We start from the raw sequence: 144,179 nt of genomic DNA on the forward strand, positions 1-144,179 counted from the left end.
AACTTCTCAACACACACACACACACACACACACACACACACACACACGGTGTGATGGGACTGGGACATGAAATAAAGGCCTCTCAGTGAATCAGGTCATCTGATTCTAGTATAAGATTCTTCTATGCACCCTTTCTTATATACCATATGGTCAACACAGTCTCTACTTCCTTTTTCAAAGTTGTGTAGGACCTACATTCAGGGTCCTGGACTCAGTTCTTCTCTTACTGTACATTACTTCCTGTACATCCTAAATGATCTTTGATTTGTTCATCAAAACAATCTCTAATAGTAAATTCTAATTTTTAGTGAAATGTATATAATAAAATTTGCAACTTCACCCTGCTAATTTATTTTGGTTCTAATCCAATCTAGAAAAATTTAGGCATCTTTAATTTCCTGATATTTAGACATTTCAAGTAGCTACTAATTAATGTATGTGTTTTTATTTTTAGGAACAATATATTTCATTTTCTTTTGTTTTCATTTCATGACTTAAAAAAAATCTGCATTTAAGAATCACCATTTTGGGGGTATGGTGCCGCCAGCAGGTCAATCTGTACCTGTGAGGCTAGTGCATCAGCAGCCTGATGGTGTCTTCAGACTTCCAGATGCCCCAAAATTGCTGCTTTGCCTTTGGCCAGACCCCAAAAACTTGGGGCAAAGTTTACCAAGAAAGTAAATGGCCAAAAATTAGGTATGTGGGAGTCACGCCCACAAAACACCTCTGGCTCAGCTATATAATTGGAGGCATGGACTCTCTGATTCCTGATTGAACTGCTTAATGGCCATGATTCAAGAGACTCAGAAACAAATCTCGAAACCCAACGACTTTTGGCAGAAATGCATCCAGTCCCTGCAGTAGATTATCGGTGCTGGGCCACCCCATGTGGGAATAGGTTTTGTGCCTTGGCCTGTTCCTCCTGGAGGCCCAGTGGCCATCATCCTCCAGAGGCCACTGGACAGTCAGGTTTGGGCCCGCAGTGATGAAACATGCGGGGCCTCACAGGATGGGGGTGGAGCCGGCCCTTCTCTCCCCCGTCCCAACGAGACCCCGAGTCGCCGCCCTTGAATGGCCTCTCTGGCTCCTGATCAAGCTGCTTAATGGCCATGATCCCAGAGACTCAGAAACAAATCTCAAAACCCAGCGGCTTTTGGCAGAAATGCATTTGGATCATGCAGTAGGTTACTGTTGCCGAGCCACACCAGGGGGGAAAGGGTGTTGTCCCTCCGCCTGCTCCCCCTAGGTGGCTCGATGGCCACCATCTTTCAGAGGCCATTAGACAGTCAGGTTTGGGCCCACAGTGATGAGACACACGGGGCCTTATGGAATGGGGGTGAGCCGGCTCTTTCCTCCCCATCCCAACGAGACCCCAAGTTGCCACCCACAAACGGCCTCTCTGGCTCCTGATAAAGCTACTTAACAGCCACGATCCCAGAGATTCAGAAACAAATCTCAGAATCCAGCAGGTTTTGGCAAGAAATCCCTCCAGATTTAATTGTTAAAATTTCAAAATTTCAAAATCCCATGGCCACTACTGCAGCCACGCGACATCATATGTTATTCATAACCAGCAATAGAAAACAAATTGTCTACTGTTGCCTTTTCGGCAGATCTGAGTGTTGGGGTAAAATCCCAAATAATAATGGTGGGTGAGGTGTTGAAATGTTGAATGTAATCAAAGAATAGAGAGAATAATTTGGAAATCATGTGCTCCACAGGAAGAGGGAGGATGTGGGATGAGGGTGTACTGGGGTTTTTGGTGGTGGAGAATGGGCACTGGTGAAGGTACGGGTGTTTCAGTGTATGACCTAGACTTAAACCTGAAAGCTTTGTAACTGCTCTCACGGTGAGTCAATAAAAAATTATAAGAAATGGGGAGGGGGGAAAAGTAAGGAGGAGTTCGTGCACAATTCAATCAGCCTAATCAGTGGCTGAAAAAATAGCAGTACTCCTACATAAAAAAAAAGAATCTTGCCATTTTTCACAAAATTTGTGAACATTGAAAAATTATTGAGGAAGTTATATCAAATTAAATAAATCAGAGAAAAAAATATTTCACTAATTCACTTGCACACAGAATATGAAAACACAAAAATAAATTTAAAAAACCTTAACCTCAGAAAATATAGTTACCAAAAGGGAAGAGAAGAGGCATGTGATGGGTGAAATGGATTTAAAAAGGTCAACTCTGTGGTGAAAGAAAAATATCTGATATTTCTTGGTGATCTTAGCAGTGTATACAGATGTTAAATGTTTCACAACCTAAATGTACACAATAACATAAACTGATGTCAGCATTATACTGATTTATAAAAATCCAAAAAAAATAAAAACTGATAGTCTTTATTCACCTTCTATAACCCTTCCTTTCAGGAATTCTCATAAAAGAAAATAATCCTATGAAGTAACTTCTTTTTTTTTCATTTTTTTTGGAGGGGTCACACTCACCAATGCTCAGGAATTATTCCTGACTCTAAACCCAGGAATTACTCCTGGCAGTGATTGGGGGATCATATAGGATGCCGGGGATTGAACCCAGGTGGGCTGCGTGTAAGGTAAATGCCCTACCAGCTGTACTGTCACTCCGGCCACCTATGAAGGAATTCTAGTAAGAATATGTTTCTATCTCTTCTGCCCTGATCCAGTGACTGTCTGAAGACTGAAAAACCATACATAGAATTATATTGAGCTGATATTCTCAGATAATCTACATTCCTTTTTTCACATCAGTTCTTTCATAATCTGTGTTTCACTGAAATGAGTTGTTTGATTCCAGAAACCGGCTCTAGATGTGGATATGCATTGCACAAGAATTCTCAAAATACCACACATAGCAGAGGTGATACTTGATCAGTTATTATATCACTGTAGCACTGTAGCATTGTCCTCCCATTGTTCATAGATTTGCTCGAGCTGACACCAGTAATGTTTCCATTGTGAGACTTGTTACTGTTTTAGGCATATTGAATACATCACAGTTAGCTGGCCAGGCTTTGCCGGGCGGGTACGATATTCTCAGTAGCTTGCCGGTCACACTGAGAGGAGCAGAGGAATCCAACCAAGGTCGGCCCCGGTTTGCTGTGTGGAAGGCAAGTGCCCTACCCGCTGTGCTATCGCTCCAGCCCATCAATTATTGTAAACACATAAAATTACAATATCTTCTTTTTCTCTAAATTAAATAAAAATTGAATCTAAGTTCTCTGTTCTGTCTACATTGAGGATAACTTGATCGGTTCATTATTAGCGTTTGTGAGGATATCTGATCCTTATGTGCAGAAAAGGGAGTAGACCCTCAGTCTTTGGACATCATAAACACTACAGTGAAGCCAGCCATTGATGTCTCTTCACTGGGGTTATTTTACATACTGTGCCACACACATAAGAGACATTAAAAATAATTTTCGAAGTAACATTGGCTTATAATATTATATAGGTTTCATGTATATAGCTTTATAAATCAACACCTGTATATGCTATAATACCTCATTACTGAAATCTAGTTTTTATCCTTGTTATATTCATGTTAAACTATATTTAATTTATATTAAAACAGCTCATCAGAACATTTGGTCATTGAAGAATCTTGAGACCCATTGTAATTACTTCTATCAGTTTGAGACTCTTCGTGTTCCTAGAACGTACAAACGCCATTGGGCTACACTAGCACGTGACAGGGACAAATGGAGATGTTACTGGCGCCTGCTCGAGCAAATCGATGATTAACGGGAAGTCAAGTGATCAAGTGAAGAATCTTGGAAATTCTTCAGGAACTTTGTTAGGGTCAAGAGTGAAAGAGGCAATATTTTGGGGGAAGTTTCACTGTGCTTTTGTATACCTGTAATTTTTGTTAATGAAGTATATCTGTAGCTTGCTAGTGTCTTTGGCAAAGATGCTGGTGCTATGTACTATTCTCAGAACTCTGATTAATTGCCTAAATATTAGTATCTTCCTTGGGTTACATTTTTCAGTCTTAAGCGTACTAGTGTTTTTAGTTTAACTGGGAAAATTTCTGAGCTTAAAGGGAAAATTTACAGCTTAACACACAATTGCTAATGTTCTGCATTAAACTGGTAATGTTTCTAGTTAAATGGGTAAACTGACAGTTTAACAGGGAAACTTATAATTGTTTCTATTGTTAATACTATGTTTCTTAAAAAGTCTGCACCAAAATTTTATTCCTCCCGAATTTTACTGAGTTTTCAGTGGTGTTAATATGGGCACAAGTAACTCTACCAGCAAGCATTCTATGGTAACAGAACTGCACCTCATCCAACTGACTGCTTGGTAAGTACATTGGAATAGCATCTAGTCTAAGAGGGACATGCCATTTCCTACTAGATTGTTCAGTATCTTCTGGGAACCAAGCCCAGTACCCAAGTAAATATCCTTTGTGGACACAACTGGTAAGTGACTGATTTTTAGAAACTTTGGTAACAGACACCCAACACCTTCCTTTCTAAAACAACTAAGTGTACAATGGCTTAGCAAATTAGAGTATAATAGTTGATAACTTTTCATTTACTTCATGCAGGACTTCTTTCATGTAAATCATAGTAATTTACTTTTTATTGACAATCTGACTACTTTATGCTAAACAAATGCATGTGTACTCTTTCCTCCAATGTGTTTTATAAATTCAGGATTGAAAGTATTACACGAATAAACCAAAGTGATCAGCTTTCAAATGACTAATTTTCTAGAACTATGGATATAAAATTTGCCTTGGTTTTCTGAAGTTCATGAGGTCAGAGGCACAAGGAACTGAACATGAAAATCAAATTAATTGAATTTCTTTAATACCAGATGATTTCAGTATCTGTGGTTTATAGAGCAATAAAACAAAAGAATAGATAGTATATACTGATGAGACATCCTTAACTTTGAATACAAAAATTGAGATTAGCAACAGTGGTAGAAGAAAGTGGTAGTAAGGAAGAGATAGACTAGATGTAATACAAAGACAATGGAGGAAGGTCTTAGAAATTTTAGTGGTAGTGAAGATAGAGTAATTTTGTATATCAAAACCATAATTATTAATACTATTGTAACCGTATTGTAACTTAAACTATAATGCAAACAAAAATATTTTTAAAGAAATATTATGACAATCTAGAATAACTTGAAAATAATATTTTTTTCTAATTGAGCTCTTTATCACTATATATCATATGTTTACTTGGTAAAAACTGGTGAAATTTAATAAAGTTTTGTTACACAATACGGTTCATAACATGTTTCTAGTATATACTACTATTTTTATTCCCCTTAGCTGCTGCTTTTGCTAATATTCTGTGGAACAAACCTTCATAACATAAGAGTAACAATAAGGCAGTTTATAAATCTATATTTTCATGGAAGTAACTTTTCCCAAACTACCATTACAGAGATTTTTTATTTGCATCAGAAAATAAATATAGAATCTGTAAGACTGAAGATAATAATTTTCATCTATCATTGAGGATTATGTAACTGACCAAAGATTGTAAATCTTTAATTTCATTTTAAGATATGTCTTTAATGGTAGAAAATGGAATTAAAATTGTATTGGTAAAATAAAATGCAATATGGAGTTTCTAATTTGTCTCTATTTTATTAAAACATTTGTTTTGTTTGTTTGTTTTTTGGGGGGCCACAACTGACAATGTTCAGAGGTTACTCCAGTTCTCCACTCAAAACTCATTCCTGGCAGTGTTTGGGGACCATACGGGATTCCAGGGATCAAACCCTAGTCAGCCATGGGCAAGGCAAGTACCTTACCCTCAGTTCTATCTCTCAAGCTCCAAAATAGTTTTTGATAAAGAGTAAAATATGGTATATCATACTGTCAATGTTTACTTCCTTAGTGTTCTAGCTTACTATGACCTTACCCAGGCACCCACACTTCGTTAATCCCAATTTTACTGTCAGAATACAAAGTCTATTTTTCCTTTGAATATTATCTTTTTCTTTGACTTGTGCATACACCATTTAACAGTGAGATCACATAGCATTTGTCTTTCTCCCTCTGATTTAATTTTTCTTAAGATGATACCCTCTAGCCCCATACAACTTTCAGCAAAAGATAACATTTCAACTGTTTGTATAGCACAATAGTGTCCCATTGTCCGCATATGCAATTTCTTTATCCACTCCTCTGTTTTTAGGCTGTTGGGTTGTTTCCAGATCTTGGCTATTGTATGGTGATACAATAAATATAGCTGTGAGCCTATCTTTTTGAATTAATTTGTAGCTTAATTCTTGTTTAGATGAATTTTTGGGGGGAGGGTAACACCCAGCAGTGTTCAGGAATTATTCCTGACTGTACTCAGAAATTACTCTTGGCAGTGCTTGGGGAACTATATGGGATGTTGGGGATTGAACCCAGGTCAGAAACTTACAAGACAAATGCCCTACCTGTTGCACTATAGTTCTGATCCCCTAGGCAATATCTTTTAATGAGCAAATGCTTCATACAAAACATTGTACTAGATATTGGAAATATAAATAAAAACATAACTTTTTATCTCTTCGGCAGTTATAGACTAGTGAAAGAAATAGATTTGTAAATAACCAATTATAATATAGTGACATAAGGTAACACAGGTATACAAACAAGATGATATGGGAGCATAAAATATATAAAATTTCCATTCTGAGATAAAGAGGTCATGGATGATTTCTGAAAATAAGCGTTGCCTTTATTGACATAACAAATTAGTATAGTGATGTAAAAACAAACAGGGGTAGACTTTATAGAAATGAAAGGAGAAGAAAGATAATTGTAGAGTAGATAGAGACAGTATATTAGAATAAAAAAACATGAAGGAGCAAGTTCAAAAAAATGATTCAAGTGGGAGATAGTACAGTGGGTACAGCACTTTCCTTGCATGTAGCCAATCTGTTTATTTTCTTGGCACCCCAGATGATACCCATGAGCCTCCAGGAGTGATCCCTGAAGGTAGATCCTTAAGTGAGAGGTGAGCACTGCGGATGAAGAAAGAAAGAAAGAAAGAAAGAAAGAAAGAAAGAAAGAAAGAAAGAAAGAGAGAGAGAGAGAGAGAGAGAGGAAGGAAGGAAGGAAGGAAGGAAGGAAGGAAGGAAGGAAGGAAGGAAGGAAGGAAGGAAGGAAGGATAGAAGGGAGGGAGGGAGGGAGGGAGAGAGGGAGGGAAGGAGGGAGGGTGGGAGGGAGGGAATAAGGAAGGGAGGGAGGAAGGAAGGAAGGTAAGAAGGGGAAGGGGATCAGATAATGAAGGAAAGAAAGAAGAAAGAATGGAAGGAAGGAAAAGAGAAGGAAAGAAAGAAAAAGAGAAGGGAAGAAAGAACAGGAAGAGAAAAAATAGAGAAAGGAAGGAAATTATTCATGGTAGGAGAAAAGAGGACAAAGCAAAAGTTGTGGTTTAAGGGATAAATAGAATGTTAGAGTTAGCAGTTTATCTTGGGAAATAGAGGAAACCACTTAAAAGGTTTCGACATAGTGCCATCAAATTTGGACTTCAGCTCATTACTCTGCCTACAGTGAATGCAATTGGAGAGACAAGACTGAAACTGGAAAATGGCTGTTGTAACCAGTTATGAAAGAATGTAGATGGCTTAAACCAAAGAATTTTTAACTCTGAAGGATTAAAGAGGAAGGTCAAGATGATATCTAGATTTCAGGCTTATCTAGTTTTACTTTGCTCAAATGTGATATGGCTGATTAGCAGGAGTTTTTTAATAGAAAATTAAATATACCAATATTTAAAAGAGGGTATTTGGAAATCAGAAGGTTGTAAAAGAGGAAGGCAGTCAAGTTCATTAGAAATCTATTGAGCAACACTAAAGAAAAGGATCAAGAATTAGGGGCTGGAGCGATAGCACAGCAGATAGGGCTTTTGCCTTGCACTCAGCTGACCCAGGTTCGATTCCCAGCATCCGATATGGTCCCCTGAGCACTGTTGGGAGTAATTTCTGAGTGCATGAGCCAGGAGTAATTCCTGTGCATCGCCGGGTGTGAGCCAAAAAAGCAAAACGAAAAAAAACAATAAAAAGAACCAAAAGAAGCAAACCAACAACAACAACAACAACAACAAAAAGAATCAAGAATTAAATATAAGAGGATCAGGAATAAAAGAACAAAAGTTAAAACACACTGGCATGAGTAATATTAACATGTGCCATAACAGATAGGGATGGAACATAGAATGTCCTGCCAGAGAACAAGTCATTTCTCAAAATAATATATATTACATGGCTAAATAAAAATTCCATCAAGGAAGACAAATATTTGGTGTTCCACTAACGTGTCTTTAATTGACAGTCTTTCTCTCTGTTCTTTCTTCATGCCTGAAGAATGATTTACAATCTCATATTGCTTAAGTAGAACTTCAATTTTAATGATAGGAATGAAAAGGTATCAGCATACCTGGATACCTTTCAGAAAAACCTGGACATCTTTCAGGGAAAGAACAGGATGTTCTAGTACACCTTCACGTAAAGGAAAACAGATCACTCATCATTTGTAAAGGCTCTAGGCAGTGTTATTTAAGAACACAGTCACTTTATTTATCATAACCTAACTGTAATATATCTGTAATATATGATTGGTCTTGGCCAAATTCAAATGAGGAGGCAACAAAAACATATTAGATTGAGAAACAAGTGTGTGTTTGTCAGGTGTTTTTCTTAATTCAAATTATGTATTAAAATGTTTAGAAATATCAAGATTTATAATTTTCTAGGTCATTATCACCTAATGAGTAGTTTGGTTTTTAGGAGTATAGAAGAGAGCAAAAAGGAAGGCAAGGAGATGCTTATTCCTGAGACATAGCCCATGGATCAAAACCAGTCTGGCACTCTCTTTTGTGAATATAATTCTACTTGAGCACAGCCAGTAGAATCTACACAATGTAAATTCATTTATTCATGCTAAAGCAGCATTGTGTGGTTATATCAGAGACTAAATGTCTTTCTAAGTGTAAACTATTTTCTCTCTAACTCTTTAAAGAAAAATTCTGCTAGCCCATAATCTAGCAAGGTGATCAATCTGTTTCTGTAAACTTGAAAGAGATAGGAAGACTTCAGGTGGGCTCCTCGTATGAAAAAATGAGGGATAGATCTGTAGTAGATTTGCAGAAACCCATATTCTTTAAAAAATGGAATCTATAATATCAATTATACAATTATAAATTTGTACTAATTGGTGATCAGGATGACCAATAGTTAGAATAATTTTATTTCTTTTTTTCTCTATATCAGAATAAATACCAGAACAAGTTATCATTTCTTGGTTCAGAATTTTAGGGAAAGTTTGTGACGCCTCAGTTGTATGATTCTGGGTTTTATATTTGTCACTGACTCATTAGGATATAACTCAAGAAGCAAGTTAAAAGTTGTTAATTTGATATTTTATGTATCTATCCTAACCATTTTGACCTAAACATTTTTTAATTATTTTTATTTATTATTTTGGGGACACACCTAATAGTACTCAGGACTAACTCTTGACTCTATGCTCAGGGTTCATTATTGGTGGGGTTCAGGGGACTGTATGGAGTGACAGGGATCAAATCAAAGTCAGTCATATGTAAGTCAAGCTCCCTATCTGCTGTATCTATTGTTTATGTATACAAATAAATTAACATTGTTATTTTTAAAAAGTCAAGTAAAAAAAAGACTTTTTTAAAAAAAAGTCTCCAGACAAATTTATATTTATTAAAATTTACTAAATTTAAGTTTGTTTTGAGATTTTTGTGTTCAGCTTAATACTATTCCCTGAGCCTCCATTTTCTTTTTTACCTCTGTGTAACCCATTACTAATTTACCCTTGTCCTTCACTGAGTCACTGAGTCGGTAACTCTCTTTATCCCCATCTAAAGACATTCCACATTAGCCTATCTTCCATTCCATCTTATTCCTAAGTCACACTTCTAACCCGTTCAGAATTATTTTGGGGTATGTTATATAACAATCACCACCACCATCCATCATCATCATAATGATGAAAAAAGTATAAGAATTTTCTTTTAAATATTTTAAATAATTTTTTGGCATGGGTGCCACAACTAGCAGTGCTCAGGAGCTATCCTTGGCTCTATTGCTCAATAGTGATCCTAACAGTGCTTGGGATATCATACTGGGGATTCAACCCAGGGTTAGTGGGATTCAAGGCAAGCACCTTAACTCCATATTATCTAGTCCTGTTTTTCATATTTTAAAAAAATCCAGTAACAAGTTCCTTCTCAAATGATAAGGCTGTGGTCATAAAAATAATTTGGGGGAGAGATGTTACAGAGGTTATGATTCTTTCCTTGCACATGGTCTACCTCAGTTCAATTTCTGGCTTATGAAAACCTGAAAATTGTCAGGATTCTCTCCTGAGTATAGAACCAGGAATAGCCCCTTAGCACCACTGGATGTGACTCCAAAAATATAATTTCTTAGAAATAACCAAGAAGATACAATCTTATAGATCATACAATGTATAAACCTATCCTGCATATCCTAAAAATGCAGAAAATAAAAGCCACACTGTTTTCTGACTTCTTTTCTGAAATGCCTCTGTTTTCTTTTTTGAACAATAATTGACAATCCTTTATTTTTTCATCATAATATGGAAAGAAATACCATTCAAACTTATTTTGCTTAGTTATCAAGAATAAAAAATTTTATTAGCAACTTAGTTAAAAGATAGAGAAAAAATACAAAATTGATCTCCTCTATCTAATTTTAAGAAAATGTCTTGTATCTAAAAACATCTTTAGCCACGATGGATTTTCCATGCTTTGTCTGGAATTAAGGCAGGATCTGGAAGAGAACTGCCATACGATACCAATTTTGAAAGCAGTTTCAGCAAATTGTTCTTTCTCATTTTTATCACCACTATTCTTATATTCTTTGGAATATTTCCCATGTCAGCTAACTCACTGACCCATTTAGTAGTTTCTAGCCACATGTAGCTATTGAGCACTTGAAATAACTCTGCTGGATGGGTGACACACACAAATATCAAAGAGTGGGCAAAAAAATCATGTTGAATGTTTTAAAATGATAATAGTTTTTATACATAAGGTCAAATAAAAATGTTACTCAAATAGATTTCACCTCTCCCTTTTGTAGAGGTTAGAAATTGATTTTGTGACTTGTATTATGTTTCTCTTGCACAGTGATTCTCTTATTTGCCTATGTTGGTAAATTACATTTCTTTGCTTGGGTTCTCCCCAGACTCGGTATAAGGCATTGATAAAAGCACTTGTCATGACAGTATGAGAAATTACATTTATATCACTTGATGGAGCATAGAAAATTGAGAGTAAGTAATTTTATTTTATTCATGTAAATATGGAAGATAAGAAAGAAAGTAGGTTCTCTAGTAAGGGGACTAATAGAAAAGGTAAGGTTTAGTTCATACATCAGTTTTACACAATTGATGGGTCCTGAAAGCCCATGTGAATTTCTATATCTTCCAGAAATTCATTGATCATTGTGACAGCAACTTGAATCAGGAAAAAAAAAAGTGAACATTCATTGGCCATGAGTGTGCTTAGCCAGATAAAAGGATAGAGTTTATTCAGTTTCCGTAAAAAACAAACAAACAAACAAACAAACAAACAAAAATCAAATGCTTATTCTTCAGAGTGTCAAAGAAATCCCAGAAATGATATTCTGCTGGGTGTACTTTTATTGAATAAGCAGTTGAACAGACAGTATTGCGATCAGGAGGCTTTCAGAGCATAGACTGACTTTAGATGTCTCTGTATCCTTATATCACAGAATTTAGGAGGAAGAGATGGAAAGGACTGAAAGTCAGCGAGTCTGTCCCCCAATAGCTCTGTAATTATTTTATATAGTAAATAAGATGAGCGTCCAAGCATTCTATGTTCAGATGGTGAGGGGCAGATGATTCATTATTAGGGGAACACATTTTTTCTCATGACTTTTTACCAATTTTCACATCATTTTTCCTGCAAGAGAAGATGAGTAGTTTAGATATTAGAAAAGCCAAAAACACCTGTATTATAGTAAAAAAAATATATATATATATATATATATATATTTAAACATTCTGAGTACTCACAACTTGAAATCACCTTTATCTTTTAGTCAATTGATGCAATTGAAATATGCTTTTACATATGTTTTTACACATCTTTTACATAGGTTCATTGACTCTCTTACTCATTCTAGCCATGTGTAGCTATTGAGCACTTGAAATGCATGTGGTATATGAGTAAAAAAATACCCATATCACTGAATTGGCTAAAATCTCTAAATCCTGTTTATTGAGATAATATAAAAATGAAGTTTGATCATTTGAGTTACATGTCACCCTCCTGGTAATAAAAAAAAACAGAAGTGTCATCAATATTTCACAAAGAAGGAAAGCAAGTTACAGAAATGTTTAGTAACTAGCAAAGTCTCAGTTTCACTTAGGATTTAAAGCTGGTTTCACTAACATAAATTCTACACTATTACACTTTTCGACCATGATTGCAGTTTTAGACTATGTCTTCCTTGCTTTAGTCATCTGTGCATTAGTTTACTATTGAAATAAACATTCAAAACAGTAAATCAATGTGTCACAAAAAAATTGTAAAGGGGTAAAATCCTCAGAAAGTTTTCTTCTACAAAACTAGTCAACTCATACCCCCTCTACAAGAGTAGCTCTTCTGAGTTCCAAATTCAGTCTTTCACATTAGTTCTCACACATGGTTAGAAAGTCTCAAGCAATGATTTTCTCTTGAATGGTTGAAAATCTTTATCATGTCATTGAGAACAGATACTGCTTGTATTCCTCTCACTACATCTATTTAATTGCTATAGTGCATATCTATAGCCTCAGAATTTCAGAATCCCCAGACAATTGTGGAAGAGCATAAAAAGTAAAACCAGACTATGTACTTAATAATAACAACTGATAATTGACAGGTTTGTGTGTGTGTGTGTGTGTGTGTGTGTGTGTGTGTGTGTGTGTGTGTGTGAAGCTGATTTTCTGTGTGCTGGTAACATAATGATCACTGCTCTTAGTCGGGGCATTGTGTGGATGCCAAAGAAAAAGCATGTCAGCTCTAAAACGTTCCACACATAGTAGTAGTTGCTATTGTAGAAATATCTAAAAATGAAACAAAATTAAGTATGGACATTTATTTTAAAGAAGTTTTTTCTTACAGGAAGATAACTTTGTATATGTCCTAGAGAAATATAATAGTGTTCCCTGTATCCTTTTCAAGTAAAAAGGACACATCGTTCCACTACTGACATTTGAAAAGTTACATAATAAGCACTTCTTTGAGCGCAAGTGAAAGAGTGATTCAAGAATTCTTAACCTATTATTTTTTCCCATTTAATTTAAATGATTTGGTGAGTTCTTTGGTTCAGTTTAATGGCTGACAAAAGTTTCCTACATGAACAATAACCAATGCCAGACTTTGAATCATTATTTGTCTGTTAACAAAAAGTGCTTTGCTCATTAAAAAATTCCTAGGTTTTCTTTCAAGTTATATGTCATCTTGCTTGAAGAAGAAAATATCACATATGATCAGTAGGAAGAATGTCAAACTCAATAGTGCATGTCTAAACTTCCTGGTAAGGAATTAAGTGAAAAGGTCAACTTTCCATGTTGGGAGACAGTTTTGAGCAAAGGTAAAGTGCAAGGGTGCAAAGGTTATTCAGAATTTATTTAAATCTACTTTTGAGAATTAGTTCACACAACTGAGTTTACCAATGTGACAAGTGGAAGGTAGAAGGGATAAGAACTTGGGACCTTGGTAGAGAGAAGCTGCCACACTGGTGGAGGGTGTGGTTGTAAAATATTACACGCATGGAGCTATCATTAGCTGTATTATTGTTGGATAACATTGGGTTGTCCTTGACCTCCAGAAGGGAGTTTGAGGTTTATTGAGCCACTCCCACAACAGTGCAACTGAGGCACATCCAGTTCCATCAAGCACTAATAATCCTATATTGCCTTTCTCTTTCCTTTATGTCATTTGCATGGCTTATTCAGCAATATCCTTTTTGTATAGACACAGGAAGACAGTTCATACTATGCTTTGTAACATGGGAGTTAATTGATTCCAAAATAATATTCACTCCTGGACATCCATATTTACTTGACTTAAGCTTCAGTTGCCCTTAGTTCCTAGCACTCTAAGAGCAGGGTCCTGATGAGGGACTGCATGGACCCAGGGCAAGTTGTGAGCTACCCTGGCATCAAAATGGGCCAGGCCAAGTGCCATAATACTTAAGTATAAGTTAAGAGCATGGTAATGGACAAACTCTGTCATGACCTGTCACTGTCACTGTCACTGTCCTCCCGTTGTTCATTGATTTGCTCAAGTGGGCCCAGTAACACTGTGTTTGGCATATCAAATATACCACAGGGAGCTTGCCAGGCTTTGCCGTGTGGGGGAGATACTCTTGGTAGCTTGCCAGGCTCTCTGAGAGGGGCAGAGGAATTGAACACAGGAACTCGGGTCGTCTGGGTCAGCCGTATGCAAGGCAACCTCCCTACCTGCTGTGCTATTGCTCCAGCCATGACCTAAAAATAAGTAACAGAATAAGAACCCTGATGGAGTTAGGAAAGACTAACCTGGCCTGAGGACTGTGGTCTAGCCATATGAACCCAGGAAGAGCCAACCTTTAAGCTTAATATATATTTCTTATTATGTTCATATTGGGCTAGAGCGATAGCACAGCAGGTAGGGCATTTGCCTTGCGCGCGGCCAACATGGCCGACCGAAGTTCGATTCCTCCGCCCCTCTTGGAGAGCCCGGCAAGCTACCGAGAGTATCTTGCCCGTACGGCAGAGCCTGGCAAGCTAGCCGTATTCGATATGCCAAATACAGTAACAACAAAGTCTCCAATGGAGACATTACTGGGCTCGCTCGAGCAAATCAATGAACAACGGGAGGACAGTGACAGTGACAGTGATGTTCATACAAGGGCTGGAGCAATAGCACAGCAGGTAGGGCGTTTGCTTTGAATGTGGCCAACATGGCTGACCTGAGTTCAATTCCTCCGTCGACATGGCCGACCCAAGTTCAGAGCCTGACAAGCTACCAAGAGTATCTTGCCTGCAGAGCAAAACTTGGCAAGCTACCTATGACGTATTCGATGTGCCAAACACAGTAACAAGTCTCACAATGTTACTGGGCCTACTCAAGCAAATCGATGAACAATGGGAGGATAGTGACAATGACAATGATGTTCATACAAAATGACTAGAAATATTATAAGAAGTCAATTTACTATGATTGTTTAAATGGATTACTAGCTGAGGAAACGAGAAAGCAATATATCCTGAATGGAATCCCATCCTTGAGCAGATCTCCTAAAATTTGGAGTGCTGAACCCCAAAGAGGTTTTGTCCTTGAGTTAATCTCCTGAAGGAGTGGTTTTACATCTGTTTGTTGTTATGATAATGTTCAACCCCACCTTTGTGTATCTGCACCTTTCATGATTTCTATATAACTATGCTGTAAGGCGTAAGAGGGGACTAGAAAATCCGGACTAGACATTGAAGACTAGAGGAGGAGAACAGGAACTTTGTGACTTTGAAGATATTGAGGACTAGAGGGTCTGTGAGAACTAGAAAATTGATGACTAGAAGGAGGATGAGAACTGAGACTTTGGGACTTTGAAGATTTTGGGAGTGTGAAGACAAGAAGGAGGACTGGATGACCACAATGACTGAATGCAAAAGACTATGAGACTATGACTAGATGAGGAAGAGGTTTTTGAGTTTTATGAGGAGACTAGGATGATGGAACTATGATGACTGGAACTACAACAAAACTTATGTCTATGATCATGTCATAAGGGGAGAGATCAGACTATGTCATGGAAAAGAGAGACATAAACTGACTACCCTCACTACTGATCAGTCTCAGGTCCAGTTTCTCCATTCCCCCCTCGTTCGTCTGTCTGTCACCATGGACCGGCCTGGGGAAGCAGACCTCTGCCACCATACGCTTGCATCCCATATGCCCCACTGCACCTTTTCTCTGGAAACTCACATATTATAAATCACAGTGTCTCCATAAACACAGTAGTATAAAATTGAATGAGTAAACAAATCTCAATCTGTCACCCGGGTCTCTCTGTCTTACTTTTTAAATTACACATAAAAGAAAGTAAAACTCATGCTGAAAAATGCTAGATCAGGAGATATTGTTTTTTATGGACCCCTGTGTGGGTCAAGCATTAAAAGTATTACCATTGTCTAACTTTTAGATAGCACAGCGGGTAGGGCATTTGCCTGGCATGAGGCAGACCCGGTTCGATTCCTCCATCCCTCTCAGAGAGCCTGGCAAGCTACCAAGAGTATCCCGACTGCATGGCAGAGCCTGTCAAGTTCCCTGTGGTGTATTCAATATGCCCAAAACAGTAACAACAAGTCTCACTTGGTGTTCCTGGAGTGAGCAGATGCCACTGAGCTACACTAGCACATGACAGGGATGAATGGAGAAATTACTGGTGCCCGGTCGAGCAAATCAATGAACAATGAGACAGCAGTGCTACAGTGCTAACACTCTAATACTCCTCTGTATTGCTGTAAGCAATACATCTTCACAATTACTATGTGATGAAATATGGGGTCACTTGCCTTGGCATCACTTTTCTGGCCAGAGACAGTCTTCCACCCTCTACAAGAAAACAAAAGCAGAAGCTATGGCTTCTAAGATTTTAACTGAAGGTCAGGGTACTTACTGATGCTGATCTGCTGAGTGGTGTCATTCCTGGGATTCTGGTGTCCTTGCATGGCCCTTCACTGAGTATATGTGTATTTGTTTGGCGTATCCTAAAACAGAACAGGGAAGTTTCAAAGATGGGAAAATTTACAGGTATGATAAAAAATAGTGTATAAGCTAAAACAGTATCAATCTGGAGAGATAGTACAATGGGTAGGGTATGACCAACCAGAATTTGATCTCTCAGCACCCTTCATGGACTCCTGAGTCGTGAGCCAGAGCCAGATGTAAGCCCTGAGCACTGCTAGAGTGTGGCCTAAACCAAAAAGAAAGAAAATGCCAGGATAATGTGGGGGTACATTTTGGCATCAAATTGGAACTGAAATTAGGGGTAGGACTTGGGACTCACTTTCTGCTCCTTTCCACTAGGCATTACCCATGTTCAGGTCTCTGATCTAGTTCCAGGCTTGCTTCCCAACTCTGGATTTAGTCTGTCACATTTCATGCACCTATACACTTCATAAAATTGTTTAATGTTAATTGGAAACCCAAGTGATCAATGGCAGGTGATAGATAAAGAAAATGTGCTATATATTTAACATACATTTATATAATTATTGCGTATGTACTGGAATACTAGTCAGCTATAAGAAAAGTAAAATCTTGCCTTTTGTGACAACAGAGGTTGAGTTAGAGGGGGTTCATACTAAATGAAATAAATCATAAGGCAGAAGGCTGCACATTAGAAATAAATTGGGAAAACATTTAATTAAAAGTCACTATTTTGTAGATGGGAAAATTAAGATGTAGAAATTTGATATGATTAAGTAATAATGTTACTTGGGGTTACAAAATATAAAATATAGATATGTATAGAAATGTATTATATTTATAGAAAATTTATCTATATTTTACTTTGGGAGGCATCATACACAGCTCAGTTCAGAAATAACTCCTGGCCCTGTATTCTGTTACTCTATGGACTACATGTGGTTCCGGGATTCACACCAAACTCATCTGTGTGCAACACAAATGTCTTAACCCTCTACTATATCTCTGGACCATTTTCTGTATATATTAGAATAAATATCTAAACAAATCTATAGTACATATATAAATTTACATAAGTAACTTTTATATAAGACAAAGACTTACAGTCTGAATTTTATAGAAAGATTCCAAAAATAATCTTTAGCAATGTTAATTTTAATGTTTCTCTATTAATAAATATTTCACATAAAATGTCGGGCGGGAGACATAGCACAGTGGGGAGGGCATTTGACTTGCATGCAGCTGAACAGGGTTCAATCCCTGGCATCCCACAGTGTCCCCTGAGCAATGCCTGGAGTAATTCTTGAGTGCAGAGCCAGGAGTCATCCCTGAGCATCACCGAGTGTGACCCAAAGAGAAAAAAACAAAAAACAAAGGTTCAAATATTTAAGGTGGCTGGAGTGATAGCACAGTGGGTAGGGCGGTTGCCTTGTATGTGGCCAATCCTGGTTCGGTTCCCAGCATCCCATATGGTCCCCTGAAAACTGCCAAGAGTAATTCCTGAGTACAGAGCCAGGAGTAAGCCCTGAGCATCTTCAGGTGTGACCCAAAAGAAAAAAAAAGTCTATTATTTGTAGCTGCTACTGGAAAGTGTACTATTAAAGCAATTAATTATTTTCTTAACGTTTCTCAAGTTGAAACTCTTTTCCTATTGCTTCCTCTAAGAACACAGAAACTAATATTGCTCCTTCTTGTCCAGGATAACCTGAATCTTTCCTTTGTAATATTGATTTCCAGTTTCTCTAGCTTGAACAATTCATCTGAATAATGTTGTATTAATATTTTAATAATCTGAATTTCTGCCTGAAAAGGTTTCATTGAATAGAGGATCATTTGTTATAGGGTTATAGAGTTAATGGAAAGCTTGAAGGACATATGGCAAATAATTTCAATTTTCCACTTACAGTAAAGAGGAATTGAGAGACTTCTGGGATCAATAATAATTTACATATATTAGTAAATCAATGAATGATTGCACTCATATTTTAAAAGGGAATGTCTTAACTCAAGGATATGTAAAAACCATGGATAAGATACCAAGAGTTTTATATGTCCCTAAATATTATGCAGATGAATTTTTAATGCCCCAATATTTTATTTCCTTTTATGGGTATAGATTTATTTCTCTGTATACTGAAATAAATCTTTTTGTTTGTTTTTTGGGAGGCCATGCCCAGTGGTATTTTGGGCTTACTCCTGGCTGTGCACTCAAGGATCATTCCTGATAGCGCTGAGGAGATCATATAAGTACAAAGGATTGAACCCAGGTCAGCCATGTTCAAAGTAAGCACCCTTTTATCCATGCTAGCTCACCAGACTCTGAAAGAAACCTTTGATTCCCCACAGTGTAAGGGAGTACTGCATTGGATTGAATAATAAAGTGTCATGGTGAGAAAAGAAAAAAACAAGGTTTGGGAACTAAATCATAAGTTTAAATCGTGTTGACCTTCTTAATTTTCTGACTTTAAATATTTTCCCCAGACTTTCTGAATCTCAGATTGACCTTGTGTGTAGTGTTGATAATACTATTACATATGAAGGCTGGAGCAATAGCACAATGGGTAAGGCATTTGCCTTGCACACGGCTGACCCGGGTTCAATTCCTCCATCCCTCTCGGAGAGCCCAGCAAGCTACTGAGAGTATCTCACCTGCACGGCAAAGCCTGGCAAGCTCCCCGTGATGTATTCGATATGCCAAAAACATAACAACAAGTCTCACAATTTGTTGTGAGATGTTACTGGTGCCTGCTCGAGCAAATTGATGAACAAGAGGAGGACAGTGACAGTGACAGTGACGAAGTATTATAGATTTAGTGAGAGATTCGGAAAGTGACTTACAAAACAAAACACTCAGGTTTGAATTAGTTTTATTCTACACTTATAAAATGTGGAGGGATTTTTCTTTTGCAGATACTTGATTAAAAATAAAACAAACATAAATTTAATATTTTTTCTAGTACCTAAGAGCAGGATATAAGACACACGGTCATATTCTGGACTGTGAAGAGTGTTTTCCAAGAATTGTAGATTATTTGGTAACTGCAGTGTAAGTTATGGAAAGACTAGGGTTGTCATCATATTGTCATTGAATTCAGGACAAACAGTAGGAAGAGAGGTGAAGGGTATATATAGAATGACAGGACAGAATTAGAGCAGAAAAACAATAAAGATATAACCAATTAGCAAAAGTATTAAATAAAAGTCCCACATATGGGGCTGGAGTGATGGTATAGCCGGCAAGATATTTGCTAGCACAAAGCCAACCTGGGTTCTATTCTCAGAATTCCATGTGGTCCCCCGAGTACCACCGGGTGTTACCCCCCAAAAAAAGTCCCACATATTTTTAAAAATAAAAATGTTACTCTCAATAACCCTGTGAAGTCTGTTGCAAGAAAACTGACTCCACTTCTCCAATGAATACTTAAGTCTCAAGATGACAATATGCCTGTGATTATACAGACAGTCATGATCTTAGCAAAGATGACAGATATGCCACTTTTCCTGTGTATATTCTTAGCATGCCACTATTTTTAGCTCCAAGAAGACAGGTTAAAGAAAATGGGAAATTCGTGACTACCAGGTAGGGATAAGGTCCATTAGAGATCATAGGAGAGCTGACTCTGAATGGAAAGATTCTCATTCTTGATAAAGGATGAATGGCGTTTATTCATATTATGTAAGTACATCTGGGCTTGTAGAGATTTTCTCTAATTACTGCAGCCCCACACATTTTCCTTTTTCTGCAAATAAGTAAAGTGTATACCCAAATTTATCAACATAAGTAACTTAAATCTGCTCTATTTTACATGTACTCAAGATAATTCACAAAATTTGGATTTTTATTTGCAATGATTAGTAAATCAGTTGCAACATTCCTCAGACTTACATAAGCACATTACTGTGTACTGACACTGTAGCAAAATCTACTCTGAGAGATACAACAGCTTGACTTATATACTTACAGGTTTTCATGACAGAGCATGCAGGGATTGTTGTATGTCTGACCATCATCACCACAGACAGGTTGCAAATTCTTTGGGCAAAGGTAACCCATCCTAGGCACTACTCGGTACTGTTTGCACATCTCAGAATCCTGAATAAGTATATAATAAAAATTAAATATTCTTAATGGCAGTCAAAAGAAATGGATTTGGGAAAACCTTTGGATTTCCTCATTTGTATTTCAGTGAATGAATAATAAAGAAATGTAACATTGGTGAAACTCGCTTACATTTACAAATGTAACATTGGTCAAACTCACAGAGTCTCCTGCCCCCCGCACCTGGCTGTCCTCGCCAGGGCCCCTTGCAGGGGAGTGGGTTGAGTTTCCCTCCCCACCCCGACCAGGGCTCCGGCAGCCAAAGACCTCCAGAACCAGCCACCACCATGCTGAGACCACTCTCCACACGCACGAAGGTACCGGCAGAGGAACAAAGGCATGCGGGTCTTGGGGCTGAGATCTCCAAGCCTGCTTGGATCGGGGCTGAGCATCCTCCACCCAGATCCTCCATATTCCAGTAGGCAGGGGTCACACCCACCAACGGGCCCCCTGGCACCGTGTAATCTCATCAATGGCCAAGACCCAGAGACTATAAAACTCGGTTCCTGGAAGCATTTGCGGCCGCACAACATCTTATTATCTCATTCTTACTTTGGACAAACTGGCAAGCTACTGAATGTAACCTGCCCACACGGCAGAGTCTGGCAAACTCCCCGTGGTGTACCCAATATGCCAAATACCAGTAACAATGATGGGTCTCATTCTCCTAACCCTGAAAGAGTCTTTAATGTGGCACCTTTTAAAAAGTCTCAGGGCTAGGACGAAGGAGACGTTACTGGGACCTGCTCAAGGCAATCGATGAACAACACATATTTTATTTCACATTTTTATTAGAGATACTTATCCTCCTGGATTTGACTTTTTGGTTTTTATTTTATTCTATTATTTTGGTTAGGAAAGATAAGTAAACCAAGAAACAAGTAAGAACAAAGTAATAAGGAAACAGAAAATAATATCACTGTTTTACTGTCATCCGTTGTTCATCGATTTACTCAAGCAAGTGCCAGTAATGTCTCTATTTGTCCCAGGCCTGAGATTTTAGCAGCCTCTCCTTACTCGTCATTCCCAACTATTGGAGACTCTTTCAGGGTTAGGGAAATGAGGCCTGTTATAGTTATTGATTTTGGCATATTGAATACGCCACAGGGAGCTTGCCAGGCTGTGCCCATGTGGGCGAGAAGCCCTCAGTAGCTTACCGGGCTCTCCGAGAGGTGTGTATATATATATATATATATATATATATATATATATATATATATATATCACAGCGGTAGGGCTTTTGCCTTGCACGCAGCCAACATGGCTGACCCGAGTTCGATTCCTCTGCCCCTCTCAGAGAGCCCGGCAAGCTACCGAGAGTATCTCGCCCGCACGGCAGAGCCTGGCAAGCTACCCGTGATGTATTCGATATGCCAAACACAGTAACAACAAAGTCTCCAATGGAGATGTTACTGGGCCCGCTTGAGCAAATCGATGAACAACAGGAGGACAGTGACAGTGACCGTGACATACATATATTTCTCTATGATTTGTTGCCTACTGTCTGAACTCCATCAAACATGGTGTGGTAATTATGGAAAATGAATAGGAAGTGTCTTATGATGTGTCCAGAAAGCGGCCTGGAGCATGGTGGCAGTTGGGTAGTGGAGGTTGGCTGCCAGGGTTGGGTCCCTTGGGGCGGGGAGGGCTCTCACCCGTCCCCGTCTAGGGCACCCTGAGTGAAAACAGCCTGGCGCAGAGTCCAATATATGCTGTGGAATTCAGAAAAAATAAGCCATGCCCCATAAGAAGAATACTAGTATGATGATTACACAAGAAATCATATTTCCCCATCCCCCGTTTTTTAAAATGATTACATCCATTATATACACTCAGAGATTGGGTAGTCCAGATGATTCTCAGCCATCATTGGCAAGTGGCTCTATGCAAGGGCAGGGTATATGATGTTACTTAGGCCCTTCAGTACCCAGATACTCATGTTAACCCTGGCAGTACTGGTGTCCTCTGTGGCTGTACCTGGAAATGCTTGGAGGACCATGTGGTGGCAGGAATCTAACTGAGTCTTAGCCATTGTACTTTGGCCTGTAAGTAAAATGATATTATAAAGATATTTTCTTAGGAAAAAGAGAAAAAACACCTAATTGTCCACCAATGAATGAATGAATGGAGAAAGGAGGCCCTCCCGTTGATCGTCGATTTGCTCGAGCGGGCCCAGTAACGTCTCCATTGGAGACTTTGTTGTTACTGTGTCTGGCATATCGAATACTCTCGGTAGCTTGCCGGGCTCTCCGAGGGAGAAAAGAGATGTGATATATATTCACTGAATAGATTTATGAATATTATATTAATAAATACAATATTTCATAATAGATATTCAGTGGATTATTATTCATCTACAAAAAATGAAGAAAGCATTATTTGTACTATATAAAATTTGAGAGTAGTAAGCTAAGTGAAATAAGTTAGACAAGAAAAAATGTGCTTTGTGATATATATGCCATTTAAAAGTCAAACTCATAGAAATAGAAAACAGAATGGTGTTTACTCTTTTCTGGGACTGGGGTAAATGAGGTGACAGTGGCCAAAGGATACAATCTCTGCTTACAAGTTAAATAAAGGGACCTAATGTACAGCAAAGTGATGTAACTAACAATACTCTATTATACTTGAAAGTAGGTCTTTTATAATTACAAGTTAAGACTTATTTTATTTGATAAGTAGCTCTTAAATGTTCATACTACAAAAAATTGTAATTATGTGAAGTGAGAGAGGTGTTAGCTAACTTTGCAGTATAGAAGTATATCAAATAAATACACTGCACACCTTACACATATACTATACTATTTGTCAATTATAATTTGTCAATTATGCTGTGAAAGGGGTAGAAAATAACTTCATATGAGCTCATCTGCATGTTCAGAGATTCCTAGTTTAGTGCCTAATTTACTACAGATATGTAATTATTATATATTTCATTAGAGCAACTCATCTGTTATCCACATGAATTGGAAAAATAATTAAATAAAATTCATGTTTGATACCTTTATTTCTTTTTTCTGATTAGGAGCTAGTTCTTCTTTTAGTTTCTCTTGGACAAAGTCCAAAAGTCTACTTTGAACATATTTCATGCTCTCGGTATCTCTTTCTTCTTTTTTACTCTTGATCTTCTCAAGATTTTAAAAGGGCCATCTGACTAGGCTGTTACTATAAAACAAAAATCTCTGCTGATTATGAACTATATTGTATTTATGTAAATTGTTCTGTAGACCACCTCTGGCAGTGCTCTGGGATCACTCCTAACAGTGATGATGGACCCATACTCAGTACAAGGATCAAACCAGAGCCAGCTGCATGCAAGTCAAGTGCCTTAATATTTGTATTTTCTCTGATTCTCCAGCCTAATTTTTCAATAAAAAGTTTTAGGGGCCAGAGCAACAGTACAGCAGGTAAGGTTCTTTTCTTGCATACAACCAAGTTGAGTTGAATTCCTGGAACCACATGTAGTCCCATGAGCAGTGCCAGGAGTGATACCTGAGCATAGAGCCTGGAGTAAATCCTGAGCACAACTGGGTCTGGCTTTAAAACAAAATAAAACAAAAATTTAAGTTTAACTACTATAGAGTGCAGATTGCTGAAATTCCACAAGTGTGAGCAGATCAGCATAGTTTTACAGGCTACTGGGGAATAGATTTGGCTTATGGAGCAGGGGATGAGAGGAAGATGGATATGAATGGAATCTTTTTGGAGAACTGAAATTAGAGGATCAAAGATTTTATTTTGACTTCACATTTATTATACTCCTGTTGTTTTTTCTAAATTTTGAATATTCTAAGTGACTACTAATCTCAAAAAAGAATGAATAACAATAATAAGTATCATCATCACCATCATCATCATAACCCAACGGTGAGTTATGTTAGAATTCGTTAAGCATGAATTATATCTACTTCTCAAAAGATCTGAAGCTATATTGAGTAGTCCTTTGCATATATGGAAATTAGGTTTGTGATGGGCAAGTGACAATAGAAATTTTCCAAAATTTGACAAATGAAGTTAATTTGTAGTTTTTAAAGAAACAGTCATTCTTTTTTTTTTCTTTTTGGTCACACCGGCAATACACAAGGATTACCCCTGGCTCATGCACTCAGGAATTACTCCTGGTGATGCTCAGGGGACCATATGGAATGCTGGGAATTGAACCTGAGTTGGCCGCGTGCAAAGCAAATGCCCTACCACTATGCTATCACTCCAGCCCCAGAAACAGTCATTCTTTGTCCAGATAGTTCAGTAGGTACAATCTTACCTTGCAAGCAACACTACATGGTCCCCCAAACACCACCAGGATCACTCTGAGCACAGAGCCAGAAGCTTGAGTATCACCCTGAGTGTGGCTCAAACACCTTCCCCTTCTCTTTCCCTTACCCCACCTTCTTGCAAAAGAAAAAAAAAATTGCCATTCTTACCAGAGAAGATCTGGGGTGCTCTGTGCTGCCTTTCTCTTCAGAAGATCTAACATAGGCTGCCTTTTCTCTGGCCTTTTGGCTAGTGAAGGAGACAAAAAGTAATTCCAAGTTATCTTCACAAAGACTAGCTCCTATAATTTCCAGCTGGGAGTTTGATACAAATATGAAGAAATTCATCCTGTGTCTCCTTGTTCATATAAATAACCAAAAACCCTATTTTAAAGCATGTTCCTAAGCCCTGGAGATACCTGATTAAAATTTTGAGGGGCACAAAAACTATTCCCCCAACAAAAGTCCTTTATATATAATGTAGGGGGAAAAATCTAAAAAAAAATCTAGAACTGCTGTGAGTCACAACCCTATAACTGAAAGCGAGGGTGAGAAGAATTTTGCAACTGTTAAAGCTTTCTAAATGTGCAATTAACAAAAAAGAAACCAAAACCTAATAAGTAATGAATCCAAGGTTTTTCTGTCAGCACGTGCCCATGTTGTATTTCCTGGGTGAAAAGCAGTTGCAAGTAAAAGGTTTAAGAAGTCCTATTCTAGAACACTTTCTTATAAATGTGATGCTGAGAGTTGGCAAGAAAAAAATTGAGAGGTTCAGCTGGCCAATACAACAATTAGAACTTATATCTGAATTTGTTGTCTCCAAATCTAAGCATGTCCTCCACTGTATCATGCATCTTCGATTTAAGGGCTCTGAGGCCTAACTTAAGCACACCATGGATTCATGAACACACATTTATTTAACCAGCAGTTGAAATTGCTGATTAAATCAAATCAATGTTCTAAAATGCTGTCTCCTCTAGCCATACTACCTACCTTAGTTAAACAAGATACTGTTATTTTCTAAGTTGTAAAATCAGTGCAAAGGTTCCTCTATATCTGTTTCTGTTACTCCACTTCTCCTGTTAATGTTATATAGACACTAGTACAATGATCATGAACAGACAAGTTAACATTGTTTCTTTTGTTGTTGTTTTGTTTGTTTGTTTTTTAGGGTTTTTTTTTTTTGCCTTTTGGGTCACACCCAGCAATGCACAGGGGTTACTTCTGGCTCATTCACTTGGGAATTACTCCTGGAAGTGTTCGGGGGACCATACGGGATGCTGGGAATCAAACCAGAGTTGGCCTCATGCACGGCAAACGCCCTTCCCGCTGTGCTATCGTTCCAGCTCCAACATCATTAAAATATTACTAACAGAATAGCAGGTACTGTTAAAATGTCACCACTTTTCTAATGTTCTTTCTTGGGGGAAGTGTCTAGAACCTTTATTTTTGCCATAGCACTTATCAGAATTTATAAGGAGTTATAAATCAATATTACCTGAAAATCAGGCAAAAGGAGTCATTTTTATCTATAGTGAAAGACATAATTAGACTTTTTGTGGGGGGGACTAGGATAGCAGATAAGTAACATGAATCATAGCGATGCACACATAAAACTTTCATAATTTTTCATAATTAAATTTTACTTTATAAATGGTGATTATTTCCCAAATGTAGGCCATATTTAATGCTCTTGCTTAAACATGAATGAAATACTTTTACTCACAAGATATTTCTGCACATGTAGCACCTGTTTTTGTATATCTTTCCATCAGCACCACGTACAGGGTCATTTTCTCTAGTGCACAAGAGTTGATCATTCCTCAAGTACGCCTGAAAGTTACTGCATTCATCCTGGAAAATGAGAAAGGAGAAGTGAGCATGGTTTTCCCTTCTTGGCTTGGTGGCATTCCCACATTTGGTTTTAGGAAGTCTTCTCTTGGATTCTGGGCTCACACTCATTGGCCTTATCCTGGCATTGAAGGCCAGTGAAGATGCAAGCTAACACGCCCATCTCCTGCTTGGCTCTGAGCCTCTCTGCGCTGGGCCGAGAAATGTAGGGAACAAACAACACATGGTATAGTCTCACTCTTCCTTTCCATCTTTCTTCACCACAGCCCCACCCCCGATTTTTCCACAGAAAGTATACTTTGGACAATCTTATAGGAACCTAACTACAAGTCATATGATCATTCTCATAAAATTGAACAAAAACATCTTGGCAGCTTTCAAAAGCAAAGAGAAAAGGTAGCATCATGCATATACACTACTGATTTACTGACATTGAGAACACTATTTGAAGACAGAAACATGATATCAAGAGACCAGGATATAGCACAGTGATTAGGACACATAGGCATGCACCAGACGTGGTTAGATTTCTAGCACCCCAGGATTCCTCAGCTATTACCAGATGCAACCCCTGAAGACCTCCAGCATCATAGGGTGCAACCAGCATTATTTGATCATCCTTGGGTCCTTTAACTGAACCGCTAGACAGGTTGACTGAGAATCTCCAGTGGAATCCCTGTACTTCCAGATCACTACTGGGGAGTTACCTTCCCCCCACCCCCAAAACACACACCAAAAAAGAAAACTCAAGGAGAGAAGTGAAGACTTTGAGCTGGTTTAAATCAACTGAGTAAATTCAGTGTCAACACGCTATTTGAAGTTTCATCTCACAATTAAAAGTTACAGAGATAAACAGGCAGATGAGTTGGTAAGGAACTTTATCCTCTGATCTTCAACCTACGTTTTTCCCAAAGAGGAGAAACTAAATCAATAATTGACACACTGTAGGATAATTCTCTATAGAGTAAAGAAAAAAGTGAGGGACTAGAGAGATAGAACAGTGTGAAAGGTCCTTGCCTTTCTTGTAAGGGACCCAGACTTCATCTCTGGCACTACATAAGGTCCCCCAAGCCATGCCAGGAGCTAATCTGAGTCCAGTGAGGTGTAAGATCTGAGTCCACCAGGTAGGGTTCCAAAACCAAAATAAAATGAAATAAAATATGAAAGCTAGAAAAATCATAACTCTGAGGGAAAATTTTTCTCAAATCAGTTTTTTAAATAAAAATTTATCATATTTACTGTCCAAAATCTAAAGGAGAAGGAAAAACACTTAGGATGAGAAGTAACACAATTATTCTGACAACTTTAAGACCTTTGCAAAAAAAAAAAAAAGATATAACCTTTGCATCATTTGTTGGTTTGGCTCTTTGTTTTTCTTCATCATTCTGTTTTCTTTCACTGGCTTCTCGCTCACTGCAAAATAAATGTCGATAGTATAATTTCTCAGATATTATTGAGCCTCGAATCAAGCATTTTTTAAATTTTCAGCATTAGCAAATCTAACTTTGTTTATCTAAAAATACATTATTTTCCCTGTTTTATTGTGAGAATTTTCATAAAATATTTATGGCAATTTATCAACTTTCAAGCATTCAATTTCAATATCATTCAGAATTTAGGATTCTTAATAGAAGTTTATGAAGTTTATGATTCTCATCTATAGAGTTGTTTTACCTTCCCTTCCTTCCTTTTTTTTTAATTAATGGACCACTAAGTTCTCCATCACTGATTAAGTTATAGGTCTCTAGCTTACAAAGATTTAAAAACTATAGAGAGGAATCCCAACCAAAATATTATTGCACAGTCATCTTTCCCCTTAAATTGTTGACGGGGGAATTGCAAAATGAACTGGGCTGGCCCTGAATACTGCTGATAAATCTATCTCTAAGAGTCTATGATTGATTGGTCCCCACAAAATAGCTCTTCTACTCCAGATGCTCCAGGTATGATTATAATTATATCACCAAAACAAACATTTCTTAGGAGAGTGTCTTAAAAACTTACAGTGATCTTCTAAAATGCAGAGCTATAAACCATATATACTATATCTTTAGCACTTGATACCTAATTATTAGATTAAGAGGGAATATTTTCTGGCAAACGTGTATAAATATCAAACTTATTAGTAAACTTTTTCACGTACAAAATGCTCTGACACATGGCACATTTGTTAACATGCATCTTTCCATATGGACCTCGAACAGGGTCATTTTCTCTGGTGCAGATAAGTCTTCCATCCCTCACTTGGCTCCGGAATTCATGACACTGATCCTGTTTTCAAAGAAAAAGCAAAAATTTGACAATGGCAATACGGTTTGAGAAACTTACATAGAACTTGTTGCTGAGGCTTAAATTTAACACTTGAAGGGGAAGTAGTGAAAATAGGTAAAGTTTCAGCAATAGAATATGTTTTCAATCTTTTTAAAAATTTTTTGGTAGTGAGGGGCGATGAGGCCAGCTATAACTTGGGCGTTGCTGCTGGTACTGTTCAGGGAACCATGCAGTGTGAGAAATTAAACTCAGGGCCTCATACATGAAGGACAAATAAATACTCTACCACTGAGCTATGTCTCTTAGACTCTGAATGAGTTTTATGAGCCTTTTATTCTATCTTTGCTCTAGAAGTTGAATTCATCTCTACAGTATCCCTCTCAAGTAATTTCTTTCCTCATCAGAATTTCTTGTCCCATCAGAATTTAATTAGATTTTAATACATGAGATTCTAATACAACTTTCTATTTGACTGACCCTTGACTCCCAGTGACTTTTCATTACTGCATGCATAAAAAATTTCAAATTCAACAAGAACTGCAAACATACAAGCATTTACCTTTGTTTCTTAATAAATAATATTTTTCATATGTCTTACATGCACACTTTGTTGCATGCTCTAAATTAATTTCCTTAAGTCATGGTAAAGAGCCTATAAAATAAACACTATTGATAAGAAAAAATAAGAATGACAATTTTTTTCATTCACTGAAAAATAAGAAACATGAAAATAAGGCAGTGAAATCAAATCTGTCAGATCTTCAATCAGTGAAAATATGAGATATATGCAGACATTTATCCTAAACTTTCTCTAAGCCCAAAAAGCTAAAGTAGAAATAATGGGAACATTGTATTAAAAAACATTTCTAGATACTAGGAGTGTTCTCTATATTTTAAAATATAAGCAGCACCAGAGCTACTTAAGACCTGAAGAATTTTTAAAGTTAAAGTTCTTTGAAACTAAATATCTGGGCAGCATATTAAGTATTTTACAACCTTATTTTCAGAATTTACTGCAATTATTTCTTTCTCTGAAGCCTCAAATACCAAGCCCATATATGTTCGTGATATTATCCATTGACTGCAAACTTTTGCTTTCTGAATGCAATCTCTAGCTCTTCATTTGTATCTGTGTATAGCTAAATCTAGTTTTTCTTTTTTCTTTTTCCTTGATTTTTACCCAGCAATGCACAGTGTTTACTTCTGGCTTATGCACTCAGGAATTACTCCTGGCAGTGCTCTGGGGACCATCTGGGATGCTGGGAATCGAACCCGGGTCAGCCACGTGCAAGACAAATGCCCTACCCGCTGTGCTATCACTCCAGCCCCCTAAATTGAGTTTTTCTTAACTGTAAAACTGGAACAATATCAAACACTGCACAAATTTGAGAGTGCAATGATGATGATACATACACATTAAAAACATTTTTACTGGGCATAAATAATATTGTAACATTCTTCTTGCCATGCATGAAACATGGTGATATATTGTATACTACACAAAGAACACAAAAATGCCAATTTGTTCCTAAAATAAGAATTTCTGGAAGGAGAATTAATAAATATTGAAAATAAAGTAGATAAGCAACATAAACCATTTGAACTTGTAAACATATTTTCTTAAAGCTATTTATCCACACAAAAAAAGTTCAAACAAGTTTTTTTAAATTACAATTACCATCAATATTTAGTTTTTATGTGTTTTAGTATAGAATTCATTAATGGGACATTAATGGGACAACCTTAGCAAAATCCCACTGTCTCACTTATTGGAGTCAATAGAAGGTTAGAAAAGATTATGCTTTGTCAGCCTGTGTGCTGTTAAACAGTAACATTATTTCAAAAAGTTCAAAGACAAATACAAAATGATAGTGAAATGCCAAGAGCCTGGAGCCCCAATATTTTCATACTTGCTTTCAAGTTTGGATTTTGAATATATGTGTTATTTTTTTAACTTTAAAAATGATGGGGGGTGAGGGGGATGCTGGGACCCGTGGTGATGGATGACGGGCACTGGTGGAGGCATGGGCACTTGATCATTGTATAACTGAAACCCAAGCACAAAATTTGTAAGCCTATAACTGTACCTCATGGTGTTTCACTAATAAAAAAAGAAAAAAAAATGAGGTCCAGAGACATAACTCCATGGCTGAGTACATTCTTTGTGTGTGAGAAGCCAGGTTTGACCCCCCCAAACTGCATGATTTCCTGAGCACTACTATGAGTGACCCTAACAGATCAGGTAGGGAGTAAATTTTGAGCACCACCAATAGTATTCAACAATGATTAAAATAAGCTTCAGTCTATACCAACAATAAGTGTGCATCACACTTGCTCTTATCACATTGAATAAAATGTGGTTTCTCTGCAAGGTCTGGCCATGTCTTTCTTGTTAACTATAATATTCAAAATGGCTGAACAAAATAGGAATTCTGTAAACATTTGGTGAATGAATTAAATATAACAAATCTTCCAAAATATTAGCATGTTCAACATATATTACATTGTTTCCTCTGTTTCTCGTGTCATCCTCTTTCTTTTTTTTCTCAGCTGCTTCTCTTTCCCTGGAATAAAAGATGAAGAGAAGTTTCAGTTAAACTAAACAAATTACTAATTACAGAGTGCTTTTTAAAAAAATGTAACTTTCTCAAATTGATGAGCATTTAATATTCAACTTTAATACTCAGAATGAAAAGCCCATTTTTAAAAAAGTACTCACAGTTTTTCCTTACACATGGCACATTTATTGCCATGTGTCTTGCCATTCGGACCGCGGACAGGGTCACTTTCTCGGGTACAGATAAGTTGTCCATTTTTCATTTGACTCCTAAATTCATCACATTCATCCTAAAAAAGGAGGTAAAATACCTTGAAAAATGATCGTTTCCACAGATCTTTAATTGGGCTTGAAAATATGAACATTTTGACTCAAATAATCTCATTGTCGGAGTTAGTAAAACTTTTCAGGTTCTAATTCTCAGTTTTTTTTTAATATGCTGCCTGATAAGAAGGAGGAATTAAAGTTGAAGATGTATTTAAGATCACTGATCATGGAGCTTTTTAATAGAGAGATTAATCTGGGTTTTCTGGGTGGTATATGTAATCTGGGTTATCTGGGTGGTTCATTCTATGAATGAAATAGAAAAGCAAATGAGTAAGTATCAAAATAAGACATCATGGAAAAAATTCAATAAACCATTGCTAATTTTATTTACTTATTTTTATTTATAGAGACCATAACCAGCAATGCTATGGAGGCCATTGGTGCCAGGAATTGAACTCACAGCCTTACACATGCTAGTCATGTACTCTACCACTTGAGCTGAGTCCCCCATCCCATTGCCAATTTTAAAGATGACCATGAGGCAAGCAAGGAAAGAAGGTAACCTGTGGCTGTTAGACAAGACCAAAAAAAAAAATGCATCCCGTTCTATGTCTTCTACAAATAATATTCTTCCTTCTGACATTCTTAGCAAAAATTCAGGACTTCTCTTCAATATGTGTGTTGTTTTTTAACCATTATTGACAGAAATCTCTTAAAGATGCTAAACCGGGGCTGGAGATATCGCACAGTGGGTAGGGCGTTTGCCTTGCACATGGCCTACCTGGGTTTGATTCCCAGCATCCCATATGGTCCCCTGAGCACCGCCAGGAGTAACTCCTGAGTGCAGAGCCAGGAGCAACCCCTGTGCATAGCCAGGTGTGACCCCCCCCCCAAAAAAATGCTAAACCTCATTTTACCTATCTATAAAGTAAAATTTAAAAAATCTATTTACCCTAATTCACCAGAGAGATTTCAATAAGAAACTATTCATGAGTGCTTTGTAAAGTGGGCAATTTCTGCCTAGCATTAAATTTCTACATGGATCAAAATACCAGCAGTGTTAATCATTCTAATGATGGTTTCTGAGGTTTCTGACCTTGTGAGAAAAAAATCATGTTTAATCAAACCGAGACATTCTTTACCTATTTTAATTGATCAAGTATTCAGTTACAGAAAGGCCGTACCTGCTGAAACCTAGTTAATGACTCACCTTTCCTGACGATGAGTCAGTCCCATTTGATCTGTTACTAGAATGTTTATCCTTTTCATTTGCTTCTCTTTGTCTGGAAGAGAAGGTTGGGAATCATCTAGGTGAAACACTTTGAGGCTTGGAAAAAACTTTAGGGTTTACGTATTTTAAATTATCTCCTTCATATAGAACTCTCATCACTTCTCCAAGGTGGACAGTTAACTGTTAGGAAGAAGTAACTTATAACTTATAAGGTAGCTATTCCAGTTAGATCAATTCAAGGAATTATAGTTTCCTTTATTTGTGACCAAATTTTTCTTCCTATAACTTTCATTCTTTAGTTTTAGTTCACATTCTCAAGACAACACAGAACAAGTATGCAGAGTTCATTTTCTTTTCTATATTGAATCCCTCAGATACATACTTTAACATTTTTATTTTAATGCCCTGATTTATAGTACTTGTTCCTGGGAAGTTTTTATGGATACAGTGTTCCAGCACCACCCAATCAAAAGAGGACCCACTTACCTCCCTGACCTTGATCCCAGTCCCTTCTCACTTCTCCCCATCCTCCCCTCAGACCAAGTTCAGCTCTGTAAAACAGTTCTCAGATTCTGCTGACTTTGGGCATTTTTTATTTCATTATTATGCCTCTATATCCCATGTATGAGAGAGCTCATCTGTCCTCCTCTTCTAACTTCACACAGCACAAAATTCTATGAAGGCAGCAAACTGCACTATTCTGTCTTTTCTTATATCTGAGTAGTATCCTGATACACATACACACATACATACACACATATATATGTATATGTACATACACATATATACACCAACCCCATTCTGTCATCTTACTTCTATTATACAATTTTAATAATGTAGAATAAATATGTTATTCTACATTACTATGTAGAATAATAAATAAATAATATCTTTATTCTACATTATTCAGAGAAGCAGGCTCTAGTTTTTGCTCTGAAATCTATTCCATGAGAGAGCATATCTGCTTTATCTCAGCTGTAAATTGAAGCATTTAAACTAGTTATATTTTTCACGTGGTCTATACTTCCATAAGATTTGTAATGTGGTTTTTGTTTTGTTTTTCAGGAAGAAAAGCGAAGAACATATATGTGTGGAGCAGCATTAAATGTTTATTTGTTGTCTGCCAATTAAATGGCATCAATAAGATCATTGTGATATATGCACCAAATGTTATAGCTGTGAGTATTAATCGAAGTCACCTAAAAAATGCTTCTCAATATACAAATGGGAATAACAATGGTTATGCTACTTCAGACAATATGCAACTGAGCTGGGTCATAAATCATTCCAGTTCAGCACCAATCACAAAGGAACACTCTTTGAAATGTACCATCCACGTAAGAAACAGTTCTTTTGAACTGTGTGATAAGCAACCACACCATGTTCCCATCACAAAGTGCCCTCCGAAACTAAGTATGATGAAGTATAAAGAGCAATTACATATCTGGAAGACATTTAAAGCTCAAAGAATTTTGAGGGAAAATAAAGTAGAAATTATTTATTTGATTAGCACTCCTTGTTAGGGCTCCTTGTTCCTTGCAGGAAACAAAATAAAGGTAATTTTTGGAATTAAAAGAAATTTTATGAATGAAAAAATTGAATAGCAATAAGTCTATCTCCTATAAATACCTGGTGAGAAAGTACTTACAGGAGTTCTTTGCACATGGCACACTTATTGTTATATGATTTGCCATTAGCATCACGTACAGGGTCACTCTCCCGAGTACAGCTAAGCTTCCCATCTTTCATGCTTTCACGATACTCAGCACACTGGTCCTGAAAATGAAGACAGCAAGTCTCTATGATTGTGTTTGTTGGTGGTTATATTGTTATTATATTTGTTAATTGATAAGAAAGTTCTTGTCTCCCTCCTCTGTTATCTACACGAAATAAATTTATGTTTATTAAATATAAATGATTTAAAAATCATTTGTAAACTGAGATAAGTTGCTATAACTAGTGTCCTTTTCAATATTCTAAGTAAGAAAACCCACAAACTAGCTTGAATTTAATAGTATTAAATTACAAGGGTAAAATATCTATAATCTACCTATCTTGTATCTGTTCATATAAACAACATACATCTATAGTCTATATGTTTGTATGTATCATGCTCTTTTTAATTGAGATTTTTAATGACTATTTATACAACAGTGACACAATTTAGTATTTGCAACAGAGATCATAAGACTCACATGCATAAAATACTTTTATCTGACTTTTTTTTGCTTTTAAACACTTGTTAAATTGTAACACATAAACACATAACAAATGCAAAAATATTTTAAGTATATACAAATTCAGGCAAACTTTAAAGGTACTCAAGCAGGTTTGGATATATACTTTTGTTACTATGTCATTAACAATCACTCCTTGAGGAAAATGTCTCTCTTTTCTTTTCTACTTTGCTGGAAAATAATTCCCCTACCCCTCAGTTTTTAAGCTTCAAGGCCTGTGACCTGCTATGCTATGATATTTCTTAAAAGTCATAACAGACATCCCAGAGTTTCTTCTTCGCTGTATGCTACTTCAGAATTTCCAATAACAAAACTTCCTGCCTTTACTGGTACCAGTTTCTTCAGTTTCTCCTTTCCATGATCTTTCCTCTCTCTTTTCCTATACATTCCTGTGATATGTGGCTTTTCATGAGTGACTTCCTTCATAATATCTAAGTAAAGTATTTTCCTAAGTTATGTTCCTGGATGACTTTTTATAGAAAATAATATGCTAACTTCTATTGTAGACAGAATAAAGGCGAACGAAGTACTGCAAAAGAGCACAACATTGTACCAAATGCCAAGAATCTTCCTTTTGAGCAAGAGAAAAAGAATTTTTTAAAAAAGGTTCTTAATATGCTGTCTATTATTTGAGAGTGAGAACTATATAGCCCAAAGAAGAAAAGATAGAAAAATGGAAAGACCCGTCACCGTCACTGTCTTCTGTTGCTCATCGATTTGCTCGAGTGGGCCCAGTAACATTGTGAGACTTGTTACTGTGTTTGGCATATCAAACACACCACGGGGAGCCTGCCAGGTTTTGCCGTGTTGGCAAGATACTCTTGGTATCTTGCCAGGCTCTCCAAGAGGGGTGGAGGAATAGAACTCGGGTTGACCATGTCGGCTGTGTGCAAGGCAAATGCCCTACCCGCTGTGCTGTTGCTCCACCCCGTGGAAAGACCATAACTTCTCAAAAGCAATTATTGGGACTGCATCAGATTGAAAGTTCAAAGATGGTCTTACATCCCATTGATCAAAGAAGAGAAACCAGAGAAACAGGGGTATGGCTCAAAGTGGCCAACACATATTTAGTGTCTGCACTAGAACACTGCCCTGAGTTGAAGTCCTAGAACTGCATGAACCCCAGCACCTACAAGCCAAGCTCAACTATTGAGTCATCCATCAGGCCCTCATCTTGGAGCTGAGCATTGCTGAGACTGGCACCCACATATTCTAGCACCAATAAACATGGCTGCTTTTAAAATATAAATAAATAAATAAATAAAAATGAGAAATAGCCGCTCCTCTCTGGAAAGAAAGATGGCGGCCGCACGGGAGCCTTGTGGAAAGCGGGTTTGAGCCGGGCTCGGGGAAGCGGCGGGGACCTCATGGGAAGGGGGGCTTTGTGGGCCGTCCCCCACGCCCCACCGAGGTCGCCAGTTGCCCCCCACAAGCGGCTCTCCGGCACGGCCACGGCCCCGGAGGCACAAGGACTTAGCACAGAGAACCAGCCGCTTGGAGCAGAAAAGCAAATGGACTTGTGTTGATCCGCGCCACCAAGCCTGCCCGGAGGGGGAAGGGCGTTGACCGGCCCGCCCGCTCCTCTCTGGAAAGAAAGATGGCGGCCGCACGGGAGCCTTGTGGAAAGCGGGTTTGAGCCGGGCTCGGGGAAGCGGCGGGGACCTCATGGGAAGGGGGGCTTTGTGGGCCGTCCCCCACGCCCCACCGAGGTCGCCAGCTGCCCCCCACGAGCGGCTCTCCGGCACGGCCACGGCCCCGGAGGCACAAGGACTTAGCACAGAGAACCAGCCGCTTGGAGCAGAAAAGCAAATGGACTTGTGTTGATCCGCGCCACCAAGCCTGCCCGGAGGGGGAAGGGCGTTGACCGGCCCGCCCGCTCCTCTCTGGAAAGAAAGATGGCGGCCGCACGGGAGCCTTGTGGAAAGCGGGTTTGAGCCGGGCTCGGGGAAGCGGCGGGGACCTCATGGGAAGGGGGGCTTTGTGGGCCGTCCCCCACGCCCCACCGAGGTCGCCAGCTGCCCCCCACGAGCGGCTCTCCGGCACGGCCACGGCCCCGGAGGCACAAGGACTTAGCACAGAGAACCAGCCGCTTGGAGCAGAAAAGCAAATGGACTTGTGTTGATCCGCGCCACCAAGCCTGCCCGGAGGGGGAAGGGCGTTGACCGGCCCGCCCTCTCCTCTCTGGAAAGAAAGATGGCGGCCGCACGGGAGCCTTGTGGAAAGCGGGTTTGAGCCGGGCTCGGGGAAGCGGCGGGGACCTCATGGGAAGGGGGGCTTTGTGGGCCGTCCCCCACGCCCCACCGAGGTCGCCAGCTGCCCCCCACGAGCGGCTCTCCGGCACGGCCACGGCCCCGGAGGCACAAGGACTTAGCACAGAGAACCAGCCGCTTGGAGCAGAAAAGCAAATGGACTTGTGTTGATCCGTGCCACCAAGCCTGCCCAGAGGGGGAAGGGCGTTGACCGGCCCGCCCGCTCCTCTCTGGAAAGAAAGATGGCGGCCGCACGGGAGCCTTGTGGAAAGCGGGTTTGAGCCGGGCTCGGGGAAGTGGCGGGGACCTCATGGGAAGGGGGGCTTTGTGGGCCGTCCCCCACGCCCCACCGAGGTCGCCAGCTGCCCCCCATGAGCGGCTCTCCGGCACGGCCACGGCCCCGGAGGCACAAGGACTTAGCACAGAGAACCAGCCGCTTGGAGCAGAAAAGCAAATGGACTTGTGTTGATCCGCGCCACCAAGCCTGCCCGGAGGGGGAAGGGCGTTGACCGGCCCGCCCGCTCCTCTCTGGAAAGAAAGATGGCGGCCGCACGGGAGCCTTGTGGAAAGCGGGTTTGAGCCGGGCTCGGGGAAGCGGCGGGGACCTCATGGGAAGGGGGGCTTTGTGGGCCGTCCCCCACGCCCCACCGAGGTCGCCAGCTGCCCCCCACGAGCGGCTCTCCGGCACGGCCACGGCCCCGGAGGCACAAGGACTTAGCACAGAGAACCAGCCGCTTGGAGCAGAAAAGCAAATGGACTTGTGTTGATCCGCGCCACCAAGCCGGCCCGGAGGGGGAAGGGCGTTGACCGGCCCGCCCGCTCCTCTCTGGAAAGAAAGATGGCGGCCGCACGGGAGCCTTGTGGAAAGCGGGTTTGAGCCGGGCTCGGGGAAGCGGCGGGGACCTCATGGGAAGGGGGGCTTTGTGGGCCGTCCCCCACGCCCCACCAGGGTCGCCAGCTGCCCCCCACGAGCGGCTCTCCGGCACGACCACGGCCCCGGAGGCACAAGGACTTAGCACAGAGAACCAGCCGCTTGGAGCAGAAAAGCAAATGGACTTGTGTTGATCCGCGCCACAAAGCCTGCCCGGAGGGGGAAGGGCGTTGACCGGCCCGCCTGCTCCTCTCTGGAAAGAAAGATGGCGGCTGCACGGGAGCCTTGTGGAAAGCGGGTTTGAGCCGGGCTCGGGGAAGCGGCGGGGACCTCATGGGAAGGGGGGCTTTGTGGGCCGTCCCCCACGCCCCACCGAGGTCGCCAGCTGCCCCCCACGAGCGGCTCTCCGGCACGGCCACGGCCCCGGAGGCACAAGGACTTAGCACAGAGAACCAGCCGCTTGGAGCAGAAAAGCAAATGGACTTGTGTTGATCCGCGCCACCAAGCCTGCCCGGAGGGGGAAGGGCGTTGACCGGCCCGCCCGCTCCTCTCTGGAAAGAAAGATGGCGGCCGCACGGGAGCCTTGTGGAAAGCGGGTTTGAGCCGGGCTCGGGGAAGCGGCGGGGACCTCATGGGAAGGGGGGCTTTGTGGGCCGTCCCCCACGCCCCACCGAGGTCGCCAGCTGCCCCCCACGAGCGGCTCTCCGGCACGGCCACGGCCCCGGAGGCACAAGGACTTAGCACAGAGAACCAGCCGCTTGGAGCAGAAAAGCAAATGGACTTGTGTTGATCCGCGCCACCAAGCCTGCCCGGAGGGGGAAGGGCGTTGACCGGCCCGCCCGCTCCTCTCTGGAAAGAAAGATGGCGGCCGCACGGGAGCCTTGTGGAAAGCGGGTTTGAGCCGGGCTCGGGGAAGCGGCGGGGACCTCATGGGAAGGGGGGCTTTGTGGGCCGTCCCCCACGCCCCACCGAGGTCGCCAGCTGCCCCCCACGAGCGGCTCTCCGGCACGGCCACGGCCCCGGAGGCACAAGGACTTAGCACAGAGAACCAGCCGCTTGGAGCAGAAAAGCAAATGGACTTGTGTTGATCCGCGCCACCAAGCCTGCCCGGAGGGGGAAGGGCGTTGACCGGCCCGCCCGCTCCTCTCTGGAAAGAAAGATGGCGGCCGCACGGGAGCCTTGTGGAAAGCGGGTTTGAGCCGGGCTCGGGGAAGCGGCGGGGACCTCATGGGAAGGGGGGCTTTGTGGGCCGTCCCCCACGCCCCACCGAGGTCGCCAGCTGCCCCCCACGAGCGGCTCTCCGGCACGGCCACGGCCCCGGAGGCACAAGGACTTAGCACAGAGAACCAGCCGCTTGGAGCAGAAAAGCAAATGGACTTGTGTTGATCCGCGCCACCAAGCCTGCCCGGAGGGGGAAGGGCGTTGACCGGCCCGCCCTCTCCTCTCTGGAAAGAAAGATGGCGGCCGCACGGGAGCCTTGTGGAAAGCGGGTTTGAGCCGGGCTCGGGGAAGCGGCGGGGACCTCATGGGAAGGGGGGCTTTGTGGGCCGTCCCCCACGCCCCACCGAGGTCGCCAGCTGCCCCCCACGAGCGGCTCTCCGGCACGGCCACGGCCCCGGAGGCACAAGGACTTAGCACAGAGAACCAGCCGCTTGGAGCAGAAAAGCAAATGGACTTGTGTTGATCCGCGCCACCAAGCCTGCCCGGAGGGGGAAGGGCGTTGACCGGCCCGCCCGCTCCTCTCTGGAAAGAAAGATGGCGGCCGCACGGGAGCCTTGTGGAAAGCGGGTTTGAGCCGGGCTCGGGGAAGCGGCGGGGACCTCATGGGAAGGGGGGCTTTGTGGGCCGTCCCCCACGCCCCACCAGGGTCGCCAGCTGCCCCCCACGAGCGGCTCTCCGGCACGGCCACGGCCCCGGAGGCACAAGGACTTAGCACAGAGAACCAGCCGCTTGGAGCAGAAAAGCAAATGGACTTGTGTTGATCCGCGCCACCAAGCCTGCCCGGAGGGGGAAGGGCGTTGACCGGCCCGCCCGCTCCTCTCTGGAAAGAAAGATGGCGGCCGCACGGGAGCCTTGTGGAAAGCGGGTTTGAGCCGGGCTCGGGGAAGCGGCGGGGACCTCATGGGAAGGGGGGCTTTGTGGGCCGTCCCCCACGCCCCACCGAGGTCGCCAGCTGCCCCCCACGAGCGGCTCTCCGGCACGGCCACGGCCCCGGAGGCACAAGGACTTAGCACAGAGAACCAGCCGCTTGGAGCAGAAAAGCAAATGGACTTGTGTTGATCCGCGCCACCAAGCCTGCCCGGAGGGGGAAGGGCGTTGACCGGCCCGCCCGCTCCTCTCTGGAAAGAAAGATGGCGGCCGCACGGGAGCCTTGTGGAAAGCGGGTTTGAGCCGGGCTCGGGGAAGCGGCGGGGACCTCATGGGAAGGGGGGCTTTGTGGGCCGTCCCCCACGCCCCACCGAGGTCGCCAGCTGCCCCCCACGAGCGGCTCTCCGGCACGGCCACGGCCCCGGAGGCACAAGGACTTAGCACAGAGAACCAGCCGCTTGGAGCAGAAAAGCAAATGGACTTGTGTTGATCCGCGCCACCAAGCCTGCCCGGAGGGGGAAGGGCGTTGACCGGCCCGCCCGCTCCTCTCTGGAAAGAAAGATGGCGGCCGCACGGGAGCCTTGTGGAAAGCGGGTTTGAGCCGGGCTCGGGGAAGCGGCGGGGACCTCATGGGAAGGGGGGCTTTGTGGGCCGTCCCCCACGCCCCACCGAGGTCGCCAGCTGCCCCCCACGAGCGGCTCTCCGGCACGGCCACGGCCCCGGAGGCACAAGGACTTAGCACAGAGAACCAGCCGCTTGGAGCAGAAAAGCAAATGGACTTGTGTTGATCCGCGCCACCAAGCCTGCCCGGAGGGGGAAGGGCGTTGACCGGCCCGCCCGCTCCTCTCTGGAAAGAAAGATGGCGGCCGCACGGGAGCCTTGTGGAAAGCGGGTTTGAGCCGGGCTCGGGGAAGCGGCGGGGACCTCATGGGAAGGGGGGCTTTGTGGGCCGTCCCCCACGCCCCACCGAGGTCGCCAGCTGCCCCCCACGAGCGGCTCTCCGGCACGGCCACGGCCCCGGAGGCACAAGGACTTAGCACAGAGAACCAGCCGCTTGGAGCAGAAAAGCAAATGGACTTGTGTTGATCCGCGCCACCAAGCCTGCCCGGAGGGGGAAGGGCGTTGACCGGCCCGCCCGCTCCTCTCTGGAAAGAAAGATGGCGGCCGCACGGGAGCCTTGTGGAAAGCGGGTTTGAGCCGGGCTCGGGGAAGCGGCGGGGACCTCATGGGAAGGGGGGCTTTGTGGGCCGTCCCCCACGCCCCACCGAGGTCGCCAGCTGCCCCCCACGAGCGGCTCTCCGGCACGGCCACGGCCCCGGAGGCACAAGGACTTAGCACAGAGAACCAGCCGCTTGGAGCAGAAAAGCAAATGGACTTGTGTTGATCCGCGCCACCAAGCCTGCCCGGAGGGGGAAGGGCGTTGACCGGCCCGCCCGCTCCTCTCTGGAAAGAAAGATGGCGGCCGCACGGGAGCCTTGTGGAAAGCGGGTTTGAGCCGGGCTCGGGGAAGCGGCGGGGACCTCATGGGAAGGGGGGCTTTGTGGGCCGTCCCCCACGCCCCACCGAGGTCGCCAGCTGCCCCCCACGAGCGGCTCTCCGGCACGGCCACGGCCCCGGAGGCACAAGGACTTAGCACAGAGAACCAGCCGCTTGGAGCAGAAAAGCAAATGGACTTGTGTTGATCCGCGCCACCAAGCCTGCCCGGAGGGGGAAGGGCGTTGACCGGCCCGCCCGCTCCTCTCTGGAAAGAAAGATGGCGGCCGCACGGGAGCCTTGTGGAAAGCGGGTTTGAGCCGGGCTCGGGGAAGCGGCGGGGACCTCATGGGAAGGGGGGCTTTGTGGGCCGTCCCCCACGCCCCACCGAGGTCGCCAGCTGCCCCCCACGAGCGGCTCTCCGGCACGGCCACGGCCCCGGAGGCACAAGGACTTAGCACAGAGAACCAGCCGCTTGGAGCAGAAAAGCAAATGGACTTGTGTTGATCCGCGCCACCAAGCCTGCCCGGAGGGGGAAGGGCGTTGACCGGCCCGCCCGCTCCTCTCTGGAAAGAAAGATGGCGGCCGCACGGGAGCCTTGTGGAAAGCGGGTTTGAGCCGGGCTCGGGGAAGCGGCGGGGACCTCATGGGAAGGGGGGCTTTGTGGGCCGTCCCCCACGCCCCACCGAGGTCGCCAGCTGCCCCCCACGAGCGGCTCTCCGGCACGGCCACGGCCCCGGAGGCACAAGGACTTAGCACAGAGAACCAGCCGCTTGGAGCAGAAAAGCAAATGGACTTGTGTTGATCCGCGCCACCAAGCCTGCCCGGAGGGGGAAGGGCGTTGACCGGCCCGCCCGCTCCTCTCTGGAAAGAAAGATGGCGGCCGCACGGGAGCCTTGTGGAAAGCGGGTTTGAGCCGGGCTCGGGGAAGCGGCGGGGACCTCATGGGAAGGGGGGCTTTGTGGGCCGTCCCCCACGCCCCACCGAGGTCGCCAGCTGCCCCCCACGAGCGGCTCTCCGGCACGGCCACGGCCCCGGAGGCACAAGGACTTAGCACAGAGAACCAGCCGCTTGGAGCAGAAAAGCAAATGGACTTGTGTTGATCCGCGCCACCAAGCCTGCCCGGAGGGGGAAGGGCGTTGACCGGCCCGCCCGCTCCTCTCTGGAAAGAAAGATGGCGGCCGCACGGGAGCCTTGTGGAAAGCGGGTTTGAGCCGGGCTCGGGGAAGCGGCGGGGACCTCATGGGAAGGGGGGCTTTGTGGGCCGTCCCCCACGCCCCACCGAGGTCGCCAGCTGCCCCCCACGAGCGGCTCTCCGGCACGGCCACGGCCCCGGAGGCACAAGGACTTAGCACAGAGAACCAGCCGCTTGGAGCAGAAAAGCAAATGGACTTGTGTTGATCCGCGCCACCAAGCCTGCCCGGAGGGGGAAGGGCGTTGACCGGCCCGCCCGCTCCTCTCTGGAAAGAAAGATGGCGGCCGCACGGGAGCCTTGTGGAAAGCGGGTTTGAGCCGGGCTCGGGGAAGCGGCGGGGACCTCATGGGAAGGGGGGCTTTGTGGGCCGTCCCCCACGCCCCACCGAGGTCGCCAGCTGCCCCCCACGAGCGGCTCTCCGGCACGGCCACGGCCCCGGAGGCACAAGGACTTAGCACAGAGAACCAGCCGCTTGGAGCAGAAAAGCAAATGGACTTGTGTTGATCCGCGCCACCAAGCCTGCCCGGAGGGGGAAGGGCGTTGACCGGCCCGCCCGCTCCTCTCTGGAAAGAAAGATGGCGGCCGCACGGGAGCCTTGTGGAAAGCGGGTTTGAGCCGGGCTCGGGGAAGCGGCGGGGACCTCATGGGAAGGGGGGCTTTGTGGGCCGTCCCCCACGCCCCACCGAGGTCGCCAGCTGCCCCCCACGAGCGGCTCTCCGGCACGGCCACGGCCCCGGAGGCACAAGGACTTAGCACAGAGAACCAGCCGCTTGGAGCAGAAAAGCAAATGGACTTGTGTTGATCCGCGCCACCAAGCCTGCCCGGAGGGGGAAGGGCGTTGACCGGCCCGCCCGCTCCTCTCTGGAAAGAAAGATGGCGGCCGCACGGGAGCCTTGTGGAAAGCGGGTTTGAGCCGGGCTCGGGGAAGCGGCGGGGACCTCATGGGAAGGGGGGCTTTGTGGGCCGTCCCCCACGCCCCACCGAGGTCGCCAGCTGCCCCCCACGAGCGGCTCTCCGGCACGGCCACGACTCCAGGGCACAGAAATCAATCTCTTAACTAGCTAACTTTTAATAGAAATTCTTCCAGGGTCAATAAGTAAAATAGCAGAAATTCAAAACCGCGCGGCCGCTATTGCGGCCGCGCGACATCATTTTATTCTTAAACCAAGTTGTAGAAAGCAAATCATTTCACAACGCTGTTTCAGCATGTCTGATTGGGGGGGGGGGTGGGTCGTAAACTCTAAACAATAATTGTGCATCTTCTATCGAAATAATCTATCTAGTCAAAGTAGATAGAGTATTAACTAGAACTCATCTGCCTCATAAGAATTGGGAGGGGTGGGAGGTGGGGGTCTATTGGGGTTCGGGGTTAAAAATGAGTATTGGTAAAGGGAAATGTGTTCGGTATCTACATGACTGAGACCTAAACCCGAAAGCTCTGTAACTTTTCCCACAGTGATTCAATAAATAAATAAATTATAAAAAAAAAAAAAATGAGAAATAAAGCAGCTGTAATTGTTTGAAGTTTCGTTCACATGCCCAAGGACTCTCTTCACCAACATTTAAACATATCTTAGGATGGGCAGGGAGATACCTGAAACACCTAGAAAATATGCCTGGCATGGTCCACGGCTACAGTTCAGTCCCCAGAACATGAGCAGATGTATCCCTGGCAGCCCTCAGCAGCACTGCGTCTGTCTGAGTATTACTGGGAATGGCTCCATGGACCCCTCACTTCAGGGGGAAAAAATGGTCTCGGAAAATGTGTTAAAAACATGTTTAAATTAATTTATTTTATCCCTCTGTCTGGGATGGAGCGATAGCACAGCGGGTAGGGCGTCTGCCTTGCACGCAGCCAACATGGCCGACCCGAGTTCAATTCCTCCGCCCCTCTCGGAGAGCCCGGCAAGCTACCGAGAGTATCTTGCCCGCACAGCAGAGCCTGGCAAGCTACCGAGAGTATTCGATATGCCAAACACAGTAACAACAAAGTCTCTAATGGAGACGTTACTGGGCCCGCTCGAGCAAATCGACGATCAACGGGAGGGCCTTTACCTTTTACCTTACCTTTATCCCTCTGTCTACCTGATAAGAAAAATTAGATTTCAGTGAGTTTAAATAATTTAATCCATGTTTACAAGTCCCAAATGCCAAAGCAGGATGGTACCCAAACTGACTCCTAATACCTGTGCTCTTTCCTCATATCATGCTGCTTTGGAGCAATAGAAAATAAACCTCAAGGGACTGGAGAGATAGTAGTGTGGGATAAGACACTCGCCTTGTTGGCGGCTCACCCAGATTCACTTCCCAGAACCCCATATGGTCCTTGAAGCCCTGACAGGAGAGATGCCTGAGTGCAGAAGCAGGAGTGAGTCCTGCACGCCACCACATGGGACCCCATAACAAACAAACAAAAAGAATAAAGAAAATAACCACCCCCCCCCAAAAAAAATCTCCGTTGGGAGTTGAGGGAGAGAAGAACCAAAGAAAATGAAGAGTGCATAATACAACCGGTGCGCATCTCAATTTATACCAGATAATCATACTAATAATTTTCAGATTTGGGTTTTTTTTCTTTTTGGGTCACACCCAGCACAGGGGTTACTCCTGGCTCTGCACTCAGGAATACTCCTGGCTGTGCTCAGGGGACCATATGGGATGCTGGGAATTGAACCCGGGTAGGCTGCCTGCAAGGCAAATGCCCTACACACTATGCTATCGCTCCAGCCCAAATTTTCTAGTCTCCTTAGAAACTAAAAATTGGTCATTGAGTTCAAAGCCCCCTTGAAAGGAGGCTCCCAGGTTCTGCTAAAAGCATTCTGAGCTCAGTGCACTTGCCTTTACCACAGACCGAGCCCTACATCCGCCACTATAGCTGACTCTAGAAATTCGAGGTTGCTTTTACCTGCACCTTCCCTCCACCGCCATTGGAACCATGGCCGGCAGCAGTTCGCTGATCTTCCTCTTCTTTTCTCTTTCTGTCTTCATCTTCTTTCTGGCTGGAAATCACAAAGGGGAAGATAGGGAAGAAAGGATTACAAAGAGTTGAGTGTTTTTCTGAGTTTTTCATATCATAATCAAATTAAATTTGTATAAAATGTACTAGCAGATATTGAACCTCTGCAATACTTTAGCCCTCTCTCAAAACATTGTAGTACGGTGTCCTCCCATTGTTCATCGATTTGTTCGATAGTCTTCATTGTGAGACTTGTTGTTACGGTGTTTGGCACATCAAATACGCCATGGGTAGCTTGCCAGGCTTTGCGATGCGAGTGAGATATTCTCGGTAGCCTGCTGGGCTCTCCAAAAGGGGCGGAGGAATCAAACCCAGCTCGGCCAGGCCGGCTGCATGCAAAGCAAATGTCCTACCACTGTGATTAAAATTAAAAAAAGAATTACATTGAATCCTTTACCTGAAAGTGGTCTTTCATGTAGGATAAAATCAACATTTCTGTCATCACAGGAATCCCAGTGAGTTTCACAAATGCTTGCTGTAAAGTATTTGTTGGGAGGGACACTGAGACAAAGGTGGAGGGTGTGGTGCTGAAATATTTCATGTATGAAACTCTACTACTAACAGTTTGTAATACTATAGAACTTAAAATAAAATTATACTTTAAAAGAAAATATTTTTATTTCTATTTAGTATCTCATATTCAAGGGGTCCCTTTAAATTCTCTTGATAGTTAAATATTTGCTCGAGCGGGCCCAGTAACGTCTCCCTTGGAGACTTTGTTCTTACTGTGTCTGGCATATCGAATACGTCACGGGGAGCTTGCCAGGCTCTGCCGTGTGGGCGAGATACGCTCGGTAGCTTGCCGGGCTCTCTGAGAGGGGCTGAGGAATTGAACTCGGGTCGGCCATGTTGGCTGCGTGCAAGGCAAACGCCTTCTTGAACCCACTAAAGGGGCTTCTTTTGTGTACTCACAAGACTGCTTTGCACATGGCACATTTGTTGCCGTGGGTCTTGCCATCAGGGCCACGCACAGGATCATTTTCTCGTGTGCAGTAAAGATTTCCATTTTGCAAAAGGCCCCGAAACTCACTGCATGTATCCTAAAGGAAGACAAAGTGAAAGTTTAGATATTTTATTGAAAACTACTTCATTGGATTCTGATGGTACACTTCTTGGAAAAGAGAGAAAATGACTTTAGATGAGATTGATTTGTTCGTTTCCTACTATGTAAGCAAGTTTAAAGGCAGATTCTAGTATTTTTCCCCCTTCAGATTTAGTCCTTCTGTTTCAAAGAATTTCATATTCTGGAATATTCCTCTTTCCCAAATAAATTAACAAATTGTTTCACATATGGCTTGCTAGATAAGCACTAACATGTTGGCAACTTAATCATATTGTTAATTAGAATTCTAATTTTCTATCAAGAGACCCTGAATAAGCAATCTTGATTCTTTGTGTCTCAATTGCCTTATCTATAAGAAGAATATGATCTACATTCTATAATTTTTAAATGATAATGGCCAAGAGATATGTTATATGAGAATAACATAAGATAATGTGTGTATATATATTTATAATAACTAACATGTTGAAAATAGTAAATAATAGCAAATGACCTAAGATAATGGAGTTAATTAGCAGTGGCAATTATGACTGAATTCATGTTTTTTCTGAGTCTTTTTGTTGAAATTTCATGTCAATGATTCACATACTTTGAATTAGTTTTCCTCCTAGCTCAGCTTCAAGATTTATTGTGGATTTCATAACTGGCAATATTTAACAAAACAATTATGATGCATGATGATAGTGTAATAGTAATTAATATGAAATTGAAAATTATTTTATATGAAAGCATATTTTTAGATATTGATAGTGAATTATATTAACTATCAATTTATTATTATCAATTATATTAACTATTAATTCACATGTGTTTTAAAATTCATATCTGTGGTTATGGAAAACACAAATGTAAACAAATTTATCACAGATTCCAAGTTCATACTTTTTAGACTTTTGATACCAATAGACTTTTAGGGGAGCAAGTAACATACTAAAAACCTGGGGAAATGTGCATATCTTTAACTAAGAAATATTATATACATCAGTTGCTTTTCAATTTTCTCTCCAAATTTTGTACCAGAAATAATTAAAGGAAAAACAAGGAACAAACACAATTTACCAAAAGAATCATCTAATACTATACATTGTATTAGATAGAGTGCTAGATTTAGTGTTTTAATTCTATTGTTTTAATTGTAAGAAATTTAATTGTAAGAAGTCCATAAAGATATGGACTCTTTATGGTATAATATAAAGACTACAACTTAGTAGGAAAATTCTTTCTTATCTCTGCAGTTTAAATATGAGTTTGAAATATAATAATGAGCAAATCACAGGGGTTTTCAAACTATGGCCTGTGAAAAAATATGATCCAATACCACTTCATAAATAAAGTTTTAGTGGGGCACAGATATGTCCATTCATTTTAATAAATCCTAATAGTAGCCCGGCAAACTACCCAGAGTATCTCGCCCATGGCAAAGCCTGGCAAGCTACCCATGACATATTCAATATGCCAAATACAGTAACAACAAGTCTCAAAATGAAGACGGTACTGGGCCCAACAACAGGAGGACAGTGCCACGGTGCTACATAGTTGCTTTAAAGCTACATTAGCAGATCCAGTCCTGTTACCACTACTTAATCTATCTACTATCTAGTCCTTTAAGAAAAAAATTGTCAACCAGTAAGCTGAGTTTCATGTTCTCTCATATAAGTCTGCAGTAATTTCATGAATCATATTTATAGAGAAAACTTTAAAATAATATCCTTTCATTGTAGTATAGATCTTTCAAAACAATTACCTTTTCAGTTTCTCTCTTAGTTTTTGCTCTGGATTCAGCTTCTTTTTCCTTTGCTTCTTGCTGGCTGGAAAAGAGAAGGGCACAGGAAAGGAATTATATTTTAGCATCCATTATTTTTAAATCATAATGGCCAACATACTCATTATTCTAAAAGATATATATCTGTAGAAATCCCATATATTACACCTATCACAATTTAATTTGGAATTAGAAAGACAAATGCACTCTTTTCCACAATGTTCTTTATTTTAATATTGCTTAAAGAATAAGACACATGTGACAAAGAACACCAGTAAATAATGTACTATAATATATTTCTTTTGGAAATAGATATTGTCCCTTTGTCCAGAAAAAACTATGATACCTAAATGCATAGGTATAGGATGTTAACCCATTTTTATCACCCAATGATGATATGTCTGGATTATTCATGACAACACATGTGTAAAGAACAGAAGTAAGTCCCAGTCTATGTGTTACTAACTCTAGAGAAACCAAAACCAAAACCGAAACTATGACACGATTTTTCCTTGACGGTAATTCAAGAAACTTTCAGAACATTGAACATGTTACCAAAAAAAAATGGGCTAAGTACATGGCTTTATGTCCCAAACTCAATGCAAAGACAAATTTTTTAACATTAGCTTCCTAAATAAAGCCTTCAATATTACCTTTCTTACCCACCCCTGGCCTTCCTTTTCTACACTCAGCAACACCAGGGGGTTGTGGCTCTACTCACAAGAAGGCCTCACACATGGAGCAAGTATTGCCATGGATTTTCCCATCTGGACCTTCAATGGGGTCATTCTCTCTGGTGCAGGCAAGTCGACCGTTCCTGACATAATTGCGGTATTCATTGCACAGCTCCTGCCAAATGAGGGAGGAATTAAGATTCAGATTACTGAACATGGAAAACAATTCTTCCACATTATCACTTTAAAAGTTGTTTGATGTCTTCAAATATCAGGTTGCATCAAAAGGTAATGATGTTATATATCCTATTTATATATATAACAATATGTATATTATATTATATGTTATAAAAGAAAGTTTCAGAGGTGCAGGTCATACATTATTTGTAATATAATTGCACTGTTGCTTACCATGAGGGAACTTTCTGTTCAATTCAAATATTATTCTGGGATAGATGCTATGAGAGATATAAAGGAAATTGATCTGCTGTACTTTTTCTAAAGGAATTTGTGCTAAACAGATTAAGAATCTCAAACCCAATTTTATCTAAGTACTGGTAAAGACTTGTGAATATATTACTTTATATGACAAAAAAGGACACTGCAGGCGTGATTCTGTTTAGAATCTTGAGATGGAAGATTACCTGGGCTTATTGTGATCATAAAGAAGGAAGTGACTCAAGAGTCACAAAACGTGATTGACTTCTGAAAACTAGAAAGATTCCAGAGGCAGCCTTTTCTTCCAGACATTTCATAACTTTACCCTCATAAATCCTTTCATTTTAACTTATTGAGATTTGTGTCATACTTCAAACTGGAAGAATGATAACATTATTTGTGCAATTTTTTTTGCTTTTTTGGCCACAGCGAGCAATGCTTAGGGGGTTACCCCTGGCCCCCCACTCAGGAATCACTCTTGGTGGTGCTTGGGGACCATATGGTATGCTGGGGATCAAACCTGAATCGGCCACAGGCAGGGCAAACACTCTACCCTCTGTATTATCGCTCTGGCCCCTATTTGTGTAATTTTAAGCCACCAAAGTGTGGTAATTTATTAGTGAAATGATCAAAATCTCATAGTTTTTCATTTATTTAAAGAAAATACAATGAAGCAATTATAGAATAACCAATGGAATAACTGAGAAATATATCAGAAGAAAAATTGATTTTTAGATAGTAAAGTTACTATGTCTAATATGTAAGTGGAGAAATCTTTAGACATTTGATGAGTCATTAAAAGGTGGCTGGAGAAGTGAAGACATAATACATGGGAAAGTGCTTGCTTCACACATGCCTGACCTGGGTACCATCCCAGATACCCACTATGGTTCCTTGAGCCCTGCTAGGAGTAATCTCTTGAGCACAGAGTCAGGAGTATGCCCAGAGCATCACTGAGTATGATCCAAAACACAAAATTAGTTCCTTGAGATGTCATAAAATAATACATATAAATTATATACATAAATTACATATAGTAATATTTTAATATTATAAAAATGAATATTATATTATAGAACTACTATAAAATATTTATAGTATTTCTATAATATAATACAGTGGTAGGGCGTTCGCCTTAGAAGCAGTCAACATGGCCGACCCGAGTTCGATTCCTCTGCCCCTCTCGGAGAGCCCGGCAAGCTACCGAGAGTATTCGATATGCCAGACACAGTAACAACAAAGTCTCCAATGGAGACGTTACTGGGCCCACTCGAGCAAATCGACGATCAAAATATCCAGATAAAATTCAGATAATAGTCCAGCATTTATGGCAGGGTTGAAAGTAAGAATTTGAGCTCATGTCTTAACATGTCAAGGCCCTGGGTTCCATCCCAAGAACCACAGGGTCCTCAAGCACTGCTGAGTGGTCCTGGTTGCCCCTAACACTGCAGTGGAGTGTCTCTGGCCTGAACATTAAAACGTTAGGCCTTGAACATGAAGGCAAATTATTTCAAGGAGTGGCCACTGGATCCCCTAAGCACTGCTTGGGAGACCCCCTACCCCCCAATAATCTAGTGGTTGTTGATGCTATTGAGTTCTTTAAATACCTTATACAAAAGTATATGGATGAAGTTTTAAAATATATTTTGAATGATTTTTATTTAGACAATATAACAATCTGTATACAGTCTTGGAATAATCTAATTCACAGATCAGAAAGGGAGAAAGGGAGAATTGGGAGAAAGATTTCCCCAAAAGGCACAAATAACTGGAACAGATTTGGTATGAATAATTTGAACAATAAAGAAGGAACCTAAATTTACTTGAGGATTCAGACATATTTGCTCAATTAATTCAGTTTATACTTGCTCAGGGTATTGGAATTGGGGTTGGGGTGAAGAAATGATGATGTGAAAGACTCATTGAGAGAAAAAGGATTTTTAGGGCACTAACAGTCTCACACACCTACCTCTACTGCTTCTCTCTTAACTTTATCAGTCTCAACTTTCTCCTTTTCTTCCTTGCCATTATTTTTCTTTTCTTCTTCAAGTTTGCTGCAATAAAAAAGACACATACAAAATATGATTTCTTATTTCTTTATTTGAAGTGGGGTCTCTCAAGCAGTGCTTAGAGGTTGGGGGAACCACACCTAGCAATACTGGCCAACTAGGCACGATGTTTCAATGCTCAGGTCTGCCAGATGATACTTCTCAGGCCTAGTAGTGCTAGAGGTACCACTCAGGTTACACCTGGCAATGCTATGGTGGGGGCATGTGTAGAGCTATGATAGTTCTTGCTACCTTGAAAACTCACAGCAAGCATTCCAGTCTTTTAAGCTATAACCTGGGCCACTCACAATCTTTAAAAATGTATTAGGAATGCTTTCCAAGCAGTCATCAAAGGACCTTTTGGAATTCCTTTTTTTTTTATTTGCTTTTTTTGGGTCACACCCAGGGATGCACAGGGGTTACTCCTGGCTCATGCACTCAGGAATTACTCCTGGCAGTGCTCGAGCAACCATTTGGGATGCTGGGAATCGAACCTGGGTTGGCTGTGTGCAAGGCAAACGCCCTACCTGTTGTTCTATCGCTCCAACCCCAACTTTTTGGAATTCTTGACAACTGGTCTGGAGTTCCAATGTGAGAACATAGGGCTGCTCACTTCCTGCAGTGGCAGGGATCAACCTTTGCCATCTGAGTAATGCTTACTGGCATCCTGGGCTATCACTGGTGATGCTCAGGGGACCATGTTGTACCAGGGTACAAATTGAGATTGCCCACAGTAAGCATGTACTTTAACCTCTGCATTATCTCCCCAGCCACCTCTTCACCTTTTCTTTGGGGGATGCACACCTGGAAATATTCAGGGATTACTCCTGGCTCTCAGGGACCATATGGGATGAATGCTAGAGATCTAACACAGGTCAGCTACATATAAGGGAAGCACCCAAACAGCCCCCTTTTTTGTTTTTTGGTCACATCCAGCAATGCTAAGGTCTTACTCTTGTCTTTGCACTCATTCCTGTTTCCCCTGGCCAGGTTTGGGATGCTAAAGATTAAACCCTGGTCTGCCGAGTCCTGTGCAAAGCAAGTGTTCATTATTCTACAAATAATAGGAAAGAGGAATTTGAATATTCTAGGCCAAAGGTCAGATTAAATCTTGAGTACAAAGTTATTATTTCCAAAAGGTGTTTTTGTTTTCCCCATGATGCAAATAAATTTAACATTTTACAATCCCCCTTAACATGATACTCTCGGCACCTTGCCGGGCTCTCCGAGAGGGGTGAAGGAATCGAACTCAGGTCGGCTGCGTGGGCCACAGCAAGCTACAGAGAGTATCGCACCTATACAGCAAAGTCTGGCAATCTACCCGTGACATATTCGATATGCCAAACACAGTAACAACAAGTCTCACAATGGAGATGTTACTGGGCCCACTTGAGCAGAATTGATGAACAACGGGAGAACAGTGCTTAACATGATAGAGAATAGGGTCAAAGGTGTGATTTAAATAAATAATAAAAGTAGCATGCCCCTCACCAAAATCAGTCTGTGACTTTAAATACAGGGCAGTGACTCTAATTAATTACTTGAATAAATAGTGCAGTAACCTTGATTTTTATAACTGAGAAAATTTTATCTAAATAACTACTCAATGAAGAAAGAGGTGATGCCATGATGGATGAAGTTGCTCATATTATTTGTTGAAAATATATATGAATTATAATGGAATTATAACAGCCTACCTCCCCAGGGCTTAACTAGCTACACTAAGCCACTAGGGTATTTATTTCACCTGCAAACAGAGTATTCCTAGAAGAATAAATATCATCCCTTTTTTCCCCATAAAATGCTTGTGTGCTGCCCCACAGATATTAGTCAAGTTGGTTTTCCCTCAGCCAATATCTGGATATAGTAACAGAATTTGAAAATGTCAGAGGCAGAAAAGAGAACTAAGAAATAATCCCATCTAGAGCCCGTTTTTAATGTCTCTCATGAAAGATGATTACCTAGTATTAAAAACACATATGGTTTCTGAGAACAAATATTTTGCTCATGAGTTACAAGAAAAGAGTATTGGAGTAGAGAATAAAGTCACTGTACGATTTAATGTCACTTAATGTCTTGTTCATGTGCATATAAAAATATCTAGCATGTAACCCGTGATATATACTCTATTTCTGAAGAAGTGAGACTGAGTGGTCAATAATAAAAAGATTTTGTAAGAGGTGAGGAAGATACTCACAACACACTTGCACACATGGCACACTTATTTCCATGCATTTTGCCATCTGGGCCACGGACAGGGTCATTCTCCCTGGTGCATATAAGCATTCCATTCCTCACTTGGCTGCGAAATTCACTGCAAAGTTCCTGGAAAATGAAGAAAATATTTTCTTAGAGCATTTTTCTATGTGATCTTCACCTTTGCCTTTTCATGAATAATAAATAATTTATAAGTAATAGAGAAGAAGAAGGAAGAGGAGGAGGAGGAGGGGGATGAGGAAGAGAAGGGGAGGGGGAGGAGGAGGAGAAAAGGAGAAAGAGGAGGGGCAAGAGGAGGAGGGGGAGTAGGAGGAGGAAGAGGAGGAGGGGAAGAGGAGAAGGAGGAAGAAGAAGAAGAAGAAGAAGAAGAAGAAGAAGAAAGAAGAAGAAGAAGAAGAAGAAGAAGAAGAAGAAGAAGAAGAAGAAGAAGAAGAAGAAGAAGAAGAAAAGTGATTACGTATAGCAATAAATTAGAAATCAGTACGCAAGGAAGAATTGCTAATTCTGGTACAGTGGTAGCTCCGTTATATATTCATCATCATCATTGGTCTAGGAGTTTTTATAATCTAAATACAGAAGAAGACTGACAAAATTTGTAGCTGTGTATATGTTTGTACTGTGTTAAAGAGAACAGTCTATAATAGCTATGGAAGGTAAAAAGTGAGGAGGTTTAATATTTTAGAAAGGAGAGGCTTCCTGGAGGAAATAAGAATATTGCTAAATTATCAGGAGAAAGACAGAGATCCTCCCATTTCTACTTGAATGCATCGTGGAGCCTTATTCTCATTTAAAAAAAAAAGATATGAAAGGGAGATGCTGAATGATCTCACTTACATGTACAATCTTTTAAAAAAAACCCAACGCAGAGTAACAGAATAGAATGACAGCTACCAGGAATAGGGGTGCAAAAGAAAAAAAATGGAATTAATTTGAGAAAGAATAAAAACTTCTGTTTATAGATGAATAAATTCTAGAGATCTAATAAATTATAGTTTTATATTTGAAAATTACTGAGTAAAACTTAAATAATCATACTTCACAAAAGAAACAGTAATTATATAATTTAGTGGAGGCGTTTGCGAACACGATGGTGGTAATTATTTTGGAATATAAGTGTATCAAATATAAATGCTGCATTCTTTGAATTTACATAATAGTATATGTCAATAACATCTTAATAAATGTAAAAAATTAGGTATTGGGTAAAATAAAGAATATAACAACTTTGGTTTTAAATATGAAAAACGTATAGCTTTATAAAAGCAAAAGAAAGCTTTTTTTGAAAAAGTGAGCCATTTTAAAACAAAAACATCTTCTTTAATATTTATATTACTACCTTAATACTTTTAACCTCTATCAAATTTATCCCAAATTAGCAAGCTTTTATTTTTCAATTATTGTTAGGAAAATAGAATAAATGAAAGTGAATCTTATATGTAGTTATTATTTGAGAGTAATCTAGCATCTACATAGAGACATTTTATTATGTACTTATAAAATTATAATATACAGTCATAGAAATATAACAATTATCTATAAAATTACAAATATATTAATAATCTATAAAAAATCATAGTATAATTAAAAAGCCAAAGTTTTTCATCGTAATTATTAATCAAGAAAGATACTATTAGTACATCCTTCCTATGTAGGTGGTTGGTGATGGAGATAAAATATGATAACATATGCAGAGTTTATTTTCTGAATTGAACTAATGTGAAAGAGATTTTGTATCCTATCTGAAATAATAGCTAGAAGTTGTATCAATGAAAATTAGTCAATTGCAAAAATTGATTTTGACAATTGATGTCTACCAGCAGAAATCCAAGAAAAGTAAAATAGGGAGCATAGCCTATATAGAGTAAGTTAGCTTATTTTTTGTAAAATAGACATAAGAATTTGAATTGTCAAATCCTAATCACTAACATTGCTTTTCAGGTTAAAAGTTTCCTTTGTCTATTTCTAGCCTGGAAGTCTAACAGGAAAACATTTATGCTAATGGTATCTCTAGAATTCTCTTATAGAGGGAAATATCAGGCATGGCATCAGCACTACGGCATAAGTTACCTCTGCTGCTTCTCTTTTAGCCTTTGATCTTGTTCTTTTATCTTGTCGACTAGAAGGAAAAGAAGTAGAAATGTGAGAAAAGAAACAGATCTTAATTCAGTAGATATCTTTAACATTCACAGACTGATCATTTATTATTCTGACTATTCTTGAGTAACCAGAAACATTTGCTGGTTGTACTTTGTAGTTTACTTGGATAATAAAAATTACTATGGTTCTTGATCACCGAGACACGCAAACGAATCTCAGAACCCAGTGACTTTTGGCAGAAATGCGTGCAGACTTCACATTAGGTTTCCTGTGCTGGGCACTCCAGGTGGGAAAAGGTGTCATCCATCTGCCTATTCTCCCTGATGGCTCAGTGGCCGCCATCTTCCAGAGGCCATTGAACAGTCAGGTTTGGGCAGCAGTGCCAAGACATGTGAGGCCTCACGAGATGAGGGTGGAGCCGGCCCTTGTCCACCCTCTTCCCACTGGCTACTGATTAAACTGCTTAACCACCATGATCCCAGAGACACAAACGAATCTCAGAACCCAGTGGCTTTTGGCAGAAATCCCTCCAGATTGAATTATTAAACTTTCAGAATTCCAAAATTGCACAGCCGCAATTGTTGCCTCGTGACATCATATGCTATTCATAATCAGCAATAGAAAACAACTTGCCTAATGTTGCCTTTTCAGCAGGTCTGAGTGTTGGGGGGAAATTCCAAATAATAATGGCGGTTCTGGTGTTGAAATATTGAATGTAACCATAGTAGAGAGAGAGTAATGTGGAAGTCATCTGCCACACAGTGGGGAGGGGTGGGGGATGGGGGGTATACTAGGGTTTTTGATGGTGGAAAATGTGCACTGGTGAAGGGGCGGGTGTTTCATCATTGTATAACCAAGACTTAAACCAGAGAGCTTTGTAACTGTTCTCACAGTGATTCGATAAATAAATTTATCTTAAAAAATTACTGGGTTGAGCTTTCCTCCCTGCCCCGACCAGGGCTACGGCAGCCGAAGACCTCCAGGACCAGCCACCACCATGCTGAGACCACTCTCCGCACACATGAAGGTACTGGCAGAGGGACAAAGCCACGCGGGTTCCGGGGCCGAGACCTCCAAGCCTACTCGAATTGGAGTCGAGCATCTTCCACCCAGATCCTCCAAATTCCAGTAGGCGGGGGTCACACCCACCACCTGGCCCCCTGGCGCCGTGTAATCCCATCAGCGGCCAAGACTCAGAGACTATAAAATCCAGATCCCGGACGAGAACAGTGCAGTCTCTGCCCCCGCGCCTGGGTGTTCCTTTCTGGAGTCCCTTGGAGGGGAGCGGGTTGAGCTTTCCTCCCCGCCCCGACCAGGGCTACGGCAGCCGAAGACCTCCAGGACCAGCCACCACCATGCTGAGACCACTCTCCGCACACATGAAGGTACTGGCAGAGGGACAAAGCCACGCGGGTTCCGGGGCCGAGACCTCCAAGCCTACTCGAATTGGAGTCGAGCATCTTCCACCCAGATCCTCCAAATTCCAGTAGGCGGGGGTCACACCCACCACCTGGCCCCCTGGCGCCGTGTAATCCCATCAGCGGCCAAGACTCAGAGACTATAAAATCCAGATCCCGGACGAGAACAGTGCAGTCTCTGCCCCCGCGCCTGGGTGTTCCTTTCCGGAGTCCCTTGGAGGGGAGCGGGTTGAGCTTTCCTCCCCGCCCCGACCAGGGCTACGGCAGCCGAAGACCTCCAGGACCAGCCACCACCATGCTGAGACCACTCTCCGCACACATGAAGGTACTGGCAGAGGGACAAAGCCACGCGGGTTCCGGGGCCGAGACCTCCAAGCCTACTCGAATTGGAGTCGAGCATCTTCCACCCAGATCCTCCAAATTCCAGTAGGCGGGGGTCACACCCACCACCTGGCCCCCTGGCGCCGTGTAATCCCATCAGCGGCCAAGACTCAGAGACTATAAAATCTAGATCTCGGAACCGCGCGGCCGCATTTGCGGCCGCGCGACATCTTATTATCTCATTCCTACTTTGGACAAAGTTGCAGGCTATAGAATGTAGCCTGCCCACAGGGCAGAGTCTGGCAAACTCCCCGTGGCCTACCAAATATGCCAAATACCAGTAACAATGATGGGTCTCATTCTCCTAAAGAGCCGTGAATATAATCTCAGGGCTAGGATGAAAGAGACGTTACTGGGGCCTGCTCGAGGCAATCGACGATTAACAGGATGATGAAATGAATGAATGAAATGAAAAAATTACTATGGTTCATCTCACTTCATGAATAGTGTATTCAAAAGAAAGTTCTTAATTAATGAGCCCACCTATTTAAGTTGTCAGTAATTTGAGTGCAATGGGAATTTATTTGTTATTTCTTTCACATCTTAAGTCACTCTACAAAATGGTAATATTTGGCTCTGGGAGGCAATAAATATGGTAGTTGAGAGAAAATATTCTTAGTTCAGTTTACCTGAAAAATGTAAGAAATATCTTTTTCATTTTTGTTTTTGCTTTTTAGGGGGTTCACACCCAGTGATGCACAGGAGTTACTCCTGGCTCTGCACTCAGGAATTACTCCTGGTGGTACCCAGGGTACCATATGGGATGCTGGGAATCAAACCCAGGTTGTCTGTGTGCAAGGCAAACGCCCTACCTGCTGTGCTATTGATCCAACCCCATCTTTTTTATTTTTGTATTTTTTTCATGGGGCAGAAGAGGTGTATATCAGCAGTGCTCTGGACTTACTCCTTCCTCTGTACTCAGGGATCACTCCTGATAGTGCTAGAGGACTATCGGGGTGACAAGACTTGAGTAAGGGCCAGGCTATTGCAAGGGGAGTACCTTATCCACTGTATTATTGCTCCAGCCCCATAAATAATATATATCTTAACTGTTCCATGCATTTCTCATCTTTAAATGGGGAAAGGTTGGGATTATAAGAATATTTTTTCTCACAGGAGCATTGAAAATGTTAAAAAAAAAGATGATATACGTAAACCAATTAGATTAACTATCTAGTACACAATAAAAACATTAATAGAAGTGCTTTTAATGTTTGCTCTCATCAGCATTGAAAATAGGCCTCCAAAGAAGGCCAGAGGTGTGGCTCAGAGGAAGAACACATCACATGCGGTAGAACACATCACATGCACATGTGAGGTTCTGTATTCCAACCCTGGCACCAAAAATATTAGTCATGTGATGGAAATGATATGGAAACATTGACCTTAGTTTAACTTTAGATACACAAATATTTGAAATCAAATTTAGTGGGCTGGATAATTAGAGAATAATTGCATCTACAAGACAATCACAGCAAACAGAAAAACTGAATTTGTGAATGTATTCCTTAATCACACTTTAAGACCTTTTAAATTGTGAAAATATAGTTTAATTATGTTATAAAATTGTGCACAATTGACTATAGATGGAGAAATAATTCTCCAGAGTGAGTTGTTTTTGCTGACAAACCCATAAATTAAGAGGTAAAATAAGAGATGAATTTTATTTTTGAAAAATAATACATTTTTAATGAAAGAAACAAATTGCTCCATAATTGTGGAGTTTCTCATAATTCATGGCTTGAGTCTAACTTAACAAAAATATTTAAAATATTTATAGCACAGCGGTAGGGCGTTTACCTTGCATGCAGCCGGCCGGCTGAGTCGGGTTTGATTCAAGTTATCGAGAGTATCTCGCCCGCATGGCAAAGCCTGGCAAGTTACCCATGACGTATTCAATATGCCAAAACACAGTAACAACAAGTCTCACAATGGAGACGTTACTGGGCCCGCTCGAGCAAATAGATGAACAATGGGAGGACAGTGCTGCAATGCTGCATTGAAAAACCATTGTCTTTCCATGGTAAAAAATTATTAGCTTAAGCAACAGAACTGACCACTAGATGGCAGAACTGTTGCTTTGTCCCTGAAAGAGTAATAAAGATGAAAAATGTGGAAAAATAAAGTAATAAAGGTGAAAAATATTGAAGTAAAAAAAGATGAAAGAGATTGAAGACTAAATCCAGGTATATGCTACTATATAAGCTGATAATATTTTTTCTAGATGATCAAATTATAATGTCATTTCTACACTAAACAGTGAGAAATTATACTTTTTTCTATATTTCCAATGCTGATATCTGCATCCTTCTTTACAATAACCATTAATTCTTTTCATTAATAACTTGAAATAAAGAAGTTATTTTTATGATTTCTTTAAAGAATGAGTTAGAAAATCTCTTTGCCTATTTTATCTTGACTTCCATTAAATGTATTTTCACTGTTTCCACAAACCCTTGTTCAAGGAGAGATATCCTTTAGGTTTCTCTAAACAGGCATTCAATTTCTACACAAACAAGCCAGCATTTTTGAAGCAGTTTTGTCCTATTATTACCGGTCCAAAGATAATCTCCCAATATTCATAATTGTATCTCTGATTATTAGCCAGTTTTACTAATTAGATATTATATTTGTTTATTTATTTATTTGCTTTGGTTTGGGGACTACACCTGTCTGTATTCAGGACTTACACCTGACTTTACATTCAGGGATCATTCCTGATGTGACAGTGGCAAACTACATGGGACACTTGGAATTGAACCCAGATCAGTCACCAGTAAGGAAAAACAAGCACCTCACCCTCTGGACTATTTCTCAGATCCCAAACTTAGACATTTTAATGCTGTGACTCTTCTACTGCTGTCTATGTCAAATCTTAGTAAATCAGAAAGGGCATAATTTTTATAAATGTTTATTTAGGAAACATAAATTTTATAAATGTTTATTTATTACTTAAAATACATTTTTCCTACTAAGTGAATACAAAAAATGAACACAAAAGTGAGCCTATACTTAAAGTATAGGGCTGGAGCGATAGCACAGTGGGTAGGGCGTTCGCCTTACAAGTGGCCAACATGGCCGACCCGAGTTCGATTCCTCCGCCCCTCTCGGAGAGCCGGGCAACCTACCGAGAGTATTCGATATGCCAAACACAGTAAAAACAAAGTCTCCAATGGAGACGTTACTGGGCCCGCTCGAGCAAATGGACGATCAACGGGAGGGCCTTTACCTTTACCTTTACCTTTTACCTATACTTAAAGTAAAAGTAAGTAAAGGCCCTCCCGTTGATCATCGATTTGCTTGAGCGGGCCCAGTAACGTCTCCATTGGAGACTTTGTTGTTACTGTGTCTGGCATATCGAATACGTCACGGGGAGCTTGTGAGGCTCTGCCGTGCGGGCGACATACTCTCGGTAGCTTGCCGGGCTCTCCAAGAGGGGCGGAGGAATCGAACTCGGGTTGGCCATGTTGGCTGCGTGCAAGGCAAACGCCCTACCGCTGTGCTATTGCATACTTGAACACAACAAATGTAAAAATTAACTTAAACTGTGGGTTGTGCAGGTAATTCCTTTCAGGTAATAAAATCATGTAGTAGAAAATAGAAATATTAAATAACCTCATGTACACTTATACAATTATCAATGCTTATTAGCACTTGGAGGGAAAGTCTTGGCTCAGGAAGAAATTGGGAGAAGAAGAGTACAAAGCAGACCTTACTAGAGCTGTTTGAGTTGGCAAAAAACCCTAAGAAAAGTGAACCCCACCAGACCCTAGTCATTGATAATTTGTATTTGTTTTGGGGACAGACCTGGAAGTACTCTATGATCACTCCTGTTGGGGTTCAGGGAACCATACGTGGTGCCAGGGATTGAGCCCAGGTCAACCACTTGCAAAATAAGTGCCCTACCACACAAACCAATAGAACAGGGTGGAATATTCATACACACAACCCCAAATGTATGAACATCTGATCTTTGATAAGGGAGCAAGAAATATGAAGTGGAAAAGGAAAGCCTTTTCAACAAATGGTGCTGGCATAACTGGACAACCACATGCCAAAAAAAATGGGCTTAGACCTCGACCTAACACCACGCGCAAAAGTCAGATCAAAATGGATTAAAGATCTCAACATCAGGCCAAAATCCATAAAGGTACACTGAAGAAAAGGTTGGCAAAACCCTCCACGATATTGAGGCTAATGGTACCATCAAAGACGACACTCCACTGACCAACCAAGTGGAAACAAACAGAGATAAACAAATGGGACTATCTTAAATTAAGAAGCTTCTGCACCACAGAAGATACAGTGACCAGAATACAAAGACAATTTACAGAATGGGAAAGGATATTTACCCAATACCCATCTGATAAGGGGTTGGTATCAAGGATATACAAAGCACTGGTTGAACTCTACAAGAAGAAAACATCCCACCCCATCAAAAAATGGGGTGATGAAATGAACAGAAACTTTTCCAAAGAAGAAATCTGAATGGCTAAAAGACACATGAGAAAATACTCTACATCACTAATCATCAGGGAGATGCAGACTAAAACAACAATGAGATATCATCTCACACCACAGAAACTGGCCCACAACCAAAAGAACAAAAGCAACAGGTGTTGTCTTGGATGTGGCGAGAAAGGAACCCTCCTTCACTGCTGGTGGGAATGCCTACTGGTTCAGCCCTTTTGGAAAACAGTATGGACGATTCTCAAAAAATTAGAAATTCAGCTCCCATTTGACCCAGCAATGCCACTCCTGGGAATATATCCCGGAGAGGCAAAAAAGTACAGTCGAAATGACATCTGCCCTTCTATGTTCATTGCTTCACTATTCACAATAGCCAAAATCTGGAAAAAACTGAGTGCCCGAAAACAGATGACTGGTGAAAAAAAAAAACAAAAAAACAAAATCTTTGGTACATCCACACAATGGAGTACTATGCAGCTGTTAGAAAAAAGATGAAGTCAGGGCTGGAGCAATAGCACAGCGGGTAGGGCGTTTGCCTTGCATGCAGCCAACATAGCCGACACAGGTTCGATTCCCAGCACCCCATATGGTCCCCTGAGCACTGCCAGGAGCAATTCCTGAGTACATGAGCCAGGAGTAACTCCTTAGCATCGCTGGTTGTGACCCAAAAAGCAAAAAAAAAAAAAAAAGATGAAGTCATGAAATTTATATACAAGAGGTACTACATGGAAAGTATCATGCCAAGTGAAATGAGTTAGAAAGAGAGAAACAGACATAGAAAGATTGCATTCATCTGGGTATATAAAGTAACAAAATAGGAGACTAACAGCCAAGAATAGCCGAGATAAGTACCAGGAGGTTCACTCCATGGCTTGGAGGCCAGCCGCACATGCTGGGGGAAAAGGCAGATCAGATAGAGAAGGGAGCACCAAATAAAGGGTGTTGGGAGGATCCTGCAAGGATGGGAGGTGCATGCTGAAAGTAGACTATAGACCAAACATGATTTCCACTCAATGCCTCTTTTGCAAACCACAGCACCCAAAAGGAGAGAGAGAACAAAAGGGAATGCCCTGCCACAGGGGTGGGGTGGGGTGGGGTGGGGTGGGGGGAGGGGGTTGTAAAGGATACTGGGAGCATTGGGGATGGAGAATGGGCACTGGTGGAGGGATGGGTACTCAATTATTGTATAACTGAAACCCAAGCACAAAAATTTGTACGTCTCCAACTGTACCTCATGGTGTTTCCTAATTAAAAAAAAAAGTACCCTACCCACAGTACTATTGCTGTGGCCCAGCTATTGATAACTTAAAACCCTTTCTCATATCATAGACAAGAACTGATTGATACCCATACTATTCATATTGATGTAATTTCAGACAATTTCATACATCACTTTTATCCTACCATACAAATTCAACCAGTGATTAATATGCTAGAATTATTCTTTGATAATTATGACTATAATTGTTCTTTGATAAGAATTATGCTACAATTATTTGTAATAATTATTACATTATATAAAGAATGTACCATAAAAATACTGATGGAAAAATCCTCAGGAAATAAAATGCAATAAAACTTAAAAAAAAAAACAGCAACAGCAATGAAACAGAGGGACAAAACCCTCCCTCATTTTCCTAGCAGTTCTACTCACAAGAAGACTGCACACTTGAAGCAGGTGTCACTATTCATTATTCCTTCTGAGCTCTGGTTGGGAGCACTCTTTCTGTGGCAGTTGAGCTTTCCATTCTTCAGATATTTATGGTAAATACTGCAGAGCTCCTGCCAAGATAAATAAACTGGGCACTTGATTTTCATCCCTCAAAAGAAAGCCTGAAATATCTATATCACCAGAAATCATGTTGCATTTTATTGAGTACTGAATTTTAGCTGTTTCTTGGGGATATAAAATTCAACTTGATAAAGCTAACGACTTTCTGAGAGAAGGAAATGAACAAGACATAACAGGATTTATGGGCACTGGTGGAGGGATGGGGACTCGATCATTGGATAACTGAAACTCAAGCACGAAAGTTTGTAAGTCTACAACTGTACCTCATGGTGTTTCACTAATAATAAATAAATAATAATAATAATAATAAATCTCCATTTACTGCATTTGCTATCTATTTCTTTTTCACTTTCTAAAAGCAATTTAATTATGACATACATAGCTGCAATGTTCTTCATGTTTATGTGTTTGGTTTTAGTGAGTTGACTGTGTTTACAGGTTTTTTTCCATCAAATTCAGGAAATTTTTGTCCATTTTTAAATAATATGATTTCTGCTCTAATGTTTTTAGAGACTTCAATTAAAAGCAAATTAGAACAGCTGAAATTATGTCTTAGTTCAGTAATTCTCCTTTCTCTATTTTTCATTCCTTTTATTCATTGGTTTTATCTTGCCTAGTTTATTTCACAGTAGCTTCAAGTTCCCTAATTTTTCTTCTACAATGTCTTATCTGTCACTGTTTCATGGTGTATTTTTTGTTTGTTTGTTTTTGTTTTTTTGGGTCACACCCGGCGATGCACAGGAGTTACTCCTGGTTCATGTGCCAGGAATCACCTCTGGCGGTGCTCAGGGGACCATATGGGATGCTGGGAATCAAACCTGGGTCGGCCGTGTGCAAGGCAAATGCCCTACCCGCTGTGCTATTGCTCCAGCACCTCATGGTGTATTCTTAAAATTATCTCAAAGTTTTATTTAATTTTATGTAATTGTATAAATTTTTAATGTTATGTCTTCACTTTTTGAATGTGGGCTAATACAATTAAAATAATGCTTCTAATGCTTTTGTCTTGTAATTTCAATACCTGTGTCTCTTGTTTGGTTTACACTGATAACATTTTTTATTCCTTATGGGCCAGTGTAAACCTTTACTTAGAGAGGATAAATAAATTTATTTCTACAAGCAAAAATAAATAAATAAATAAAATATAATAAAAGAGATAAATTTGTTACCGCCTGTATAATAAAAGTATAGTAAAATAAATATAAAACTTAGGTACAAGAAAATCTAACAAATCAGAGTTTGGGATCCTGAAATCTAGATTTTGGAAGTTAGAGAAGATGTTAGGAAACAAGAATAATTTGAGTGAGACTCTGAAAAGTAAATAGCATTTTCCTGGGTAAGAAAAAGATACTGGAGTGAGTGTACTAGATTGTTAAAATGAAACAAGCTGGAAAACACAGAAAGGAAAGTGGACATAAAGCAGAATATGAATTTCTTATATAAGGTTAACATACCAAATAATGAGGTAGATGAAGGGACCAAAATGTGTTCAGTAGTTCATGAATAGTTTATGGGTTTTAAGCAGAACAGTATAGTGATTTGGTTGGTATTTGAAACTTAATCCTAGCTTTTTAAATGAGGCTGACTGGCTAAAGGATAAAACCTAGAGGTAAATTTATAGAGACTTTATCAAGTAAACATCACATTATAATGATCTACATGGGGCTATAGGAATGAAGGTTGTAACATTTTAGTGGTGAACATTATTATGACATTTTGGTGAAATAAAAGATTTTTAATCCTAATTTAAGTGAGAAGTTCCAAACACTCCTATGTGAAAAGCATATGTTTGATTTCTCTGGAAAACAGTGAGCAGAAGCTCGCACCATCTATAAGTGATGAAGCTGGAACTAGATTTAAGGTTTTCAAACTGCAACTAAGAATTGGTCTCTGAATTAACCAAGTTCCCGAGCCTTTGTTCTCAATGCCACCTAAGAAGGAAGAGTTATGATTTTTCTGCGAATTTTTGCAGGGAGTTGTCCAGTCTTTATGTCCCTAATGTGTACTAGCAGTACTAAGTAAATGTATTGAATGAATTCCACTCACAGGCAGTGAAGATTCTTTTCCAGATTCTCTTTTACTTCTCGATCTTGCTTCAGTCATTTTTCTTTCTTCAGCTTCTGCTAGGCTGAAAGAGAGAGGAAACTAAATCATCCACCAACACTGAGGTCTTCACATTGCTGAATTTCTAATCTGCAACTAAAGATACGCTAATCCATGAAGGACTCTTTAACCTTTCTTCAAGTAGGCACTGAAAGATAGAAATCATATATCTATAAACTTGATTTCTAAAAATAATATCTCTTTCTTGCCTATGAGCAAAATAAAACCTTTATGAGTGCCACTAAAGATAAAACAAAAATACACTAAAGATAAAGCCTTAATGTTTACATAATGCCTAGAGGAACTTGGTAGTCCTAATAAAGCATACTAATTGCACCCATTGTTCCCCAGAAAGGAGAAAAGGTCCTGAGAATTTTTTGAAGGCTCAAGCTCTGGTTACAACAATTCCAGTTCTCTTCTCATAAATTATGTGAATTTAAACACATCGTATACACCATAATTTTCTTTATATAATGTGAATATATTGCTAACATTTACTGTGTTACCTAAAGACAAATTAATTTATATACACTGATACCCAAATCAGTTTATATTTGCTGTATATAGTGGAAGCTCTCATGTATCCAGATAATTGATGATCTTTTGACCATATAGGGCTGTCAACCAAATAGCCATGGATTCTAAATTTAAGTAATTACTGAATCTGAGTTCAGCCAGAAAAATAATAAATTCTCAAATTTAAAGTTGTCAGTTTAAAATCATTGAGAAGGATAACATTATATAAAATAATATTTGCTTGTAATTTTAAAAAGGCTTACAATTGCTTCATGGGTAACTTTAATTTATTAATTTTTGCATTCAGTTTTAAATGTAATCACTAATCTCTGTGGAAGGTGAGGTGGCTATGACAAATAGAGAAAATTTATATAAAAGGTCTCTCTCTTCCTCCCCATACATATACACATATATGTGTGTGCATATATATATGTGTGTGTGTGTGTGTATTTGTATGTATGTATGTATATACACAAAGCCTCAGCAGTGAGGGAGATATTGATATTTGCACAAGCTTATATTTGTCAGAATGTAGCACTGCTAAAAAAATAAATAACAGGGGAAACCAAACACTTTTGGACTAAAATACTCTTAATCTTTATTACTATTTCTGTAATTCACATTGCCTGTACTACTTACACACTCACTTTTCTATTTCTATGTCACTGTTTTGTTTTCTTTTCTATTTCTTTAATTACTGAGTTGCAATTATTCTATCTACAAAATAGCTGGCTCTAGTAGATGATATGATTCCTTTTTCCTTGTTGTTGTACAATTCAATACTCACTAGAAGGCTTGACACATCGAACACAAGTTGCCATGCATTTTCCCATCTGGGCCACGAACTGGGTCATTTTCTCTGGTACAATAAAGCATTCCATTCTTTGCGTGATTCTCATATTCACTGCAGAGTTTCTGAATAATAAACATGCAACAGTTTATTTGTAGTTACCTGCTTTGTAAGTTTACCTAAATTTATGAATTTTATGTTCTCTTTGTCAAAGATATTGAAAGAGTCATTGCAGATAAAAATCAAACCCTTAGAATTTGGGCCATTTAAAAATTTTGCAATAATTTTATTCCTATTTCTATTGATTGATTTAAGTGCTCAATAAATGTACTAACTTAAGAGGATATAATTATTGTGTGATTTAGATATTTTATCAGTCAAATAGAAAAGATAACTAATTGCAGTGTTAAACAAAACTAAGGGATATAACAGGTCTGAATAAAGTCTGTATACACACAAAGGAAAGGTCAGGGCGGGAGAGATAGTACAGTGGGTAGGGCATTTGCCTTGCACACGTTGAGCCAGATTTCGCCCCCAGAACTCCACGTGGTCTGCCAAGCATCACCAGGAGTAATTCCCAAGCACAGAGATAGGATTTACCCCTGAACATCACAGAGTGTGGTCCAAAAAAGAAAGAGCAATGAAAAGTTTCCATCTGAGTTGTATGTTGAATATCTGCTCTTGAAAAGAATCTGGTAAGAGGTCTTATGAAAGAAATTATGGAATGCAAAGATATATAAACACGAGCATGCCATTTTGAGATACTCTATGTATATTTTCTTAAGAATTAGCTGGGTAAAAAGAAGATTTGGGAGGTGTCAAAAGGATACTTCAAAGGTAAATCAAAAGCAAACAGTTACACTTTGAAAGCAATTTGTACTGTGTTGTTAGAAAATGAAAAATGGACATTTATTACAGAGAAACGCACAATCAAAATTTTGCTTGAAAAAGAGATTGCCCACTTAGATATATGGAAAATTTCAATTAAAATAAGTAAGGAATAAAAAATGAAGAAAGTCATGCATGAGAAGAGAGAAATAAAGGAATTGGAAATGAAATCATGGGTGATATTCACATGAAAACTAAAATTAAAAATACTGTAAAACTAGAATGAAAAGGAATGAGGCAGCTGAAATAAATTCAATAAGATGGAGCTACATGAAGGCAGAAGTTGACTCAACTATGCTATACAATACTTTCAAACACAGGATTTTCATAGTGCAATGGTTCAAGAACATATTTCCTACATTACTGAAAACAATGTGGGTGATAAATGGGACCTTAAAGCTTAAGAATGATGTTGACTAGAAGTATGCAAACCAGGAAGAATGATGCTAATGCATCAATGCAAGAAAATAAGGAAAAAAATTACTATATGTCTAAACTAAGAGAGTGGCAATAGACAAAAAACAGATTACTAATGCAAAGATGGTTAAAAAGTGAAATTCATATGATTTTTAAAAATAATATAAAACTTATCACTGTATCACTGTCCTCCCATTGTTCATTGATTTGCTCGAGCGGGCCCAGTAATGTCTCCATTTTGAGACTTGCTACTGTGTTTGGCATATTGAATACATCATGGATAGCTTGCTAGGCTTTGCCTTGTGGGCGAGATACTCTCGGTATCTTGCCAGGCTCTCCGAGAGGCGCAAGGGAATCAACCCGGTTCGGCCAGGCTGGCTGTGTGCAAGGCAAATGCCCTACCGCTGTGCTATCGCTCCAGCCCTTAAACTTTTATACTTACATTATTTTTAAAATAAAAATTGACCTAAAGGGAACAGTTATTTCTTTGAAGGAAAGATATCAACTTTTAAATTAGGGTAGTATTTTTGATATTTCACCTTGATTTAAAAGAGTAGAACAATTTTGCTAATACGACGATAAATTTACTCTATACAGAGATCAATGGTGTAGTGCCATCACTATTTTTTAAGTCTTATAAAATTATTGCAAACTATTTGTTTCCAAAAAATCCACCATTGGGGAAAAGTGAGTGAAACAATATTGGTAACACATTCTAGAATAAAATGTACAAACATTATACCACAAATCATCAGACTTATCAAACTAATCCTCACCTTAATTTCTCTTCTAACTTTAGCTTTTTCTTCAGGCTCCCTGGGGTTTTCATTTGCTTCATTTTTTTCTCGCAAAAAACGCCTTTTGCTATAGAAAATAAGGGAAAGAAACAGATGAATATAGATACTTCAAATCTTCATGTTAGAAAAATCATATAGGGGCAGGTAGAAAAATAGCAAATGGTTCTACAGGCCTCGTATAAATCAACTTATGACCCCTTATTAAATTAGAATCAAATAGAATTGTCAATAAATCTACCACTCCAATACTTCTCACTTATCACATCATCCCATCCCTCTTCCCTTAGAGTCACTGTGAGCAAACCACATCTGTACTCACAAGACTTCAGCACACAGGGCACATCTGTTGCCATGCATTCTGCCATCAGGACCGCGGACTGGGTCACTCTCCCGCGTACAATAAAGTCTTCCATTCCTCACCTGGCTTTCATAGTCTTTGCAAAGAGCCTTTAAACAGAGAAGCAGTTATTTTCCTTTAATTTAATATATGCATCAAGGATTTATAGTCAAAGAACACCATATCTAAATGGTTTGGGTAAAATGCTCAATAATGTGAATTAATAATAGCTATAACAATGTCAAACTATTCTATACTCTTATCTGCTAGTTAGGGCATTTATATATTAATAAATAAAGAATCTAGGAAGGAATTTTTAAGGCTGAGAAAATATTTCCTAAAAAGTAAATTTTTATTGCTTTCAAATCTATGAAGATTATTAAAAATAGGAAAACTATCATGGAGTTCCATCAAAAACTCAACAAAATATAGCAACCAAGATCCCATTCCTATGTTACCAATGAGCAACATAGAAAATCTGTGAGACTTAATATTTGAAACTCTCTTGATCTTGACTTGGATCAAGTCAAGAATGAAATGAACTATTAGAAATAGAATTATGCTTACTTTAGTTTCAATTTTTTTTGAGGGGGAAGGTGGGGTTTATGCCACATCTGGCAGTGCTCAGGGCTTACTCCTGCTCTGCTTCAAGGAACACTAGACTCACAAGTATTATGACTTGAGGATCAGGGCAAGGGTGGGGGAAACATCATGAGGATGCTGGGGATCAAACTGGGGTTGACCCTGTGCAAGGCAAGCACCGTACCTGCTATACTATCTCTCAGGCTCAGCTTGTTTTTTTGTGTGTGTGGATAATTTTTATGTATTTTGTTTTCTTTAGTTATAATCCTTATTAAATTTATTGGTGGAAATCACAGACTCTAAGTTTTCTTACTTTCCACCTTAAAGATATAGGTCATCAAGATTGATAATTCTGGGTAGGGAGCTAGTATGAGATTAAAGTGCTTGTCTTACATTAGGTGCACAAGGAAACATACAACAGAAACTGTTTTGATCCCCAGGATTATCTATCAGTGCCCCTGATCCCTGCATATCAGTGCCCAGTCTGTACCATCAAGAGTGATGTCTGAACACAGAGCCAGGAGTAAGCTCTAAGTGATACTGGATGTGGTCCAAACAAAGTAAAACAAGAAAAAAAAAATTAAGGTTGGTACTTCTTTTGGGAGTCTAAAACTGTGAATTCCCATCCTCTTCAAAATCCAAGAGAGATTTGTATCCAGGTTTTCTAATGTTTGGGATTATATTCTAAACCTTTAAGTTTGACTCTGGGTTTTGAAAATTCTACTATTTGATATGGTAGAAATTTAAATAAGTGAATTTAATATTTTATATTTATGTGCTATATTATGTATCATGTTTTATTATGTTATTGACATTATAAATACTGATATTTATAAATAAATATTAGTATATATTGTAAACTTGGGAATTTCTAATCAACCAACACATCTTATGATAGTTTGTATAATTACAGTATAGTATTTCTAATGATTCTAGTATGCCATTCTCAATAAAATGCTTATACATCCTTTCTTCTTTTTTTTTTATAATTCAGTAACCCTTATCTTACCCTTTAGTCAGGCAAACCTGAGCATAAAGAGTGCAGTTTGTGTCAGAACAACTGGGTAACTAGATTATCTCTCTTACTCTCTGGGAGACCAAAGCTAATTCCAATCACTTTTGAAACCTCACTCTCAGCAGCTACATAATTTTTTTTAGTCGATTTGCTCGAGCGGGCCCAGTAACGTCTCCATTGGAGACTTTGTTGTTACTGTGTCTGGCATATCAAATACTCTCGGTAGCTTGCCGGGCTCTCCGAGAGGGGCGGAGGAATCGAACTCGGGTCAGCCATTTAGATTTAACATTCTCTGATATTTCAAATTCTCATATTCCATAGGGTGTTTTAAAGGAGAAAGCTAAATAAACAGGTATTTGTTCAGGAAGAGCAATGGGTGTGCTCCAAACTTCCTGGTTGTAACAATCTAGGAATACAAATACAAAAGTCAGTCACCTGATAATCATAGCATTGTAATAAAATTAGGAGTCAATGATTCCCATAAAGGAAACAATGATAATTTCAGTTTATTAGTTGTGATTCACCCAAGGATATTCTGAAGAAATAGTCTTGTAGGCAACCCATTGACAGGCTAATTATGGGGCAGATATTGAGCAATCACTATAAGGCCAGTACTATGCAGCATGATCATGCCAATAATCCCACCAAAACAATTAACCCACCTACAGGAGAAAAGGGGAATATATGCTGACGAAATACAATGGGAAAGAAGACTGAGTTTAGGGAACAGAGAAATGCTGAAGGTCACATGATGATTACCCAAAGTTTTGTTCTGTCTTATTTTGTTTTTTAAACTTCATTTTTATTTTTAAAATATTTTTTTCATTGAAATAATGTAAGATTATAGTATCATAGAAGTTCCAGGTATGTTTCATTATAAGTAAATATCTATAATTTGAGTAAAAGGGTCAACTGCACAGTGAAGGATAGAATCAAACTTTTATATGATTAGATTAATACGATATCCACAGATAACACATTTTAAACTGAAATTTATCAACCACTACAAAATCTATTTGTTTTAAAATCATCCGTGTTGAACAAATTATAACAATGATTTATGTTTTTAATTTAAACTCTAGACATCTTATTTAGGGTGAAATGTTTCTTCATGGAATTTTGACTATGAAGTAGAATTTCAGCTCTGACGCCTTTTGTTGAAAAAATATGTGTCTCACCTAATCTACAGACTGGATATATACTTTATGCACAGTGCATATGTAGGAAGAAAAGCAATTTTACCCGTAGGATAAATATCAATAAATCTCCTAATTTTGCTCTTAAGAAAATCGAGGCGCAGAATGACTGACTCTTGTTTTCCACAACCAAAACATGACAGAACTAACGCTAAAACTCGTGTTCTGACTTCTCAGCAAAAGGTTAGTCATTTAGCACAATAACTAATATTACTTTCATTGAAACTAAGATTTAATTCCCTTGGTCACTGTCACTGTCACTGTCCTCCTGTTGTTCATCAATTTGCTCGAAGGGGGCCCAGTAATGTCTCCATTGTGACAACTGTTACTGTATTTGGCATATCGAATACATCACGGTAGCTTGCCAGGCTTTGCCATGCAGGCAAGATACTCTTGGTAGCTTGCTGGGCTCTCTGAGATGGGTGGAGGACTCGAACTCGGGTGGGCCATGGTGTCCGCTTGCAAGGCAAATGCCCTACCCGCTGTGCTATCCCTCCAACCCTTGGTAATTTAGGAAATCCTTGCTGCAATGATTCTTTAACAAAAGGATTATTTTGTATACTGGATTAGAAATGAAATCATTAAAAAAGCTTTAAAAATTAATTTAAAGGATATTTTCAAACCACAACCCAATATATTTATTTTACATTATTTTCTCTTTTTTTGATGGGGGGGGCACATCCAGCAATGCTTAGGGTATACTCCTAGCTCTGTGCTCATAGATCACCCCTGACAGATCTCAGGGTGCCAGGGATTTAACCTGGGTTGATCACATGCATGGCAAGCAGTGAATCCACTATAGTTTTTACACCAGACCCTGTTTGACATTTTCACTTAAAGAGAAGCAATATATATTTAAATGCGTTGCAAATAATTAGTATAATGAAAAAATATTAACTTAAATTTGTATTAATAGGATTAAGCATAGCATAAGCCATTCAGTACACTGTTTTAAAAACTTGGGTAGTTTTAAAGTTACTACTGTCTAATTTATATTATGTTGAATTTCAAAAATAATTTACTCAAAGCAAAACTAAATTTATGCCAAGCCTGATGGAAATTAAGTAGAATGTAATTTGTATAAATTTTCTATTTTATTTCTTCCCTCATCTTTTTTAAGCATTAAGGTAACACAACTTTTAGCTTCAAGTGGAAAATGTAGTTTGAAATTTGAATTCAGTGATTAATATACCAGAATAAGTAAACTTGGGAGATTTTGAAAATAAGGAAAGAAACTCAATGTAATAACAGAGGACAATGCTGTTACCTCAGAAGTTCAATTTTGGCTTGTAGTTATGATCATATATATATATAGTTATGATCATAAGAATTAAATAGTGCTAGGGGCTGGAGCGATAGCACAGCGGGTAGGGCGTTTGCCTTGTACACTGCGGACCCAGGTTCGGTTCCCAGCATCCCATATGGTCCCCTGAGCACCGCGAGGGCTAATTCCTGAGTGCAGAGCCAGGAGGAACCCCTTTCTATCACCGGGTGTGACCCAAAAACCAAGAAAAAAAAAAAGAAATAGTGCTAGTGATTAATTTACCTTCTCAGCACTTCTCCGATTTCTAGTTTCATTTTCTTTCTTGGCATTTTCCTCAGCTTCTTTTAAGCTGTTAGGGAAGAAAACAGCTGGTCAGTTTATGGCCGAATCATATTTTCAGATTCATTTCTATGTTAAGCACTTTCATCTCCTCTGCAAGGACCTGTTAAACCTATTCACTTATGGGAGACAAAACATTTCCCTGTGTTGAAGGCAAGAGCCAGGATATGGAAGGGTGTGAAACTGACTCACTGGCAGTCAATTAGAAGCTTTGTTCTGTAAGACTGAAAGGGTGTGACTTCTTGATTGACAAACAGAAGACTGTCAGGAAAATTCCCTTTAACTGGCAGAACGAAGAGCTTTAAAACAATGCAGACACCAGGGTGAAACCAAACAGCATTAGAAGTATTGCCAACAACACCCATATTATGAGTAACTTTTCATACTTTGTAAAGTATGTTTGTCTTCATGTGAAAGCACCTTCATTAATAAAATTCTACTTTTACGTGCTTTCATGCCAATTTGAATATCTTCCAGAAAAGAGAAATGCCTTAGTTTTCAGTGCAAAAAAGGAAAAAATCAGGAATTACGGAGGTTAAAAATGTTTCAAGTGGTACATAAAAAGAAAAAGAATGTCACGGAATTAAGACAGGTATGCCACAGAATTAAGACATTTTTCCTTTCCATACTAACAGGAATTAAAGGCACATAACATTATAATTAATTTAAATAAGACTTAAATCTTAAATTTTTATTGCCAAAAAAGTTTCATGTCAAATGACTGTCTTAGATTCTTACATATGAAAGAAAGTACAATGGCAAGTTTTATATTGTTGTTTTCAAGTGATTAGAATTAGTGTCTTGAATTTAACAACTTATATATATATATATGTATACATATATATATTATGAAGCTTTGATTCTGTGAGTTAAAAAGAAAAGTAGCTCCTCTGGGAACAAGGAATATTTTACATTATCAAGACAAACAATTGCTTGCTTTCTGAGGAGGAAGTTATCGCTCTGCAGGTTTCTCGGGATAAAACCCAAGTCCATCCTTCGAATCCCATTTGTTTAGGTGCTAGAATAATGATACTTACAATAACTCAGCACACATTGCACACTTGTTGCCGTGGGTCCTTCCATCAGGACCAAGAACTGGATCATTTTCCCTTGTGCACCCCAGTCTTCCATCCTTTACATATGGTCGAAAAGCACTACACAAATCCTGAAAGTCAGGAAAAGGAATTTGGTATTACTGTTCTGATTGTAATGCTTACAACACTGATTTCACATATTGTACCAACTCTACGTTTCTGCCCTAGGCCACCAAGAGCAGTAATGGCCAGGTATCCAACACTCAGCTTGCTATTGTATAATTCATGTGGTTAAGTCTAGAACTCATTAACCTATTTATTCATCAAACACTGATAACCAATTACGTGTTAGAATGAAGGTAGAACACAGTCCCACCCTTAGCTTGCCCGAAATCTACTGGGGCAATGCAAATGAAGAGACATTTAAAACATGATGTGATTTTATATTAAAGCACAACATATTTTAGAACTGAAAATCAAAACACTAAGCAGGAGTGAAGAGTAAGTACCTTGGAACAATATGGAGGAATATTTGTCCCTAGGAGAATGTAATATAGTACCATTTTAAGTATAAAACAGAAATATTTTGTGCTATTGTAAACCATGATGTTTCAATAAAATTAAGTTAATAAAAATAAGTAAATAGGTCGACAAATTAGTAAGTAAAATATTATGAGCTGGTGGAAGTAACCCCAGGTGTTTTAAGAGCATACATAGCAAGGGCACTAAATCTTCACTTAGGGAGATCATTCAACTAGAAAATGTCAGGTGCCTTATCTACTTTGAGCACACATCTCCCATCCTGAGCGATCCCTCCAACCATCAAACATGAGAACTTGGTAACTATAGCTAAGGGTGATAGAAGAAAGAAGAAGAAGAAGAAAGAAGAAGAAGAAGAAGAAAGAAGAAGAAGAAGAAGAAGAAGAAGAAGAAGAAGAAGAAGAAGAAGAAGAAGAAGAAGATGTCAAGTTGCTAGGTATAAGACTCTCATTTCTTTTTTCTACCATTATAGGTTCACAAAAATTGTATTATATAAACCAATTGTTTGTTTTAGTTTCTCAAGTCTCATTTTTAGCTATGGAAACAATGACACCCGGTGGTTATTGTCACTTGACAATAGTGACAGTGCTGGAGTTTCCGTGCCACTTCAGTATACTCCCTACAGAAAATTTTCTTTTGATAATTTTCTTTATTATTTTTTTACAGAAAAAAGCCAGAGTTACAAGTTATACCAAAGTAAATTGTTTTAATTTCAGTAAGTACATTTCTTTTTTAATCTTAAAGAAGAGGTATCTCAGTTCAGGAACTGCAAAAATTATTTCCTCCAAGATTGCCTTCCCCAGATGTAAGGTGGCAGAGGAAAAGTTTTCTTTTTCTTTCACCTCTTTCACCCTGCTTCCACCTCTATGACTGTCATCCTCACCTGTTCTGGGTCACGGCTCTCACATTCCCCTTCGCTTTTTATGTCAACTTGAGACCTAGTTTTACTTGAATTGAAAAGGAGAAGACAAAGAAGTTTAATACACAGATTTCTCATTCAAAGATAACTTACCTATTCAGTGGTTCTCCTTTTGTCCTGAAAACAGAATCACATTGACTTCATTTTTAATTGTAGTTTTTATTGTTTGTTTATTTGGGGGCCATATCTGGTTATGCTCAAGGCTTACTCCTGGCTTTTTGCTTAGGGCTAAATCCTGGGAGGACTTGAGGAACCGTATGTGGTACCAGGGGTTGGACCCTGTCCCCTGTACTAGCTATCTCTCTGGACTCTATTTCTGTTTTCATTTTCTAATTATAGTCTTATTTATAACTTGAAACAAAAAAATAGAATCCTGTTGAAGAACTAAAAAATTCAGACTCTAAGTATTATTTCTAGAAAATTTTCAACCTGTTTCCATAAGGAATTCATATCAAAAGAGTGAAATGTGGTAAGATATTAAGTGACTTTCAAGGAATTTAATTGCTGTAAAGGTTGTTGCTACAAATAAGTAAATTCAAGTTTATAGCATCTAGCACTTTATTATACTTTCCTTCATTTGAATTATTCTAATGTTTTTTACTTGTAACTACATAAATGTTAGTGAAGTGTTAATTCAAGAAGAGTTTTAAGTATATTTGAAGATAGAACCATAAATATAAGATACACTCTATACCTTCTAAAATTATAAGTTTTCTATTACAGTACCTGTATAACAATAACAATAATATAAAGCAAAAATGAGTAACTAAAATAATAAGTGTATTATCTCAAAGACATCAATGAAGGTAAAATAGAAATATTACATTTCAGTATTATTGTAGTTTTCTCAGTACTAAATGAGGAAACAAACTGAGGTTTCTACTATGTAAAAATAGGCTATAATGTACATAAGACTCTTGTGTTGTTTGAAGCTGACTCAGGTTCCATCCCTGGCACTCCATATGGTCCCCTAAGCCCCTCCAGGAGTGATCCCTGAGTGTGGAGTCAGGATTAAGCCCTGAGCACAGCTACTGAGGCACCCCCAAACAAAAAAGATAATAATTATTAAAGTTAAAATTTGTGGACAAGAAATTAAGAAAAGAAAGTTCCTCTGAACTAGAGTTAAAGAACTGATTGCATGACTCTCCACTTAAGACACAATAGAAAGTCAGCATGCAATATTCTTTTCTAATGTGTGTTTTTACTGTGTCTATTTTTGTTTTCTGCTTGTGAGGATCAAAGGCACAGTTTCAGAGTGTATTTTGTCAGATCCTACAAAAGGCTTCCCAAAATTGGTTGCTATAGTCTGAAAATTTGAAGCGTAGACAGTTCAGTATTGAGGTCACAAACCAGAACCTGAAAAGCAGGTCTGTCATCTTGTTAGCTGAGGACAATCGATAACCAAACCTTGCATAGGAGGGTGGAGAAGGAACCAAATGGGGACAAAATATAGGACAGAGATGTGCTGTAGCTATGGAACAAAAACTGAACAGCTTGGAAGATGTTCAATATTAATAGTTCCTATGATTTATTTTAATATGTAAATGTTAACAAAATATTATGATCATTAGATAGTTCTCCATAAAAAAGATCTATTTCTAAATGTATAGGTAGAAAATAGGTCAATGATATTATGCATATACGTGCATATGTCTATATAGATTTTATATATATATGTGTAGAGAGTTATGTATTTATAGCTATAAGTATCCAGATGTCTATTTAATAAAACAATAATGTCTAAAATTTTTTGTAGAATTGTAAAGCTTTGCTAGGTATATATTTTTTCCTTAAGAAAATAGTCAGAAAAATTTATGCATAACTCTCTCCCACATAATTGATTATCATAAAAACTAGAATAAATTGTATTATATAATTAGACAGAGAACATGATTTGGGAATGAAGCACGCTTGAGAGTACTCACACATTCTCGGCACAGAGTGCACATCTATTGCTGTACGTTTTCCCATTTGTGCCACAAACAGCTGCGTTATCAAAGGTACAGATAAAATCCCCATCTCTTTCTCCTTTCTTGAAGTCATCACAATTCAACTGCAAGAAGCAGTGTTCAAGGAACATTAAAATTAAGCAATGAAATCGATCTTAGGACAGGTTACTACTTAATTCCACTTTAAAATCACTTAAGAAACAAAATATTAAGAGCATAATGTGCTAATAAAATCATGCATAGCAAAGCACAATCCAAGAAATATACTTATTTTAAAGATATAAATAGAAATAGAGAATATTTTAGGATTTAGAAGTAGGGATTAGAAAATGAATTCTGTATTAGTTAGGGTAGATCCAGCAGATGTGGGTATAAAATCTCTCTGTAAACTATTAGCCAACTAAGTTCTTACTAGTATAAATTAGAACTGTGATCAAGAGCCAAATGGCTAGGAACAGAACTCTAACTCCACCACTTAGTTGGGTGTGATTGGGGAAATTATTTAAGCCCTATGTACTTTAGTGTATCCGTTTTCAAAATTGTATGTATATAACTAATCTTTAAGAATCATAGAGATTTGAATGTAATAATAGATACAAAGTATTTTAAAGAGCCATAAAATAACAACCTTTATTGCTTTTTATTTTAGATGTTTTATCTATTGACAATCAAGTTGAAACAAAACACTTTTTAGGGATGATTGGTGAGATTCCAAGTCATTGCACTAATAATTTGAAATATATTAAGTAATGTATAGGAAGAAAAACTATAATAAGCAAGTTGTGTTTGAAAACTAGTGCTGAATTTCAGGCCTATCTCCTACTTAATTCACAACTTTGAACCTTGCTTTCCTTATCTGAGATATGTAAATTCACACTATATCCACATTACAAATTCTTGGTACTATTAAATGATTAAAATATTATTTGACAACTCACTATTGTGATTTGCATTATCTAAAAATACAAAGAATTAAATTGAATTTTATCTAAAATGTAAAAATGAAACTGGAAGAAATTTTATCTTGACACCACAATTAAAAATTAAAATTTAGTTATTTTATTATAGGATTAATATTTTATTCCATATAATCCACTACACAGTACTAGGCTCTAGCTATTAAATTAGACTGCGGTATTTTCATAGTAAAAAGAGAAGTAGAATATAGACTCTGAAGAACTTTCATCAGTTAGTGAAGATAAGCAATATAATAAATTGAAATTATACAAAAATACTATGAAAAACAACTGAATAATGTAATAGCGGCTGCGTGAAATGTGGTGTAAAGAAAGATTCCTTTGTAAAAGAAACACTAGAGGTGAAATCAGATTAATGGAGCCAGCCATTATTGATCTGTGGGGAAAATGATTCCAACATAGACAACTTGGCAAGGAATTGGAATGTGCACTTGAAGGGGCAGAAAGGAGAAATTCCTTAAAGGAATATAAGGAAAATACAGGAGAATTAGTAGTTGTCACTCAAAAATATTCCTGGAGAAATTACAGATACAGGACTATGCAGATCAGTTATCAGGACTGTCATTGCTGTCCCTCTGCACCAGCAAAAATCAACAGTAGCATACCAGGGCACAGATGTTGCCCAAGTGATGACAAGACAGACAGAGCCCAGCTGAGAGATGATGAGAACAGGTGCAGTATTTTCTATTCCACCTCCTCCTCTTCTACTTCCTCCTCTTCCTCCTCCTCCTCCTCCTCCTCCTCTTCTCAAGGCCTGGGCATTCACCTACAAAGAGCATCTCCTTCCTTGGTCTCACAAGTTCTGAGAGCTGTCATATAGACTACTGCCTGGTGGAATGGCAGCTAACTGGGGAGGGAAATTCTAATTCCAGAACATTCAGCTCTGGGCTTGATCTCTTTCTGTCCTTATTCTCACTAGGAAAGTAAAGGACCATATTTAGTTTTGGCCTTGAACTTTAAACAAATAAAACCATTATGAAATCTACAATAAAAATATTTGTATATATGAGGACTATATCTATTATGGTAATCATCTCACAATATATGCAAATCAAACCACCATGCTCTATGTTTTGAATTTCACAATATTTGTGTGTGTCAATTACTTCTCCAAACTAGGAGAAAAGAGAGAAATTTTCATAGGGTACCTAATTTACACAAAGGCAGCTAACTGTAGTGAAAAAAAAAGTTAAAAGAAAAAATGTATCTCTATATTCTAAAGGAAACAAATTTTAAATTGTGAAGAAGTACAAATAGAAGTATCAAAAAGGAGCTAAACATAAATAGAAAAATTAAAATAAATAGAAAACATCTGTAGAATTAGAGAAAAGTTAAAGAATGGGTGGAAAGGCTTTCTACATGTACTACAAAATTTATTCCTTTGAGTGTGTTACTTAATGATTTTTAGGTTTAAGAAGCAGTGCAACTTTAACAAAGCCCCTATCATCCTGATAAATATTTTTGTTTGTTTTGATTTTTTGTTTTTGGACCACATCCAACAGTGCACAGGCTTGAGTTCAGGGACCACTCTTGGTGGGGCGCAGGGACCATATGGAATGGCGAGGATCAAACCTGGATCAGCTACGTGCAAGGCAATTGCCCTTCTTGCTGTGCTATATTGCTCCAGTCCACCTGATAGATTCTTGGTGTTATTTTCAATTGCTCCTAAATCCCAGCCTTAGAAAACTACTAAACTTTTAACTTCGATAACTTATTCTCCAGAGATGCCTCCAGACCCCGCACCAGACTGAATCTCGTATCCAGAGCACCCCAGAGGGGATTAGTGAATCCTCCAGCCACCCAAACAGCCTGGCAGCCAAAAACCTCCTAAACCCAATCGCTGCCATGCTGATGGCAAATCTCCACAGGCTCAGATGAGCCTCATCCATGAATGAATATGTTGAAAATATCAGATATGGGGGTTTTGTGGAGGCTTTCATGGAGATGGGATGGGCGACCTCCCCCATGCCCCTATTCTCCTGGGAGCCTGGCAATCACAAACTACCTCTGATGCCATATAAACTCATTAACTGGCCATGATCCATACAAATAAATCTTGGGAGAGCTCAACAAGCTGCAGAGACTGCCTCTAGATCCCAAAGTCACCATCCAGTTAAAATTTTAACTCCAGCTGTATCACCCTATTTAAAATTTTAGAATTCCTGGAACCACATTTCATACTCTACAGCACCGATGTACCAGGAGTAGCACATTACATTGGATGGGATGTATAGTAGAAGGCAACCAATCTCGATTAAGAAAATATTGGCGCACAAGGCTTAACCTGTAACAACATGTTAGAATCTTTTGTACAAGGGCTTAATGAATCCAGGCTGAGATATAATAATCTTCACACACTTTCTTCTAAGGAAATATTTTTTGATCATTTTTAGTGAATTAGTCATAAAAAGCAATACAAAATAAAATATTTAGGATCTGCTGTTGGAACAGGCTTGGATAGTGATTGGGAAATTTCAAAATAATGGTGGTAGAAATTCTGAATCTTTTATATAAATGGGGACATAGTATGTTGTCTGATTTTGGATACCTTTACTTCGCATGATGATTTTCTGGTTTATCAATGATATTTATTATAATGCTTTGTTAAATAAATGCTGTTCATCTTTGTTCATACTCCACAGGGCATTTAGACATTTAGATGGATCCAGTTTGGGACTATAAAGAATAATGTTGTTATAAAGATTCACAGATCTGACTTTGAATATGCTAGATCATAGAATAAATTTATGTTTATCTTTTAAAGAACCCTTCAAACTGTTTTTCCAATGTGGTTATATCCTTATAAACAATGAAACATGTAAATACTTTGGTTTCCCTGCAACTGTAATAATTTATATTTTATGTTTTTACAATTCAAGCCATTCTAATGTGCGTGCAATGGTACCTTACATACCATGGTGATTATGATTTTATTTTTTAGAATGTCTTTATTTATATTTTTCTTGGAGTTCTTAGGGTTTACTCCTGATTCTGAGCCCAGGGATCATTGCTGGCAGTGCTGGAGACCATACGCTATTCCATAAATCAAACTGGAGTTATCCACAGGCAAGAAAAGCACATCCAGTACAACACACTTTTTATGCTATTGCGAATATATTATATAAATTATTAATTCAGTTATTAATTTATTTTTATAAATTATTAATTTAATTTTTCATTTTTCAGTGCTACCATGTAGAAATATAATTGAATCTGTTTGCTTGTAATGTCTGTTGAGACCTTGGTAAATGTGAATTCTAATAATTTTTAATTGGGGAACCAAAATACTTCACATGTGTGGTATCATAGACTTAAAATTAGTAAAAGCTTTCTTTGGATTCAGACTAGCATTAATCAATTAAATAGGTTGGCCTATTATAGTGCTTAGTTTATCATTTCTCAACTGGGAGCCAGTATCCAAAGGAGAAACAGGTAAAATTGGGCCAGGACAAGAGATTAGTGGCTAATACATAGACCCAGGTTTGGAGGGTGGGAAGAATAGGAAGAAAACAAGATTGGAAGATGGCAATTGTGTGGAAAAAGTTTGAGAAACACTTGTCCATATACTTTAGCTCAATACCGAATAAAAGTAGAAAGAGCAGGGCCAGAGAGAGTACAAAAGGTAGGGCATTTGCCTTGCATATGGCTGACCCAGGTTTATCCTTGGCATCTCATATGATCCCCTGAGAATCTCCAGGATTTGTTATTGTCGTTGTTGTTATTTTGCTTTTGTGGTCATACCCAGTGATGCTCAGGGGTTACTCTTGACTCTGCACTCAGGAATTTGTTCTGGAAAGAGAACCTCCAGGATTAACACCTGAGCACTGCCAGATGTGGGCCAAAATACAAAAAATAAAGAGTAGAAAGAGCAAATATTTTCACTGTTTTTGATTAATAATCTTCTTAATATTGTGATATTTGATGGAAATAACCTAGGTAGTTGTCATCTGAACCTGCACTGTTTCTCTTATCATTTTTTAAGAGCAAGATTTTTTTATTCAGATGAAATTTATTTAGAAAACTGTGAGGGGAGAGAGAGAGGAATAGTGTTTAAGAGAAAACACAGGCTAACCCAGGTGGAAAAAGTGAGCAAGCAAATGAAAGGTATGTGTTCCGTGAAGAACATGGGCTTAAAAGAGCAAGCCTCAACCAGGAATATTCTTAAAAACTTAATTTATTTTTGCTATTGGTAAGATTTTATATATTAGAAATAAAATTATATATATATGTATATATATATAGTCTTTTATTTTTGTCTTCTGTTTGGAGAGTCTAGCCAGTGTCCCCATTTCTGTCTTTTATTTTTGTTTTTATTTTTGGTTTTTGTTTTGTTTGGAGGATCTAGCCAGTATGCCCACAAGCTACTCTCAGCTTGGTGCTGGGGGATCACAATATTTAGTGGTGCTTAAGGATCATATGGTGCTGGAAATTAAACCATGAGCCTCATATATGCAAAACCCCTTTTATTTTTTTTAATGTCAATTTCTGGGTACTTTTATTTCTTTTTATATCAAATTTTTAAAATCCATTCTATGGACATTTTGTTCTTTTTTATTCTTTTAACCTGGTGCAGAAGATCAAATCAGAGCCTCATTCATATGAGGTATATGCTCTGCTGGCTGAGCTTCCAGCCCCTGAATTTTCTCTTTCATGCCGGTAACTTCTGGACAGTCTTAATATTTGCTCCTAATCTTTCATTATGATCCTCGTAAATTTTCTGAGGCATATATTTATATAGCATTATTTAGTCCTAATTTTGGTATTTTTTCTTGTTTAATTTACCTAAGGTCAGTCTTCTTTTAAAAATTTTATGTTGCTTTTGTATTTTTTAATTTCTGATGGATTTTATTATTTTTCTTTTGCTTGCTTGCTTTTCAAAATTTTTCAAATTTATTTTAGAATATAGATTTAAGAACATTTTTGTTCATTTAGGTATTTAAAGTTCTATACAATGTTTTACCTAAATTTCATAAGTTGCGTTTGAGCTGAATCTTACATGCTTTTTCTACTGAATTCAAAAAATGCTCTGACTTTTGATGATTTTTTAATCTATTGAATAATGTCAAATTATATGGAGATTTATATATTTTACTTTTTGTTCTAGCTTCATAACCCATGTAATACTTGATATTGTGAGAAAACATGCTTTGTATGGTTTTAATCTTTTCAAATATATTGAGATATACTTATAAAAAGATACTTCTAAAGAATAATTATTGAAAAAAATGTACCTTGTATTGTCATTGGAATCACTCTCTTTTCATTTGAGATACTTGAAAGTGTTGTTTTAGTAACCTGTCTTTGATGATTTTTTTTTGACCTATCAATTTCTGAACTATTACTTATTTTGTATTCTTAAAATCTTTTTCTTTTAAATTTTGGTTTTTGAGCTACACAGGCTATGCTCAGGACTTACTCTTGTCTCTATGCTCAGGGGTCATTCTGGCAGGGATTGGGGTACCAGTTGTGGTGGAGGGGTTCAAACCAGAGTCAACCACATGTGAGGCAAATACCTTACCTATTATACTATCTCTCTGACCCCTCAACTATTACTGTCATATTGTCCATTTTATTCCTCTTTAAAAATATTTACTTACTAAACTTTGGGACACATGCTTATAATAATGTTAACTCACACTATTTACACAGTTTTTAAGTATTGATTAGTTGATACATGTTATAATTCTTATCTTTTGTTGAATTGATAATCCTTAAAATTTCCCTTGTCTCTACTACCATCATGTGTCTTAATACCTATTTTGTTACATAAAATAGAGGAAATTCTTAGCTTTTATGATTGCATTTGGCATGGTGTCTTAGTGACATTATTTAAAACTCTTTGTGTCTTTGAAGCTAAGTAGAACTTATGATATAGTCTATAGATTTTTATTATATGCAATTTGTCTTTTGATTGGGATGTTTAAAATTCACACCTAATAAAGCAAGTAATACAGTTACATTCACTATGCTTTTATTTGTTTTTGCAATACTCTTATGCTTTTTACTTCTGATACTCTCCACAGGGGATCAAAGCTATTATAAATTTTTTTGTCTACAAGCATTCCCATGTACTGACTTGCTTGTTATCTCAAGGTCTCTCTATTCAATTTAAATCATTTTTTTCTATAATTTATACACAATTCCACTGTTAATTTTTACAGATCTATTATTATATTTTTACTATATTTTATGCTATCTCATAATTTATTCTAGGTATCCTACTGAATTTTTCTATTTGTGAGAAAAGGGGAACTTCTCATTTATTAATTTATCAATAATTTTAAAATTTATTGTTACATTTTATGCTCTCTCAGAGCTTATTTTTAGACATTCTTTTAAACTTTTCTATTTATGAGAAAAGGGGAACTTCACAGGGGGACCTGGGGCCTACAAGTGATTCTTGGCCAACCAGGCCAATAGTTCAATGCAAGGTGTTGCATTGCTTAGGCCCTGGAGAGCTGAGGATTCATGGGAACTCTGGCAGCGCCAGAGGCCTTCAGCGGCTACACCCAGTGAGGCTTAGAGGACCATGGGGCATGTTGTAGGCACCTTAAACTCTCTACTACCTCCCAGTCCTTTATTGAAAATTTCATTGTTACTGTGTTCTTCAGCTTTAGAGTTTTCAGTTGTGATAAATCTTACTATTTCCTCATTAAAATATCTATTTATTAATTTATTGATTTCATAATTTCTTACAATTCTTCAAATATTAGTGTTTGGAAACTTTTAAAATAACCATTTTTAATCTTTGTCACCTCTGACATGTCAGATACAGTTTTCATTGGTAACTTATTTTCCCCAACTATGAATAATACATTCAAATTATGTTGTCTTTTATAATTTTGGGTGGAAACAGAATGTTTTAGATCTTTTATTTTGAACTGCTAGGAATTGAATTCAGATCTCTTACATCTAAGTGGTCTACTACTGGGCCACATCCCAACCGAAAAAAAGCTTCTTTTGAGTGAAGATTATTGGGTCACACGCAGAGTGACGCTGAGGGTCTACTGGATCACTTTTAGGGGACTATGTGGTGTCAGGGATTGAACCTGGGTTGGCTGCATGCAAGACAAATGTTTTAATCTCTGAAACTATCTTCTTTAGCACTTTACATAATATTTTATACCTACTCAGGATTATGATTTTACTCTAAAAATTACTTTCACTTTATTGTTTGTTCGTATTTTGGCTGGACTAAATCTCTGTAAACCTAGTTCTGTACCAGCTTAAATATTTATAGTTTTTCATTTTTCACACCTGACTCTAGATTCTGACTCTCTTCCAGTTGTATAATTTATCAGGCAGGCAATGATTGAACACAGTTTATTCTCAAAAATCTCAAATCATTAAGTCTTCTGTGCTCTGAAAATAGAGCTATGTTTATAGGGGAGGGAATTCACTGTTCAGGCCATTTTATGTTCATGTTTGCATTTACTTTACATTGTGATTTTTATATACATCAATGGGGTTGCCTGGAATTATTATGTGCTTGCCTGTAATTTAGTTTCTCTTAGTTTCTGCTACCAGGTATAAAGAAGTAGTCAGAAATATGACTGCCCCAACCTTGCTACAACTTCAGGTTCTCCTCTTTATTCTTGGTGAAAACCAGAACTACCACTGAACATATATCCAGGTATGAATATTGTCTCTTACTCAAAATTTGACAAACTCCTTTCAATAGTTGTCTGCCTTGCTTAGTTGATCTTTTATTCAGCCAAGTAATAGAGGTAAGATAAGGATAACCCTAAATTAGAACACTAAAGACACCCCCCTTCCACTTTTATACAAAGTTGGTCTCTAGTTTTATGACTGATTTATCACACACAGGCTCTGATGAATTTCCAGAGGGTTAAAATAACTGTTTGGTCAATTTTGCAGTTTTATATAGTTTATATAGTTGCTTAGGAGAAGAGAATTTGTTGATTTTCTAATTAAATCAAAGTCTAAAGTGACACTCCTCAATGTAACTTTAGATAAATATTAAGAAGAAAAAAGTAAAAGATCATTTATATATGTTTAAACATCTCTAAATACCAAATTAGCAATTCAAATTTAATACATATTAAATGAATATGCTATGGTTAAGAATTTTATACCCTAAAAAGTGGACTTTTTAACAGTAGTAAATTTATCTAAAATTTGTTGCATTAATACATTAATATATTAAATAGAAAAATCAGAATATTGTTTCAAAGTTTTCACAGAAGGTATTTTAGAAAACTAATAACAGAAACGTCCTATCTTGTTAAAGATAAAAAAGAACAATATATGCTAAACATTATATTTAATGGAGAAGTGTAACACATACATATAGAGAGAGGCTAATTTGATGTTTATTATTGTTGTTATCAATTAACTATTAAACAATATTCTTCCTAATGACATGTAAGGAAAAATAAATAAAAATGATATGATTGAAAAAGTGAGTTATAAGGTTTCTGTATATGCAGATGATATCAACTACCAAGAAAAACAGAATTGATAATCTATCAGAATTTACAGATATCAAAAAGTTGTTTAATATAAGATAAACTAAAAATATCAGTGGACTTTTTCTAAAAAATGATAGAAATACAACAAACAAAAAGAATATTACTACAGCAACATTAAAACCATGAATTTTCTAGATGTCAGGAATAATTGTAAAAATTATCTAGAAATATATTAATTACAAGGTATTTTATACCTTTGAGTTGATCACGTTGCTATTATAGATAGTAAATTCTACTCAAATTGAGATCCTGTAGTCAAATTGATCCTGTCATAAATTCAGCAAACTTTATTTATACTAAGATGGAAAAAATACATCTAAGCATAAGTAAGCCAAGTTTGAAATAAAAAAGCTAGAGATAAGACTGCTTAATTAGTTCTTTTACTTTTTTTTTGGCTTTTTGGGTCACCCCTGGCGATGCACAGATGTTGTTCCTGGCTCTGCACTCAGGAAAATTACTCCTGGCGGAGCTAAGGGGACCACATAGGATGCTGGGAATTGAACCTGGGTCAGTCACGTGCAAGGCAAACGCCCTACCCAATGTGCTATTGCTCCAGTCTCTCCTTTATTTGTTCTTAAAGTAATCTGAGCAGAAGATAATCTGAGCAGAATTGGGAATTCAAAATCACATGCACATACATAGGAACTTATTTATTATAAAGTTGATAACTTAAATCAATGAGAAACACTGAATAAGTCAATTAATCTATTAAAAACAAAATTTTAATGAATTAAAGATGTAGAGATGAGAAATTACAGAGGTTGTAGAGGGTGACAAACAGAAATGTCAAAAAGAATTCAAATTTGAAATATATCTTGGAGACAATATCAAATGTTGATGGACATCTAGTCCCTCATCTATGAAAGAATGTGAGAAATACTTGTGAAGAAGAAATTGATGATGCAAGAGAGAAAGAAAGGCTATCGGAGGTATGAATATTTTTGAATGGATTAAGACGGTTATCCTGAGAATTAGAATCAGGAATAACTTGATGGGAGAAATCTAAACAGAGAAAGGAGACAGTTGTGCTTTTATGCTGCAGAGTAAATTAACAGCAAAAGCATAGTAGTTGAATAAATTAAATGTAAACACAAAGAAGTAAAAATATATAGTTGAAAGACACAACGTCAAAAATTAACTGCCTTAATTTATAAATAAGTAGTTCTTTGTGGGCACAATATGGAACTGTGAGAATTTTATTTCAAGGTAAAATTATAATTTAGGCATACAACATTCTATTTCTGTTTTAAAAGTGAGACTGGTAGAGGCCAGCCAAAGAACATGATGAACAAGATTTACTACGGAGGCTGAGGTTCTCAGGCATTCCTGAGTAGCACTGACAAGGAAGATACTAGGTTGATTAGACCTGTGATGTTAAAGAAATTTGGGTGTGCCTGTCCTGGTTGATTATTTTAATTATGTGTCACAGACAGGAGAGGAGGAAGAGAAAGAAGATACTGAATCAAAAGCTATATAGGAGACCTTCTGTGATGAATAGCTAGAGTATCTGGCGATAGCTCCAGCTTTGTCAATGATTTACTGCGAAGTATTATAGACCAGAAACTACTCCCAATCTAATATAGTTTTATTTTGTGTATAAATTTTTTAAAGTCCTTATTAAATGAAATGCTGTATTGTGGTTTGCATCTGCGCAATTTCTTCATTTTATATCATTGACTTTTTTTTTAAATCACAAAATTCTTTTTCCAAGCAATTATTTGCCTGAATATCAATAGGTAAAAAGAGAAAATTTAGCTGAAATAGGGAAACTCTTTAGGTGCTGGAAGAGATTTGCATTAGGAAGCAAAGGGGAAAAAAAGAAAATAAAAAAATGAGTCAAGTGCCTACTAACACTGTAGCTGACTCTTTAAACTTAGTTTCACTTCATAGATGAAATTTGTTCAAGTGATACAGACAAAAGTAAGAACTGAGAATTAAACTTCCACAGTCTGTGAAGTTTCTTGTTGGATTAAGATAGGACAAGAGGGATGAGAAATGATCGTGGCAGGCAGATGTCATACTGGCTTTTCCGTTTCTGAGTCTGTCAGTGCCTAATGTGTTTAAGTGTTTTCAAGAGTTGGGTCACGGGGTTGGGCCTATGTACAAACTGTACCAGCCTACCCCTGGACTAAGCCATGTCCCCTCCCTTCTAAGTAGCTGGCTCCACAATAAGGATGACCTAGTAATTAGGAAATAAAGCACATAGTTCTAAATACAATCAAACAAATCTTGACAGCAAATATGACAAGTTTACTCAAAATAGTCTCACCTTGGCTGGGGTAGTATCTCTTGCTGAAAGTCTGGCCTTTTCCTCAGATTTTGCCTCTTTTTCTCTGAGAGAGAGAGAAAAAGAAATGATATATATTAAACTTTCTTGGCAAGTTCTCAGGCAAATAGATTAAAAAAGTTAACTTAGTTTTGATATTTTTCCTCAGCCCAGTCTGAGGTATGTTCAGAAATGAGCACAGATACCTCAAGTTTCTCCTTAATAGGGCTGGAGCAATAGCACAGTTGGTAGGGCATTTGCCTTGGACTGGCCAACCCGGGTTTAATTACCAGCATCCCATTTGGTCCCCTGAGCACCGCCAGGGGTAGTTCCTGAGTGCAGAGCCAGGAGTAATCCCTGTGTGACCCAAAAAGCCAAAAAAAAAGTTTCTCTTTAATGCCAAATATTTTAAATATGATTCTGTTGATGACAAGCAGCTCTGCATTTAATTATATAACAGACCTTTCCTTAACATACTTTTAACACCTAGGCAGTCAAAAACTCTAAAAGCCAACTGTGTTATTGGAATGTGCTCTTTGAAACTCTATTATTTACAGTGAGCCAAAGTCTTCCTCCTTGTTTTCCTTCCAAGAACCCTCACGAGAAAATTGACAATTTAAGGTTACTTTGACTGCTCTTCTCAATTCCCTTATTTCCAAATGAAGAAACCAAGTTTATTATAACACGATTTATCTGGGAGGAAAAGAAGTAATAATTGAACAAATAACTTCAAAGTACAAATTGTTGCATGCCTTAAGGCATTCTGTGTTTAAAATTATTTTTCAGTAAATTCATTAAATTCACAGTAGTAGTATCCTACAACATTCTGTTTAAAAAGAATAAAACAACTTTATTCCAAATAATATATACTATTATACTTTGCTTCTTTATATTTTGTTTTCAAAAGGATAGGAAAATAATCATTCATTTTACCCTGAGCCTCCCCCATCCTCAGTTCATTCTAGTTTGATTAATCTTCTCAGTCTCTTCTCTAGAAGTAGTGCCTATGATAAGCACTTTATTATCCTAATATTTTTCACCATGTGAAATTAAATTCCTTGACACACACTAACCTGATATTTAAAAGCTCATTATAACACAATTATCTTAAAAGGGTAAGCTTAGAGTTGGAGTGGCACCAGTGTTGAGTTTGGATGGTGGTCAGAAAGTGAGAATAATATCCCTGTTCAAAACAAAATTAGGAGTCTTAGATATAATGGATTTGCAATGGATAATTCAAGCTTCTTTAGGTGCTAGAGGAGAGAGATCAGGTTTGTAAGCACTGCAGATATGTAGGTAAATTTTTTGACACTAATTCTGAAAGCAAAGAGTTGGAAACAACATTCAACCCTTGCTTAAGATTTATTATTGTTCCAAGATTTAGTAATAAAAGCATATCTATTCAACACTGTCTCCTTACTATCCCCTCTGAACAGTTGTTTTTCTATACTAAGAAGCATTTCCATATTTGGGGCCTTGTATTCATCAGAGTTACACTTCTACTCTGATATTTTAATAGAGAAAAAACACTTTTCCCTCTTCTCTGGCCAAAGTATTAAAAAGAAAGCATCTAGTAAGGAAAAAGAAAACACTGGCAGTTCATAGAGTCTAAGGTAGAACCAGTTACATCCTTCTGTTGGATTGCTGCCACTGGGAGTTTGGCATCATGCCCAAGGAGTTTTTCTCAGCACCCTGGGGACAAAGAGTTGGGTCTTAACAGGCCCAGGAAATCTGACTTTCCTAACTTGTTTTTATTTTTTCCATCTTATAGACAAAAAAACTCAAAGTGGAACTAAACCTCAAAAGATGATGTTCTATTCATTGTGGATCTACCACTGAAGCAGGCTAGAGGGGTGGTGGGAAAAAAGTAGACAATGGTGGAGGGAAGATGACAGTGATGGTAAGATTGGTGTTGGAATATTGAATGCCTGTAACAAATCATCGCAAACAACTCTGTAAACCATGATGTTTAAATAAAGTGTGTGTGGAGAGAGAGGAGAAGAGAGATGATATCCTATAAAAGACCAAAAGTGCCACCTAAGCTCTAATTACTACACTCTCTGGGATGTCTTGGAATATCATTTGAGTGATAAGAATCTTTTCAGGTAGGTGGCACTTATTCAACTTTATCAGAGTAAACTGCTAAGCATTATTATTTTAACTGCTTTTAATTGGAAAAATATATCTGACTGAAAATAAAAATATCTTTAAATATGTCTGACGAGAAAAAAAATTCCCAGAATGGCTGCTAATTCATACTCAGGAAAGAAAGAGAACTTTTACTTACAGTATCACTTTGCATGAGACACATCTATTGATGAAGTTTAGTCCACCAGGACTATCATAAGAGGGCTGCTCTTGAGAACACAACAGTTTTCCATTTTTCATCAATGCCCGAAATTCATTGCAAGTTTCCTACAAAAAGAAGAAAATGTATTTACTGGAGCGATAGCACAGCAGTAGTGCATTTGCCTTGCATGCAGCCAGCCCTACCGACCCGGGTTCAATTCCTCCACCCCTCTTGGAAAGCCTGGAAAGCTACTGAGAGTATCTTGCCCGCACGGCAAAGCCAGGCAAGCTACCCGTGATGTATTCGATATGCCAAACACAGTAACAACAAGTCTCACAGTGGAGACGTTACTGGGCCAGCTCGAGCAAATAGATGAACAATGGGAGGACAGTGCTACAGTGCTACTGAAACTTTATCAAAGGTATTTTCGTGTTAATAAGATAGTGGCCCTTTGTGAACAAATGTGCTGTGGAAACACTTATTTTCAAAAAGTGTGAAAGTGTTCCTTTCAAAGATATACAATATTGTAATGCAATATTGTCTCAAAAAAAGAAGGTTTAAAAAAATGAAAAATCACTTCTCTGATGGGGCTGGAGAGATTATGCAAATGTTAAGGCACTTACCTTACACAAGATAGGCCCTGATTTTATAACTGACTCCACATGTGTCCTCCAAGCACCACCAGGAGTTATACTAAAGTAAAATAATTTCTTTTTTTCCAATAATATCTATGACCACTAATCCTTTGTTCATACAGAAGACATTCACTCAATTGTACAGATAAACAACACTGAACTCTCATATATTTCAACCTCATATTATAAAGATTCATTAGACAGTAAAAATAAAAATATCTTGAACAACTCGGTCAAAAGACCTGATTTACTATATCAAAGTTCACTTTCTTTTTTTTTCTTTTTGGGTCACACCCAGTGATGCTTAGGGGTTACTCCAGGCTCTGCACTCAGAAATCACTCCCGGCGGTGCTTGGGGGACCGTGTGGGAAGCCAGGGATCGAATCCAGGTCGGCCACATGCAAGGCAGACACACTAACTGCTGTACTATCACTCCAGCCCCTGAAAGTTCACATTTACAAGCAGCCAGGTCCTGTGAGCACTACTTGGGAAGCACAATACCAAAAACAAAAAAACAAAAGACATGGTACGCTATTCTTGATTTTGTTTTTGTGTGTTTGTTTTTGTAAATTCCTATGGTAGTACTGTGTCAAGTCTAAAGAGAGAAGAAACCGTGTTCAATAATAAAATAGAAATTTTGAAAAGGCTTTCCTTTCATTTGTTCATTTGATACATCTAACTGAATGCCTGCTATATGTCATTCACTTTTTTTCTAGGATCCTAAAATAAACCACATGTTTTCAGTACTTGATTTCAAATATTATATTCCCAAATAGCCACTGGGTCTCCAAAGCAGATGTAAGGCTTCTTGTTTTGATTTTACAAAAGAAAAAAAATCTTGTATCAAAGATTCTTGCAACTGAAAAATTTTAAATTACTATACTTTGCTAGGTGCTGTTGGATAAGAAAGCAGATCACTCCCTAAATGGTGCTTACCATAGAATGGATAATAATGAGTCTAATCTAGGTTACTGTACATGGGAAATAGTTGGTAACACTTTCATAATGATTAATGATGAAGAATAACAAACAATATTAGAGACCAGTCCTGGGAAATTGTGTTATGGATGGCCTACTGAAATATCTCTAAGATTACTATCACCTCAGTGATCTTATCTGAGTAGCACGGTAATAATTTCTGGCAACAGAATGGCAACTAAGCTTCTTGAGATATGTTTGATCTATAATTCTGTATGTAATGTCTTATATAAATACTGTAATAACTGCTTAGTTTGCTGGATATACTCATTGTGGAAAGTCTAAGAAAGATTTTGTGACAGCATCCTAAAATATTACGGAGTCACTATAACAGAAATATACCCCTTGTGTGGTATATCATAAAGTATTTAAAACAAAAATTTATAATACTGTAGCACTGTAGCACTGTCCTCCTGTTGTTCATCGATTTGCTACAGCAGGCACCAGTAACATCTCCATTGTGAGATTTGTTGTTACTGTTTTAGGCATATCAAATGTGCCATGGGGAGCTTTTATAATACTAGAATAAACTTTTAAATAATTTTAAGTGACCGATTAAAAATGAAAAACTGTAAAAGGCCACAAAAAAATCAAAAGTAATCTTTCAGCTTTCTCTTGGGGGAAAAAGGGAAAATAATTCTAATTAGATAATTCTAATTTTAGAGTGTCAAGCAAGTGCATATACAGTTTAAAAAGGCATTTCCCAGAATACAGAAGATGACTTTCAGCAACTCTTTATTTAGCAACTTCACCGCCAGTCTTTGGCTTGTATTTTATTTGTGCTTTTATTTTTTCCACGTCCCTCAGAAAATAAGGGAACCCTCCAGGGCCAAGTCTTTGCTGGTTTTTTTTTCACTGACTGTGTTCTAGCTGTTTGTCTTCTATTGTTGCTCCTCATACTTCATAACAAAATCTGTCACCCTTCTCTTGAGAGCACTAACAAGGTTGCTTTGAGCTTCATAATAATCCTTTCAAGAGGACAGATTTTAGGGTAGGGTAAAGCTGTCTGCAGATTATGACAGGGCTTTTCCAGGTTGTTCTGGTTTATGTTTACAAGACATACTTTGTTACTAAAAAGGACTCAATATATTTGAGAAAATACAAAACCCCAAATTTCTATCTTCCATTCCATTAATTTCCCTCAACATTATTTTTAAATGTCTTATACATTTCATTAAATGATTTTAATTGCCTACTCTCTTCCACTAAGATTTCATTTTTATGAGAATTACATTATTACTTGTTTTCTTTAGCTTATTACAGCACTTCAAAAAGGTTCTATAACATCATGAAAGCTCAATGCATATTTATTGGATGGAATAGATATACTGTGCACAGAACATAGATGACCTCTTTTTTACATAACAATATTGAGAAATTTACTTAAGCTTACTACATGTCATAACTTTTTCAGATGTTTCATTAAACAACAATAATTCTTTGTGGAATTGTAAAAGCACTCCTTTAGCACACAAACTATTTCTTGAAGACATTCAAAATACTTTGCGTGTGTATTTGTGATTCATTTACTGATTCATGTTTCAATCCTTTTAACAAAAGCTATTAGAACATTTTCAGCACAATATCTTTGTATTATTAACATGAAGGTGTTGGCCACAAATCATATTTCTTTAGGGATCTTGGATGGGGATGAACAGAAGCAGCAGGACTAACCTGATTTCCATCCTCACTGGCAGCATCTGGGACTAAAATACAGAAACCAAAATTAAGGGAAAGCAAAATATTTAAGAAATAAAAAATAATTCACTAAATACAGTGAATTCTTACTTTCTTTAATGACACTATGTTGTAAAACCACAAATTGCTTTTGAACACAATAAAAATTATTATGACAAATAAAATGAGGGTTATCATCAGAAGATTATAAAAAAATGGTCTAATCATAAAAGGTCCAATTGCTTCCAAAAATCACGTGCATGTGCTTTCTAACTCCATCAAAATAGCTAATGTCTAAAATATTCTTTCAGAACAAAGTATGGCAGAAAAACCTCTTAAATTGTAATCTAGAATACATACAAAATATACATATTATTTTAAATTATAATATAGTATAAAGTTGATATAATATATATGTATAAAGCTCTGAAATCTGATCATTTGCATCCTAATTACAGTAATAAAAATTAAATATCAAATAATTAAGATTAAAGTCATAGACTTTTATTAACAAATTCCTCTTTTTTTAAACTTACACACACTTATTTTAGAAAAGTGAACATTATTTGTGTCTAATGAGCTTCTGACTCTCCATCTCTGATAATTCCTTTTTAAAAATGCAGTTGTTCAGAATAAGATAAAACTAGCAATTTATCTCCTTCAAATTCATATAAAAAATCTACAATCTACTTCCTATTCACATTAAAGTCCCTTACATTGGGAGAAATACTTTCTCCATTTGATGACTGAAAGCACAAAAGTAAAATATACTATAAGGCACTACTACTTTAAGATAAAAGTATGTCATTACATTTTATTTTTGAATATTTTATTTATAAATATATTATCTAGACACATATATAGCACTATATATACCATAAATACATATGTAGCATAAAACTGTTTATATGTAATACCTAATTGTTATAAGTAAAAATTTATGTTTTATCACATGTACAAAATATTCAACATCTCAGTATAATTTATATTTGGGTGAGTATGAGATGAAAAAGAATCTTTAAGCTTTCAGGACTAATACAGGATTAATTAAAGAATTTCTGAGATGAAAGTTTAATAAATGAATTTCTCAGATAAAATTCAGATTGTCACTATAAATTAAATTGTTGTGGTGCTCAGAATGTTGCATCTGCAGGTGTCAAACTATAATGATATACAACTGAAGCCAATATATTTTGTATATTTATGTATAGCTGTAAAATGTTAATTAAATAAAAATGCTTTTAAAAATTCAAATGTTCTCAAGCTACATGTTACATCTGAAAATTACAACACAGTCACAAAATCTGATATGAAATTCTTTAAAACTTTGTAACTGTCAAGATCTTTTGTGAATATACACACACTCGCATATATTTAGGGAGGAAGAAAGAATATACAAATACCTGCCCAAGGTTTTGTCATATGTGGCAAAAGTCTTAAATTGCATGTAAATTGCTCACCTTGTGTGAGGCAAAGAGCCAGGGTCAGAAGAATTGGAACTGTGTTTATCTTCATGTTGAAGATGATGTAAGTCGGTTATAAGTCTGCTCCGTGCATTGCTCACCTGCTGGTACTCTAAGACTGAACTCAGAGATGCAGCTCACTTCTTATATCTCCTCACCCACACACTGTCCTATGACCAACACAGAACCAGTTGATCAGGTCTGCTTCTATCATTGTTCCTGTTGAAGCTGAACGAAGTTGAACAAAGTCTGTTCCTGAGATACTTTGTGTGTGTGTGTGTGTCTGTGTGTCTGTGTGAGTGTGTGTGTGTGTGTGTGTGTGTTATCACATCTCTCACATAAAGTGATAGATTGAATTCAAGGATTCTAAGCAGCCTTTGATTTTCATAGTTCTATCTTAGAAGTGAATTCCTCAGCAACATCTGATTTTTTGCCTCATAGATAGACATGTGTAACTGGACTCCATTCATAAGTGAAAGGTAAGATGGGGGGAAAGGAGAGATTGATAATTCTACCATTTGGGTAAAGATCAAAAGATATTCATGATATTCATATCTGAAGAAATCTACTTATGGTCAGGGAATCAAGAATTATAATTCTTGTTGTTTCTTTCGGCATCTTCTGAAGTGTCTATTCCGTGTCATTGTTCAAAAATCATTTAAGGTATCCTAAGAAATAAACTTGTAAAAATTTTACCATTACGTTAATGAAAATTCAGATAAGAATTAATGGTATTCCCAATAGCATAGTTTAGAAAGGAAAAAAGCAGAGGTGGTACTTAAAAGAACCCTGCATTTCAGCATTTTTCTCTCCATCCAATCCTTCCCCATCATAAATAATGGCAGAAACTTTATGAATCAAAGTTTTTACGTAACTAACTTATAATTCTCACTTTGAAGAATATTTGTACATTCTAGAGCCATTTTTGACTCTGGCACAATACCAGAGTGATAAACATTAGAACCAAGGTTTAGCATTCAATTCCCAATTTAGTTTAAATCCCATCAATGCCCAAATTAATTTAAAAAAATTTGATTTCTTGGGGTTAGAGCAATAGTTCAGCAGGCAAGCTGACCCAGTACACAGGCTTGATTCCTGGCATCACATTTGGTCCCCTAAAACCCACCAATTTCTGAACACAGAACCAGGAATAAAATACCCTGAGCACAGCGGGTATGGACCCTCCAAAATCAGTTCAATAATTTTTCCCTAAATTCAGTTTAGATATTGTTTCACAAATTAGTCATTCAAGAAGACTGAGTCCCCCAAGAATAAAGAAGAAATAAAATATTAAAAATATGAATAGGGCTGGAATATGATAGTAGAGTGGGTAGAGCACTTGCCTTGCATGCTGACAACCTAGATTCAGTCCCCAGTCTCCATATACTCTGAGCACTGCTAGGAATAAGTCCTGAGCACAGAGCCAGGAATAAATCCTGAACATCACCAGCTGTGGCCAAAACCTGAAAATATATGAATCTATACTAGAGAAACTAATCTCTCATTGAGAACCTTCTTAGGCTCTACAGAGTTTGTTTGTTTGTTTTGCTTTTTTAGAATCTTGTCTTACTTTACTGGCTTAATCAGCCTTCCTAAGAAATTTGAAAAGATGACAAAAGGAAGAGCCAAAGGGTTAAAGTAACCAGGGTTTTCACAATGTTAGAAGGAAAGTCTGAGTCTTTATGGGATCACACATCCCTGTTAAGATTATTACAGAAAATGGATCTAAGACTAGTCATCTTTGGGATGATCTCAATATTAAGAATGTTATCAGAATGTTTCCTTCCTCCCAACAAGTAATTTATTTTCTATAAAAATGTAGTAGTTAGTTTTAAGGTATGTAAAGCTTTGTTAAATCCAATGATTTAGTGAAATACATGTTCATAAAATTCAAGTTAAAATTGTGTTATACCTTATGAAATGGAATACATAAAGCCCAAAAAGGAAAGAAAGAAAGAGAGGGTAGGAGAAAGAGAGAAAGATGAAAACTGCCTACCATAAAGGCAGGCTGCGGGGAGGGAGGTGGGAGGGAAATCAGGGACATTGATGGTGGGAAATGTGCACTGCTGAAGGGAGGGGTGGTGAAACATTGTATCACTGAAACACAATCATGAAAACTTTGTAACTGTGTATCTCAAGATGATTTGATAAAAATAAATAAATAATTTTTTTTATAAAGAAAGAAATTAACATACATCGTAGCTTAATGCCAAGAGAATGAGATGAAGACTCAGGAAAGTTGTTTTTATTCCAGACTACTCATCCACATAATATAATGAAACAGTATGATTTTAGTACAGAGTAGATCTTGGTCCAAACATTGACTCACAAAGTACTAGTTGCATTGCTTTGGGTGAGTGATTTTTTTCCTCTAAGTTTTCTAACTATACAACAGTAATTAATAATAACTACAACATACAATAGTTATAAAGTTTAGTGATAATGCATGTGTATATATGTTGTATAATACAAAGTATATGTGATAATCCCTATAGTTCGAAATAGTTGGTTTTGTGTTCTTGTCAGACAATGATGTCAATATACTAGGTAATTTACAAAACTCTATGAAAAATAAGCACGTCTTGAAAAGGGATAAGTCAACTTAAAGCAAATTTAAGTTAACTGAACAAAGAATAACATCCCCATCATAATATGAGGTGAAATTATAAAAACCAACATCAAGTACTCTTTTAACTGTGATTTGTATTCTAAAATACCTAAAAAAATCAAAGTATTAGATATTTAAAACTTTTAAAAGACATTACTAAATTTCAATAGATATTGATTCTGTTTCTATCACTAAAAAGTTCTTCTAAATACTCACATACAGTACATTTTTTAAACAGTTCTGTCACATCGTATTAAATATGTGCCAACCATGTGGTGATTTTTGATAGGAAGGAAAGTGCAGTGTCTTACAATAGAATTAGTGACTGGATAAATACTCTGATGCATCACAAATCTAGCCCAATGTAAGTATTCCCAAATTTATGTTAGGCTAGGGTGGAACTAAAGGTGATTGCATCTCTGAAGAATGTTTGCTATGAGGAAAGTTTAAAGGAACCAGTTTCCTTCTTACAGGAAGAAGTTTTTCATTGACATGCAAAACCTTCTGAAGTGATGAATATAAAGTTTGAAACTGAAACCTGCTTCCAAGAGAAGGTAGCCTAGAGAAGATACAGTAAGCACTCACATTAGAAACATATATCAGTTTGCTCCTGACATCAGAATCTTTTCTCTATTTCATTTCAAAAATGCTGGAAAACTAGAGGCAATTCATAAATGCTCTATTAATGGGTTCTTCTTATTTCTAAGAAAAACACCAATTTTGAATTAAAATCTAAAATAAAACCTTTAATATAATAGAAATAAATAATAAAAATAGGTTTGAGGGTTTAGGAAATTTAATTTAGGTTGACAGAGTACTTATCTCAAATTCTAATTACTAACATTGATTCAGTCCTTTAAATTATTTATCAAGTATGGCGGACCTTTCCCTGCTCAAGGGTAATGAGTGAAGCCAGAGAGAAAGTAGAGTGGGTAGGTCACTTACCTTGCAAGTAGCTGATGATGGCTTTGATCTCCAACACCGTATATCATCACGTGAGCAACTCTGAGAGTGATCCCTATTCACAGAGCAAGGGATAAGACCTGAACATTGCCAAGTTGGCCCTAAAACAAACGTTAAAAGCAATGGAGCTAGATTATATAAACATTACACTCTAGCATAGGTAGCAAGAAGCCCAGAATCTGAATTCACATCAAAGATATTTACACAGAAGAAGGAGACATACAAATTATAAAATAAACATGATTTTACAGATCAATAACATAGCACTGTAGCATTGTACCACTGTCCTCCCATTGTTCCTCGATTTGTTTGAGCAGGCCCAGTAACGTCTCCATTGTGAGACTTGTTGTTACTGTGTTTGGCATGTCGAATACATCATGAGGAGCTTGCTAGGCTTTGCCGTGTGGGCAAGATACTCTAGGTAACTTGCCAGGCTCTCCAAGAGGGACAGGGGAATCAAACCCGGGTTGGTGGGGTCGGCCGCATGCAAGGCAAACACCCTACCGACTGTGCTATCACTCCAGCCCACCAATAACGTAACTGAGAAAAAAGTTTATCTCCAGAATCCAAAGATAAATATTTATTTTTAAAATATTTTCATTTTCTATGCAAAGGTTTCCTGGATAGTCACAATAGTTTACTAAACAACTATAATCCCTTCCAGGTATGTCACCTTCTGAATCTTTCACAACAATTTGCTATTCATTTGCTTTCTTGGTTTATTCATGCAATACTGTGAGGTAGCAAATTAGGTCTTGTTAGCCTTTCTTTACTTGCCAAATTAGTACCATTAATGAGCAAGCCCCAGAGCATAGACTACCTTCATGGCAATCCCAGTCTTGCCACTTACTCCACTTGAACACTAATAGATTCTCTAGGTCTCTGTGACTCTTAGAGTCAACCTCTCACACAGTTCAGAAAGAACCTGGACCTCATAGCACTCTGAATCAGATACAGTATTCTACTCCTAATGGGATTCTTTCCTCTAATCTTTGCTTTTACACACACACATACACATAAATATGCACACACACAATCATATGCCCATAAATGTCTTATTAAAAAAATTATGCAGTGACCATGATTAAAAATAATGTCTGTACTCTCCTTTTGAAACATACTGACTCAGAAACAGCTTTACCCACTTTCCTACTGGGACTGTCCCATGATCACCTAACCTTACTCCTCTGAGAATTCCTTCCTATTTGTCTGGAACAAATAGAAGCTGCGGTAATAAGCATCTCACTTTATCTAAGAATAGGATGGGCACTTTTGATTACTAAGTACACATATCCTGCTATTTATAAATGTCAGTTACCTTTATCAGATTAAAATTTAAACAGGTACAAGTTTCAATGTTTAGTATTTAATAATATTAAGTTGTATGTATTTAAGGGTATATCTGATTCTTCAATATAATATCCAGTTATTCCCTACAATTGATGCTTTTTGAATCCCTATTCTATCACCTAATATTTTGTGAACTCTAAAATTCTTCTGATTTATTCTGATTATAGAAAAGAGGCCTGTACTTGGGCCCACAGAGATGAGACATTTTGGGCCTCATGGGACGGGGGTGGAGCCGGTCCTGTCCTCCCCACCCCAACAAGACCCCAAGTCATGGCCCATGAACTGCCTCTCTGGCTCCTGATCAAGCTGCTCAACGGCCATGATCCCAGAGACTCAGGAGCAAATCTCAGAACCCAGGAGGTTTGGGCAAAAATCCCTCCAGATTTAAGTGTTAAAATTTTGGAATTTTGAAACCACATGGCCACTACTGCAGCCACGCGACATCATATGTTACTCATAACAGCAATAGAAAACAAATTGTCTACTGTTGCCTTTTTAGCAGATCTCAGTGTTGGGGTAAAATCTCAAATAATAATGGTGGGTCTGGTGTCAAAATATTGAATGTGATCAAAGTAGAGAGAGAGTAATGTAAAAATCATCTGCTCCACAGATAAGGGGAGTGTGTGGGATGGGGGTACACTGGGGTTGTTGGGAGTGAAGAATGGGCACTGGTGAAGGTACAGGTGTTTCACTGTATGACCAAGACTTAGACCTGAAAGCTTTGTAACAGCTCTTACGGTGATTCAATAAATAAAATTATAAAAAATGAAAAAAAAGTAAGGTGGAGTTCATGCACAATTCAATCAGCTAATCAGTGGCTGGATAAATAGCAGTACCCCTACATAAAAAAAAAGAAAGAAAAGAGGCCTGTGGATTTTCAAAACTTTTTGTTTTTAAAAAAATTATGGTTAATTAATCAGAACATATCCTAAATTCATTAGTATACTAAATTCTGACAACATTATATATTTTATTTGTAATAGATTTGTGTGTTTATACATATATATAAGAAGTAAAGCAAACTGTTGGATTTATTAAACTTAGGAAAAAATATTCAATAATTTTATTGAGATATTTCAAAGAAATAGAAAGGTTACTAGCATTCACAGTGCATCACTAAGTGATAGATATAACAACATAACAATAGGTATAATATAATGATAGGTATAAGCCTAAAGAACATATCTTATTTTGTATTTTTTTTACAGGTAAAGAAATTGAAGTTTGATGATAACTTTTCCAAGATCATGTACCTTATTTGAAGTGGCCTTCATGAATGTTAAGTCACTGAAAATAAAGGCATGCAACCAAGCCTGGTACCACATATGGTTTTCCAAGTACTACTTAAAGTGATTTCTGAACACAGAACCATGAGTAAGCCCCCAAGAACTGCCAGGGTTTGTTATTTGAGAACAATAGCGGAATTATAATTTTGGACATGCAAACTGTGATAAGCAATTGGTGATTCCATTGAGAACTTGATAGGTAAGCTCTGCTTATGGGTGGAGAATTTAATTTAGAAACTTTAAAACTAAAAATGGAGACTATCTCTGAAAATTTACCGTGTAGGCAAAATCTACTCGGTTTTACAAGTAAACTTTAATTTAGGTCACTTTATGAGAATAATTTAGCCTAAGACTTAACTCCTGGCTCTGTGCTAAGGAATCACTCCTGTCGGTGCTTGGGAACTGTGTGTGAGGATGGGTGTCAAATTTGTGTCAGCTACCTCCGAGGCAAGCACTTTAACCTCAGCAGAGGCATCTGGCCATTTTTTTAAAAATCTTTTATTTATTTATTTATTTATTTATTTAAATTTATTTATTGAATCACCGTGAGAACAGTTACAAAGCTTTCATGTTTGAGTTTCTGTCATACAATGATCAAACACCCATCCCTTCACCAGTGCACATTTTCCACCACCAAAAAATCCACTATACCCCTCTCCCTGCCTGTGATGCAGATAATTTCCACATCTACTTTGACTACATTCAATATTACAACACCAGTCCCACCATTATTATTTGGAATTTCCCCCCAATACTCAGATCTACTGAAAAGGCAACGTTAGACAACTTGTTCTGTATTGCTGGTTATGAGTAACATATGATGTCACACGGCCATTTTAAAATCTTTTCTTTTTAGATTTATTGTTGAGTTTTATGGATAATTCTGGACCAACCTCCTGCATATACACGTAAATGCCTTCTCCTGTTTAGCAAGATACCTCTTTTTTCTTTTCAGATGCAAATCTCCTTCATTTTGAAGACGCTTTATAATTTGAAGCAGTCTCATTTGTTTATTTCTGCTTCTCTTCCTTTGCCAGTAGAGAAAAGTAGGGAAAGAAGGCTGATACAGGAGTTTATGATTGCATTTTTTTTCTACTTAGTTAATATCTTCAGGAATTACATACAAGTATTTATAACATTTTAAAAATAAGTTTCTAGTACTAGATAGTGATATAGTTTCATTCCTTAGGATTTAACTAGAAGTTTGGATACAATTTTTGATTAGACACATGCTAAAGTATGATTGCCGTTTGGGGCTGGCGGGGTGAGGAGGGCACTAGGGTCACACCCACTGGAATGATCAAACTCTCGTTGCCGGAGATCAGACTCAGAGTCTCACATGCAAGTCATGTTCTCTTCCACTTCAGCTACCAACCTGAGTCCCCTTTACAAATTCTTATCATATACTTAATTTTCTTGTTCATTTTGTTTGTTCTTATTTGGGGGCCACAGCCAACTGTGGGATTTGGGGCCCATATATAGTGCTAGGAATTGAACCTAGATAGCTGGGAGAAAGGTAAGTGCCTTAACTTATCTATATTCTCTGGACTTATTTCCTTATTCATGAGACACAATTGTGTTCTAATTATTCATGGAAATTGTATGAGCTTTTAAATAATCATCTTAAAATAGCTTTGTTAATATGTTGTATAATGGAAAATTATTTATCTATAAAAATCACAAAAAGTTCAGTCATCTCAGTATTTTTTCAGCTGTTATACAATGACAGACTAGTCAAGCTGCTGACAACCACACAGTTTAAATTTACTTGTTAATGAGAATTGTGAACGAAAAAAAGTTAAATCATTTCTTTGTGAGTATAACCTAAATTTTACCTTGTGTATCGAGTCTGTTAAATTCACATGATTTTCTTTCATTACATTTGGCTCTTTATGTCAAATTTGATATCATTTGTTACAATAATGAGAGTGTGAACATGTCTACTTACTTTCTAGGCTGTTGAAAAAAATGCTGCTTAAATTAAAGTAACACTCAGCTGGAGTGATAGCACAGTTGGTAGGGCGTTTGCCTTGCACTCGGCTGACCTGTGTTTGATTCCCAGCATTCCATATGATCCCCTGAGCACCACCAGGAATAATTCCTGAGTGTAAAGCCAGGAATAACTCCTGTGCATTGCAGGGTGTGACCAAAAAAAAATTAAAGTAACAAACCAACAAACTAGCTTTTATTTATCAAAGATAATTCCATAGGTATGATTAATTCTGAAGTATTGAATAGATGACTGACTGAAAAAATGCAAGAGACCACTTAAAATTTAAAAAAAGTCATTTTCTATTATCTGATATTTACACAGACTCATGAATAATAACCACAACTGGAAAACTTCAAGATTCATAAGTTTCTGAGTATGAAAAAGGTTATATATCAATAGTAAGAGATTATAGTTCTAATTTTTTTCACTGAAAAATAAAGTTAAGCAATGTTTGACATTCAATAAAAAAATTTCAAAGCATAATAAAGAAACAAGATGATATAAAAATCTAGAAAACTGAGAATAAAAATTTATAAAAACTAATACAGAACATGTAGGGTCAGGGATATAGTACAGGGGGTTAGACATTTGCCTTGTATACAGTCAAGTCCAGTTCAATCTTTGGCCACACATATGGTGCCCCTTGTATTGCCAAGAGTAGACCTTAAGCACTGCTGGGTGTGACCCTCAAAACTGTTAAGATAGACATTAAGAAAACTTGGCCAAAGCAAAACAAACAAACAAAAATATTAGCAATGTAAGACAGGGATATTAAAACTGAAAAAAAATTCTATATGGTTAAAAATTATAAATAGAGACATAAGAAATAGAATGACAGTAAAGTGAATGATCCACTAATTATTGATGCTAAATTAAGTATAAAAGTGATTAATGATTAAAGCAAAAATACAGTAGGTAGTCTACTTGTTTTTCACACAACTGATCTAGACTTGATTCCTGGTACCACATATGGTCCCTGAGTGCAGAGCCAGGAATAATCCCTGAGCACTACCATGTATGCCCCACAAACAAACAGAAAAGATTAATGTATTTATTTGAATTAAATAACAAATAATAGAAACTATCCAAAATATTCGAGAGAAAAAATCGCTAAGAATGAGAGTCACATGGAGCTCTGGACAATAAAAGCAGACATTTAAATGTCATTGATCCCCCAAGATAGGTATAAGAGAGGCAAAAAAATTTTTGAAGTAATATCATGAAACATACACTCTAGCTATAAAACAATATGCCAATAATCTCAATGAACTTCCAAGCTCAAGAAATGTGAAAAACTTTAAAGGCATATACTTTCATTTCTTTTCTTTTTTTTTTTTTAATGAGTCAATGGTTTTATTCCAGGTTTCAGTCAGTTTCCCACTGGGCTGCAGGGCCAGCCTGCAGTGAGGTCAAGGCCAGCTGGGACCAATTCCACTCACTCCTGTGGGTCCCCTGGGATTGGTTTGTCTAAAAGTAGTGAGTGGTCGCAAGGTCAATCTAAAGTCAACCTGCAGCAAACTATAAACTAAAGGCATATGCTTTCTAAAAAACAGTGATAAAAAAGAACGACCATGGCAGAGCTACAGGGTTAGAGATCTTACCTTGTCTGTAACCAATGCTCGGTTGGAATCCCTGGCACCACGTAAGGTTTTCTGAGTACCATCTGGAGAGATCTCTGAGCAAAATACCAGGTGTAAGCCCCAGGTAGAGCAAGGTGTTTCCCGCAAACTAGCAAGCAAAAGAACAAAACTCAATAAAAAAATAATAATGGTTAAAAGTATTACTTATTTTCATAAATAATAGCTAAAAGTGAGGCTGGAGTGATAACACAATGGGTAGGGCATTTGCCTTGCATGCGGCCAACCCAGTTCAATTCCTTCATCCCTCTTGGAGAGTCCAGCAAGCTACCGAGTATTTGGCCCACACAGCAGAGCCTGGCAAGCTCCCCATGGCATATTCGAAATGCCAAAAACAGTAGCAACAAGTCTCACCATGGAGACTTTACTGGTGCCTGCTCAAGCTAATCGATGAACAATGGGACAACAGTGCTACGGTGCTAGCTAAGCTAAAAGTAGCCTTCACTTGATGTCTTCACTGTCACTGTAACTGTCCTCCCATTGTTCATCGATTTGCTCAAGCGGGCCCAGTAACATTGTGAGACTCGTTACTGTGTTTGGCATAACAAATATGTCACAGGGAGCTTGCCAGGCTTTGCCATGCAAGATACTCTTGGTAGCTTCACTGTCACTGAAACATATGATAAAAAAAAAAGGTTTTCAGAGAGAACAAAAAATATCTCACTCACACACAGCTAAGGATAACTCACAGCAAAATAACGCATTTTTTTTTGGTTGCACAGAAGCACGGTCCTCCTCGTTGTTCATCGATTTGCTCGAGCGGGCCCAGTAACGTCTCCATCGTGAGACATCTTGTTACTGTGTTTGGCATATTGAATAGGTCACAGGGAGCTTGCCAAGCTCTGCCATGCGGGCGAGATACTCTCGGTAGTTTGCCAGGCTCTTCGAGAGGGGCAGAGGAATTGAACTCGGGTCGGCCATGTTGGCTGCGTGCAAGGCAAACGCCCTACCGCTGTGTTATCGCTCCAGCCTTTTTTTTTTTTGGTTATATATCTTTGATTTACTTGATGGTTGAGATGGATTTCACTTGATTGTGCTTAGGGCTCATTCCTGTTCATGCAGGGGGACAAAATGAGGGGTGTGTGTGTGGAGTGGGGATGAGGGTGGGATTCAAACTGATATCTTTGACATAAAAGACTAACATCTTACCTGTGTACTAACTATCCAGCCCTAAATGTCTTTTAAAATTTGAATGGTTACTTACTTCTTGTAGTCGAGTAGGGGAGGTCTCCCAAGAGATGCTTCAGAGGTCTGAGATTCTTCACCAACCAGACCAGAGGTTCAATGTGAGAGCTGGAGGCTATAGTGCTGCTCAAGCCTCACAGTCCTAGGGGCTATCCTGGCCTCACATTAGTGAGGCCTCCAGAAATGCATGGACTTATAGTGGGGGGGCCATGTGGCACCAAGTACGTAACCAAAGTTAGACAACATGAAAGACATGACCTTAATCCCTATAATTCCTCTTGGAGTTCTGATTATTCAAGTTATCAAAACAACCGAAAGACATAAAGACATATTAATACAATATCAAAGGATATTACAATGACAAATACAATACAATAACAAAGGAGTTCACGATCACGATCACGACCATCCTATTATTCGTCGATTGCCTCAAGCAGGCCCCAGTAATGTCTCCTTCATCCTAGCCCTGAGATTTTTTAGAAAGTGCCATATTCAAGGCTCTTTCAGAGTTAGGAGAATGAGACCCACCATTGTTACTAGTATTTGGCATATTGGGTACGCCACGGGTAGTTTGCCAGACTCTGCCGTGTGGACAGGTTACATTCGGTAGCCAGCCAGTTTGTCCAAAGTAGGAATGAGATAATAAGATGTCACACAGCCACGAATATGGTCTCGCTTTTCCGGGAGCTAGGTTTAAGAGTCTCTGGGTCTTGGCTGTTGATGGGATTACACGGTGGCAGGGGGCCAGTTGGTGGGTGTGACCCCTGCCTACTGGAATTTGGAGGATCTGGGTGGAGGATGCTCAGCCCCGACCCGAGCAGGCTTGGAGATCTCAGCCCTGGGACCCGCATGCCTTTGTTCCTCTGCCGGTACCTCCATGCGTGGTCTCGGCATGGTGGTGGCTGGTTCTCGAGGTCTTCGGCTGCCGGAGCCCTGGTCGGGGCGAGGAGGGAAACTCAACCCACTCCCCTCCAAAAAAGAAGTTACAATAAAATAATTAAGAATGCTAGATAGGTCTCAAAGGCAGAAAAAAAGAAAAAACACAAATCAAACAAATAAAAATCAAACTGATATATTCAAATCAAACATATCAATTACCTGTATTACAAATAAACATATAATTTATTAGAATAATATTTATTTAATATATATATATTTAAAAGATTGACAATTACAGTGAAATGTAGAATTTATATTTATTGTTGGGGGGACTCCCCAGTAGTGCTCAGGAAATTCTGGGGTTAAACCTGATTTATTTCTGGTCTACTGGGATATTTAGTTGGACTGTGGGGCCTGAGAATATGGTGCTGCTAGGATTCTGGGACCACCAGAGTCAGATCTGGGGCCTCTCAGACCACTCCTGGTGATACTGGGGCAGAGATGGGGGCAGGAGTGCATGTGTGAAGGGGAACAACCCTTTAGGCATATCACATGTATGGCTTAACCTTCGTAGTCCCTCCCTGGCCCTGTATTTGCTGCTCAGTTTTACTTATGTGTGTATCTGTGTGACCCTAACACCCATCACCACGGTGTCCCTCAAGCTATTAAAATACTTTTAAAAAATAAGATGTTCAGATTAACATTTACCTAGTAATAAGTGAGGGTGAGTAAATTTTCATATGCTTACTAGCCAGCCATCTATATGTCTTTGTGAAAGTATCTGTCCATCTCATCTCAAGCCAATAAAAATATGTATTTAAAAAGATTGGGAATAAAAAATGCTGGCAGGCTATGTTTATAAAAGAGCCCTCATTTATTGTGGATGGGAATGCCATTGGGTTCAACCTGTGTGGAGAGGTCTCAGAAATGTTAAGATAGAACTGCCATATAATCCAGCAATTCCACTTCTCAGTGTCTACCCCCAAAACCCAAAAACATTAATTTTTTAAGAATGTACGTACACCCATGTTCTTTGCAGCACTAATATCTTAGCCAGGATATGAAAGCAACCTAAAAGTTCAGTTACAAATGAATGGATCAAGTGACAGTTACACTTTGTAATCCCATGTCACTGTAAGAAAAAATGAAATCATTCAGTTTGCTGCAACATGGATAGGATTGGATGGTCATTATGTTAAGTAAAATAAGTCAGGGAAGAACAAATACCAGCCCATCTCATTAAGCAATAGGATATAGAGAGTTTAAATAATAGAATAAAAAGTACTTTAAATGACAAGTCCTTTGGAATTCAGAGTCATTACCAAATGGTGTGGGTAGAGAGTGAAAGTAAAAGAAGACCAGACTACAAGAGACATAGGGCAGTAGTGGAGGGTCACAGAAACTTAGATGCCAGTGTGGCATAATAATTTTGTATATCAGTACCATTAATTTTGACACTATTGTAACCTCCTAAACAATAATACATTTTAAAATGAAATAAAAGATAAGGTCTGCACAGAGACGTAAATTCAAGAAGTTTTCTCAGGAATGCTTGCTCTACAAGGAAATCAGTACTAATTTAAATAGTTACATTGATATCAATTTGTAGAAACCATACTGGACTCCTGAATCCTAGAATGAGAGAAAAACATATATTATTCTGCCCCTTAAAACCTAATAGCTTTGACTCATCCAGGACACCCTGGAGGGGCGTGGGTGAGCCTAGCACCTGCCCAAAAGAGCGCCAGTACCTGAAAACTCCCACACTCCAAAATGGCCGCCATGCTCCTGGCTGTACTCCACTGCATAGGATGATCCTCACCCAAAATTAATCCACTGAAAAACTCAAGTATGTGGATTGCGACTAAAATCTCCAGGCTTTCATAGAGTCAGGGATGGACTACCTTCCCCATTTCCCTGTACTTCCAGAAACCCTAGCAGTCACACACACACACACACACACACACACACACACACACTCACACACTCACACATACACACACTAAAGCCACCACCCACTTAAAAATTTAACTCAGGTTGTATCATCCTGTTAAAAAATATGGACTTCCTAGAGCACCCGGTCACAAATGGCTATGCTATATCTTAATCTCTGCAATACTGATAAACCAGGAGTAGCATACCAGATTGGATGGGATGTAATATAAAAGGCAAGCAATCTCAGTTAACAAAATACAAACGCAGACGGCTTAACCTGTGACAGCATTTTAGTGATCTCTTATACAATGACTTAATGGTTCAATGGTGAAGTACAACAATCTTCACTAACTTTCTTTAAGAAAACATTTTTTTTATTATTGTTAGCAAATTATTGATAACCAGCAATAAAAAATAAATTATCGTGGTCCTGCTATGAGGGCAGGCTTAAGGGGTGGTTGGGAAAATTGGAGACAATGGTGGAAGGAAGATGTAATGGCTGTGGGATTGGTGTTGGAATATTGAATGCCTGTAACAAATCATCATGAACAACTTTGTACACTATAGTTTTTACATAAAGTATAAGGAGAAAATTCAAAAATTGAAAAACAAACAATAACCTAACAGCCTAGTAAAAGGCAGTATTTTTATCATTAAAAAAAGATTCAATAAAACAGCTCAGGAAAGATTCATTATTTGTATCTGGATTCAATCGAGTTTTCAATTGGATATTATAATTAAAGTTTCAGGAGCAAAGTAATGTGAGTTTTTTTAATAAAATAATGTATATTAACTTTTTATTAGAAAAGCAAAATAAATGTCATTGAAAGAAATTTAGAGAAGTGGGGAGAGAGAGAGAGAGAGAGAAAAGTATTTATAGAGAACATGGGATTCTCTAGAATAGAAAAACAAGCTTGCATGATAACTTTTGAGTGAATGTATATGAGAAAAAAAAGTAGAAAATAAAAAACTGGGATGAGGATGTAGCTTAGGACGGCAACACATGTGTTTTTTTTTTTTCGTGAGGAACTGAATTCACTTCTCAGCATTGAAAATCCAATTATTTGGAGTTGCAGAAGCAGATAGCTAAAATAGAATCTTACTGAGAAATTTCCTATTCAGAGGGAAGTGAGAGGTGGGAATGGTGTTGGAATAATTTATCTACAAAAATTATTATTGAAAGTACTATAAATCCTGGTACTCCAACAACAATGGTTTGAAATATCTGAAGAACAATTTTCATTTCAGAAAAGTCTGCATACCATTATTTTCAGTAGGTTTTATTTGTAATAGAGTGGAAACAAGATTTCCAGTATTAGATAAATGGTCAAAACTTTTATATACTGCTCCAATGGAATGATATTCAGCAATGAAACGAAATGCATCATGTATACATACATCATCTTGGTTGGACTCAAGAGCATTGTGTTTAGGAAAAACTTCTTTAGGTGCCCGTAAGATAGGTCAAAGAGCTCATGTACATACTTGGCGTGAGGGAGACTTAGTGCACTCCATGTCTCCTAAGCACCACTAAGAGTGACCTCCAAACACTTGCCAAAAGTACCTCTGTGAACTGCCAAATGTGTTCCCCCAAACAACTAAAAGCTCATTTCCAAAGTTTTCATACTATAATTTGATTCATACAATATTTTTAGAATTTGAAAATTATGGACATGGAAAACAAACTACTATGTACCAGAAGTTAAAAATGGTGGTTGGTTAGGGGTAGAGTATGTTAGATGTAACTTTATACAGGTAGTATAAGGTAGTATAAGGGAGTTAGTTCTTTATGGTGATTGGCAATTCTGTATCTTGAATGCAATGGCAATTACACAAAAATCATATAATAAAAAATATCATTGAACTAAATATAATGCAGACCCCCGTAGCTGGCTCCCGCCCCCACCCCCACGCCACCCACCAATGCCTGAATACTAAATCAAAGAGTCATCAAAGATGGCTAGCTCAGTAAACATACTGAAAGGCACAGTCTAAATAAGAGTCAAGCTATATCTCCCCTACAAGTTTCCTTTTGTCTTATAGAACTTATAGAACCCGGTTCATTTAGATGACTAATCAGTCACTATCAGCATTTTTTTCATTTTTTCTTTAATTTTTAAAAAGTCTTTATTGAGGTACTGTGATATACAATATTGTTAATGATGATTGTATGTATACATCCTTTGGATATCACACTCACTACCAGAATACCTATTTCCCTCCACCAAGGTCCCAAAAGTCAGTTCCATTCAAAGCTCCACTTCCCTATTTGCACTAAATTCTGTGGACCAATTTTCCAGTTCTGTTGCTTTTGGCCATTTATTGCTCCCTTATTGTGTATATTAAAATCCCACATATGACAGAGCTTTCTGTATTTATCCCTTCCTTAAAATTGGCTTCACTCTGTATGATATGCTAGTTCTAACCATGTAGCAGCAAATTGCATAATTTTGTTCTTTCTTATAATCTACATGGTATTTGTGTATGTGTGTATGTGTGTCCATTTACATTTAGAAAAATATATATTTATATGGAAGATTTGTTACCATGTCTATTTAAAGAATTTAGTTGCTTGCGTTTTATGATGTATGTGACCTTTTAATGTTCTTGCCAGAGCTGGATGACTGTTTTTCCGAGTAGAGGATTTTTAGAAGTTCGATATCTGGTCTATATTATTCTGTTATTTTCTTGCTTGTAATGTTTTGTTATAGAAATCTTCTATAAATAGAACGTTTTTCAAGTTGTATATGAAATTTTGCATCTGTCTTGAGGCCATAAAGAATCTGTCTCTGTTTTTTGGTTCTTGCCATTTTTTTAATATTTGCATATTTTTATTTCTAGACTATATTTTGTTTCATTAGATATTTTTCTTTTCTTTTCTTTCCTTTTGTCTTGATTTTATAGACTTACAGTTTTTTTTTAATTTTTATTAGTGAGACACCATGAGGTACAGTTGTAGACTTACAAATTTTTGTGCTTGGGTTTTGATTATAAAATGTTTTGGTGTTCTTTTGTTTAGTTTTATTCTAGTTGGTACTTAGGGTTTCATGAATAAGCTCCCTCATCTTGCTCTTCAGGCTTGAGAAATTTTCACCAATTATAGTTTCAACTAATCTTTCCTCTCCTCTCCCTTTTTGTATTCTTATGATTCAGAAGTTATTTCTATTGGTATCAGCAATATCCATTATATTCTCCTTGCTATTTTTTTCATTTTCTTTTCTATTTCCTCTTCTTCCTTACTGTACTTTGCTGTGTTTTTTAGTAAACCAATTCATTTTTCAGTATCATACATACTATATATGAGGATAACTCTCGATTCTTAAGTTCCTTTACTTCTCTCTGAAGGATTTTTCTAATTTTTTTCCATCAAGCCTCTTCAAGTTTATTGATTATCTGCTTGGATGTTATTTTCAAATCACTGACCATTGATATAATAATTTTTCTAAAAACTATTTCAGGCATATTCCAAAAGTCTGATGTTAATAAAGATCCCCCAAGGCTTTTGTTGTACTGTGTTGGCACTTCTGCATTCTTTCATTTTCCCATTGCCTTAGATGTTGTCTTCATCATTGATAATGGTTTTTCTGGGCTGGTGCTGTTTATGTCCAGATAGGATTCTCAGGCTGGTTCTGAGAATGGGGAAATGTTTGGAAGAGCCTTTGATATCCTGGCAGATGTGCTTCAGTCCCACATTTTGTTAGTGACTTCACTTATTTATTTATTTGGTATGCTGCTATGTTTTAAATCTATGGATTTACAATAGGACTTTGGGTGTCTGAAGAAGATACAGCCAGCTTAGGTTTCTTGTGCAGCTATACAGTTCAAGGTTTTGAGGGTAGCTGAACACACACAAATTCTGGGATCTGTTTTAGGTAGACTTGTCCAAAGATCTTCAGACACACACCTTCAGATGTAGGTAGCAGTCTAGCTGTGTTCCCCAAAGAAATCTACTAGGCTCCCTTTTCCTTTTAATTTTTTTATCACTTCCAGTGCTTAAAATTCCTTTTCTCCTGTTTTAAATTCACCAATGAAAAGTAAACAAGAGAAAACTCGAGATCTCATGTTACACTAAATGCAAGACTTTAGACTCGATTTTTTCTTCTCTTGTCTCCCACTGGACAAGCCTTTCACATTCCAAAAACTACAGTAATAAAACTTCTTTCAAAGCAAAGTAGATGTGACCAACTGGTAGCTTATGTGATTCAGAGAGGAGAGAGATAGTCACTTTCTCCCAATCAGCCACTAACACATGCGGGGAGGGCGGGGGGGGGGAATGATTGTGAAGGCCAGGACAGATAAAGTCTATGAGGAGCCCCCGTGCAGAATGGACCTTGTAGTCTTGTCAGCCCCATGAGGTGGCTGTCAAACCACATCTGACTTTCATTTGGTCATCTTGGCATAGGAATTAATACCCACAGCCCAATTTCTTGGGGAGTCAGGAACTTAAGCTGGAGCAAGGGATTGCTCTTTGCAAGAAAAGAAAGTCAGTCCTAGGCCTTACCCAGACCTTACCTAGGCCTTACCCAGGTCTTACAGTTATTTGTTCTACTCACAGAAAAGAGTTTCAGGAGTAGATGAGCAATGAAGTAGCAACAGATTTTATTTGGAGGCTTTTGAGAAAGGGATGGAGGGGGAGAAAGAGGAGAGAGAGAGAGAGAGAGAGAGAGAGAAAGAGAGAGAGAGAGAGAGAGAGAGAGAGAGAGTAATGCACTCAAGAAAGAATGCAGGCTTCTCCAGAAGTAGAGAGAACCCCAGTACACAAGTAAGTTAAGGGAAGAGATGAAGCTGAAACATGTGCTCAGGCACCACATGTGTTCAGCCATGTGGGTACAAGCAGCACATGGGCTCAGGCAGCATATGTGTGCACTTCCTATGTTCAAGGTGGTTTTATAGTGTTTTTCTCAAGATGCCCCATATGGAGCTTCTACCTAGGTAAGAATGTTGCTAGTTGCCAAGTGGGGTAGAATTGGGATGGTCTTCTCTGAAATTCCTTGTCTTGACCTTTGTTCCTGCTGGATCTTCTCTTAGAGAGTGGGTCCTGTCTTTTCTGGGCTGAGCTAGCTCCAGAAAAAGGTCTTATCAGGTCTTAGTTGCTGTAGTCTCAAGGTGGGTGGCTAGGTGATTTTACTACTTCCCAGGAATTCCATTGCCATGGGTTGCCCCTCCCTAATCTACCTACATCAAAAGTTCCCTGATAGTTAATGCAGAATAAGTGATGTAGGCAAGTAGACAGGGACAGCCCTCTCCTAAGGCAAAGACAAAAGCCAGCCTTACAGAAAACAGAAAAAAAACAGGAAAATAAAAAACAAAACAGGAACCTAACGCCTGATAAGACCCTCACCTGGCGACATCAACAGACCCAAAGAAGCTCCTGCAGGCGGACTTTTACTTAAGTAGAAGCCCATGTGGAGGCAGGTTGGAAAAACCCTATAAAGGCCACCTTGAACAAAGGAAGTGCACTCATATGCTGCCCCAGCCCGTGTGCTGCCTGCAACCATATGGCCGAGCGCATGTGATGCCTGAGCAAATGTGTCACCCACATCTCCCCTCTTGAGATGTGTACTTTCATGTCTAATGCTGGGATGTATGTAGGGACTCTCTGCCCTTGGAGAAGCCTGGGTTCTCTCTTGAGCATGTTACTCTGCACTCTCTCCCACTTTCTCTCCCTCTTTCCCTTCAAAAGCTCCAAATAAAATCTGTTTTACTTCTAAGGCTGGAACAATAGCACAGTGGGTAGGGCACTTGCCTTGCACTTGACTGACCTGGGGTTTGATCCCCAGCATCCTATATGGTCCCCCAAGCACCGCCAGGGGTGATTCCAGAGTACAGAGCTAGAAGTAACCCCTATACATCACCAGGTGTGACCCAAAAAGCAAAAAAAAAAAAAAAAAGAAATCTGTTTTACTTCATTGTTTGTCTACTCCTGAAATTCTTTTCTGCGAGGCAAGACGACAAGAGCCTAGTAACCCTGGGTCCCGGGTGGCAGAGGAGATCACGATTACGATCATACTGTTGTTCGTCGATTGCCTAGAGCAGGCACCAGTGACTTCTCCTTCGCCCTAGCCCTGAGATTTTAAAAAGTGCCATATTCAATTTTCTTTCAGTGTTAGGAGAATGAGACCCATCATTGTTACTGGTATTTGGCATACTGGGTACACCACGGGGAGTTTGCCAGATTCTCCCGTGTGTGGGCAGGTAATATTCGGTAGCCTGCCAGGTTGTCCAAAGTAAGTAAGGTGGCAGAGGCATATCAGGAAAAAAAAAGTGACTGTCTTTCTCCTCCCCACTCCACATGAGCCACCCGTGGGCCCCACCGACATCATAACTCCTTAAATACAAAAATAATAGACCCCAAAAGTTGTTCCAGTTTTAATATGGACTTAAAAAAGGAACCATCTTTAGGAAACTCAGTGGCATGGGGTCAATTTGACAGTCTCCAGACATTTTTTAACAAACATTGTTATTGGTAAGCTGAGACTTATGCAAAACACACACATTTAAAGAGTTAAATTTCTATTTTAAATTTTGCACTATAAACATGTATTAAACTATTGAAGAAGTCAGGGAAGAGTTAACAGCACCTATTTGTAATGATTTTGTAAATTTTTGTGCATATTATACTATTTTCCCCAAAGTTTTTAAAACTATAGATGACAAAATATTACATTCATTATATAAAGTTAAACAAACATGTATCATTTTATCTACAAATTTCACCTATTAGGCATTTACTGCTGCCCCTCTCTAGAACCCCCCATCAAAATGTGTTGATACTGATGTAGGAGCAGTGAAGGCAGGTCTCCTTATTGGTCCATGATTCCCTAGTTCCTCAATATTCTAAAAAGTGAAAATATTGAGTAATAAAGATAATCAAACTCAGAGTTGGAAAGTAGAAAATTTTATTGTAATGTAAAAGAGAAAGGAAAAGGAACTCTCCATGTGGGGAAGAACTTGGTATAGGACTAAATTGACTATGGCTCTTTTAGTGTGGATCTTTATAGGAACACTGGGTCTTTGTGTGACAGAGAATTCAGAGAATGCAGAGGAGTTAATGGTAAGGGCTTGCCTTGGAGGCCTTTTTAAATGGAAATTGAGCTGTTTGCAGGTCCTAAGAATTGACAAGAATGTTACAGAGAATACAAGGATCCAACACTTTTTTTTTATTAGTGAAACACTATAAGGTACAGTTATAGACTTACAAATTTTTGTGCTTGGGTTTCAGTCATACAATGATCCAAGTACTCATCCCTCCACTGGTGCCCATTTTCTACCACCACGGGTCCCAGTATCCCTCCCCACCCCCTCCCACCCCCCTCTCCATCCCACCCTGTCTCTGTGGCAGGGTATTCCCTTTTTTTTTTTTTTTTCATTTTTTTTTCCCTTTATTTTATTTTATTTTTTTTAAAGTTGTAGATTTACAATTTTTTGTGCTTTGGTTTCAATTATACAATGATCAGATACCCATCCCTCCACCAGTGCCCATTTTCCACCACCATGGATAATATCCATCCCACCCCCATCCCCCCATCCCCCCGTCTCTGTGGCAGGGCAATCCCCTGTGTTCTCTCTCTCCTTTTGGGTGTTGTGGTCTGCAAAAGAGGCATTGAGTGGCAAACATGTTCAGTCCATAGTCTACTTTCGACATGCATCTCCCCTCCTGGGAGGATCCTCCAAACATCCTTTATTTGGTGCTCCCTTCTCTATCTGAATAGCCCTTTCCTCTAGGATACCCGGCTGGCCTCTAAGTTATGGAGTAATCCTCCTGGTGCTGATCTCAGCTATTCTTGGGTATTAATCTCATACTTTGTTACTTTATATCCCCCAGATGAATGCAATCTTTCTATGTCTATCCCTCTCTTTCTGACTCATTTCGCTTAGCATGATACTTTCCATATTGTACCACTTGTATGTAAATTTCATGACTTCATCTTTTCTAAGAGCTACATAGTACTCCATTGTGTAGATGTACCAAAGTTTCTTTAACCAGTCATCTGTTCTTGGGCATTCAGGTTTCTTCCAGTTTCTGGCTATTGTAAAGAGGGCTGCAATGAACAAACAAGTGCAGATGTCACTTCGACTATACATTTTTGCCTCTCTGGGATATATTCCCAGGAGTGGTATTGCTGGGTCAAATGGGAGCTCAATTTCTAATTTTTTGAGAATCGTCCATACGGTTTTCCAGAAGGGCTGAACCAGTGGACATTCCCACCAACAGTGAAGGAGTGTCCCTTTCTCGCCACATCCACGCCAGCATCGGTTGCTTTTGTTCTTTTGAATGTGGGCCAGTCTCTGAGGTGTGAGATGGTATCTCATTGTGGTTTTGATCTGCATCTCCCTGATGATTAATGATGTAGAGCATTTTCTCATGTGCTTTTTTGCCATTCGGATTTCTTCTTTGAGAAAGTTTCTGTTCATTTCATTGCCCCATTTTTGGATGGGGTTGGATGTTTTCTTCTTGTGGAGTTTAACCAGTATTTTGTATATCCTGGATATCAACCCCTTGTCAGATGTGTATTCGGTGAATATCCTTTCCCATTCTGTAGACTGTCTTTGTATTTTGGTCACTGTTTCTTTGGAGGTGCAGAAGCTTCTTAGTTTAAGATAGTCCCATTTATCTATCTCTGTTTTCACTTGCTCGGCCAGTGGCGTGGCATTTTTGAAGATACCATTAGCTTCAATGTCATGGAGGGTTTTGCCAACTTTATCTTCAATGTACCTTATGGTTTCTGGTCTGATGTTGAGGTCTTTAATCCATTTTGATCTTACTTTTGTACATGGTGTTAGGCAGAGTTCTGAGCCTATTTTTTTGCATGTAGCCGTCCAGTGATGCCAACACAATTTATTAAAGAGGCTTTCCTTACTCCACTTCACATTACTTGCACCTTTATCAAAGATTAGATGAGCAGGGTATTCCCTTTTGTTCTCTCTCTCCTTTTGGCTGTTGTGATTTGCCAAAGAGGCATTGAGTGGCAATCATTCTTGGTCTATAGTCTACTTTCAGCATGCTTGTCTGGCCTTTCGCCTTATTTATTTCTCATTATTTTAGCCTCCATGTGAGCCTAAGTCCTGGGGCAGAATTTTCTGTTGAACAATTGTTAACTCCCAGTTTAACAGGAAGACCCCAGGAATTCACAGGAAGTCAAAAGCACAGAATGGAGAAATGCATGATGAGACTGCTTACAGCAGCTGACAAGGGTAAACTGAAGCTTTCTCTTTCAATATAAAACTTATAAAAGAATGGTTAATTGTATCCTAATTGATAATATTTTTAAAAGATCATGCCAAATTGAATCAATTAAATAGACCATCAGATATACACACATGTAAATACATTTTCTACATAAGAATAAAAAAGAGATAAAACCTGCTACATTGATCGGCAACAAAAAATATTCTAAAAAAAAGAAGTCAGAAACAAAACATTACATATTTTGTCATTTTATTTACATGATTTTTAAAATGGCAAAGTTAAAAGTGCATAAATCAGAAAAGAGGTTACCTGGGACTGGCAATCATCAAATGGATTTATTGCAAATGTGAACACAGAAATATTTGAGGGCAATGAAAGCAATCTGTTTCTCAGTTGTGCTGACAATTGTGTAAGCAGTGGTTGAAACACTTGAAACTCTTCACCCAGGTTGTAAATTTTATCATTATAAACTGGCTTTTAGAGAAAAATTTCTACTCAATATCATTGATCACTATGACGACCATCCTGTTGTTCGTCGATTGCCTCGAGCAGGCCCCAGTAACGTCTCCTTCGTCCTTGCCCTGAGATTTTTTTTAAAAGTGCCATATTCAAGGCTCTTTCAGGGTTAGGAGAATGAGACCATCATTGTTACTGGTATTTGGCATATTGGGTATACCATAGGGAGTTTGCCAGACTCTGCCGTGTGGGCAGGTTACATTCGGTAGCCTGCCAGTTTGTCCAAAGTAGCGGCCATGCACTTCCAGGAGCTGAGTGTGATAATCTCTGGATCCTGGCCGTTGTTGGGGTTACACGGCAATTGGTGGGTGTAACTGTCTAGCTACTGGCAGGTCCAGTCCCAAACCGTGCAGGCTTGGAGATCTCAGCCCCGGGTCCCACACACCTGGGTTCCTCTGCCAGTACTTTTATGCGTGAGGCTCATCCAAGTGTGTGGAGAGTGGTCCCAGCATGGCCTTGGCTGGGGCCTGGAGGTCTTCAGCTGTTGGGCCCTGGTGGAGACAGTCAGGCACAGGGTAGGAGACTCTGCCTTGTTCTCTCCCGGGAGCTGAGTGTGATAATCTCTGGATCCTGGCCGTTGTTGGGGTTACACGGCAGTTGGTGGGTGTAACTGTCTAGCTACTGGCAGGTCCAGTCCCAAACCGTGCAGGCTTGGAGATCTCAGCCCCGGGTCCCTCAATATCATGCCATCTTTATTTTAAAGATAGTTTTATTGCAGATATATGAAGAATTGGTGGTAGATAGAAGAAGGAGAAATTCCAAAATCATGCATACTAAGTGAGGTTATTGTTGACTGCAAAATGGAGTGCATTATCACTTTATTTTCTGTTATCACTTATATGCTTATGTATTAAGGGAATGAGAAGCGCAATGATGCAGATGATGCTGGAGCAGTGATGGCGGTCTCTGTTCGCGCTTACCAGGCTTTTCAATATTTCCAAGAATGAAAAGACTGAGTAACAAAGATCCTCACACTCAGAGATGGAAAGTAGGACAGTTTATTGGAAAGCAAGAAATAAAAAGAAGCTCCCCAAGCGGGGAGGAACTTAGTATAGGACTAAGTTAACTGTCACTTTGTGTGTGTGTGTGTGTGTGTGTGTTTTAATAGGAAAAACTGGGTCTGTGTGTTACAAATTCCACAGAGAAGTTAAAAGCAAGGGTTTTCCTATAGACCTTTTAAATGAAAATTGGGCTCTTGGCAATTTTACAGAGGATGAAAGCATCTACCAGAATCTTGTCTGATCATTTGCCTTAGGTATTTCCCATTATTTTAGCTCCAGGTGGGCCTAAACTCTGGGACAGAATTTTATAATGGGCAATTGTTAACTCCCTGATTATCAGAAAAGCTCAGGAATTTGCAGGAAGTCAAAACTGTAGGATGGACCAGCCCAAAACAGGACAGCTCATATAACAGCTGGCAAGGGGAAACGGGCTTCCTCTTTCATGACTACCAGAAATACTAGTATTTTTATCTCTAAAATGATTTTGTACAGTTTTTCATGTTTCCATTTTCATTTTTATCTGATAGTTATATTTATACAAAGTACTATTTTTAAAATAATGTTGTTTTAAAATTAATAAAGGGTCAGTGTTAGGATGCATGCTTTACATATCTGAAGTCCTGGGTTCAATCTCCGGCCATGAGATTGAAATATGAAGATAATAATATAATTTCAGGGTTAGAAAAGACAGTGAAAGTCAATAGGTCATAGATTAAGGTGTGAAAGAGGAAGCCTCTCCTTTTCTATCCTTCTCTCTCCCTTCAACAAATAACCTCCAAATAAAATGTTTTTACTTTACTGCTTATCTCCTCCTGAAGTTCTTTTCTGTGAGAAGGCAAGGACTCCCAAATCCTGAGTAAGGCCCAGGACTAACTTTCTTTCTTAGAAAGAGCAATTTCTTGCTTCAGCCTGAGTTCACGGCTCCCTGAGAAATCAGGTAGTAGGGACTAACTCCCAAGTCACACAGAAAATGGACAACAGGTATGTCTTGATGGTTACCTTGATAGTGGGGCTGGCAGAACTGAAGGTCTGTGCCTTGCAGGGTCTCATCTCAGACTTTAACAGTCCTAGCCTTCCCAGCCAGTCCTGGGGTGGCAAAGATGGATAAGGAGAAAATGGTTGCCTCTCTCCTTTCTGCTTCACATAAGTCACCCAGGGAACCACTGGCATTAAATTCATTGCTAAGGAGTCCCCACTATCTACTTGCCTGCTTCAAGGGCACAGGAGCTGAAATAGAGTAATTTTTCTTAATTACTACCCTTTAAGTTTCCTAAAAATAACTTTTATTTTAAAAATAAACAATGCACATCCTCAACTGTCCTTTTCCTGAGCTATATGATCTAACTACAGATGCAATGATTAACAGCACTTGGAAATTGGAGTGATTTTGATTTTTCCAAAATTCCCACTTAAAAATTTCCTTAACTATTTAAAATTTTCTCTAGATCATCTTCTGCAAGAAGATTCAATCAATATCTGGACAGAGAAAATCAACTTCATAGACCATCCATGATTTTTTCAGAAATATGCAACCTGTTAAACTTTTTACCTCACGCAGATCGTGATAAGTATCATATACTTAACAAAGTTACTGAAAGTATTGAAATGATTGCATGAAAACTAAATAATGATTGGTAACAATCCAACTCTTATATAGTAATGTTTACTTGAGAATCAGAAAGGAAATATTATTTAGAAATTAAGTGGCCATTTCGCTGTGTGACTATGGGCAATTTCCCTATACTCTCTGTCTTGATTTTTTGATCACTAAACAAATTATAATAGTATTGTCATAAGGATTAAATGAAGCAATTAGTGTAAAATATTTAAATAATCCCTGGAGTAAGAAGAGTACATTGTTGACCTGTTATTAGAACTGTCTTATTAGTCTATCCAAAATACTGAATTAGAGATGACAATGGAGAAATCCGGTTTTTGTGTCTTTTGAAAGTGTTAGCTGTTAGAAGTGACTAAAGTCAAACCTCCAATTCCTGCAGTACAAATAGTCTGCAGGATAGTAATAGAGGAACCATTCATTCCCTCTTTAGTAAACCTTCCTTTGGATGCTGATATTACCCGAGGCAGTGAGACTTTTGTAAGGAATTGGGTCAGCTTCAATAAACAATAGCCATTTGTAAGAGGTCATTTGAACCATGAAAACATGACACCTTTTCAGGTCAGAAAAATCAGATAGTTCATTCTAAGGTCTTACATTTACAGTTATCTTCTTTTAAAGAGGGAATTCTTTGTCCTGCTGGGAATGAAAACTAAGTTGGATGGGAAGTACTTCTGTTTATTTTTACAGTCCTTTTTCTGTTTCTAACTCAGTAACAAGCTCATGAATGTAGTCAAAATAGTATTTGCTTTGGGACTAGCTAGGGAGTCTGTTTTAATTCCAGTCCTCACTTGTAGCTGAATCCTGACTATGAACATGAATTAAATTCCTAAATTACTCATGAACTGAAACATAATGGAAAATAGACAAAGAAGATATTAAAAAGGTAGATCAAGTAAATGGTTCTCATCAAGCATATGAACCAATGTAATAAAAGTATTGCCTTACACAGAGGACTTTTAAGATAGTGAGACAACCCTGTATGATAATTTAGTAGTGGATAGATGTCATAAAGCCTTTGCCTAAACCTATAGAATAAACAGTATCAAGAATAGAGATGAAAGTAAACTATGGACTCTGTAATGATGTGCAAATGTAAGTTTATCAATTATAAGGAATTTACCACTATTATGAAAATATTGATCAGCAAAAGATCATGTATGAATAGGAAAAGGGGATATATGAAATCTCTGTATAACTTTAGTTCATTTTTGATAAATCTAAATTTCACTAAAAAGCAATGAAGGGCTGGAGAGAGAGGACAATAGGTGGGTGACTGGTCTTGCACGAGGCTAACCCAAGTTCTATAGATGGTCTCTTTAGCACCACCAGGAGTGCAGAACCAGAAGAAAAAGTAAGCCTTGAGTACCACTGGGTGTGGTCCCAAAAAAAATCAGAAAGAAAAAAAAAGGAACAGCAATGAAAAAAGGGGAAAGATGCCAGATTTAGGCTTTAAAATATTTGAACTTTTCAACTTACTCTGTGATGATATTAGACATTATTTTTTTATCCCTAAGCCCATTTCATCACTTATAACGTCATTCACAAAATATAAATAATCAAGTCATATGTATGTATATAATATCAGTATGAAGATATATTAAATAGTAGATGCCGAAGCTCTCTTTGAGCTGAGTGGAGCTTAAGCAAAAGCTGGTTACAGATGGTCTTGATTAGTACTGTATACTTCAAGCAGTCTCAACTTCTATATTTGTCATACTTATCTCATTGCATCTTGAAATCTAAAAAACAGAAGTGATACGTTGGGTGGATAGGGGAGAAAAAGAACTTATATCTTTCTTTTTCTCCAAATTAATTAATACATGCATGTTTTATTAAAGTTAATACTTAAAAATACAAATTTTTGTTGTCTGGGTGTGGACTGCATTGTAACATGCCACTGTGCTGAGAATGGTTTCTAGCAGCACCAGGCCAGATTCATTGTGGGTGTGGATTTTTAAAACACACTCCACCCTTGTTGTCTCCTCCTGAACAAACTGGTTTGCTAAGAAACTGAACTGGAAAACATTCTTGGGGAGTTAGAGTAATCACTCATCTTAGAGTCGTGATGCAATGGAAAATGGCAACTGACTTATGCTGGAAATGCTGAATGTCCTCTGTCTGATATTAGTTTCTGGGAAGAGAGGCAAGGGAAGAAAACTGGGTTCTACTATTTCCATGGAAGTTCACACAGTTGATTACTTTCTCATTTGGTTTATATTTCTGAAGTAAGCAAACGTGTGCTTTCATCATCCAAATTCCTTGTCTTTGGTCACCTAAATAAGCATCCACTTTGGGTGGGGGGAAGGGGATATCATCTAGGAGAAAAAGACACTTTGCTTTTTTTATTCTTTTTCTATTTATCATCAATTTAGTGCCTATGAATATAGGGGGAAAGAGGGAAAAATACCATCTTAGGTCAACACAGGAAAGCACAATTCATCCTCCTGAGTGTACAGTGTTTGAGAAAGTTCAATACCCAATGATACAGATGTGCATTTATGAATAGTCACAAACCTAGCATCATTATTGAGCTTGACATACTTTTTGTATATACAAGTTGATTCAAATATCTTCACTATTTCAACAAGGCTTGACAAAAGGAAGCCATAGATTTAAGGTTCAATAGCTAGAGTGGCAAAACTGGAAATCATTTCACATCTAACTTTAGTCACATGTTCTTTGCCTAAACTACTTTTTTAATTGTGTTACCATTTTTGATTTTGGGTGTGATTCTTCCTTCATTATCCTATAAACTAAGAAACAAAGTTATAGTTTATAAAAGACATTTTATGACGAATTTGACCTTAAGCTTACACTTTAATTAACTTTGCACTATCTCAATTGGAGGCCATTTTGCCTCTAACCCCCTCATTGAATGGGCATTTAAAAATGTTTGGAAGATATTTCTGGCAGTCAAGTATAGATATGTGTTATGCCATCAAGTTAATAATGACCAAGGATACTGTTAAACATTCTACAATGCATAGGACAAAAACATCCACCACTACAACAAATACTTATGCAGTCCAATATGCCAATAGAGAAGTTCAGATATCCTGATTTAAGCTGATTCACTAGAATTAAAAGATTCATTAGTTATGTCGCTGGATAGAAAGTTGTTTTTAAAATAATCTGATTTTTTAAATTTTTAATATTTTTAGTGGGAGATTTTGGTGATTGGGGGCTGGTGTTATTTCTCCAGTTCTTTTTTTCTAATTTTAAATATCAAATCCACACCTGGATGCAGAATTCATGAAACAATCTTAAATCAGTCAGTAACCCATTTTGACTAAAGATAGGACCACTTTCAAGACAAAATATTGAATACAGAGTATTCTTCCTTTGATCTTTATATCCCCTTTTAGATTTTTTTTAGTCAATACTATTTTGTCACTACTATCTCCAAGGCTAAATATGACTTTCAACTTTCAGAACTTTTCCTTCCAAATATCTATTTTTCAGTTGTTTCTCACCTTGGTTGAAATTTTGCCAAGTTCCAGCTGCACACTCTAGGGGTAAAGGCAGCTCAGATAGAGAAGGGAGCACCAAATAAAGGGTGTTGGGAAGATCCGCCCAGGATGGGAGATGCATGCTGAAAGTAGACTACAAACGGAACATGATTGCCACTCAATTCCTCTTTTGCAAACGGCAGCACCCAAAAGGAGAGAGAAAACAAAAGGGAGTGCCCTGCCATGGAGGCAGGGTGGGATGGGGGGATGGGGGGTGGGAGGGATACTGGGAGTAGTGGTGGTGGAGAATGGCCACTGGTGGAGGGATGGGTACTGGATCATTGTATAACTGAAACCCAAGCACAAAAATTTGTAAGGCTACAACTGTACCTCATGGTATTTCACTAATAAAAATTTTAAAAAAAGAAATTTTTCCAAGTTACTTAAGGATTTATGGTTGCTTGCATTCTAAATATCTATTTGTGTTTCTGACTTTTTTTTATTATCTTAACTATGGTTTAACTTGTTTGTGTTCTAAAGCATCCTTTCCTAATTTTTATCCTGCCTTTTTTTTGATCATCCTGTGTTTTGTATTTTTTATATGAGACATAATATTTCTGTCTTTGTTATACCTTAATATCAAGCAACACATTTGTTCGAATGAAATCTTAAAATATAACCATAACATAAACAGTAAAGAAAAGTGTTTTGTTTTCAAATAGATAGGCAAGAACTAGTTTTTCTCAGCAAGAATTCCCTTTCATTACATTGCAAAAGCCGTAATTTTTTAATCACCAGTGTAATGATTTTAGGATCCAACAGATCCTAATCCAAATTTATGTGTGTGTGTGTGTGTGTGTGTGTGTGTGTGTGTGTGTGTGTGTGTGTGTCTCATTCTCCTAACCCTGAAAGAGCCTTGAATATGGCACTTTTTAAAATCTCAGGGCTAGGATGAAGGAGACGTTACTGGGGCCTGCTCGAGGCAATTGACGAACAACAGAATGATCGTGATCGTGATATATATATATAAATATATATATATATATATGTATATGTATATATATGATCAAAAGAAGAAAAAGGCATGCATACCATTTGAAGTTCATAATGATGACAAGTAGACTTCTTCTTATTGTTCTGTTTTGTCCTATATTGAACTACTCTGAGGTATGTTGAATCTAGTGTCAGATTTCACATGTTTTGAAGATTCATACTTTTTTTCTCTTTTTTTCATAGTTTTTCTCACAGACTAAACTACTCCAATTTACACTGTACTTCTTTTATTATTGTCAGTCCCGGTGACACTCAAGCCCTGTGATGTTCATAGACCACCTGGGTCAGACCCTATGGTGTTCAAGGGCTATAATACATACACTAGACCCTATGGTGTTCAAGGGCTATAATACATACACTAGTGTTTCACATACACAGGGTATTTGCTTTACTACTTAACCCATATTCCCCACTTCTCTCCACTATCCCTTCTTTATATATGTGTGTGTATATATATATAATATATATATTTTATATATATATTGTAGTCATCCAAGCAATACTTAGGAAACCCAGGGATCACTCCCACTGATATTCAGCTGAGTGCTTTTCAGGTTAAGCTGTTCTGGGGAAAACCAAGGTGATTCTGGTATTCTATGGGGAACTAGGCAGCACTGGATATCAAACATAGGGTCTCCACCTGCCAGACATGTTTTCTGGCTCTTTAAAGTCATTGGAAGTCCCTTCCTTATTTTTAAAGTCTTCTTTTTATTTCTGTTATCAAAATATCTCATTCATTAATTCACTAAATCTTTATGTATCAATTTCAATATCTGTGGAAATTACTGACAATGAATTCCCAGAATCTTAAAATTTAGTAGGGTTGATAACTGATTTTTCTCTATTTTAAATGGTTTTTATAATACAAAAAAAATCATAAGAGGTCTGTTTGCTAGACTAATATTTTATTGAATATTTTTGTTAGAAGTAACTGTAACTATGTAATGATTAATAGTAGAATAATTATAAAACATTCATTTTGAATGTTTTTGACTATAGACATATTTTAGTGGGGCAAATTAAAGACCAACTTGATTACTTTTGGAGTTAAATAATATGATCTGTATAAATAATTATGCCTCTAAGCATTAAGGACATAGTTTTCTCATTTATGCCACATATAAAAAAAATAAACAAATGACTTCTTATAATTTCAAATAATGACTAATATTTTGCCTTTTTGGGTGTCTGACATATAGATGAGAAGTTGCCCACCTGATGTTTTGCCCACCTGATGTTTTTGAGAGAAACTAACTTTCTATTGTTCTTAAAGTTGGAGAAGAATGTTTTGATAGACTTATAGTCCAAGAACAGTCTATAGGATAAAGATACCATGCAGAAGAAATTATAACTAATAGGGCAATAGTTATTATAGTAGCTAAACAATCCCCATTATTGGAATTTGATAATTACATTATTGAGAGAAGAAATATATTTTAGTTGGAAAAAAATATGACACAAATAGGTAGCTGAGACCAGGAAAATATGGTGTTAGAAAAATTAGTGGCAGGGATGGCAAGTAAATACAGTTTTCAGACATAAAGGTAAGAGTCTAAATGTTGTAACCAAATTGGCCAAACCTTTCTACAAAATATGAAATTCAAAATCATAAAATGAATAAGCCAAACATATATGGCAGCCCAATGAACTTCAGTTTTCCTTTTCCCTTTGTGACATTTTGACTAATTGCAATGAAATAAAAAGACCTTATAAAATAGAATAGAATTCCAGAACTTGACTTTTTAAGTCCTTGAGGACATTTTCAGTGTTCTAACAGACATCTATTTGAACTGTTTTTGGTCTTGGACAAGTTTTACTAGAATTCCTCTAAGAAGCTTCTTCCTTATTCTTTTCCTTTACTTACTTTTAAATATTTTACGTGGTAGAAAACACATAGCAAGATCCTTTTATTCATATGGTATGGTATTGTTAATTATAACAACAGTGCTGTACAGTAGATACCTAGGACTGTTTTATCCCACACCAAAGAAATTCTGTAGTCACTTAATAGCAATTTCCTGTTTCTCCCTCTTCTCTGCCCTCATTCCTGGAATCCATCATTTTACTTTCAATTTCTATGAGTTTGACTATTTCAAATTATTCATTTAGATGAAATCATACAACATTTGTCTTGTGGCCCGCTCATTTCACTTATCAAAATGAAGTTACTATCCTCTGGTTTCATCAGTGTTGGAGCATATGATAGGAGTTCCTTCTTTGGTGTACTGCATAATATTCCACTATATGCTCACACTCCATTTCTCCCCTAGGATCCTTCTTTCTTACTACAACACTTTGGAGTGAGTGTGCAGGGGAGAGGCATTCTGTGCTCAGGATTTTTAGGGACCTTATCACCAATTATCTGCTAACCATCTAATGGCTAAAGGATATGGCATATTGCTCCAGTGGAATGCTTGATCCTGAACTTTCATGGATACTGGAATCACTCCCAGTGCTGGAGGACTCTGCGTCAACACTTGATGATGATCAGAAGCCTCCAGTGCTTACACTCAAATGTGTTCAAGGGGCCATATGGTGCCATGTATTAAACATGGATCTAGTGACCCAAGCATGTACTCTAATCACTGTGCTGCCTTTCAGACCTTTATTATAACCACATGTTACCCTCCCAGTATATTACTATCATTTTATACAGACTAGATAAAAACAACTTCTCCTTCAAATCTAGAGAACTAACTAGCACAATGTGTTTCACCAGTCATCTGATTTAAAATATACCAGGGCCAAAGTCAGTACAGGGTTTAAGGTGCATGTATATGTCTTGCACACATCAGACCTGAGTTCCAACCCCGGCACCACAAGGTTGAGCATGCTGAATAGTGCCAAAGGTCCAGAAGCACAGTCCCCAGACTCCAGGACCTGTGAAACACCATATTCTTGTGCCTTTGTTCAACCAGCAGATTGACTGAGAATTACAGTTCATTCTAGGATGACTGAGCACCACTGAGCACCCATCTAGAGCCCCCAGAATAGATAAACTAGTATACAACATACCTCTGAGGTACAATTATCACTGTTTTTTAAATTTTGAAACTGAGGCACAGAATCTTACTCCAAATCATAAAACAGGGAAATGATGGAGACTAGCTGAAAACTGACAGAACTGTGACTATAGATGCCTTGCTAATATACAGTAAGCCCTCACTTAATGGTATTGGTAAGATATAGTAAGCTCTTGAAAAATGTGATTTTAAGAAAAGCAATGTGTCATGAAATCAGACCTTTAAATAATATATTCCTATTCATGATTCAGGTGAGAAATTTATTTTTTCTCACTGACACTGTAATGAGACAATGCTGAACAAAATAATGTTATTTGAAGTTCTGCTACTCTGGATCCTGGCTTTAAAGTTCCAATAGCCTATTATCCCACAACTTAATTGAGAATAATATGTAATGTTTCTCAAAATACTCTCATATCTTTGGATAACATACTATTTTTCTTGTTCCTATGTGGGAGAAATATGAATAAGGTAATATTATTCTCACTTTGTAGGTGAGAAAAACTAAATTCTATCCATTCTAGAGACTATACAAAGCATACCACAGCAGAAGAAGATGACACATGTTTTTCAATCCATGTCTTACACTCACCAGGTATCTACTCTTCAGCACATCATTAATTAGAAAGAAGAAATGACATCCATCTCATAGAATACAATGAGAGTTAGAGTTAAATGAAATGATGCCAATAGTTGGCATAAAATTTCCAATAAACCATTGTTTTCTTCCTCTTCCATTCTAGAGCCCACTAACACTCTTTATTTAATTTATTTATTTGTTGAGAATGAAATTACACTTTTCTGTGTATCATTCAGACTCACCAAGGTCAAGTTATAATGTGAATTGTATTAAGTATGACACATCATATAGGATTTCCGTAGAATTTTAAGAGTGTCATTTTATCCATGACTACTCATGTCTATTTATTCTCAGTTACTAATTTGTTCCCACCCCGCCTTATTCTAAAATGCTTTTGAGGTAGGCAGCTCAACTCTTAAATCAAATTGCCTGGATACAAACAGTGACATAAACATAAAGAAGCTCACTCTTTGAGCATCCTTCCAAAGAAACAATTACCTTTAGAAAAGAAGTGCAAGGTAATAAACCTAAATGCTAGCTATGCTTACAACTGAAATCTAAAATCCATCATCCTGGGGCTGGAGCAATAGTACAGTAGCACAGTGGGTAGGGCATTTGCCTTGCATGTGGCCGACCTGGGTTCGATTCCAACATCCCATATGGTCTCCTGAGCACTGCTGGGGTAATTCCTGAGTGCAGAGCCAGGAATAACCCCTGTGCATCACTGGGTGTGACCCCTAAAAGAAAAATAAATAAATTAATTTAAAAAATTTAAAAAATAAAATAAAATCCATCATCCAAAAATATAGATTCTAAGAAAATTGCCTTCACAGTTTGTTTCTACAGCTGTAATATGAGGAAACACAATACACTGATCCATAATTTTCTTTCCAATTTCATGAAGCAATGTTATTATAGGAACTCAGTCAGAAAATCTGTCCAACACCTTAAAACTGAAATGGAGGAGAGTGCTAGATGCTGTAAGAGGCTTTGACCACTACTTCCCCTCACCTTTCCTAGCAAACATCACTTAATCACTTAATCACTTAATCCCCGTTATTCATCGATTTATTCGAGCGGGTGCCAGTAACGTCTCCATTCATCCCGGTTGCGTGCTAGCGTAGCCCAATGGTATCTGTTCGTTTTAGGAACATGTAGAGCCTCAAACCGATCATTTAGGGTCTTGACGAAGAAGTCTGACCATCTTATAGGTGGGCGTCCACGTGATCTTTTGATGTCTCGTGGAATCCAATCAGTAATGGCTCTAGTCCAGTGGTTGTCTGTAAACCTCATTACATGTCCAGCCCATCTGATTTTTGATGTCTTGGCAAATGAGACAGCGTCCCTGATTCTTGAGCGTTGACGAAGATCAGAACTCCGGATTCTATCTCTCATTTGAGTGAATCGTGATATTCTAAGCATAGTTCTTTCGATTCCTCTTTGAGAGACCCGAATAGTGTTCTCATCCTCCTAGCAAACATATGTTGACTAAATCTCCCATTTAACACATTACTATTAGTGTTGCTATTATTATTATTATTATTATTATTATTATTATGGTTTGCTTTAAAATACATTTATGCACCTTAATTTTATGAACTATCAATTTAAAAATCATTTATTCTTGTGGCTGGAGAGATAGTACAGAGGGTAGGGCATTTGCCTGGCACATGGCGAACCAGGGTTTGATCTTTGACATCCCATCTGGTCCCCTGAGCACTGCAGGAGTAATTTCTGAATGCGGAGCCAGGAGAAAGCTCTGAGCATCACCAAATGTGACCCCCAAAATCAAAAATAAAATAAAATAAAGAAATTCTTTTTCTTAAGAATCTATCAGGTTCATTTTCTTTGTTGCTTCATTATTCTTAGAAACCTTCATTGTACTTTGCAATATTGTACACATGAATGCATATCTATGGATATGAATATATAATATCTAAATATCTGTGCCATACACCTAAATATGCACAAAATTTGTATATAATACAAACGTACACACACCATCATCAACAAAGGGACCTGCAAATTAGTTGACTTATAGGACTTTGATTATCTTCAATTAAATACTTTCTTTTCAATGTATTTCTGCTATTCTTTGACTCTACTATCTATGATAAAATTTGGCCTTATTTTGTAATCTTTTAATGATTAAATTATGAGTTGTTTTTTTCTGTTGTTACTTTGATAGCTGCATATTTAACAAAGCAAAATCAATGTCCTAAACACTTTTATAATGACCACCTAATAAAGTACTTATGGACAGTGGTACTTGCAATAAAGAAAAATTTTTTTCCTATTAGGAGACAATTTAAAAATCTTTAACACATTTAACAATGTAACTGCAAAGATATTTCGTTATAGATGTTGATCCTGGACTTTCTAAAACATTCTCAACATAATTATTTACAACAGTTTTAAATTTTTAAAGTACTATCGTATATCTATATATCATATATATATATATATTTGTGTGTGCATATGTGGAGTATCATGTATATTATATATTCCTATAACATTTAATAAGAAAAAAACTTAGCAAGTGAAGAATAGAAATTTAAAATTAGGTATATCAAATTGAGTCCTAGACTAAACATTTAACAGTCACAAAAGCAAAAGAAAATTACTAAAATATTTGAAACTTGACATGAGATTAAGTTACTTTATAGAGTTCTTATGAAAATCAATTATATAATATTTTAAAATTTCTAAGATGTGTATGTTATCAATATAACTGGCAGTTGCACAAAATTAATAAGATACACAGATTGGGCAAGAAAACATAAAATTTACTATGTCCAAAGATGATGTGATTGTGTATGTAGAAAATTCAAAATAATTGCCAAGACAAATCTTGTAATTCATGAATGATAATATCAAGGTTGCAGGATAAAAGGTTGTTAAACAAGAAATGAATCACATTCTAACTACTAATAATCAACAAGTGGAATTGTAAAAAAAAAAAGTATACTGAATCATTTATATTAGCACCTACAAAAGTGAAATACTGATGTATAAATTTAATGAAATATATACAAGACCAGACTAGAAACTATCATTCTTGAACTCAGCAAAATAGATTTTCTATTTTTATGCACAGTAGATTAAATATTATTAAATATTCTTTCTTTGCAACTTGATTTATAGATTCAATATAATAGCAATAAATATCCTAGTAAGTTATGTTATGACTATTGACAAATTGACTTTAATTCTAAACCAGAAGCAAAACCCTCAATTATCCAATGGTAACTTGCAAATAGCTGACCCTACTTCAATTCCTGGCATTGCATTCAGTCTCTCTAGCCCTGCAAAAAATCAAAGCCCAGAAGACCACATCTTTTTGACCTGCAAATCCTAAACTCTTTGGAGAGGTGAAACTGAAGCACCACCCAGACACAGAAATCCAAAGCCCCACCCAGAGAAGGGTGGACCCCTCAGAAAATGAGAAACTACAGAAGAATCTAGAGATTATGAAAGGACCATCAACAGTGCCAGGCTTTCCCTGTGGCAACGCCCAGATTATTGTGTGTAGAGAACTCCAGGAACACTTCAGGGCTTGCTCTCTCAAGCCCATGTTCTCCTTTGAACACATATTTCTCTTCATTCACATCATTCAAAATAAACTTTGTTCAATAAAATCTGTATTGCTTCACACACACAAATTTATTTTTAAGATAATAAATCCAGGTTCAAGCATGCAGGACATGCATTTACTATTAACCCACTTAATAGTAAATCAAACCTAGGGGTAGGATTTTTTTTTTTTTTTTTTTTTTTTAGTAAAAGGATGAACTTAGCCTATGGAAATTTGTGCGCTTATATTTATTTTTAAAAAGAAGTGAACTGGAGCTGGAGCGATAGCACAGCGGGTAGGGCATTTGCCTTGCATGTTGCTGATCAGGGTTCGATTCCCAGCATCCCATATGGTCCCCTGAGCACCGCCAGGAATAATTCCTGAGTGCAGAGCCAGGAGTAACCCCTGTACATTGCCAGGTGTGACCCAAAAAACAAAAATAAATAAATAAATGAATAAAAAGAAGTGAACTGTCAGGGAACCACAAAACTTAATCCTAGACTGTTTGAGATAAAGGTTACCTTAGGCAAAGGGGAGTGGAGGTAGGAATAAAGAGCATTGGGTTCTTATTGGTGGGAAGAGTGCTGGGGAGATGACAATTACACACAAACAATTTCAGGAGCCAAACTCCGAAAATTTTATAATACTTTAAACTAATGACAGACACATCAGTGACAAACTGAAAGTGAAAAAAAGATCTCACGCTTGCCTTTGCTTTTCAGAGTCCACATAATTTAGTCCTTACTTAGATTACACCTATTTGGTATATTTACTGGTTACAAACTGCTAGATATATTTTCATATCTGTTGAAATACAAATATCCCTACTTATAAATCTGAGTCCTTATACTTCGATATCATCCTAGCTTCATATTCTTTTTTCTCCCATTAGTCATTGTGAAGCGATAGGTAGGGTGTTTGCCTTACAAGCGGCCAACATGGCCAACCCGAGTTCGATTCCTCCCCCTCTCGGAGAGCCCGGCAAACTACCGAGAGTACCTCACCCACATGGCAGAGCCTGGCAAGCTACCCGTGACATATTCGATATGCCAAACACAGTAACAACAAGTCTCATGATGGAGACGTTACTAGGTCCGATCGAGCAAATCAATGAACAAGGGGAGGACCGTGACCGTGACTGAGTCATTGTGGAAAGAATAATGGTTTTACACAGTACCCAAAAGAAGAGAGAGAGAACAGGGGGGAATGCCCTGCCACAGCGGCAGGGTGGGATGGGGGGGTGGGGGTGGGGATGGGGGGGTGGGAGGGATGCTAGGACCCGTGGTGGGGGAGGATGGGCACTGGTGGAGGGATGGGTACTTGATCATTGTATAACTGAAACCCAAGCACAAAAATTTATAAGTCTATAAGTGTACTTCATGGTGTTTCACTAATAAAAAAAATGATAAAAAAAAATAAATAAAAATAAAAAAAATTAAAAAAAAAGAATAATGGTTTTAAAGCTATATAGAAACAAACTAATTTAGCCTCTGCCACTTCACTTCTAATCATAAAGATTGATGCTAATATAAAGATTTCTGATGCTACCTACAGTGTTAATTGTTCAGAGCTTGACACATAATTGGCATTGAATAGTTACTAGTAATCCTGATAATGAGAATGGCTTTCTGACTACTCAAAAAAGATGTAGAGAGGTTTGGGAAAATGGGGTGGAGGTGTGGGAGGGATACTGGGAACATTGGTGGTGTAGAATGGGCACTGGTGGAGGGAAGGTTACTGGATCATTGTATGACTGAAATATAATCACAAAAGTTTGTAAGTCTGTAGCTGTATCTCATGGTAATTCATTAAAAAGAAAAATGGAAAAAAAATAATTAAAAAGATGCAAAAAAAAAGAGAAAGATGTAGAGAAAGTTTATTTCAACCAAGTGCTTACTAGATGAATACTGATTTATGCAGGTCATATTTCTCCCTAAATGCCACATGACCTGATATCTGAACCACGTACTTTATCTAATGTTGTCTTTGTCCTCCCGTTGTTCATTGATTTGCTCGAGCGGGCCCAGTAACGTCTCCATTTTGAGATTTGTTGTTACTGTGTTTGGCATATTGAATACGTCACGGGTAGTTTGCTGGCTTTGCCCTGTGGGCAAGATACTCTTGGTAGCTTGCCGGGCTCTTCGAGAGGGGCGGAGGAATCGAACCCAGCTCAGCAGGGCTGGCTGCATGCAAGGCAAATGCCCTACTGCTATGCTATGGCTCCAGCTTTATATAAATAAAATGTTTGCAATCAGATGTCTTATACACATTAAAATAGAATGATTAAATGTAAGGATTTTTAAAGGAAATTGCTTGGCTTTGTATCTCCTGCTAATTATACGTTCCCTATTCCAATAGCCTATCTCCAATAAAAGTCTCCAGGTTCTTTTTTTTTTTCTCATATCCAGAACAATGATTCTTCTCTGACTCCTTTCTAACCATTCAATAAATCCTGCCGATTTTTTCCTTTATATAAGCCCCGAATTTCTCTACTTTTCCCAACTGTTACCATGCCACTGCTATCTCTCAAATGGATTGAAGCTCAACTCATCAGTTTTCTTGCTTCCATTCTCATGCCCTATCGATTTTTAACAATGTAGACTGAACTACGTTTTAAAAATATTAATCACATCAAGTAAACTACTTATATAGAGAGCTTCTGATCATTTTATATCGAAGACCATGTATGAAATTACACACAAACTTCCAGGGGTTCCTAATGGTATTAATGAATCTTTCCAATGTGAACTCATACTCTTCTTCTTCTCACTTGTATTCCAGTATCATGGACTTTTTCCCCCCTATTTCTATAACATGCCAAGATCTTTTCAGTGGAGAATCCTATGCCACCAAAACCTAGACTTGTGGGTAAATAATTCTTATGGAAAGTTCAAGTTAAGGTTTTTGTTTCTCAGACAGACCTTTCTTTATAACCCTTTTAAAAAACGTTTCTACCAACCTATTTTAACACACACAAATTCCTAACCTCAGTCATTTTCTATAATGATTTATTTTATTTTATTTATTTTTTAAAATAATTTATTTATTTAATGAATCACTGTGGGAAAAGTTACAAAGCTTTCAGGTTTAGGTCTCAGTCATGCAAATATCAAACACCTTTCCCTTTACCAATACTTATTTTTTACCACGAAGAACCCCAATAAAACCCCACCCCCACCCCTCCCAATGCCTGCGAGGCAGATGAATTCTAGTTGACACTCTATCTGCTTTGATTAGATTCATTGTTTCAATAAAAAATGCACCACTATTATTTAGAGTTTACCCCCCCCCCCCCAAATCAGACATGCTGAAAAAGCATTGTGAAGTGATTCGCTTTCTACAGCTGGGTTCAAGAATTAAATGTTGGTTTTGGATTTCCGCTATTTTACTAATTAACCCTGGAAGTATTTCTACTGAGAGTCAGATAATTAAGAGATTGGTTTCTGTGCTCTGGAGTCGTGGCCGTGCTGGAGAGCCGCTCGTGGGGGGCAACTGGTGGCCTTAGTAGGGCGTGAAGGGCGGACCGGAACGCCCCCCTTCCCATGAGGCTTTAGTGGCCCCCACACCCCCGGCTCATACCTGCTCTCCACAAGGCTCCCATGCAGTCGCCACCTTTCTTTCCAGAGAGGAGAGGGCAAATGGGGCAACACCCTTTCCCCTCCGGGCAGACATGATGGCCTGAATTAACGCATAGTCGTTCACTTTTCTGCTTCAAGCTGCTGTGTTCTGCATTAAGTCATTGTGCTTCTGGGGCCGTGGCCGTGCTGGAAAGCCGCTAGTGGGGGGCAACTGGTGACCTCGGTAGGGCGTGAAGGACGGACCGGAACACCCCCCTTCCCATGAGGTTTTAATTGCCCCAATACCCCTGGCTCATACCTGCTCTCCACAAGACTCCCATGCGGCTGCCATCTTTCTTTCCAGAGAGGAGAGGGCGAATGGGGCAACACCCTTTCCCCTCTGGGCAGACATGATGGCCTGGATTAACGCATAGTCTGTTCGCTTTTCTGCCCCAAGCTGCTGGGTTCTGCATTAAGTCCTTGTGCTTCTGGGGCTGTGTCCGTTCTCCAAACTTAACTCTGATTTTCAGGGAGAAATGTTGGGTGATTTACTTCCCATTGATCACTTTGTATATACAGAGATGTCGCGCGGCAGTTTGGAGGAAAAGTCCTAGTTCCCACATACTCGAGCTATGTTTGTAGAGGCTTCTGGTCACTGGGGTTCCATCTGGGGGAGTCGGGATGCGGCACCTACCCCATCTCGGACTTCCCGGTGATCTCAGCTCTTTTTGGAACCTGGTGTCTTCTCCGGGAGCTGTGGAGCCAGCCCTGCATGTGGCCCTTCTTCTCTCTCTCGATTTATTTTATTTGTATAAAAGGTATCCTATTATTATTAATCTATTACTTGTCTTTCTTAGTAGATTACAAGTTCCATACATCAAGAACTTTCACCAAGAAGAAATTCACATAAATTTTATTATTGTTGTTGTAGATATTATAAACTTTAAATACAGTTCTGAATAATTTTACGTATACCCACATATGATAAAATGGTAAATATATTGATATGAATTGTTTTATTTTTCCTTAAATATTATTATAGCCCCACCTCTCTTTTAATGTGTCTATAAAGCAATATGGTATCATGTTTATCCTAATTTATATTTTAACCTACCATATATCTCTATACTACCTCTCTGGCCTATCTCAAGAAATGGGCCAGAGAGATAATATTGAAGGTTAAGCATTTGAGTTGCAGTTGGAAAACTCTTGTTTTGATTCTTAGCACTGCATATGGTCCTCCAGCATCAGCAGGAGTGATCCCAGACCACTGATCCAGGAGTAAGCCCTGAGCACAGCCAAGTGTGCTCCAAATGTTCCCAAAATAAATAGATAAAAATTTAAAATGAAATGAATTGCCCTCAATAATTCAACAAATTGGGTATCATTATGCCTATTATGGCTGGAGCGATAGCACAGTGGTAAGGCGTTTGCCTTGCACACAGCCAACATGGCCGACCCGAGTTCGATTCCTCCGCCCCTCTTGGAGAGCCCGGCAAGCTATCAAGAGTATCTCGCCTGCACGGCAGAGCCTGGCAAGCTACCCATGATGTATTCAATATGCCAAACACAGTAACAACAAAGTCTCCAATGGAGACGTTACTGGGCCCGCTCGAGCAAATCGATGAACAATGGGAGGACAGTGACTGTAATGCCTATTATATCAATAATAGCAAGCTATTATTTATAATATAATAGTGTATTATAGGGCTGGAGTGATAGCACAGTGGGTAGGGCATTTGCCTTGCACATGGCCAACCCAGGTTCGATTCCTCCACCCCTCTCTGAGAGCCCGGCAAGCTACCAAGAATATTCCACCCATACAGCAGAGCCTGGAAAGTTCCCCATGGCATATTCTATATGCTAAAAACAGTAACAACAAGTCTCACAATAGAGATATTACTGGGCCAGCTCGAGCAAATCAATGAACAATGGGAAGACAGTGCTACAGTGTATTATAACTAATAAATTACATATTAGAAGTAAAGATCAAAAATAACAACTTGCCTAATACATTACACAAATTAATAGAAATGTGAAGATCAAACCTAATGCACTGAACAGCAAACCCATTATATTTTTTTAGCTTCTACATGATACTGCTATTCAATATGAAGAAATTTTATTTGGGAGAGCTTAGAACATTTGAGTTAAAGTAATAAATGCAATTGGAACTAAAAAAAATACATGGTCTATAGCCTTAAATAATGTCACATGTTGCAAAGAGATTTAATGTTATCCTAAGATAGAGCACAGAATGTTTCATAACTTCAAGAGTTGTTAGAACTTGATTCCCTCAGACTAAACTTCTGCTTATTTAACTGTCCATTCTCTATTGAAAGCTTTCCTCTTCATAGGATTGCTTAAAAATTCTGTGGTTTTCACCACTCACTTAATGCACCCACGTTAGTCCCAGAATATATGAACTAATAGGAATGGCTGAACTTGGTGAATTACTACCTGTAATCCAGAGTAGTGAGCACTTTGTATTCACTCATTTAGTCCTTCATAACAACCTTGGGAGGTTACTATTATTGTTTCTATTTTCAGATGAGGAAATACAGACTCACACACTTCAAGTCTTGCCCAACACCACAGAGGGAGAAGGAAGCAACAGGATTTGAATATGAGTTTCCCCAATACCAAGAACTGCTTCTTAAAACTACAACAAAGCGTCGCTAAATAAAAAACAAGAGTCTGTCACTAGAGTCCTAATCTCAGTCTGTTTATTAGAGACATTTAAAAATCATAAATAATTCAATTTAGTAGATCACACAGGAAAAAATGTTGGCTATGTAAGAGCTCTTAAGTCAATGAGGGCATCCCGAGATGGGCACTGCTTCTGCCTTACATAATACAAGTGCATAAAAAGTTCCCAGTCCAGGCTGTGATGTCAATGTTCTCACTGGATTATGCATTCAAAACTTCATTACCCGGCATTGTTATGGTATCATGGCAACAGAAGCAGGTCAGAATTCCTGCACTTTAACTCTTACAAACAAGTGGATGGTGTGCCTCCCTTATGGTCAGAAATCACGAAGTCCTTAGGGTATGTAGTTCAATCTATTTAACTACAGCTCTATTGACTTTAATGCAAGAGACAGCATCTTGGATGAATCTTAAAGGCAATATGTGGAGTTAGAGAAACCAAACACAAAAATTAGCCTATGATGTAATGGTTTCATACAAAAATGAGTTAAACTTGCTAAAAATTGAACACATGTTATAGAAAGGTAAAGGTAAAGGTAAAGGCCCTCCCGTTGATCATCGATTTGCTCGAGCGGGCCCAGTAACGTCTCCATTGGAGACTTTGTTGTTACTGTGTCTGGCATATCGAATACTCTCGGTAGCTTGCCGGGCTCTCCGAGAGGGGTGGAGGAATCGAACTCGGGTCGGCCATGTTGGCCGCGTGTAGAAAATCATTTGTATAATGTTTGAGAGAGATAAAACAAATCTATAATTAAATATTAACTCATTAACTCAGTAAATTCTAGAGGAAGCAGTGTCAAATATGTTATCACCATGAACAAATGCATGTGTGATTCCCAATCCTTGAAGCAACATTATCAAGAGAAGGGTAGGGAAAGAAATAACAAAATTGGAATTTTTAGAAGTACGCACTGCACTGTAGCACCGTCCTCCCATTGTTCATTGATTTGCTCGAGCAGGCACCAGTAATGTCTCCCAACAAATTGTGAGACTTGTTGTTACTGTTTTGGGCATATAGAATATGTCACAGGGAGCTTGCCAGGCCTTGCCGTGTGGGTGAGATACTCTCGGTAGCTTTCTGGGCTCTTCGAGAGGGATGAAGGAATCGAACCCAGGTCGGCTGCATGCAAGGCAAATGTCCTACCCACTGTGCTATCGCTCCAGCCCTTTAGAAGCATAATAATTTAAATATATTGGAGCTTTATTAAAAATGAATAATTGACCACAATTTTTACAAATGACTGGAGAGTATAAATGATTTATGTGCTATGTAAGATTATTGATAATAGAGAGACATACTATTTAATCATACATTGCAAAAAGTTGAAATGTATATAGCAAATGCTAGAGTAAAACTGACCACATTTTAGGAGGTATAACAACATTACTGAAGGTAAGGTGGTATCACATAAAATATTTAATTCAAAGAAGGCAAAGGAAAGAGAAAAAAGGAAAAACTAAGATAAAAATGATAAAATATATAGTAATATGGTATAGCTAAATTCAATATCATCAATAAGCTGTAAGCTGTCCTCCCATTGTTCATCGATTTGCTCGAGCGGGCACAGTAACATCTCCATTGGAAACTTTGTTGTTACTGTGTTTGGCATATCGAATACATCACGGGTAGCTTGCCCGGCTCTGCCGTGCAGGCGAGATACTCTTGGTAGCTTGCCGGGCTCTCCGAGAGGGGTGGAGGAATCGAACTCGGGTCGACCATGTTGGCTGCATGCAAGGCAAATGCCCTACCGCAATATTTTGATTAAATGCAGCTTATTTTGTTACTGTAATTAGAAGGCAGCGCTAAAGATCAAAAAGTTGTGCTCTAACTGTATGATGTTTATAGCACACCAACATTATATCTATAAAAACATAGATTAGAAGGAAAAT

General features: G+C 38.4%; 1 protein-coding gene and 1 non-coding gene across 2 annotated transcripts; one reads left to right on the forward strand and one right to left on the reverse strand.

Moving 5' to 3' along the window:
- Positions 1 to 11,376: 11,376 nt before the first annotated feature.
- Positions 11,377 to 98,235, reverse strand: SPINK5 (serine peptidase inhibitor Kazal type 5). Its single transcript, XM_056124737.1, has 31 exons — positions 98,181 to 98,235; positions 96,718 to 96,749; positions 92,768 to 92,832; positions 91,144 to 91,207; positions 79,382 to 79,509; positions 77,421 to 77,484; positions 76,001 to 76,128; positions 74,907 to 74,973; positions 70,550 to 70,677; positions 70,210 to 70,297; positions 68,126 to 68,253; positions 66,766 to 66,847; positions 66,620 to 66,675; positions 56,629 to 56,677; positions 54,542 to 54,669; positions 52,266 to 52,350; positions 49,906 to 50,033; positions 49,167 to 49,230; positions 47,272 to 47,399; positions 46,249 to 46,342; positions 34,879 to 35,006; positions 33,210 to 33,282; positions 31,895 to 32,022; positions 31,679 to 31,739; positions 29,048 to 29,175; positions 28,245 to 28,317; positions 26,839 to 26,907; positions 25,225 to 25,368; positions 20,664 to 20,794; positions 11,903 to 11,922; positions 11,377 to 11,453 (listed from the first exon to the last, which is right to left on the reverse strand). Exons 1-31 carry the CDS (start codon positions 98,233 to 98,235, stop codon positions 11,377 to 11,379), a joined length of 2,793 nt encoding a protein of 930 aa, XP_055980712.1.
- On the forward strand, positions 13,095 to 13,221 carry LOC130033208 (small Cajal body-specific RNA 24). The gene has a single exon (XR_008793926.1). It is a non-coding gene; the product is annotated as a small Cajal body-specific RNA 24 (non-coding RNA).
- Positions 98,236 to 144,179: the final 45,944 nt, after the last annotated feature.

The sequence above is a fragment of the Sorex fumeus genome, unplaced genomic scaffold, assembly GCF_029834395.1.
Source record: "Sorex fumeus unplaced genomic scaffold, SorFum_2.1 ptg000051l, whole genome shotgun sequence".
NCBI lineage: Eukaryota > Metazoa > Chordata > Mammalia > Eulipotyphla > Soricidae > Sorex > Sorex fumeus.

Bases quoted from the DNA above. Each gene is read 5' to 3' on its own strand.
- SPINK5 (XM_056124737.1), bottom strand. From the start codon at position 98,235: ATGAAGATAAACACAGTTCCAATTCTTCTGACCCTGGCTCTTTGCCTC. The intron at 70,298-70,549 runs GTGAGTACAGAT...TATTTTCTATAG, and splicing joins GCCCTGTGTGCTGAAGTCTT to CAAAAGGCGTTTTTTGCGAG. The intron at 47,400-49,166 runs GTAATTGTTTTG...GTCTTCCTTTAG, and splicing joins CTAAGAGAGAAACTGAAAAG to GATACATGCAGTGAGTTTCG.